The sequence below is a fragment of the Sciurus carolinensis genome, chromosome 6 (assembly GCF_902686445.1).
Source record: "Sciurus carolinensis chromosome 6, mSciCar1.2, whole genome shotgun sequence".
Taxonomy (NCBI): domain Eukaryota; kingdom Metazoa; phylum Chordata; class Mammalia; order Rodentia; family Sciuridae; genus Sciurus; species Sciurus carolinensis.
Window position 1 is genome coordinate 119959183 of NC_062218.1, and position 144179 is coordinate 120103361.

The following is a 144179-nucleotide window of genomic DNA, read 5'->3' on the forward strand; positions in this document are numbered from 1 at the left end:
TCTGTTTTACTGGGTGAAATGGGAGGGGATCTGGGGTCAGCAGTCAGTTTGGGCAGAATTTTGTGAGAATTCATGAGAATTTGAAAATTTGTTTTTACTGGGCAACATTTTTACTTGGAGAATGGAGGGTATGGGGTCAGCGTTCAGTGCTTCTCTCTCCCTTAGGGTTCCATTGTATCACTGGGAAAAGATGTATTTGGGGAAGGATCAATGCTTTGGCTCTCTTACTAGGGATTGTTCTGTCATTGGGGAAGAATGCTCTGGGAAAGGATCAGTGCTATCAATGTAAGGCTTTGTTTTACTCCCTTTTCTCAGGCCTCACTATTTTGAGGGTTTTCATTTTCCATATCCAACAGATCACTCTTCTGAAGTAGATGCAGATCTTCAGTTCATGCTTTGTCTCTTTTATTGTATGTAGGTACAGCCATAAAAATAGTATTTTATGTGTTTTTAAGATGCATGAATTGCATCATGCTATAAATTTATGAAATGTTCTCCTAATTTGGTCAACAATATCATTTTAGGTGGGTTACATATTTGTCAGGAAGAGACCATAAAATTACCTACTATAAAACTAATAATTATCAAAAGAAATACTTATAGAATTAATGACAACTATTAGAATCGGGCTGACCATACAACAGGAACAAATGTTCCTGAGACCTTGGCCTCTTCCCAGCCTCTGGCTCACTGAAGAAAGGACCAAAGCCAGGGGCACTGTCCACACAGAAAAGGCCTGAAGCATCTGAGGAGACATCGCATTCTTGCCACACAGAAGAACATATTTAGAAACACAGATCCCCAATCCTTGAAACTCAGTAAAGACAGAAGCTCAAGGATCATATTGGGTCCCTGAAAACTGTCCTGACCTCTGGGTCTTCAGTGAGCTTGTTTCACTCAGTCAACTCTTGCAAATCTTCTGTTTATGTATTTTCTTTCTTTCTCTTCTCCAGTTACACTCACCAGAGCTACCAGGACATTGTTAAATAACAGCAGTGATAGTGGACTTAGCATCCTGTGTATAATGGGGGTGGCTCCTTGGATTTCACCACTAAGGGGCAAGAGAAAGAGCATCACTCACTTTAGGTTGAAGAAGTATCCATTTATTCCTATTATGTTAAATATCTTCGAGAAGTTGTTGCTGAATTTCTTCAAGTGCCTTTTCAGAATCTATGGAGATCTACAGAGTTTTCTCCTTTTATCTATTAATGTTAGATCGTATTGAGTTTGTTATGCTGAGTCAAAAGTAGTAAACTTACAGGCTTTGTTATTTTCATTTCACGTTTCTATAAAGTCATTAGTCCAGTTTCCCTTGATTCCACCCACTTTGCGTAGTCTGGGTGTCAATATCATACAAACTTTGTGAACAAACATGGGCATTTTTATTCTTTGCACTCCAGAACAATATAAATAAGACAGGCATTATCTGTTCATTAAGGGTTTAGCTGAATTCACATGTGAATCCTGGGGCCTGGTGATTTGGAAATAGTTCTTTTCAAAACTTTCATATTCTCCTATGTCAAACTAGTTAGATTTTCTATTATGAGTCAATGTAAAAAAATGATCAACACATTCAGCTTTTCTAATTCAGCATAGCTGTACAATGTACTCTCCTTTTTTGATTAGTTGGGTATGACTGTGACTTAGCTATTTAGTAATTTTTTTAAAGAATTAGTCATTTGTTTAGTGTTTTGTGCTAAATTTTTTATATTAGTAAGTGACTTTATCATTACTATTTTCTTTTTGACTATTTCTAACTTTTAGTCAAATGCTTAATTCATTCAATAGTATTTCTTGGAGCTAGCATAAGGATTTTAAACTATGAAACTTTGTTACTTTTAACTCAATGCAATGTTATATGATTTTCATATTCTAATAGGTAATTTATAAAATACACTATTATACAAGCCCTGTTAACATACCTTTTTTTCCTTTGTTTTGTCTCCTCTCCCTCTTCCACTGCAATCACCGTTACCACCCCAACGCCACAATAATCTTTTCTAACAGATAGCATAATGAGATACATTTGTCCTGTACTGAAACATCTATATACATATTTAAAGATGTATCATTCATTATTTTATTCAAAATTGAAAACTGCATCTTGCTTTTCTCAACAGTATCTAGTGATATTCTTTAGGAGCTGATTCTGCATTGTCTCCATAATACTTTATGGTATTGATGTACCATAATTTATTCATGTGCCTTCCATTATTCAATATTGCTTTGTTTCTAGTTTCATGTTTTCACTAAGAACAATGCTACATTTATTTATAATTATATATACATGAGTATATATGCACACCAAAAAATGTATAATATACATCCATGTGATTTTTTTTTTTTTCCTCAAAACTGACTGAAAGAGATTTGGCTGACAAAATTTTATTTTGTTTTGATACTGGGAATTAAACCCAGGAGCACTATGCCACTACATTACCAGGCCTTTTTAAAATTTTTTCCCTTTTGAATTTATTTTGATAAGCATATTTGAGAAACTAAGTGTGCAGAGCCTGGCCTCAAATTTGTGATCCTCCTGCTGAGATTATTACCAAGCAGCTGAGATGATAGGCATGTGCCACCACATACAGGTCAGTTGACAAATGTCTGAGGTTTGGAATATAATATTTTATGTGATTTCTAATTTTATTTCATTTTGATTGTACATTGTAATTTGTATCACAGGAGGATATGTGTTAAGTTATAGGCAAATACACACCATTCCATGTAAGGGACCTGAACCTTGATATCCAGGACGGGCAGAACTGGGATCCAACCTCCCATACACATGGAGGGACAACTGTATAAGTCTTCTCTATACTTATATTCTATAGCAAGAATGTTCTTTATATTACTTTCCAGCTATGATTTTGGAGTTTTAATTATCCTTTTCATTCTGATACTTTATACTTAGAGCTAACATTTTAGATGCTTACTTGCTCATGATTACTGTGTATTTTTGTTGATGAGCAGTTCCTCTTATCACTATATTTGTGTTTTTTTTTTTTTTTTTTTTTGCCTTAAATTCTACGTGCTGTAAGAAAATCTACTGAAATTGCCTATAGCCTTTTGTTGTTGTTTGTGTGGTAAATCTTTTTACATCACTTTGCTTGCAATCTTTTTCTTTGGGTGTGTATTTTATGGAATATAATTGGGTTTTATTTTTTAATCTCTTTTTCCCAACACTTAAATTGTAAAAATGTTTTAAAATACAGTAAATTTGAATCAACTGGAGCTCATACCCTTTTAGAGGTGTAAAATGGTACAACTATAGAGATAGAGAAACTTCTTGTACAACTACTACATACATACCCCATAGTCTTCAACCTCTAGCTATTTTATTCAAGAGAAATGAAAACATTTTTCAAACCCTTATATAAGAATTTTCATAGCAGATTTGTAATAGCCAAATATCCATCAATTAGGGAATGGATAAGTAAGTTATAGTACAATACAAGAAGTTTCCACTTCACAATTTTAAAAAGTGAACTAGTTTTGCACTAAGCAGTGTAGATGAATTTCAAGGAAATTATGCTGAGTAAAAGAATACAAGGCATTCTACAATAGGAAAATTAATATGTGGAGAATATGTGGTTATTGGGGGGGAAGTTGGATCGACAGGAAAGAGAAATGAGGAAACTCTGGTAGTTATATTCTTGATCATGATAGGTGTTTGCATTATCCAGGTGGATGCTTTGGTTGGAACTCATTGCATTCTACACTGAAGATTTGTATGTTTTGATTTCTATGATTTTTTTAAATGAACATTATCCCATTATGCCCCATCATCCTATATATGTGTTATGGCTTGGATGGAAGGTATCCCCAAAAAGCTCACATGTGAAACAATGCAGGGTTTGGAGGAGAAATGATTGGGTGATAGGGTGATAGCACCTAATGTAGATTAATCCCTGTTGAGTGGTAACTGGAGGCAGGTGGGGTGTGGCTGGAGGAAAGGGTTCATTGGGGGCATGGCTATGGGGTACATATTTTGAATGGAGAGTGAAGTACCTCTCTCTTGTTATGGGGTATATATTTTGAATATGGAGAGTGAAGTTTCTCTCTGCCCTATATATAGGACAATGGGACATAATGGGCTAAACTTTGGACTCATGATATCCAAGCTGAAGTGTTAAAATATAAAGTCTAATGATATCCGGACTTTACCTGGAAAAGAGGGATGAGTAGATGAATAGACATTTGATGGTGTAAGTTGATCTACATGCTTACCAAAGTTCAGGCATTGTCAGTCTTTAGAAATTTAGCCATTCTGCTTGGTATGTAATGGTCTCTTGCTTTCCCTCACTAATGATGTTGAGTAGTTTTCCATGTGCTTATTGACTGTTTTTATATTCTTAAGTGTTTGTTCAAATATTTTGCCCTTAGAGAAAACAGCTTAATAATGAACCAAATTCTTAGTATTTAAAAACACGTTTGGGCAATGAGATGAATTGTGTGCATGGCAATTTCACATCTTGACAGTTATCTCAAAAGGTTATATACCAGGGCTGGGGTTGTGGCTCAGTGGTAGAGCACTCGCCTAGCATGTGTGAGGCCCTGGGTTCCATCCTCAGCACCACATAAAAGTAAAATAAAGGTATGTCCACCTACAAATAAAAAAACAAAGTATCAAATTGTGACTGTGTCACTGTAGTATATTTTAAAAAAAAGGTTATGTACCATTTTGTTTCATTAATACACTTTTGGTTAAAAACTAATAATTTTAGACTGAGATAAAAAGAAAATACATAAAAGACAGATTAAATGACAATCAAAATGCCTTATAACAGCTTGTTCTCTAGTAGCTAAAATTTTATGCAAACTAATAAAAATGGCAAAACCAAAGTTCCACTAAAAAGCACAATATGAATAAGCAATCTTTTCATGTTTCTTGACTCTAGTTCAGTCCCTTGCCATTAATTTTTTTCTTTAGATATACATGACAGTAGAGTGTATTTTCACATTATACATATATGGAGTATATCTTATTCTAATTAGGATCCCAGGCTGTGGATATACACAATGTGGCATTTCAGTGATGGTATAATTATATATGAATATAGGAAAGTTATGTCTGATTCATTCTTTCCTATTCCCAACACCTCTCCCTCTCCTTCATTCCCCTTTGTCTAATTCAATGAATTTATATCCCCCATTGTTGTTAAGTGTTCACATATCACAAAGAACATCTGATCTTTGGTTTCCTGGGTTTGGCTTATTTCACTTAAAATGGTTTCCAGATCTATGCATTTACCTGCAAGTCAGTCATTCCTTTTTACAGCTGAGTAATATTTCATTGTGTATGTGTACCACATTTCCTTTATCCATTCATCTGTTGAAGGGTACCTACGTTAGTTCCATAGCTTGTGAACTGAGCCACATTGATGTGGCTGTGTCACTGTAGTATGCTGATATCCAGTTCCTTGTGTATATCCCAAGGAGTGATATAACTGGGTCAAATGGTGGTTACATTCCAAGTTTTGAGGAATCTCCATACTGCTTTAAAGAGTGGTAGCACCAATTTGCAGTCCCACCAGCAATGTATGTGAGTATACTTTTTTGCCACATCCTAACATTTATTTTTACTTGTATTCTTCATAATTGCCTTTCTGACTGGAGTGAGATAGAACCTCAGTGTAGTTTTTATTTGCCATTCATTATTAATAAACATGTTCCTGAAAGGCACTCTTACTTTCATAATGTAGCAGAGGTCCTAGGGATTGAACGCAGGTGTGAGATCCACTGAGCTACATCTCCACTTCTTGCCTCAATCTTCAGAGTAGCTGGGATAACAGGCATGCACCACTGTGCCTGGCATCATAATTGTTTAAATAAAGTTGGCAATTTATAATATTGTTTTTTAAAACAATGGTTCTCAACACCTGCCTGGTAGGCTACATCCAGCCCCTGGCCTATTTATTTTCTAGCTAACTAAGAATGATTTTTACAATTTTAGAGTTTAAAAACAAAACAAAACAAAAAAAATGGCACAGAGACCAATATGACCATAGAGCCCAACCCACTTATTATCTGGCCAAAAAATATTTGCCAACTCCTGATTTAACCCACCTTGTTCTTGACTGATATACTTGTTACTTCAAAGAGATTAAGGTGCAAAGAACCATTTAACCTCACTTCTAATGACACTGGTGATAATTTTAGTTTCCTTTCTGGTTTAATTTTATGTCTTCCAAACTGCCTCCAAAACTTCCCCAGCCAAGGTTCCCTGCAACAACACATGTTCTTTGTACATCTCTATTTTTCAGTTCTTTCAGCTGTGCCTCAGAAGTTATATAATCGTCTTAAAAGATGGGTTCTGCATGAGGCTATAAACAGCTCTTATATGGGTTAAATTTTGAATTTTAATGACTCAACATTTTACCAGCTTGTCTTTTTCTAAAAGCTGTGTTAACCCCGATGTCTGGATATCACGTAACTGGGCAACTTCAGTCAATATATTATGTGTACCTGTAACATAAACCTAGATTAGCTTTTATCTAAAGCTTGCAACTTTTCTATTTTACCTATTTATGAATTTAAATTCTTTTCCCCCCTCCCATCTTAAATATCTTGGTCCAGATTGACCTAAAATGTCCATTTCAAAAAATCGCTTTCTCTAACTACTGTTTAGTTCAGAATTTCTCAACAAAACTAGATTGTTCATTAGCTGTCAAAGCATCAAAGTTTACAAAGTTAAAATTGTCATACTTAACTCCCTTTCTCCAATAAATAAAAAAATCGGCTCTCAGATCATTTGCCTTAAACTACATATACAAAGATGTATGAGGTCAGAAACTGTTTTCAATCAGTGTTGATTGAAAACTACACAGGTGACATACTTGGCAGGCTTAAGGAAATATACAAGTTTACCAGGTGATTAAATTCAGAAGTACTAATGGGACTTGTGGTATCAGATGACTGTCTACCCAATCTAATTTTCTTAGGCCATATAGTTTGGGTTGGGCTCTTATCAGTGTAGAAAAGAGTTAATATAGCAGGCCATGAGTTGGACCTTAGCTGCTATTTGAGAACATTTTTGGGAAGATTCCTACCATTCCCTTCATGAGTGAATGGCTTTCTCTACCCAAAATGCTCATACAAATATGATTTGTACTAAACACCTGTTTCCTTATAGGAGTCCGGAATTATGGTATGTACTCAAGAAGAGGAAGTCTACATAAATAAGCTCCCAATGAAAACTTTGGGCAATGAATCTAGTGAATTTTCTTGATAAAATCAAAAGACAAAGAAGTCAGACAGGTTCATTTAAGTTAATAAAGTGAGGATGGTACATTAACAATATTAAATATCTTAAAAACTAAAAAGCATTAAGACTAATGATTATCTTCAAAATCTGGATGTAAGTAGCTCTCTGACCTTTAATATTGACAAAGGTGGGAATCATAGTTAAAAATATAAGTTTGAGCATCTAAGGCATATATTTAACACTTTCATTATTGTATGGTGGCATGTAATTTATTTTGATATTTCTGTTGGGACACAAAGGTTTTCCAAGTCCAATAGGAAGAGCTGTTAAAACAACTTAAAAACCAACATTATAAGACTGTCACTGCTGTTTTAAAATTCACTTGGCAGAACAGCGCATCATTTTGAACTCGGTCAATTTGTAATGCTATAAAGAAATTAGACCAGGCCAGGCACTCGGTGGTAGAATGCTTGCCTCACGTGTGAGGCACTGGGTTTGATCCTCAGTACCACATGAAAAGATAAAGATGGACACAATATCTTAAAAAAAAAAAATAGACGAAGGGATAATTGCCAAATATGTAACTTTTCTTCTATAACTTCTACTTAACCTGTTTATTCATTAAATCAGTAATATAAGGGTTTTCTCCTATGCTCCATCACTGTTCTACCTACAATTTCAAATTTATAAGACCTTCTCCCCAAATCCCTAACTCAAGAATTCCCTCAATCTATATTCTTGTTCTCTGAGGCAAAGAGCTATGCTGAACTTCCCAAGTCCCCATAATAACTGAAGAACAGGACATATTCACCTAGCTACTAGAAAGATTATCAACTGTCTGTAAGCCAACTCCAGAAATTGCTCTGTGCTTTGACAAAGGTCAAGGCCCCTTTGCAGAATAGGCCACAACCAATGACTAGTTGCCTCAGGACAATTCTGAAGGGCTACCCCAACTTCAGGACATCAAACATCCAGTTGAGGTCTTGTGGTAATTGCACCAATGCCTAAATTCTTTTGTGCCAAGCCCTGCTTCCTTTGCTTCCCCTGACAGGTGAGGGTCCTAACGGCATGCCTGAATCAGTTTTGTGCCCATGAATCTCCATCCCAATCTGCTTCCCAGAGAACCCTGCCTATAACAGCAAGCCACACATGTGCTTCTCAGGGTTGCATATGAGACTGACTTCATAACTGACCTTAGCATTCCACTTGTTGATGGTCACCTCTGTAGACAATGCATCAAAGGAACATTTCCCAAACATGCTTCATCTGAGGGAAATGGTGGGGGCGGGGTCGTCAAGACAGTATTTGTCTGTGACTCTTTAAGACTATTAAGAAAATTATATCCTTGCTAGATTTACAAACATTATGCAAAAGTACAGAATCTGCAGCAAAGGGGAGATGAGAAACTATGTGGGAGAACAGACTTTTCTCTTGCCTGAAAGCATAACACTATTAAAGCAAAGTGTGAGAAATAAGTACATATAGGGAAATTCCAGTTAAAATCGGGGAATCAATAAGGGAACAGAAAATAACAAGTGTAAAGGGTATCAAAGTAGCTTTTATTCACTTAATTTTTTCTTTCAACTTATAAAGGCTATCACAAATAAGAAACTGAACTTGGGTGAATTTTTTTTATTATGAAGATACAGTTCTAAGAACAGAAAGATAATTACATGCTAGTTTATAGTTCCTTGTAAAAAATATGTGCAAAATTAGTAGAAAATGAAAATCTGAATGTTATGCATCTTTGCATCTTAGTTTTGATCATTTTTGCAGCATAATCAAACATACTTGGATGAAGTAAGTACTTATTCTATTTTTATTACTAATGCAGTATGTTCCTCAGAGCTTGGAATAGTCTTTAAGAATCATCTGGAGTTTCTGACTCAGCATGATGTTCCCTCTGGCCTTCAGTCGGCCACTAAAGAATGCCTGGGAAGGAGAGAAGAAAAGAGTGTCAACTGTTATGTTACATTTTCCTTCTTTTTAAAAAGATGTCTGTTCAGCTGAATACAATTAGTAATAATTCTAGACAAAAAAGGCAACTTTTATCTTGCAAAGACTCCTATGTATTTTAGAAAATCATGGAATAATTTATCTGAAGTGACAGGTATGAGAGTACTGTTTCAACCTACAATTTTGTTCTGTTTCTACATGTGAGATAATATATGATCTCTAATAATAAAATATTCAAAACTTTAAAAGCAGATTAAAGATGTTTACTACATCTTTATGAAATAGCCATATAATGACAAAATAAGACAGTGTAGCTCTATGGTGAACAGATCATGGCTGCACCACCAGAGTGCCAGTTAAAATCAGGATCTGCCACTTAACTGCAAGGCAAACTCAACATTTCTGAGCTTATCTCCCAACTACCAAAAAAAATCTAGACAATAGTACCTGAACAACACAACTATGTCATATAAGTTAAGAGAAATAATGTGTAAAATGCTTAGCTTGATGTCCTATATAAGATAAGAGTGTATTAAACTCATCATTATTACCAAGGAAAAGGCTGGCATGCTAAGAAACTCAGTTCCTGTTCTGCTTCTGAGGTGCTAAGTTACTTGCACAAGTTTGTTTTCCCTCAGTATAAATTCCCTCCCAATAAAATAATCAGCTTTTATAGCTTGAGAAAACATGAAATGTGAACTGAAAAGAGAAGCGATTAGATTTTTAGCTAACTGAAAAAATAGCAATATTTACATGTATTTAGCATTATAAAGCAGATCCACAAATACAATCTCACTTATGATTCACAGTCATCAATTTGAGGCAGGTACATCGAAAGGACTCATCCCAATTTACTAGATAAGAAAACTGAAGTTCAAAGAGTTTCAATAACCTGCTCAAGGTCAGTCAGCAAGTAGTAGACCCAGGACATGAATCTATTTGTTCTTCACTCAACCCGTGCCTACCATTTGTCAACTAGCAGCAATTCAATCTGAGAAGCAAATACTTATCAACTGGAGAAAAAGCAAAAATATTTTATCCCCAAAATAATCAAGATCAAATGCTAAGGAAATTCAAAACTGATTGCTTTCACTATGCATAGTGAATAGTTTAAAAAAACTATTACGCATAGTTATAGAAATGACAGTGTACAACCACAGTGTTAAATATAAATAGCATTGTGAATAAATTCACAGGAGCACTTTTGACTATTTAAATTTTTTGAGGGAAATAGTCACAGTGGTCGAACACAAAACAAACTACTCTTGCTTGTACCTATTTAATAAGTGGAACTTTTATTTTTGCCTCTAAGTGTCATACAGAAGATACCAGGACTGTAAGCCCCATTTAAAAAAAAAAAAAGTATGGGAACTGTGGCCACCATGCTGTTCAGAAAGACAATATCAATCTTACACTTTTTCCAACTGCATGTGTGTTCTTTTATCCTAACTTCAACAATACTACTTTTTAATCTTTGAAAAACTAAGGCAAAAATGACATGATTTAATTTGCATCTTTGGGTTTTGGGAAGGGAATATCTTCAAGTTTTTCTACTTCTTAAAAGTAGAAACCAATTTTTTTTTTTTTTTAACAGAGGTCATGGTATTTTCCAGAATTTTTATATATTATACCACCATGCCATGTATTCTCATTTTTAGTAACACATCTTAAGTGTAAAAAATGGGAGTCACTGTGATATTTCCAGATATGTATACATGATGCATTGATCATGTCCCTTCACCCTTCTACCTTTGCTACTGCCATCTGGCATCCTTCCTGGTTCCTAGTAATCTAATCCTACTTTAGGTCAAGTTTTCACAAATGAGAGAGAATATTTATCTGGCTTATTTTGCTTAAAATGAGGTCCTCCAGCTCCATCCAGGGATGCAAGTGACAGATTTCTTATTTCTGAATAATATTTCATTGTGTGTGTGTGTGTGTATGCCAAATTTTCTGTTATCCATTCATCTTCTGACACGCATCTAGGCTGATTCCATCTTAGCTGCTGTGAATAGTGCTGTGATAGACACGGACATGCAGGTATTTCTTCTGCATGCATATCCTTTGGCTATATACTAAGGAGTGCAAAAGCCGGATTCCATGATAAATTTATATATATACACATATATATATATAAATTTTTTTAGGTGGAACCTCTATACTGTTTTGCATAGGGGCTATATTTATTTACATTCACATCAACAGTGCATATGGGTTCCTTCATCTCAGCATCTTTGCCAGCATTTTTTAACAGCCATTCTAACTGGGGTGAGATGGAATCTCTGTAGCTTCTCCCAAGACCTAGTGGTTCTAGGGTCTGAACTCAGGGACTTGCACATGACAGATAAGCATTCTACCATTAAGCCATATCTCCAGCCCTTCAATGTAGTTTTTTTGTTGCATTTCCCTGATAGCTAATGATACTGAATATTATTTCATGTATCTACCATTTGTATTTCCTCTTTTAAAAAGGGTCTATTCAGGTTTTTTGAGTTCTTCATATATTCTGTATATTAACCTACTAACAGATGAAGAGCTGGCATTTCCTCCCCTTCTGTAGCTTGCCACTTCACTCTGTTACCTGTTTCCTTTGCTATGCAGTTTTTCAGTTTGATATTATCACATTTGTCAATATTTGCCTTTGCATCCTGTACTTCTGGAGTCCTACCTGGTAGTGTTTTCCATTTCCTCTAGTTCAAGTTTCAGGTCCCACATTAAGACCTTTAATCTATTTGCAATTGGTTTTGTATAGGATCAAGTTTTAGTCTTCTGTGTGTGGATATCCAGTTTTCCCAGCGCCATTATTGAAAAGGCTACCCTTTCTCCACCAAGTTTTTGGCACTTTGTTGGGAACAAGATGGTTGAAAACATCTGTATTTCTGGATTCTGGATTCCACTGATCAGTGTGTCTGGTTTTTATGCCAATACCATGACTTCGCAGTTGTTTTGAAATCAGGTACTGGGATTGTCTCCAGCTCTGCTCTTATTACTCAATATTGCTTTGGCCATTTAGGGTCTTCTGTATGTTCATATGATGTTTAGGATTTTTTTTTCTAGTTCTGTGAAAACTGTCATCGGTATTTTGGTAAATAATGCATTTGATATGTAGACTGCTTTAGGTAGTATGGCTATTTTAACAATATTCTCCTACCCCATGACCACAGGAGGTCTTTCCATCATTTTGTCTTCCTCAATAACTTTCAATAGTTTTAAATTTTTCATTGTAGAGTTCTTTTACTTCCTTAGTTTCCCTAGAGATTTTACTGTGTATGTGTGGCTACTGTAAAATGGGATGGTTTTCCTGATTTCTTTCTTAACATACTCATTATTAGTGTACAGAAAAACTACTCATTCTATATGCTGATTCTTATTTTTTTAATCCTTCTACTTATTGGATTCATTTATCAATTCTAATAGAGTTTTAGTGGAATCTTTGAATTTTTACACATATAGAATCCTATCATCTGCAAACAGATCATTTAACTTCCTCCTTTCCTACTGTATGTATTTTTCTTTCTTTCTCTTGCCTAATTGCTCTGGATAAAATTTCTACTACTATATTGAATAAGAGTGGTAAAAATGAACACCACTGTCTTGGTCCCAATTTTAGAATGCTTTCAGTAAGCTGTTAGCTATGGGTTTATCATATAAAAGCTTTATTATATTGTGGTGTGATTCTTTTACTCAATTTTTTAGGTTCTTCATATGAAAAAGTGTTCAATTTTATCAACTGCATTTTCTGCCACCTATTAACCAGCACATGAACAATTGTGCATCACTGGAATGAAAGCAACTTGATCATTGTGAATGATTCTTTGATGTGCTGCTGAATATAATTTGCTAGTATTTTGTTGAGAATTTTTTTAATCTATGTTCATCAGACTAACTGGTCTGTTTTTTGTTGTTGTTGTTGTTGTTGTATCCTTTTCAGGCTTTGGTAACAGGAATGCTAGCCTCACTGAATGAGTTGGGAAAGGTTTGGGTTCCCTTCCTTTCAATTCAATGGATTAGTCTGGGAAGCAGTGGTGGTCTTTAAATTTTGGTAAAATTTCAACAGTGAAGACATAGGGATCTGGGTTTTTCTTTGGGATATTTTTTATTGATTCAGTCTCATCACTTATGTTTATTCTATTAAGGGTTTTTTTTTTTAAATCCCCTTGGTTCAATTTTGGTAGGTAATCTAGGTCAAGAAATTTGATGATTTATTCTATTTTCCAATTTGTTAGCATACATTTTCTCATAATTCTTTGAACTTTGATACCAGTTGTAATGTCTCTTTTTGGCCATAATTTTATTTATTTATTGGGTCTTTTTTTGTTAATGTTTTGTTTTTGATTTTAGGCTACTTAATGTTTTATCAACTGTATTTTTTCAAAGAGCCAACTCTTTGTTTCATTGATCCTTATCCTAGACTCTTTTGCTGCTCTGATCTTTATTATTTCTTCTACTAAATCTAGATTTGTTTTGTTATTGTTTTTCTAAGACCTTAAGATGCATCAAGGAGGGCTGGGTTGTGGTTCAGTGGTAGAGTGCTTGCCTAGCATGCGTGAGGCACTGGGTTCAATTCTTAGCACCACATATAAACAAACAAATTAAAAGGTCCATCAATAACTAAGAATATTTTTTTAAAAGGATGTATCAAGGAGAGAAAATAATGTTATTAAAATAGGAAGGAGCTACTTTGGATGAAATGAAACCAGCCATGTAAAGAGTAGGGGGAGATTTTTTCAGGTAAATGTGTAACAATGAAGGATCATGATGTATGCAAAGCATGATACATACTACAATTTCAATTATACAAAATGGGAGGTTTTATATATACGTATACTCGGAACCAGGAAAAATTCAAAAAGGCTGCTTATAACTGAATTGAGTTTGTTCTTCACTTGTGTTTTCATTTCCTCTGATACATATATTAATTTCAAAATTTTTTAAACCTGAAAAAAAAACACTGAATAAAAGTTGGGAAAGAACTGAGAAGGACAAAGTAACATTATAGATAAGGCAAGTTGGGTGGGATAAAGTTAGATAAGCAAAGGAGACATCTCATGTTGAAAGGTAGTTTGAATTTTATCCAAATGCAAAAGGAAATCTAGGAGTCTGATTCACATTTTTAAATACACTGGCTCCTGCATGAAGACAGACTGAATGGAAGAGATAAGAGCAGAAGACCAGTCAAGATGCTGTTTGTAGTAAGCCAAGTAAAAGGTGATGGAGGTTTGGATCTCTGCTTCATCACTAGAGATAGAGAAGAAGATAAACTGAAGATATATTTTTGAGAAAGATCAAGGAATAAGGATGAAAAGGATACAGAGGTCTAGAAGGAATCTAAGACTCCTACATTTCTGAGTTTACTAATTTGGTGCCAATTACTGAGAAGAAAATATCTTAGAAGAAACCAAATCGCAAGTTCTACATTGGACATAATTTAAGATGCCAGTAAGATTTCCTAGCAGAGAGGCCAAGTAGAGTTGGTTATATTGCTATGGAATTCAAGAGAACAACAAATGAAATGATTAAATCTGAGATACCAACATACAAATGGCTTTAAATATCATAGTATAGATGAACTCACTGAAGGAGCAAGTGTTATATTCTATATAACTGAAATAAGTTCTGTTGAATACCAAAATTTAATATTTGGGAATAGAAGATGACACCAAAGGAGGCTAAGGGTAGAAAAGGCAAAACAGAATATGGTGTCATGAAAGCTGAGAAATGAAAATAGTTCAAGAAGTTGGCAGTTAACTCAACTGAATGCTACTGAGAAGTTGAATAAAACATAGAGCAATGTTCAGCAGATGGGACAATATAGAAACCATCCAGTGACCTGCACCAGATCAGTATTGGTGATATGATAACTGTGGAAGCCAGGTAAGGGAGGAAGAAAAAGTTAAAACAAATGCTTGCACCTGTGGGGCCCAGGAAAGTAACCACTAGCACTCATGGTTCCTGAGCATTTAAAAAGTGCATCTCAGCTGGGACTAATCACAATAAATATAAAATATAAATCAAATTGAGATTTAGTGTTTTTAGAAGGATAAAATATATCTCCATGATTTTGATTGCATGCTGAAATTATACTACTTAAGGTAGTAGGTTAAATGAAATTAAAATTAACTTCACCTGTTTTAATATGGGGCTACTAGAGAATTAATCAAATACACAGCTCACATGATACATTTACTGGACAAAGCTGGTTTAGACATCTATTTTTGTGAAAGAGCACAGAACTGGTATGGCATGCTAGATCAGGGTCTGTGTGCTTGCTTAAAATCAAGGTGTTACCTTGTGTAGTAGATTAGGAGACCCTGACATAGAAAAGAAATCAGCAATGACCTGGAATACAAACTAGGGACTACTAGACTTTGACCAGAAGAGGGAGACTTCCTTCAATGTAATATAAGGAAAGAAAAGAAGGTGGGTGCAGATGCTGAAAAATGTGGTGGAAAGATGTTCATCTGCCTCCCTCTCACCCCCTTAATGAAGAGGTTCATCAGCTAAAATTGGAGGAGTGGAAGGTGTGTGAAATTCTAAGTAGACAAACACAAAATAGTCATCTCAGAGCTTGGGAATAGAAGCTTACCAGAAAGCCATGGTAAGACAGTTATACAGTGCAGAAAGACCCTTTTGAGGCATGTGATCAAAATTAAAGGAAAGGTAGTTCAGCTGTACTGCTTTCATCCTGTGATGTTCATCTGTTCAGGTATAGATGCCAAGATGGAATGTTCCAGGCAATGGGAAGATGAGATATGCAAGAAGAGTTGAAGATATTTTTTAAGGTGGAAATATGAGGCTACACCATAGAATATGAGCTGGACAGGGAGAAAAGACAAAAGGGACCTGATAGAAAGTAGTGATAGCAACAAGCCAGGTGGCTCAGTGACATTAACAAGTTAATAAAACTGTAGTGTTAAAGTGATGTTTTGAAGTAGTTATTGGAAGCTGCACATTATATGTTGCTAATGAAGACCAAAGTAATAGGGAATAGAGCAAAAGATAACCGAAAGAGAAATCAAGGAACAAAGAGTTTATTTTGGCAGAGATGTCATTTTTATGAATTTTGAAGTAAGCCACCAATGTTGACAAGAGTTGGTGGCAGTGAAGACTGTACAATAGGCAACAAAGTCTTTAATAACTGAGGAATAGTGATAGACAGCATTAAGGTGGAGGATAAGTTAATAGAAAAGTGAATTTAGAAAAACCCTGATATTCACTTTTACAAGAATTATTAAGTTTTTGATTTCCTATATTTCATTCCATTTGATATGGTACTTAGGTACATGGAATGACAAAATACTATTTCTTAAATAGTTACAGGATTGCCCCACTATCATTCCCTAGCTAATCCATTCAACCCCAAAGGTGAAAGGTGAAATGGTGAAAGATCCGATATTGTGTAAATTTTTCCTTAATCACATTTCATCTTTCTAGATACCCTTTTATTTGAGATTACATATAAAGAACTCATGGTTTCCCATTCAACCCTAAAGTCAATATTCTACTCACCAGCCAGAATAACTTTTAAAAATAATATAGCCTCCTGTCACATAAAATAAGATTGAAACTTCTTACCCAAACCTATGCCCTATATAATCTAACCCCTGATCTCCCATATCATATCTTACCTTGGCTTCCTCAGTTATAAGTATCCAATAAGCCAAGTTATTCCTGCCTCAGGTCTTTGTACTAATTGTTTCTTCAGTCTCGTGGTTCATTGTTTTACCTTTTTTAAGTCTTAAGCTGTTTTGGACAACCTCATCTACAATAATCTCCCTACACCTTGTCATACTCTAACCCAAGGATTGTCAAACTAAGGCCTGAGTGCCAGATCTGACCTGCTACTTGTTTTTGTAAATAGTTATATTGGAACATAGCCACTCCCAATTGTTTCCATATTAGTACTACAATGGCAGTTGAATAACTACAACAGAGACCATCTTGCCCCTAAAATCTACATTATGAGACAGTGGTTTGCCAACCACTGCTCACTCATTATTCTGCCTTACTTTTTTTTTTAATATATATTTTTTTAGTTGTCGATGGACCTTTTATTTATATGCAGTGCTGAGACTCAAATCCAGTGCCTCACTCGTGCTAGACAAACGCTCTATCAGTGAACTACAACCCCAGCCCCTAATTTTTCGTTATACAATAGAGATTCTAGGGGCTGGGGTTGTGGCTCAGTAGAGCACTTGTCTAGTATATGTGAGGAACTGGGTTCGAATCTCACCACCACATAAAAATAAAGGTATTGTGTCCATCTAAAACTAAGGAAGAATATTTTTTTAAACTATTTCTTTTCTATTAGTGCTCTAGAACTTAAAGTCCACATAGTAGGAGCACACCAATACTTGGGGATCATTACAATTATCATACTTTATAAATGAAAAATTTGAGACCCTAAGATTGTGATATAACCACGATTCAATCTATGTGATGCTGAAAACCAAAAATTGTGAACAACTGTTCTATTTCCCAATTCTTTTCAAATTAGTTCTTACATTCAGGAAAATAGTGTATATTCTCATTTACTTCTAAACTACTCTGTTCCTTGTAAAGTTGAGTAGTTTTCTTCAAATAAGCATTATGCTTTATGAGGTTAGTCACTGATACTTTGTACTGTAGGGCTATGATTATAAACAAAGTTGGTTTTGCTGCTGTGTAAAAGCTATTTCCTAATTGCTTATTCAATCATTTGTTTGGACCTCTTCATTCTAAGAATCAGCTGATTCTCTTGTAAATTCTAGTTACATAATCATAGCTACTTTGTGTGTAATGGCCAAAAGTTTCAGAATATTAACTTATAATGGTAAGAGAAAACTGTTGCCTTAATCATAACTTTCCACTGAAAGGCCTCTAATTTTATGTAGTATTTGCTAATATCATATGGGTTTTTAACCTCTGAATAATAACAGATTTAAAAATCTAGGTGTGGTTTTATCTGTTCTACTTTAAGTAATTTCACCCAAAATTTCAATTTTAAAGTATCAACCAAAACCCCATTTAAAAATATATGACTTATCTTCCAGAATATTAGTACCAGCCATGTCTTCAGAGTTGTAAGCAATTTTGTAAACCAGAATTTAAGTCAACTCAAAAACTAATTGTCAAACAAGAAGGAACACTAATGAATAAATGAAAAATTTGAGAACATTACCTTCTGAGGGTCAAGCTTGCCCAGAACTACCTCCATGAAATCGTCATCTGAAATTATGATAGTTGTATCAGCAGAGCCTTTTGCGGGGCCTTTGTATACTTTTCCACATTCATTTTTCAGGTCAATAGCTGGAAAAAAAAAAAAAACAGGAAGAAATCAATATGTATCACATTTTTCTTCATAATGAGGGAATAATCCAGCCAAAATGCAAACAATTTTTAGAGTTTCCAAGTTAATGAGATACTTATTCTATCTATATTATACATTATCTGTCATTAGAAAATCCTTTCTTAAAGATGCCTTTTTTTTAATAAAGTTGTTCAAAATAATCAATATGGTTTTCCCCGAAGTCTATGTGACAGAGGTATTATAAATATGAACTAATGTAGATTAAGATACTCCAAGAAATAAAAGTTGCTGGAATGTAGACACAGGCTACTTTCTGTGGGCAAGGATGTGGCTGAGTTGCTCTGAAGCTGCTTGTTTTTCTTTCCAAAGATTCAGGGGCATTTCCTGCATGCCAATGGGTTTTTCTTTCAAGTGCAGTATGTAAAAAAAAAAAAAAAAAAAAAAAAATTCTATCTGGAAATCCCTGTCTCAGGGTGAGATTTTTATAGTACTTATCACTTGACAATGATATTTGAACGGATCATAAAACAGCTGTATCTTTTTTTTTTAACATAGTATCTTTTAAAATGTAATGCCTTTTGTGAGGGTGGGGTGGAAAGGTTAAAATAATAGAATTTCTCTCACAGTTCTGAAGACCAGAAATCGGAAATGAAAATGTTGTTAGGGTCACATTCTCTTGGAAGGATTGGGAAAGAATCTTTCGCAAGGAAAGACTTTGATTCAGCTTTATCTTCTCAAGATGCTTCTGATCTTGGTTTCGACTTGAGCATACTATGTCTGAAATACCTTGTACATACATTATACTGCATAAATCATCACATTTCATTTGCTGTTTCAAATTGTTAACTGAAACAATAAAAGTCACTGTTTTTCACTTGTATCTTTATTTGTATTGTCTATCATATATATTTGTTAAATAAAGGAATAACAAATTCATTCACTCACCAGCCTTGCAGTAGGAACTAACATTCTCCTAAATTCTAAGCAATTAACTGAGGGGAAAAAAGTTGCTGGAGTATATATAATTAAGGTCTTTAAGTTCAAACAGACTATAGTAAGAAAAGGAGAAAAATCTAAATTTAAAATAGTTGCACACTGCAGGGACTGTGGGGACACAATCTAGTCACCTTTCAAGTATCTGAATTAAAGATTCCATATGAATGGCAAGATAAAAACAGATTTGAAAAATACTCTAGTTACAATTACCTCATTTATAATTATTGTTAAGTTTTAAAATTAGCTTCTCTTCCCTAAACTTTTTTTGACAAAAGGATTAACTGTCCCAGAAACAGACTGGGTAATTAACTATTAAAAACATTTACCTCAATATTTACAGAGCTTTATGTCAAGTTATACCTTAGAAAGTTTAAGCTCTCTTATATGATTGAGACCATACATACAGGAAAACCAATTCCACTGGTTCAGTTTCAATCCAGGAACACACCTCTTGCTCCAGTCGGGGAGCTACAATTGCTACAATTGCATCTCTCCCTAGAGAGTAAGGAACTACTGATTTGGAAAGCTATAAATGCTTAACTACTACATTCTGGTTAGCAAGTCCTGCTCCAAAGAGAATTAGATAACTCCAATGGTGCACAGAAGGAAATTTTGCTAACTACACTAAAGGAAGAAAAAAAGTTACCTTGGGAAGGGGAAAGGGCAGAGTGGTCACCATCTTGCTTCACATACTTCACTCACTTCATTCTTATATGGTGTCAAAAAATATGAAGTACTACAAGTATAATATGAAGAGCAAAGACTGTGTTCTTACTGACACTTCTGTGAAAATACCTTCAAATATATATTTTTGTATAACTTAAAAGGGAGGACACGGAGTGGGGGAGAGTACAAAGACTTTGATGGTTTTAATTCTACACAAGTAAGGCTGAGGACCACAATACATATTGTGATAGAGATATATATATTTATCAGGAATAAAGTTGGGCCCCATAGACCTTAATGCTAGAGTGCAAGGGTGAGGCTCTTTGTTATTTACAGTTCTTACCTGTCCACTTGCACTCACTTAGCTATAAAGCAGCAGGTAAAAGAGCCTAAGACTCTTATTAGTGATAAAACTTTTATCAGTATTAGTTAATAGCTTTCTGTAAAGAAAAGACTAAGAAAAGGCTAATTCCCTATAAGAACACGTAAATGGAACAAATTCCACAGTGGCTCTGGTCATGGCCTACAACGTGGTTCATACAAAAGAATCACATACCACGATCACCTTGAATTTATAGGTACTTGTAAGGTCAGGGTTTATCTTATTATAGAAACTGTTATTTCAAACAAAGTTACAAAAAGATGTTAAGATGAACAAGTCACATAGTATATGGAAAGCCATAATTGTCTTAAGTGGTTTATAAAAGGTGCTTCTGTATGTACTTTTGAATAGTAAATGCACATGGGCATGAAGTTGGGAGTTGCTACTGGTAAGGGAGAAACAGTCACTGTTGCTAGGGAAACAGAGGCCCTAGACCAGATACCTCTCCAAAAAGTAGGCCCTGACTGAAGAGTGTTTCTTTCCAAAGTCTTTTTTCTTTAAATGCATTAGATACTTTTCTGAATACCAATCCAAAATTTGGAACCAACATTCTTTAGAGTTTCTCAAACTGAATATAAACTAAAGGGTGATCTGGTTTGACTGCTCGAAGATGAGCACCAAACCAGGAGTTTGTATGTTCTGATGCTCAAATGCTATCCTCAAGAGTGAATGTATTCACCAGTTCTCATTCTTCCACACTATGGCAAATTTTAAAGAGATGAAATACATGACCATTCAAAGACTATCCTCACCTAGTCACCGTAACATTGCATAACGATAAGAAATGCCTGGGTTTAGTCCCGTTTTAAGACTTACCTCTATACAATTAATTACAGTATATAATTTCATTAAAAACTCTTACCAAACAATATTTAAGCAAAAATGAATAGTGTTTGTATAACCCTGCTATCTAAATGTAAATTCCACTATATCCCTATAATGGAAAAGATTACATATGAAAGGAAGCAAAATTTAAAACAAGGAAGAAAACAAATCTTCAATACCAAATGACTTGTACCTTATTTTGCTCAGCAACACAATCCTTAGCACATGGAAATCTTTGCAAAAAGTTTCAGTATAGCTATTCTACCAGATATTAGATATATTCAACAAATATATTCCTATTAAGAAGCATAGATTGTTATGTGTCTACACTAAAATTACATATTTAAATTCATGGATCAAATTCTAAGATGTTCATCTTGTTTAGTGACAAATGGAAATATTAGAACCATTATCTCGGCCTTGCCAGGCAGAGGCCAGGCAACCCTCCTACATATCCATGAACCACAGGCCTCAGATATAACCCCCCAAGACACAGCTAAGACCTCCATATTCCTCCATCGTCAAAACCAACACAGTCCCAACTAACACCAGAACTCTTCCAATTCTCTAGACTTAGACCAAGTTGATTTGAAAAAACTTCCCCAAATACACACATACTCACAGTTCAAAGATATTAGCTATCAAACAAGTGAATGTTTTCAGTTTTGAGATCTAATTTGATTATTGGTTTTGATAAATAAGAACGTGCAGAGATGAGAAAACATACTACATGGCATCAATAATTAGCAATTAATAGAATTCCAATATTCCCAGCGCAATAAGGGCAGAGGAAGGGTTTTTCCTAAATTAAAGGTAAGTTTTAAATGTAAGTGCATTGTCCAATATTGTCTGAATAAAGTATCACCAAAAAAAAAGTGGAACATCTTGGTTAATATCAATACATTAGAGAAAATTATCATTTGCTAAAGTGAATCACCTGTATGCTCAAATTCCTACAATTTTACTGTCACATTTGAGACAAAGTTCTAGTACCGCTTCTCATTCTTAAAGATCCCACTCCTCTTTCACCAGTATCTTCAATAATTCTGTGTTTTCTGTTTCTAACATACTTTCATCCATAGGGAATTAGCTGAGTTCCACCATGGAAGAAGGGAAGAAATCATAATGGTGTCATCTATGTATACACTGTTAACCTATGAAGTTATTTCAAAAAAAATTGAAAAGTAGGGGAAATAAGTACACATTACATTTTTGTCCTCCTTTATCTCCTTTCTGAATTAATCTCCTACAAGCACAAATGACTTCCAGAAGGACAAAAATCAAAAGACTGTGGGTATTATGTCCTTCATTTTTCCAATTTAGATATTCTATATAATGAACATATACTGCTTGAAAGGAATACCAAACATATTAAATATATGGAACCAAAACCAATTGGACAAAACTTCATAATATTTCAGTTGATTTAAATGCTTAACTTTTTTTGTTCTAAGCATTTATAGTGATTCTTCAGTTGTAATGAGTAATACTGTAATTTTCAAGGCAATTAAATAGGTACCTTTAAAGAGCAATCTTAGAATAAAAATAATAGAAATTGCTCTGTAAGTAAAAATTCAAACATTTTTTCTTTAAAACAGGTACATGGTATACAAATGCCAATAGAAAAGATATTTAATTCCATCACATTATAGGACTTTCAAAAGCACAGCCTATAGCACATGCATTGAAGTACCAACATGGTATTCTATAATACATACCCCAGAGAAGAATTAAAATCAGATTTGAGTCACGTCAAAAATCTTAGATGGTCCTGGAGTATAAACTAATCACAGACACCCCCACCCCCAAGGAGTTCCATGTCATTCCTGAGGCTCCGGGCCAATCTAAACTACATGGGATCTCACTGTCTCACAATTAGGGAAGGAAAAACTCTTAGTTTAAAAACTATTATGGATACTGTACTGTTTTTCTTCTATTTATAGACAGGTCCAGGGACCAGAGCAGCTTGACTAACAGTGAAAGATCCTGTTCCTTGGGACTTCTAGGTAGAAAAGCATGAGAAATCAAAGTTTCAATGAGCATAGTCACTGGTATACCAAATTCCTTCAACTCTAGAGGTTAGAATACGCAAAAGTCACAGAACAGATGCAAGAGACCTGGTAAAATTTTTTCCCTTTATTTTATCCTCTAATTTTTCTTTATAAAATGGTAGTTTGGACCTCCATACTACTGAAAGAAAATATAATTGCTTTCTTTTTGCAGCAAGTTGGTTTAACTAGGTGATTATATTTCTACGGTGCCACTCTAGTAATTTCCCTAGACAAGTAACTTTGGATTGCAACCTGTATGTATCAACAAAATAATGACTTTATGCCAATAATGAAGATAATTCAAATTGTTTTGGAATAAAACAATTAAGTCATATTTGATAATTTAAAAAAATTACTTCATTTGACCAGAGGAAGCTGAAAATTAAGGAAGCACACAGCTACTGTTTAAGTACAATAGTCTCTTGAATATCAAATTCCAAGGATGCTCAAGTCCCTTATACAAAAAGGTGCAGTCAAGTGTTGTGGCACATGCTTATAATACCAGCAGGTTGGGAGGTGTTGAGGCAGGAGAATCGAAAGTTCAAAGTCCACAACTTATTGAGGCCCTAAGCAAGTCAGCAGAACCCTGTCCCTAAATACAATAAAAAAATAAAAGGGCCAGGGAGATGTGACTCAGTGGTTAAGAACCCCTGTATTTAATCCCCCCAAAAGTGTGTTGCATTTCCATATAACCTATGCACACACTCCCATATATTTTAAATCATAAATCATCTCTAGATTATTTATAGCACCTAATACAATATAAATATTATAGTTTAAGGAATAATAACTTGGGGAAAATATCTGTAGATGTCTAGTACAAATGCAGCCCATCACAACACTACACTTTCAATCTGTGGCTGATTAAATCTCTGGATGTGGAACCTACACATATGGAGTACCAACTGTACTAATTTTAGGTATTATAAGAAATCCTCAATGTTTTTATTCCTTAAGATGGTAGGAATTACTTACCTTCAAAGAGATTATCTCTAAGTAAATAAAATACCCTTCTTTTAATAAAAGTTACATTAGAAATTTATGAAGTCGGGGATATGACTTACTCCACTTAGCTGCAATGTCTCCACCTTTAGTGATATGCCATTCAAATACAGCATTTACTTTCTTAACCACCTCATGCCCAACATCCTTAAGGCGTCGACGTATTGCCTCAAACACGAGAGTACTCTGAAGCTCTCCACTCTAACAAAAAGAAAATTTATTTTAATAGTTTCGTAAAAATAGCTGAAGTGCAAAAATGGTTTCAAATATATATGTGCTATAAAAGTGATTTTATGCATGTAAAATTTTTTCACACTGGTCTACTTTGACATTTTCCTTATATTTACTTGTGTCACCCAAAACTTTAGTTCTTTTAACAAGATTCTATTTTCATCAGAATTCAAACATAATAGTATAGAGGAAAACTAGTAACTGGATGACCTATGTCCTATTCAACTTCAGAAAGACAATCAAGGAAATCAATCAACTTCTATGGTCTGATCTTCTTGTGTATTTATAAAATGGGACCAAATTAGATGATGACTAAATTTCTTTCTAGCTCTAAACCTTAAGTTTTTGATCTTGGATAATTCTTGAGATTTTAATTTTCAATTTCTGAAAAAATTTAAAGATCATGGTGTAATAAAACTTTGATATTACCAAGTTAACATTTTGAAGACAGAATGTAAACATTTATCAAATCTCAGCAGGCTAATGGAGAATACGAATGTTTTAATAAAAATGCTATTTTCATACCTGCATACAAATGTTTAAATCAAAGTATGTTTAATTTTTCAACTAGTTTTCTCAAATATTTGATTTCTCAAACAACCGATTTAGTAACTCTAAGAAAATTCTCTTGAAAGATAAAATATTGATTTCCAGTTTTGAATTAGTATCCTTTAATAATGATAAATCTTTTATACCTCTTAAGTTTCTAAAATTCCCTGAACATTCTTAAATTGATCTTAACCAAAATTCATAAATAAGTCAGTGACTTTATACCAGTTTTGATAACCTACCTCAGAGGGTGTCTTAGCTGAAATATCTGATGTGGGCACAAGATCCACATATGCATTTGAAATGACAATGTCTCCAGTTTCTTGAACCTTACAAGGATAAAATGGAAGTTCATTCTACTGATTTTAATGCTGACAAATTTCATTATAAAATGCTATAAAGTCATTTAAAAGAAATTTATAACTGTTTCATGTGAAAAAGAAAATAAGCCAAATCACAAGATGAATAAATATGAAAGCTTTCTGATTTAATATAATTATTATTAACCCTGCTGTGGAGCCCTTTTTTAAAAAATAACTTTGAACAGATCCCATCCCCAAGCTACCAATTTAAATTGGTCTCGAGTGCAGCCTGGGCTTTGGTTTTTTGGGGATTTTTTTCCCCAAACATCTGGAAAGCTAGAGTGAGAAGTACCAAATTCTTAAATAGTAAAAGACAGGGTAAAATATCCACATACAGTAGTATACTCAAAGTACATAAGTTCTGTTAATACAAAATAAAAATAACTAGGAAAAGACCACAGTCTTTTAAAAAGTAGTAATTCTAGTTTGAACTTTCAGATGGCAAGTATATACAGCATAAATTGAATGCCTAAATAGCCTTTTGCCAAAACAGTCAAAGGAATTCTAATTGCTAATCCTTTTTCAAATTATTCCAATGGCTCTTCTTTCACAAAAATTATGTGTATGTCTGGGCCCAATTAACTCATTTTGTCCCAGATGTGGAACACCTATGCTTGTGTATCAGTACCATTAAGTTTTAAAGGTTAAGAAAGCACTTATTAAAACTTGGATTTTTAACAAGTTCATTCTCAATTCATACTTTGAAGGAAAATTTGGTTTTACTTCAAATTAAATAGTGAAAAGTATAGAGACAATAAATGAACAAAATGCACTTTAATAAAGTACTTTCACATAACCAAGTCAAGCAAAGCATAGTACTTTGAAACATCGGTTTAAAATGCTTCTTAAAATGGAACAGGAAGGAAAGAATCATGTGTAAGTAATAAAAAGGGTATCTCTAATCACTGTGGGGGAAATAAATATACTGAAAGGATAAGGCATGCTTAAAATTTATTAAAACTACAGGAATGATTTCTCAGTCCTTTAAGTTTCTTTATAGAAATGTACGTACTGTTCACTGCTAGAACTGTATGATGATAGTCACAATTCTCAACACTTTGAGTACATAACCTTATCTGAAAAATTAAGAGTACACAAAACAAAGGACAAGAGGGCTCCAGAATATATGATAGTAATTGTAAGAAGGTGGCAAAGAAAGCCAGCTGTGTGTGTACCTACGGGTCAGCCTCCTACCTCAGTCTTCCAAGTTACTGGAATTACAGGTGTGCATCATCACACATGAACAAAAAGTATTTTTTAAAATTTCACAAAACAGTGATTACATGTCCTTTTTAGTCATTGGAACACTGCTAATCTCAATTACTTAACTCTATAGGGAGACACACCTTTATATGCCTTGTTCTTCACTATTAAACCATTAAGTCCCAAGTTTCCCAATTCTGCAAACATAGTAAATATTCAAATATTCAAAGTTACCAAAAGTGGTGATGTTTGTTGCTCAATAAAAGTTTTTATAGGTGTTCCACATCTGGGACAAAATGAGTTAATTGGGCCCAGACTGTGTTACAATATGTACATATGTAATCAAGGTATGATTTCTGTCCCATCTTTCTGTAGGACATTGTCTCTATCTCAGCAAAATTATTTCAGAATGCCCTTGTTAGACTATATAGTGAGTTAAAATAAAAAGGTACATAAAGCATCTTATTTTTAATTACCATTGTATTAGAATCAAAATATACATGAAGACCAACGGAATAGAAGACAAATCCACATTAGTCATCTGATACTTGACAATGGTGCCAAAAACATACTGGAGAAAAGATACCCTTTTTAACATGGCTCTGGGAAAACTGGACATCCTTATGTAAAATTATGAAACAAGACCCCTCACCCAGCACAAAAGTCAAATCAAAGTCAAAGACTTAGAAATTAAAACTTGGAATGGAACCACCATTTGACCCAGTTATCCCACTCCTTGGCCTATACCCAAAGGACTTAAAATCAGCATATTACAGAGCTACAGCCACATCAATGTTCATAGCTGCTCAGTTCACAATAGCCAGATTGTGGAACCAACCTAGATTTCCTTCAATTGATGAATGGATAAAGAAACTGTGGTATATATATACAATGGAATATTACTCAGCCATAAAGAATGATAAAATTATGGCATTTGCAGGCAAATGGATGAAACTGGAGAATATCATGCTAAGTGAGATAAGCCAATCTCAAAAAACCTAAGGACGAATGATATTGCTAATAAGTGGATGATGACACATAATGGGGGGTGGGTGGGGTTAGTGTTAGGGTTAGAGTTAGGGTTAGGGAGGGGGGCAAGAATGGAGGAAGGAAGGACTATATAGAGGGAAAAGAGGGGTGGGAGGGGTGGGGGGGAAGGGAAAAAATAACAGAATGAATCAAACAACATTACCCTATGTAAATTTATGATTACACAAATGTTATGCCTTTATGCCATGTACAAATAGAGAAACAACATGTATCCCATTTGTTTACAATAAAAAAATAAATAAACAGTTATATACTAATGATAAAAAAAAAAAAGACTTAGAAATTAGACCAGAAACTTTGCAACTCCTAGAAGAAAACAGGATTAACACTCCATCATATTGGTGGTACAACTTCCTTGACACCTAGAGTTCAAGAAATCAAGAATTAAGTAGAATGGCATCAAATTAAAATGTTTCTCCATACCAAGGGAAATGACTAAGATGATGAAGAGAAAGCCTATGGAAGTAAAGGAAATCTTTGCCAACTACTCTTCTGACCAGGGATTAATATCCAGAATATATAAAGAACTCAAAAAACACCAAAAATAAAACACAACCCATTCAATAAATGTGCAAAAGAATTAAACAGACATTTCTCAAAAGAGATGCAAATGGCCAACAAATATATGAAAAAAATGTTAAACATCTCTAGCCATCAGGGAAATGAATATCAAAACTACAGAAAGATTTCCTCTCCAATCAGAATGGCAACCATCAAGAACACAGAAAATAAATGCTGGTGAGGATGTGAGGAAAAAGGTACTCTCACACATTATTCATGGAACTGCAAATTAGTACAACCACTCTGGAAAGCAGTATGAAAAGAAATGGAACCACCATATGACCCACCTATTTCATCCCTAGGTATTACCTAGGCATATCAATGTTTATAGCAGCACAATTCACAATATTCAAGTTATGGAACCAGCCCAGATGCCTATCAATAGATGGACAGGGACTGGGGGTGTGGCTCAGTGGTAGAGTGCTTGCCTAGCACGTGAGAGGCACGGAGTTTGAGGCACCACATATAAATAAAAGGTCTATCAAGATCTAAAAACTTTTTTTAAAAAGATGAAAAGATTAAGAAAATGTGGTATATATACATACACAATGGAGATTTACTCATCCATAAAGAATGAAATTATTGTACTTGCTGGAAAATGAATGAAACTAGAGAACATCATGCTCAGTTGAAATAAGCCTGACTCAGAAAATCAAGGGTCAAATATTTTCTCTCATATGTGGAAGCCAGAGAAAAATAAGGGAAAGGGCAGGGATTGAATATCATAAAGATACAGGGAAGATCATCACAGGAAATGCAGAATGCATTTAACAAAATCATACTATGTGCATGGATAAATATACCAGAGAGAATTCCATCTTTATGTATCTGTACAAAGCACCAATTAAAAATAAGAGCTGGGGAAATAGCTCAGTTGGTAGAGGGTTTGCCTCATATGCACAAGGTCTGGGGTTCAAACCCCAGCACCACAAAAAAAAGTGAAAGGAAGACCAACAGAGTAAAGGAGAACAGGAGGAAAGGGGAAAGCACCAGGAACTGAAATAAAGTGAATCAAATTCCATGTGTAACTATGATGCTAAAAAAATTTTTTTTTTCCTCACATCCACACTACTAAACAACAAAAAAATGCTAAAATGAAGCAAAATGACAGAATGTGGTAAAGGTAACAAAGTAAAGTACCTCTATTATTCATACCTTGGTCTGAAAATGAATCCTGTTTCCTTCCTTCCACATCTCAGTTTGTAGAGTTTGTCCTGGATATACTGGTTTTGCAAAACGAGACTTTGGTGGGAGAAAAAGCGGAGATTAAAAGTACTTTTAGCTGGGGAGATAGCTCAGTCAGAAGAGTGCTTGCCTTGTAAGCACAAGGCCATGGGTTCGATCCTCAGCACCAAAAAAAAAAAAAAGTGCTTTTAACTATCATACTGGGGCAGGGAGGGGAAATTGGAGAGGTTAGACAAAAAAGAAAAAAGAAAACACACTTAAATATATTTAGATTCATAAAAGACAAATACTATCAAATTAGAGAAATATTACAGCTACTGCATTAATAAGTTAATTCTTTGTCTTTCAAATAGAGAATCAGTAAGTAATCTATCATGACAAATCAAGAAGCAAAACCATCATCATTAGGTAGAGTTACATAGATAAGAGAGCTACTCAAAGAACTAGTGTCTAAGTCTCAGGCTGGGGTTGTGGGTCAGTGGTAGAGCACTTGCCTAGTATGCATGAGACACTGGGTTTGATACCACCACATACATATAAAAGTCCATCAACTAAAAATATATAAAAAATGGAATTTAAGTTTAAAAAAAGTGGTCTAAGTCTGGATATGAGGCCTGACTGGGTATATATAGCAAAATAATTCTTATAATTTTCTATATTTCATTGAATCTGTATATAATTACATAATTAAACATAGCTATAATAAAGAATATGAAAATGTTATCAAGGGCAAGACATCAGAAAATGCATTTTCACTACTGCATGGGGCATAAACTAATATAAGAATTAAGGCAGTGTCAAGTACCTTCAAAAACTTTTAAGTATACATCTTTTTGACTTATGCCAAAATACCACAGGCACAGATATTTCTCTAACTTAAAATGGACAAAAATTTAAACTCATACATTGCTGGAAGGACTGCAAATTGGTACAACCACTCTGGAAAACAGTGTGGACATTCCTTAAAAAACTTGGAATGGAACCACCATTTGACCCAGCTATCCCACTCCTCAGTCTATACCCACAGGATTTAAAATTGGCATACTACAGTGACACAGTCACATCAGTATGTTTACAGCAGCTCAATTCACAATAGCTAAATAGCTAAACTATGGAACCAACCTAGATGCCCTTCAATAGATGAATGGATAAAGAAAATGTGGTATATATACACATGGAATATTACTCAGCCTTGAAGGAGAATAAAATTATGGCATTTGCAGGTAAATGGACAGAGTTGGAGAATATCATGCTAAGCAAAATAAGCTAATCCCCAAAAACCAAAGGCCAAATGTTTTCCCTGATAAGTGGACGATGATGCATAATAAGGGGGGTTGTCGGGGGACAAGAGAAAAATGGAGGAACTTTGGATGGTGTAGAGGAAAATGGAGTGGGAGGGGGTGGGGGAATGAAAGATAGTGGACTGATCCAGACATTTTTACCCTATGTACATGTATGATTACATGAATGATTTGACACTACATTATGTACAACCAGAAAAATTAAAGTTTTGCTCCATTCATGTACAATGAATCGAAATTCTGCTGTCATGTATAACTAATTAGAAGAAAAATAAAAATTTTTAAAAATTTGAAAGTATAAAAACTAAAAATATGCAGCCATCACATTATAAAAAATTTTTTATTAGAGTTCAAATATAGCTACTTTACATTTTCTGTTAAATTAAGGCAAATTACAAAATAGAAAAATTCAAACCTTTTTAAAACACAGATGCTGACATGTATACACCTAATTTATAAAATAATCCAATTAGTCTGTTAAAACTATATGATATTCTTTGTGGTGCATGGGTGATACAGCTATTCATAGCTCCAAAAAGACAATGTACTGACTAACTCAATGAGATAATGTCTATTACTATAGTATATAATGATAGAAAAAACTAATATTCAAATTATGTAATAATGTTCACATACCTTAATTGCTTTGAACCTTGACACATCATTATCCGCAAACTGCCGTAAAACATGCCTGGCAGAAAATCCAAAGGTACATAATCCGTGTAATATGGGCTTCTCAAAACCTAAAAGAATAGAATTTAGATGGCTATAGGCACTTTCGTGTTTCAAACTCAAGTACCCAGTTAATTTAGGATTTTTGAAATAGTCTTTAAATTAGTCTCAACTATATCACATATTTTAAGAAACATGGAAAATATTTTTTGTAAATAATGGTTTCTGGTACAAAATTTGTAAATTAATAAAGAGGAAAAGTATGTGAGATCTAGTAGAAAAAAGAACTGTTTAGTTTTGGTTGAGGCATGAAAAATCACCCATGGTGATTTATTTAAAAATCTGTGTACTTGGTTGATTTCCCCCTAACCTGTCAGTTCCTTTTCTCTTCCAATTAATATCCTTGTCCTTTATGTTAATTTAGCCTTCCCCATAGTACTATTCCAGAACTTGCACTAGCAGGAGTTCGTTTCACCATAATCTGAATTTCAAGTATATCATTTTCCAAACACTACTTCCGTATCTTTTGCATAAATATACTAAGAACTTTTTTTTATTTATCTTTTAATTTTTTACAGACTGCATTTTGATTCATTGTACACAAATGGGGTACATCATTTTGTTTCTATGGTTGTACACAATGTAGATTCATGCCATTCATGTAATTACATGTACATAGGGTAATGATGTCTGTCTCATTCCACAATTTTTCATACCCTCCTCCCTCTCATTTCCTTCTACATAATCTAAAGTTCCCCCATTCTTCTCTCACTCCCCAACCCCCACTCCCATTATATATCATCCTCCACTTATCAGGGAAAACAGTCAGCCTTTGGTTTTTTTGGGATTGGCTTATTTCACTGTAGTAAGAACTTTTTTAAAGTGTTACTCAAATTACCATTCATAAGTAGCAGTAGCTAACATTCTTCACTGATACATATTATCAACTCACCTGCAAGGCTAGCAAAGTTAGGGTCAATGTGTAAGGGATTCCAGTCTCCACTGAGGCGGTACAAAGCAGCCTGTCAAAGAATTATGAATGTCACTAGTACTCATTAAAAATAGGAAATATGGCTGGTTATTGTGTAAGAAATGCATAATGTACCTAATTTCAAGCTGATTTTTTAAATATTTCTAACAAAAAAAATCTGTAAATGTTTTTTATGTAACACCCAACACAGAAATTAGTGTGTCTGGGGGGGGGGGGGGGTTTCAAACAATCAAGGCAGGCAATAACTGCATTATTGCCAAAAGAGAAATTCACATAAATATCAATCTACTCTTATTAAAACACAATGAAGATAAGGTAATGTTTTTAGTCTCTTAACCAAGCAAAATTATGCCAACTTTAATGGATTGTTTTAAATTAAAACCCATAACACTATACTAGACATTTATGTCAAAGACTTTTCACAAATTTGCATTCTTCTGGTATACTAAATTCAGAATATCAATATACCCTACAAGAAAACAGATTGATATCTTCCCAATATGATTTCTGCTGAGTCCAGACTTTTACATTGCTAATTTAGTTAAATAAGATAGGATTAGCAGAAAGATATAAATAATATGGAAAAGTAACCATACTTCCTGGCATTTAAACTGTGAATTTTTCAAGCTAGACAGTACTGAAGAGAAGATTCAGAAAACATTTAATATAGGTATTTAATGCATCTATATATTAGCTTGACCCTTTGCAGGGGTCTGCCTCCAAACTTCTCATCAAATGCTGTTAAGTTTTCCAAGACTACTACAATATTCTATGAACACTAGACTCGTATACATATATGACTTTTTAAATCACTAAGCATTGTTTTAATAAGTTAGATTTTTTTGTAATTCATATGGAAATGTCATTTTCTTTTTAATACGCTTTGTATAATTTTAATGAGCTCTTTCCCTTCCCCATTGCTCCATAAGATAGTTACTTTTTGATAACTCAATATTCTTTCCCTTTTGTTTTCTAAATACAATCAAATTATTAAATACTATTGACTTACAAGAATCTGTATGAAGTTGGGAGGACTAAATTCTTTAAAAGCACTTTACAAACAATAAAACACTAGACAAATGGAAGACAAGACACATTTCAGGGTCTCAAAGGGAAGCTGTCAAACTCATGAAAGACCATGGGTTCAAGTCCAGCTCTAAGATTAATGGGCAAGTTTCTTCAACACACTAAGCCTCAGTTTTCTCATTTACACAAGGCGCTAGAGATGTAGCTCAGTGATAGAGCATTTCCCCAGCATGTGCAAAGCCCTGGGTTCAATTCCCATACTACATGGGGGTGGGGGGTTGAAAATCTACCAGGATTTAATGAGACAAAGCTTACATGGTATTATTCATGGTAAATACTACTGCCTCAATAAACATTAGCTAATTTTTTAAAAGATTTTAGCAACAATATAAGTCAACAAAGTGTTTAAGATTAGTACTAGTATTCTTAACTTGCAGATATCGTTTGTATTAAATGAAAGTCTTCTAAAGAAATAATTTCAATAATGGCATCACTTCCTATATATGGCAGAGTTAGCAGAGACAAAGGTTCATCATGAAAAGCTAACTGCTTGAATGTTTGAGTACACTGAATCATAAATATTCTCTAACAAAGAATACTGCCAAAGCTTATTTTCTAAATAGTTTTGAAGGACTGACATATTTTAGAAAGCTAAAAATGTTTCATTTCTGCCTACATGTCAAAGTCATTACAAACCACAAATGAAGAGAAGGAAAGGAAGAAAAGGAAAAACAGCTATATTGTCCAATATATTAAAAGTGAGTGGGAGCATCTTCTGTACATGAGTAAATTATTTGGGTTTATTTTTTAATTTATCAAGTTAAACACTAAAGTCTCAGAAATAAGTACTCCCTAAATCTTCACATCCTCCAAAAAATTTTATAGATCAATGAAAATAAAATTATAAACATCTCAAGCCTATAGTATCACTACAAGACAGAACACGGCAAACTTCAAATTTTATAGCAAAATAAGTACACATTTCCAGCAGCACTCTCAACCACCCTCTGAAAGCTACAGTGGAGAGTTGGAGGTGTTGGGTAGAGTGCTGCAGAAGCAGGACCTGTGAAATAGAAGAAAAAAAAATCCACTTCCAGATCAAGTTCACTGTAAGGACAAAAATGCCAAAATAAATCCTGGAGATTTTCCTATGAAAGCACAGACTATAGAGAAAAGAACAAAAAAGTGCACAGGACTGCAGAAAGACATCACTCTGAATAAAAAAGACAAGACAAAGATATTCCCTTTGAGGATGGGACAGTAAAGAAAAATAGCAAAAGAGGAGGTTTATATTCCTGAAAATTAAAGAGAACTAAAATTTAAAACACCTCCCCCACAGTACTCCACTCCTAAAGTCATCCCTTCAAGAAACTACACTTTGCTACATGACTTTAAGATTAGAACAATTTCAAATTAGAAACCTTGGAAATCATCACAAACCATCAACCTTATCTATAAAATGCACAGAGGTAAATAATCTATCTATACAAAGCTACTGTAAGATTGAAACAAAATAGGAACCAAAACATAAATTGTTCCTTTCAGCAAATTAATCAATTCCCAATCAGAAGAAAACTAACGAAATACTGAAGTATTTGAAGACATGAAACAATATGAAAAAACTGAGATGAAATAAACTCATGTTGACTTGCAAAAGAAATAGAAGAAAAAAATCATATTTAAAATGAATACTAAATTACGAAGTGCCAAAGGAGAAGAAATTCAAATAAAAATATGGGTGGTCATGGAGGCTGGGTGTGGTCAGTCGGGCCAGTTATTTCATACTAGACAAAGGTGCAAAAAACATACAAAGAAGAAAAGATAGCCTCTTGAACAAATGGTGCTAATTAAAACCCTATCTCTCAACATGTACAAAACTCAACTCAAAATGGATCAAGGATCTAGGAATTAGACCCTTCACCAAATAGAAGAAAAAGTAGGCCCGAATCTTCATCATGTTGGCTTAGGACCAGACGTCCTTAACAAGATCCCCATAGCGCAAGAAATAAAAGCAAGAATCAATAAATGGGATGGATTCAAACTAAAAAGCTTTTTCTCAGCAAAGGAAACAATATGAAAATAGAGCCTACGGAGTGGGAGAAAATCTTTTCCATACATACTTCAGAGTACTTAATCTCCAAAATTTATAGAGAACTTAAACTTTATACCAAAAATACAAAGAACCCAATCAATAAACAGGCTAAGGAACTGGGCAGACACTTCACAGAAGAAGATATACCGGTGATCAACAAATATATGAAAAGGTGCTCATCTCTAGAAATTAAAACCACCCTAAGATTTCATCTAACTCCATTTAGAACAGTTATTATCAAGAACACAAGCAATAATAAGTGCTAGTATGGAAGTGGGGGAAAACGCACACTCATAAATTGCTGGTAGAGTTGCAAATTGGTGCAGTCACTCTGGAAAGCAGTAAGGAGATTCCTCAGAAAACTTGGAATGGACCCACTATTTGACCCAGCTATCCCACTCTCTCATTTATACCCAAAAGACTTAAAATCATCATACTACAGTGACACAGCCACATCAATGTCATATCTGCTCAATTCACAGTCGCCAGATTGAGGAACCAACCTAGATGCCCTTCAAATGATGAATGGATAAAGAAACTGTTATATATACACAATTCAGCCATAAAGAATAAAATTATGGCATTTGCTGGTAAATGGATGGAGTTGGAGAATATAATGCTAAGTGAAATAAGTTAAGCCCAAAAACCAAAGGCCAAACGTTTTCTCTGGTAAGTGCATGATGATATATAACAGGGAGGGGGGTGGCGGAGGGTGGGGGCAAGAGAAGAATGAAGGAAATTTGGATGATATAGAGGAAAATGGGGCAGGAAGGGGTGGGAGAAGGAAGAGTAGACTGAGACAGTATTACCCTATGTATATGAATGGTTATATGAATGGTGTGAGTCTACATTGTGTGCAATCACAGGAATAAAAAGTTGTACCCCATTTGTGTACAATGAATCAAAATGCAGTCTGTAAAAATAAAAATTTTTTAAAAATATGGTGGAAGAAAGGGAGTGACAGAACCATGAAAATAAAAAGGAGAGCAAGAGGAATTAAAAGGACAAAAAGAAAATGATTGAAAAAGATCCCACATATACCTGGAGTATCTAAAAAAAGAAGAAAGAAAACTAATATTTAAAATTACAATTCTTTAAAAGATCCTAATATACATATCAGGGAGCAATGACACCTTCAGACTTTAAAGATAAAGAAAATGTTGAGGGCCTCAAAAACAAAGATCTTCTAACTTGCAGGGGAAGATAATTAAGAGTGGCATCTGACGTCTTAAAAGCAATATTCATGGTAAGGTAGAAATGGAGCAGAATGTTTCAGATTTCATATCCAGTCAAGCTGTCATTAAAGAACCATCCACAGGAGGAGTTTCATCCAACCCAGAAGTAACTTAGCAGCACAGACAAAGGACTATTATTTTGAACTGTAAACTTAAGATGAAGACAAAGAAAAGGATGGAAAAAATATATAAATGTTAAATGCACTGAAAAAGTAAAAATGCATTCCCCAAAATGGAGGCAATAAAAAAGGAGAAAAAAAGTAAAAATAAGTTCTTTATTATACAAAAACAAGTGGAAGGGAAAGGACAGCAATTTAAAAAAGTAACAGATTAAAAAAGAAAATGAAGCAGGACATGAAGAAAGACACATAGGATTTCTGCTTTTCACTGTTAAGATGAGTACCTCGAATCAACTTAAGTCTTCCACTATAAACAACTAGAAACTTATTTTCTTTAACAACAACAACAACAAAGTGGGGTTACACCTGGTCTTAGATATTGGACAATAAATAGGGTAGTACTATGATTCTGGACCAAAAATATATATATATATATATGCATATTATAGAGCAAATATATGTATGTGTATATCCCACTCCTTGGCCTATATCCAAAGGACTTAAAATCAGCATACTACAGAGATACAGCCACATCAATGTTCATTGCTGCTCAATTCACCATAGCCAGATTGTGGAACCAACCTAGATTTCCTTCAATTGATGAATGGATAAAGAAACTGTGGCATATACATACAATGGAATATTACTCCGCCATAAAAAATGATAAAATTATGGCATTTGCAGGCAAATGGATGAAATTGGAGAATATCATGCTAAGTGAGATAAGCCAATCTCAAAAAACTAAAGGACAAATGATCTCGCTGATAAGGGATGAAGACATATAATTGGGGGTGGGAAGGGTTAGCATTAGGGTTAGGGTTAGGTTTAGGATTAGGGTTAAGGAGGGTGGTAAGAATGGAGGAAGGAAGGACTGTAGAGAGGGAAAAGAGGGGTGGGAGGTGGGGGGGAAGGGAAAAAATAACAATGAATCAAACAACATTACCCTATATAAATTTATGATTACACAAATGGTATGCCTTGACTCCATGTACAAATAGAGAAACAACATGTATCCCATTTGTATACAATAAAAAAAAATATATACACATATATATATTTACTCTATAATCACCATAGATTCTCCTCACAGTACTTCCAAGATTATAACACAAGAAGGAAACCCAAACAGCAAAATGCTGTCACTGAATTAGAAAGATCAGAGTACTGGGAAGCCAATGCAGCTAGATTTTATGTGTACTAAAGAGAAGGAACTACAAGGAAAAGAACTCCAGAAATGAACTAGTCCTTGAAGGCCATCCAGAAAGGCCCTAAAAGATGAGACACCACATGAAGAAAGTCACGTGGCGAAAATTCAAGGCATCACAACTAAAAGCTTAGCAGCACAGGCCCTAGGCTTATAGAAGTCATTTTGGAGGCTTCCAGCCTTACCATCTGAAAACTAGTATTTATAGAGAAGGATCACTCAGTGAACCCACAGAGTCCTGGGGAATAATAAATCATTGTTTAAAAAAATAAAACAGGTAGTAGGTATAATGTAAGTGGTAATTTCATTCAGCTTTATTTAGGGCTTCTCAATGATTTATTTATGTTTCTCAATGGATTAATCTGCAAATTTTTACCTTCACAGAATCAGTCAAGTGGAGGTGACATGTTGTGACAAGAAGGTGATGGTACGGTAGTAGTCCTAAAAACTCAAAGAAGACTATCTGGAGCTAAAAGTTGCAGTAAATCCGTCTCTTTGAGGTTATAGGAAAAGATGTACAAGAGTTCTTTTCTTTTAAATACTGAGAACTGGTATATTGTGATCATTTTTCCGACTATAAAAAGTAAAAAGATTCCAATAAAATTATATGTTGGGATTCTTCTAGATGAATGAATATTGTATAACTGATTCTTCAATGACTTTGCATGAGTCCTTTTTGGTTCTAAAAGTCTAAAGGGAAATCTGAGAGAACTCTTAAGGAGATGTGACTTAATAGTAGAATCATTAGGAATACAATCAGTCTTTGCATATAAACTCAGAGCTGATTAGTAGATTAACTTAGGTGCTTCCATCAAAGAATTAGTACTTTCTGACAGATAAAGAGTATGCAAGTGACCCAGATGGTCTAACCGACATCTGATCTTTTCACAATTTATAGCTCCACAAAGAGGGGTCCTAAATCTGCAAAGTTCCCCAAGGAACACCTCTTTTTGATGTTATGTCTACTTTCAGTTCAACCAAGCAGAATTTTAAAGAACTACTTCTTAATGGATAGTAGAACCAATCTGCCAAAAACTTCATTTAATAATGATAACTCAAGTCTTAATAATCACAAAAAATAGTATCAGATATGTATCTGGGGAAATTACAGATATTTGTTCTAATTCTCGAATGCAAGGCCTTATCTCTTTATTGTTTGGTCTTTCTAGACTACTGTAGTTAAATTTTATTATAAACTAGAAAATCCACCTGTATTAAAATATCAGCTTGAAGAAAGTCTACTAAAGATATTTTAAATAGAATATCCGAGAGGTAATATGAACTAAAAATATGGTCATTTTTCTTTACTAAGAAATAACTAAAAAGTTTTTTGATTAAAAAAATAGCACGAAGTTTGCTATAATGGCATAACTTTTTCCTTGTTTCCTCCTCCTCAAAGATTTGCCCATCCACACTCATCTTCCACTATTTTCTAATGAATGCTCCAATTTAATCCTTAAATATACATTATGTTCTCCTCCTCTCCCACACTCTATCAATTATTTCTCAAGCCCTTCCCTGACAAACCGTGAGCCCTACTTCTCCGAAAATATCCATATAACATCTTAGTTCAGCAAGGTCCCATTGTTACTACCGAACCTTTATACATATCACTCCCTAATGAGGATCCCTTCTCTGAATGTAACACTTGCTATACAAATAAAAGCACTGAATTTAACCATTCATTGCTTGAGGGAGGTGCCCTGGTTACTTCCAACACCTACTTCTAGAGTATCCAAATGTCCTTTCCACTCCATGACAATGACATTTCTTCTACTTATTTGTATTTCCTACAGAACAGATTCAGTTTCAGATGATCCACAAATTCTCTGAAACTTAGGCAAAGTTTGTTACAATCTGTTTAATGAAAATTTATGATACAAAATGGTCAAGAAGCACTGTCAAATGACAGCCCATTATATATACAAAAAAACTGAGAACTTAGAAACTATCCTGTGTCAGATAGCAAAATATTAAATCTTGCTAAAAGCTAATAAAAAGTTCATCTGAAAAAGAATAAATGATAGAAAACCCCTCTAGTAACTGTGTAGAAACTCAAACCTAAAATTATCCAGGTTTTATCTACAGAAGATACCATTTTTATTTCAGTATAACCTGAGAAGAATAACAAAGCATGTGTTGGGTTTTCTAAACCAAAAAAGCCATGAACATTTTTTGTTTTGTAATACCCTAACAAAATTAATTTCTCTTTTAAGCTTTACGTAAATGTGACTGCATTCTTAAACAGTAAAGGATATGGAAAACATTTAAAGGGGGGGAACCAATCTAAGGATAAAGTAGCTTTCTTTCCATCACCTGATAATTTAGTGCAGAAAAAGTATATATAATTCAGATGTACCAATATTAGTTCTTTTTGAAAATCATATTTCTATTATCCAAGGAACAAATCCTGCAGAAGTTCTCATATCAACACATCAAAACTAACAACACAATGAATATTACAAATAATTTGCAGGTATTACACACTAATAGCATAACTCTAGAGGTTTAAGGATTTTGTTCTAGGGGTTAGAGTTGTGGCTCAGTGGTAGAGTGCTTGCCTGGCATGTATGAGGCCCTGGGTTCCATACTCAGCACCACATACAAATAAATAAAGTTAAAAAAAAAAAAAATCCACTGACAACTTGAATTTTGTTCTATAACTACATTGTTAAAAAAGAATCTTGAGGTCTCAAAAAGAAAACTTGCTTTTCTCATCTTTATGGTTGCCTTTCGTTTAAGTAAATCTTAGCAGGCTCCCAGAATTTGTGAACTGACAGGGTATTTTACCTCCTCAATCAGAAAATAAATTGATTATGCCAAATATGAAAGAGTAAATTTACTACTGTAAGATGCTTTGTTTTTGCCTGTGCTTTAGTTAGCATGAAATCATATGCTTCCAAGCAGTATGGCACAGATTTCTTTCTTGAAAAGGTAAGGTTGACTAACACCCACCTTTTTTAATTCATTTATCCTGCCCGCTAAGGCTTTTATGAAAATTTTCACCAGTCTCTTTCAAGTAAGCACTCCATAGCCAACAAAGCATGATGGTTTTTGAACTGACTAATGAAAAATTTTTTTTGCTATCTAGTGGAGAAAAAAATCCATTAAAATTTAGAAAAATGAATTCCAACCACAGAAAACATACCTTCATTATGTTGAAGATACAGGCAACACTTCTGATGCACAGAATTACAGGGTATCACGGTTATAAACAAGAAAGTGTCATCAGTCAGGTGGATCTATCACTTTTCAAAAATACAACCTTACCTGATTAAGTGAGGTGGTATCTTTAAGTACAGCATCAGGAGGTCTATTAGGTATGGCTACAGTTACCTGAAATCAAAAGACACATGTTAAATGTAAAAATACAAGTATTATGATTCTCTTTACCTAAACTGGCATTTGATAAACAACCATGTTTCAATATTATAAACTCTGCAAATTGGATAAAAGGGGTTTTTATTTTGTATACTTTATGTTTCGGAGATAATGACATTTAAAACTGCATACTTCCTAGCTCCACGTACATAATTATGTCCCTCAAATGACCCTTTTCTTTGGTGGGGAGGGAGGTATTGGGGATTGAATTTAGAGGCACTCAACCACTGAGCCACAACCCCGGCCCTATTTTGTATTTTATTTAGAGACTGTCTCACTGAGTTGGCTCAGTACCTCGCTTTTGCGGAAGTTAGCTTTGAACTCAAAATCCTCCTGCCTCAGCCTCCAGAGCAGCTGGGATTACAGGCATACACCACCGCACCTGGCTAAAATGATCCTAATGTAAGGAATTATATAATCAGATCCATTCTCCAGATCACAAATGAGAAAAACTTGAGAAAGTCTGTCCTATGTAAAAGATGATGGCTAAGAATTAGACACACAATCAATTTAAATAGACTGTCTTTAAATTCAGTCTTTTAAGATTCTTACATTTTAATTTACTATCTTAACAAAATTATACATTTTAAACTCGATTATGAAAAATACTTGAATTCAATGTCAACTTAATGCCAACACTTAAAAGTACTGATGAAAACACTGTAGCATGTACAAAGAAAGAATCTGAGTACAAATTTACGGTTGATTTTAAATAAAAGATTTAATTAACATTAAACTGTATTCCAATAACTAATATCTACTAATATCTATTTTTCAATAATTTATAATAGAAACAAAAATTTTTTGTCTCCTCTAGGTAAACTTTTTATAATAACATCAGCTTGTATTCATTCAGGTGTTAAAAAATTAGGCCATTAAAATGTCAGCCTTAGTCCCAAATTTATCCTTAAAAACCATAAACCATATATAATCATATATAAAATATAGAATCATGAGGAAAGTTGCTATTTCTAAACAAGAAGCTACTGTTTTTCAAAGATTACCATTTCAGTTACAAATAGTATATTCTGCCGGTTTTATTCATATATTTATTTTCAGTTCATTCTACTAGGTTTTGGAGCAGTGATATTTGGGAACCAGATTTTACTATTCAGTCATATAGGTAGGTAGGTCTGAGCTGTCTAGAAATATCGCTTATTCTACAAAACGTACCCCTTATTTTACAAAATCAATTGTAAGCCACAGTCATAAAAAAATGTGAAGAGCATGTAGGATGGACAGTGTTGCCAAAACAGTTTTACTGTTAACAGGAGAGCAACTAGTTGATGGCAGATGGCTTCACCATGACACAACAGAGGCTCATATTTTTTCTCTAAAAACCAAATGATGCTAGTGAAGAATTTCTGTTCAATTATTATAATAATATCTAGAAAAGGGGATCTAGCTTAGATACTTCACTGGCCTACAATACTCTATTATTAACCAATTAAAAATGAATATACAGGGGTGGGGGTTGTGGCTCAGTGATAAAGCACTTGCCTTCCTTGTATGAGGCCCAGGGTTTGATCCCCAGCACGCAGACACACACAATTACAAAAGGAAAACAAATATTATGTTGTTTTTAATTCATTGAATATAAGCTCAGATTTCTATTTTTCCCTTTATATCATAACCTCTTCCCTAAAAGCTTGAAAAATTTAACAGTAAGTATAAAATCACACTTCTAAGCTTTCATTTACACAAGGTCAATGAATATGCTGGTACCATGCTCAAGCTACATTAGGGTTTTTAATAAATTGTAAGCCACTATCTATAGGTAAGTGTAACCCCGCACAATCATCATCTGATAGCTATCCAGGTCACTTCCACACATACAAGCAAGAAATGGTCACAAATTTTTAAAATACAGGCGTAAGACATGGTTTTCCTATAGTACTGATCAATATTACTTCTAAAGTACATGTACTGACACAATTCACATAAACTCACCCATTTGAAATGTACAATCCATTCATTTTTAGTATGTTCACAGTTGTGCAACCATCACGAGAATCAACTTGACCACATTTTCATCTCCCCAAAAAGAAACCCTATATCCATTACCCTATAACCTTATCCCCTTACTACCTCCTTCAGCTATCTTTGTCTCTACAAATTTGCCTAAACATTTCATACAAATGGAATTGTACAATATATCATTTGCTATCAATCTGAAGAACATGCTTCAGTTTTTCTTATAAAGAAGGTCCACCAGCAATGCATTCTCTGCTTTTGTTTATCTAGGAAAATTTTAATTTCGCTTTCATTTTAGAAATACAGTTTTGCTGGTTATAAGATTCTTGGGTAAGAGTGTTTTGTTTTGTTTATGGGAGGACTGTTTTTTGCCCCTTTAGCACTCTGGATACATCTTCCCATGGTCCTCTGGCCTCCACTGTTTGAGGAGAAATCAGCTGCTAATTTTATTGGGGTGCTCTTATAAGGAGATGAATCATTTTTCTCTCATTTTCAAAGCATTCTGTTTCTGGCTTTAAACATTTTTACTGATACACAGAATGTGGATTTATAATCCATTTGGAATTAGTTGAGCCTCCTAGATATGCAGACTAATGCTTGTAACCAGAAATTATTTCTTATGGTTCCTTTCTCTTTTTATGGTGCTCCCATTATATGACTTTGTGTACTTAACCGTGTTCCACATTTCTGAGTCTCTCTTTTCCTCTCTATTATTCAGATTCTACAGTCACTATTCAAACTGTCTTCAAGCTTTTTGATTCTTTTGTTAGTTCAAATCTACAGCTGAGTCTACAACAGTAAATTTTTCATTTCAGTCATACTGCCAGCTCCAGAATTTTTATTTGGTTCCTTTTTATAATTTGTGCCTATTTATTGATATTCTGTACTTGATGAGTCATTATCATCACTTAAGCATGGTTTCCTTTAGTCATTTGAACATACTTATGATAGCTACTTTAAAATTTTTGCCTAAGTCCTTTGTAAAAGCTGTTTTTATTGCCTTGTTTTTTTGTTTTGTTGTCATAATCTGTCTTCCTTTCCCTGCCTATTGGAAACACTCTCCTATTTCTTTCATGTCTTAGAGTTTGGGGTTGATAACTTGATATTTCAGATAATATAACAACTGGACACTGATTCCCTCCCCCTTTCAAGGTTTGTTATGTTCAATTCTTTCTTTGTTTAGGAATTGGTCAGACCATTTTGGTACATCCATTTCCTCCACAGTGCATAGGCCTAAGTGAGCACACAGTCACCCTGGGATGACAACAATTTCAGCAGGACTTTCTTCAACTGTCTCTCCCTGATCTCTGTGATAACATCAATAAATTTCTAGAGACATATAACTTTCCCAAATTGAAACAGGAAGACGTAGAAAATTTAAATAGATCAATTTCAAGCAATGAAATAGAAGATGCCATCAAAAGCCTACCAACAAAGAAAAGCTCAGGACCAGATGGATTCTCAGCCAAGTTCTACCAGACCTTCAGAGAAGAACTTACACCAATACTCCTCAAATTATTCCATGAAATAGAAAAGGAGGGAACCCTTACAAATTCATTCTATGAAGCTAAGTATCACTGATACCAAAACCAGACAAAGACACGTAAAGGAAAGAAAACTTCTGACCAATATCCCTCATGAACATAGATGCAAAAATTCTTAATGAAATCCTGGCAAATGGCATACAAAAACATATTAAAAATATAGTACACCATGAACAAGTGGAGTTTATTCCAGGGATTCAAGACTGGTTCAACATACAGAAATAAATGTAATTCATCACATCAAGAGACTTAAAAACAAGAATCACATGATTATCTCAATAGAGGTGGAAAAAGCATTTGACAAAATGCAGCATCCATTTGTGTTCAAAACATTAGAAAAACTCAGGATAGTAGGAACATACCTCAACATCGTAAAAGCTATATATGCTAAAACCCAAGGCCAACATCATTCTAAATGGAGAAAAATTGAAAGCATTCTCTCTAAAACAAGAACAAGACAGGGATGCCCTCTTTCACCACTTCTATTCAACATAATCCTTGAAACCCTAGCACAGCAATTACACAAAAGAAAGAAATTAAAGGGATACAAATAAGAAAAGAGGAACTCAAACTATCCTTATTTGCCAACAGCATGATTCTATATTGAGAAGACCCAAAAACAACCCACCAAAAAGCTTTTCTCTTTAATATTTTTTTTTAGTTGTAGGTGGACACAATGCCTTTATTGGATTTATTTTTATGTGGTGCTGAGGATCAGAACCCAGTGCCTCACACGTGCTAGGTGGGGGCATTACCACTGAATCACAACCCCAGTCCCCCAGAAAGTTTCTTGAACTCACAAGCAAATTCAGCAAAGTAGCAGGATATAAAATTAACACTCATAAATCAATTTGCATTCCTGTTATCCAATGGCAAATCAATTGAAAGAGAAATCAGGAAAGCTATTCAATTCACAATAGCCTCAAAAAATATAGAATACTTGGAAATCAATCTAACAAAAGAAGTGAAAGACCTCTACAATGAAAACTACAGAACACTAAAGAAAGAAATTGAAGAAGACCTTAGAAAATGGAAAAACCTCCCATGTTCTTGGATAGGCAAAATTAATACTGTCAAAATGGTCATATGACCACTGTACAGATTTAATGCAATTCCCATTAAAATTCCAATGACATTTTTCATAGAAACAGAAAAAGCAATCATGAAATTCATTTGGAAAAATAAGAGGCCTAGAATAGCCAAAGCAATCCTTAGCAAGAAAATTAACGCAGGAGGCATCACAATACCAGACCTTAAATTACACTACAAAAGCTATAATAACAAAAACAGCATGGTATTGACCCAAAAATAGAAATGAAAACCAATGGAACAGAAGACACAGAGACATACCCATATAAATACAGTTATCTCATACTAGACAAAGGCACCATAAACATATATTGAAGAAAAGATAGCCTCTTCAATAAATGGTGCTGGGAAAACTGGATATCCATATGCAGTAGACAAAAATTGAACTCCTATATCTCATTCTACACAAAACTAAACTCAAAGTGGATCAAGGACCTTGGCATTAGACCAGAGACCCTGTGCATACTACAAGAAAAAGTAGGCCAAACTCTCCATCATGTTGGCTCAGGAACAGACTTTCTGAATAGGACTCCTAAAGCACAAGAAGTAAAATCAATAATCAATAATAAATGCAATGGGATCAAACTGAAAAGCTTCTTCACAGCAAATGAACCAATCCATAAAATGAACAGAGCCTATAGAATGGGAGAAAATCTTGACCACTTGCACCTCAGATAGAGCATTAATCTCCAGGATTACAAAGAACTCAAAAAAACTTAACCCCGCCCCCAAAAAAAACCCAATCAATAAATGGGCAAAGGAGCTGAAGTGGCACTTCACAGAAGAAGAAATCTGGATGGTTAAAAAAACATAGGGAAAAAAATGTTCAACATCTCTCACAATTAGAGAAATGCAAATTAAAACTACACCGAGGTGGCACACCTATAATCCCAGCAGCTCAAGAGACAGAGGCAGGAGGATTCCAAGTTCAAAGCTAGACTCAGCAAAGGCAAGATACTAAGCAATCCAGTGAGACTCTGTCTCTAATAAACAAAATACAAAATACAGCTGGGGATGTGGCTCAGTGGTTGAATGCCCCTGAGTTCATAGTACCCCCACCACCACAAAAAAAAAACTACACTGAGAGTCCATCTGACTCCAGTCAGAATGGCAATTATAAGGAATACAAGTAACAATAAATGTTATCAAGAATAGGGGGACAAAGGTACACTCATACATTGTTGGTGGGACTACAAATTGATGCAACCACTCTGGAAAGCAGTAAGGAGATTCCTTAGAACACTTGGAATGGAACCATAATTTGACCCAGTTATCCCACTCCTCAGCTTACACCCAAAGGACTTAAAATCACCATATTACAGTGATACAGCCACATCGATGTTTATAGCAGCTCAATTCACAATAGCCAAGCTATATGATCAACCTAGGTACCCTTCAACAGATGAATAGATAAAAGAAAATGTGGTATGTATACACAATGGAATATGACTCTGCCATAAAGAATGAAATTTAGGCATTTGCCAGTAAATGGATGGAACTGGGAATATCATGCTAAGTGAAATAATCCAGAACCAAAAAACCAAAGGCCAAATGTTCTCTCTGATATGTGTATACTAAACCACAACAAGGGAGGGGAGGGAGAGGAAGAATAGAAGATTATTGGATTAGACAAAGGAGAAGAGAGGGGTAATGGGATTAGGAAAGACAAAAGAATGAATCAGACATAACTTTCTTATGTTCATATATAAACACACGACCACAGTAAATATACATCATGTTCAACCACAAGACTGGGATCAAAATTGTAACTGTTTGCACACCATGTTTGTATAATATGTCTAAATATACTCTACTATCATATATATCTAAAAACAATAAATAAATTTTTTAAAAAGTAATGACAACACATGAAAGGAAACAATTCCCCATAAGAAATAGGTTGAATTCAGGAAAACATGTTGAAATCAATGGATGAAAACAAAGTTTGATTCTGTTTAAGAAGATATTGACATGCAATCTTGGATAATAAAACATGAGAGGGGAAAAAAATTCCAAAGGGTAAAGAAAAGGAAAAAGGCACTTAGAGCCTATTTCACAAAATAACAATCAAAAACTTCCCAAACCTTCAAAAAAGATATGTACATATGGCAAGAAGCTGGAAGGACACCAATTAGATTCAACCAAAATATACCTTCACAAAGATATAAATGCTTAAAATGTCAAAATAAAGGAGACTTCTAAAGAGAACAGTGTCAAGTTACACATGAGGGAATGCCCATTAGACTTCCAGCAGATTCATCAGCAGAAACATTATAATCCAGAAAATAATAGGATGATAAAGTCAAAATACTGAAAGGATAAAAAGCCAACCAAGAATACTATATCCAGCAAAATTATTCTTCAAAACCAACACAGAAAAAAAAATTCCCCAAATAAGCAGAAACTGAGGGAATTCATCACTCCAGAAGAAATTCTTAAGGAAATGATACACTAAAACTGAAAGGATGATGTTATGGTTTGGATGTGAGATATCCCCCAAAAGCTCATGTGTGAGACAACACAAGAAGGTTTAGAGGAGAAATGATTGGGTATGAGAGCTTTAACCCAATCAGTGAATTAATTACCTGATGGGATTAACTTAATGGTAACTGAAGGCAGGTAGGGTCTGGCTGGAAGAGTTGTGGCATTGGGGGCATAGTTTTGGGGTATTTGGCAAGTGGAGATCTCTCTCTACTTCCTGATCATCATGTGAGCTGCTTTCCTCTGCCACATTCTTCCCCTTTGTTGTCCTGCCTCACATTAAGCCCTGAGGAATGGAGTCTGCTGTCTATGGACTGAGACCTGTGAAACTGTGAGCTCCCAAATAAACTTTTCCTCCTCTACAATTGTGCTGTTGTGTCTTTAAGTCACAGCAGTGAAAAAGCTGACTAAAACAGATGATAACTATCATTATGAATACACATGAATATACAAAACTCACTAGAAGGACAGAAGCACAAAAAAGAAAAGAAACAAACTACATGACAAAAAATTACTAAATCAAAAAAATAATGAAAGGTGGAAAAGAACAAAAAAATACACAAAACAAGCAGAATACAATTAAGATGACAGGAAGAGGTTCATTAACACTTATAAATAATAACCTTGAATATAAATGGATTAAATTCACCAATGAAAAGACATATACTGGCTGAATGAGTGAAAAAAAAAAAAGACCCAACTATATGCTGCTGCAAGAAACTCACTTCACTGGTAACTGACAACACATAAACTAAAAGTGAAGGGTTGGAAAAAGATATAATTGCAAAAGGAAATCAAAAGTGAGCAGGAGTAGCTATATTCATCAGATAGCAAACTTTAAATCAAAAACTAAAAAGAAAAAAAAAGAGAGAAAGAAGGTCATTATACATTGATAAAAGGATCAATTTAGCAAGAAGATATGAATGCAACATGGAACCATCAATTATGTAAAATAAATATTATTACAGTAATGGCTGGGCATGTCCACACCCCACTAATCAAAATGGACAGATCATGTAGGCAGAAAAATCAACAAGGAAACATCTGGTTGAATCATATTATAGAGCAAATGGTTTTAATAGACATTTATAGAATATTTCATACAACAGCAACAGATAAACATTCTCATCAGCACTGGGAATGTTCAGTCAATTCTCAATACATTTTTAAAGACTGATACCATATTATGTAACATCTCAGACCACAATGGAATAAAACTACAAATTACCAAAAAGAAAAATGGGAAGTACACAAACACATGGAAGCTAAATAACATGTACCTAAATAACCAATGGGTAACTGAAGAAATTAAAAGGGAAATCAAAATACTTCTGGAAACAAAAGAAAATAACATATCAAAATCTATGGAATACAGAAGTAAAAGCAGTACTGAGAAAGAAGTTTACAGTAATAAATCCTTAGAACAATAAAATAGATCACAATCTAACAATGCACCTTATAACTCAGAGAAGAACAAAACAAATCCAAAACTAGTAGAAGGAAACAAATAAAATTGAAAACTAAAAAGATAAAAATGATCAATAAAACAAAAGTTAGTTTTTAAAAGATAAAATTGACAAACCTTTAGCTAGACTAACCAAGAAAAAAAAAAAAGAACAAAAGCTTATATTAAAAGCATTAGAGCTGATACCACAGAAATACAAAATATCAAAATAAACTAGTATGAACAATTATAAGCTCAAAAACCATAAAGCCCAGAAGAAATATATTCCTGAAGATACACAGCTTACCCAAATTGAATAAAGAAATGGAATAACTACACAGACCATGAATGAGTAAGAAGATTGTGAGATTGAAGCAGTAACTAAAAATCTCCAAGTTTAAAGAAAAAAAAATTTAGGGCACCATGGCTTTATTACTGAAACCTAGAAAACAAAGAACCAATTCTAATTCTTCTTAACTATTCAAGAAAAAAAAATGAAATGGAAAGAACTCTGCCAAACTTTTTATAAGCCCAGCATTACTCAGATTAAAAAAAAAAAATACACAAGATATACAATACATACCTATATTCCTGACCAAAAAAGAAATGCAAAATTCTCAATAAAAGATTAGCAAATCAAATTTAACAGTGAATTAAAAAGATCATATACCATTTTCAGTTGTGATTTGTCCCAGGGATGCAAGGATGCTTCAATACATGCAAATCAATAAACTTTCTACATCAACATGAAAAAGCTAAAAATCATATGATGATTTCAATATGTATAGACAATCTATCAAAATGTATAAATGCATTCTACTGTCACGTACAACTAATTAGAACAAATAAAATAATTTTTAAAAGGACTCAATAATATTAAATATCCCTTTTGTGATAAAACTCTCCACAAATTACATTTAGAACAAACCTACCTCAAAATATTAAAAACTACATGTGAAAAACTATGGCCAATATCACATTAAATGGGGAAAAGCCAAAAGTATTCCCTCTAAGAACAACAACAAAACCAGGACATTCACTTTCACCACAGTTATTTAATCTGAATTATTAAGGAAAAATTTAACTCTGCATGTTTACAAATGACATGATTTCATTAAAGCCAGAAAACCCTAAGTAGTTCATTAAAAAGTTGATAGAACTTATAAATTAATTCAATAAAATTGCAGGAATTTGCATGAAAACAGTAGCAGTTTTATACAACAAAAATGTACCTGGTGACAAATAAGAAAGCAATCTTATTTATTAAAAAATACCCCCAAAAAAGAATAAATTTAAGGAATTAAAAAGGCTCTACAATAAAAATTATAAAACACTAATGAAAGAAATTATAAAGGACACAAAAAAATGCAAAGATGTTCCATGTTCACGAATTGTAGAAATATTATTAAAATTATCATACTACCCAAAGCAATCTATAGATTCAATGCAAATCCCAATCAAAACACTATTGACTTTGTTCACAGAAATAGGAAAAAGAATCCTAAAATCATATGGAATCACAAAATACGAACAATAACCAAAGCAATTCTGAGCAAAAAATACAGTGCTAGAGGCATCTCAATACCTGACTTCAAAATATACTACAAAGCTTTAGTAACCACAACAGTATGGTACTGACAAAGAACAGACACATAGACAATGGAACAGAATAGAACTAGAAATTATTCCACATTCACAGTTAATCAATTTTTGTCAGAAGTGTCAAGAACATACAGTGGAGAAAGGCATCTCTTTAGTAAATGATGCTGGCAAAACTGAATATATATGTGCAGAATAGTTAAACTAGATCCCCTCCTCTCACCGTATTAAAAAAAAAAAAAAATCAACTAAAAATGGATCAAAGACCTAAATGTTAAACCTGAAACTATGAAATTATGTCAGGAAAACACTTTAATACACTGAGGTAGACAATGATTTTTTTAAACAGGATCCCAAAGACATAGGTAACAAGCTTCCTTATAGTAAAGGAAATAATCAACAATTAAAAGAAAACCTACAGAATGGGAGAAAATATTTTCAAACTATTCATCCCACAAGGGATTGATATTGAGAACATATTAAAAAAACTGAAAAAACTGACCACCAAAAAAAAAAAAAAGCCACAATTCAGTTAAAAATTGGGATGAAGAATCAAACAGATACTACTCAAAAGAAGATAAACAAATAGCCAACAATTGCATGAAAAAATGTCCAATCTCGCTAATCATCAGGGAATGAAAAACAAAACCACAATACGATATCTCATTCCAGTTAGAATAGCTATCATCAAAAACACCAAAAATAACAACTGCTTAAGAGGGTCTGGGAAAGGGGAACTCTTACATACTGTTGGTGGGGAATATAATTTGGTACAGCCAGTACTAAAAACTAAAAATAAACTGTCATGGTTAGATATTAGGTGTCCCCCAGAAGCTCAGGTGTGAGACAATGCAAGATGGTTTAGAGGAGAAATGATTGGGTTATAAGAGCCTTAATCCAGTCAGTGAATTAATCCCCGGATAGGGATTAACTGAGTGGTAACTGCAGTGTAGCTGGAGGAGGTGGGTCACTAGGGGTATGCCTTTGGAGCATATATATGGTGAGCTGAGCTTAGTCTCTCTCTGCTTTCTGATCATCATGTGAGCCACTTCCCTCTGCCACTGTCTTCCACCATGATGTTCTGCCTCACCTGGAGCCCAAGGAATGGAGCCAGCTGTCTATGGACTGTGACCTCTGAAACCATGAGCCCCCAAATAAACTTTTTCCTCTAAAAATGTTCTTGTCAGGTTTTTTAGGCAAAGCAGCAAAAATGTTGACTAAAACATAGACCAACCACACTGGTGTAGGTCTGTAATCCCAGAGGCTAAAAGCAGGATGGTTGCAAGTGGAGGTCGGCCTCAGCACCTTAATTTTTTAAATAAATAACTGGAGATGTAGCTCAGTGATAAAGTAGCCCTGGGTTAAGTTCTCAGTACAAAAATAATAATAATAAATAAAAATAGAACTCCAATATGATCCAGCAATTCCACTAACGGGTGTATATCCAAAGGAGATGAAAACACCAAAGAAAGGCAAAAGTGATCAACTGCAATGGATGAATGGATAAAGAAAATATGGGATAGATACAATATCTAACATTATTCAGCCAATTAAAAAATGAAATCCCACCATTTGCAGTCAAATGAATGAAATTGGAAGATACTGTGTTAAGGAAAATAAGCCAGACACAAAGAGACAAATACCACATGTTCTTACCCATGTCTAGGAACTAATAAGTCAATCTTGTAGAAGAACAGAATGAAACTGTAGTCACTAAAGAATGGGAAGAGCATGGGCCGGGGTTGTGGCTCAGTAACAGAGCACTTGCCTAGCATGTATGATGCACTGGGTTCAATCCCTAAAGCCACATAAAAATAGACAAATAAAATAAAGGCATGCTGTCCATGTACAACTACAAAGATTTAAAAAAAAAAAAAAAAAATTGGAAGGACAGGAGGGAGGGAGAATGGGAAGAAGTTCATTAAAGGTCAATAAAACAGTGCCACAATTAGTTCTGGTTCTTCTTTAGAACAGTAGAATATCTATAGGTTTAAAATAATCTGATATGTTTCAAAATAACTAGAAGAGTATAAAATTTCCACCACATAAAAATGATGAATATTTGAAGAGATGGAAACACTTATTACCCTGGGTTTGATGATTATACATGTGTTGCATGACCACAATGTGCCCCATAAAGATATACAAATATGTGTCAATGAAAAAAAGCCATGCCTTACCTTGAGTTTTTCTGATGTCCGTTTTCCTCCAAACCCTCCAGAGCCAACAAGAAAGAGAGAGAACTGGTTATAGCATATAAGTTCCTTCCCAGAATAAGAATAGACTGTAAATAAAAGAAAAAAAAAGTTACCAAAAAAATATAACTTATTAATCAAGATGTTGAACAATTCCATTAAATTTCAAAACAAGAGCCAATTATGAAAGGGTTCCAAAAGTTACAAATGACCTAGCTTGGATTTCAAAGCTCTCATTTTAATGCATTTATTACCGGTCTCTAAAAGGCAGAGAGAAAAGTTTCACAAATCTTTTCTAACCTATGAAATAGCAGTTTCTTTCACTTCTTAAACCTCCAACTGCCACTCATATTTTAATTATTTTCTATCACAAAAGTTTCAAACAATTCCACTAGAAAATGCAAGTAACCACACTCAGACTTTCAAACTTTCTGCCAAAACACTCAAGAAAAGCATGGCATATAAAAGAGAAAGTAAGTTAGGAATAAAGGCATAAAGATACAAGCAGACAGGGTCCTGGCTATTATTCTCACCATTTTATTCCCAGAAATTATAATAGTACCTGGTACAAAAAAGATACCTAAATAAAGTTCATTCAATTAACTAACAAATCCATAAATAAATGATATAAATAAGCAAGTTCCTAATTTCACCTAAACTATATTTACAATTTCTAGTGCACTGTGACCCATTTCGCCAAATACAATTTAATAAATGGAGTAGATCAAGAAAGAATAGTAAAGTTTAAAGTGAGGTTACTGTATGATTTTTGTTTTATGGTATGTTACATTTGGTACAATGGGTAAAGAAAACAAGGACTATTTTAGCCAAATGTCAGCTGACATCCAAAATGACATACAAAAACCTAAAATAGAAGAGAGAGGAAAAAGAGGAGGAAAAAAGGCAAGAAAACATACATAATATTTAAGAGCACAAAAAATACTAAATAAAAACAACACAAATTCTGTAATAGCACATACAGTACAGGTGGTCCCCAACTAATACAATGGTTCAACTTACATTTTTCAACTTTACAATGGTACAAATGCTATACATATTCAGTAGAAATTGTACTTCATATTTTGAATTTTGATTTTGCCCCAGGTTAGCAATATGTAGTATGACAATTTCTAGTAATGCTGGGCAGCAGGGAGCCACTGCTCCTAGTCAGTCATGTGATGACAAGGGTAAAAATCAATACTTCACAGTGTTCTGTATTCCTGTGCTATGATGTTCACTAGGTTAGAGTATTAAATGCATGTTTGATTTAAGGTATTTTCACCTTAACAATGGATTTATCAGGATGAAATCCCATGATAAATAAAGGAGCATCCTATTTATGACAAAAACAAGAGGGTCAATATTCTAAATATCAAGCAATATCAAATGTTCCACTATTCTTTATTTTTTGACAATAAATATTTCTCTTCTTCTTGAACTTTAAAATAAAATTCAGGCAATGTGTCTTTAGCGTATGTTTAATTACTACTCAACATTTATTAAACTACTATAATTTTTTTCATACTGCAGATAAAATGTGGCTATGATGTTTAAATACATTATGAATTCTACAGGCTTAAATGCACAAGCCTAGGAACCTAACCATCACTTGGAAGAATGATACCATGGTCAAATATATTACAAGTTCAAATTAGCCAACACAGAAAAGAGTATCTATAATACAGTTTATTAACTGAGAGCTAATATTTATTCTGCCAAAAACATACTGCAAGCATAATTCTCCTCTATGATTTATATCCAAGCCATATTTTCATAGGCTTTGGTTATGTTGTTTAAAAAAAAGCCCCACCCTCCCTGGCCTAGCCCCATTCTACTTCCTTTTCCCCTCCTTCTCTCTTTTCTTAAAGAGTTAATCTTGCTTTGTTAATAAACACAAACTTATTAATCCATTTCTGTAGTGAGGCATTATGTTACTTATAAAGGTTATCACTCTAACAATATTATGAGAACTATAAGTGAGTTACCATCCATAAGAATTACTACGCCAGATCCTTTATCTAGGACGTCAGCAACAACTGCTTCACATCTTAATTTTCCTAAAATGAAAAGTAAAATAAATAAATAGATGTTCTAAAGACCACAAATTATTACATTAAAACATTAAGTGATTTAACAGTTTCTACTGTAATTTCAGCAAAGCTCAAAAATTATGATTTGAAGTAATCTTCCTGAACTCATTAGAAATAAAAATTGACATTAATAATTCAGAATGCCTGAATTTCTAAATGTGAAACATTAATATTTCGAATAAACTAGATTTTTAAAAAGTAACCATTTTCAATGTCAACTACTCCTCCTGGTCTCTTTTCTGTCATCCAACAAACATTTGTTGAGCACCAATACCATTTACCCCATTCTTTCTCAAATCTCTTGTAGTTTTAATGAGACATTTCCTTCTAATTACTCTGTTCTAAGACTCCCTATTCTTTCATTTAACTGGTAGTATTCTGATAATCATTATTCAAGAGTGAACTCATCTTTCTCTTAAAACCTGCTTTTCTCTTTTGTTCTTTATGAATGAATGGAATGAATCATCCAATTGCCAAACCACAAACTGGAGTATCATCCTTGACTCACAGAAAATAAGCACATGACAAGATTTAAGTATGCAGAAATTAGTAGAAGCCGGGTCATACTAAAAATTTCCAACTTCATCCTGATGTCTACAGATAGTCATTTGGGGTTTCAAACAGGGAAACAGCAAACACATTTGCATTTTAGAAATAACATTTTGGCTGCAGTGAGGTGAATAGGCCTGTGGGAAACAAGAATGGAGGTAAAGAGAAAACAGAAGGTGAGAGAAGAACAAAGGGAAGAAAAAGGAGAAGTGGAGGAAGACAGGAATAGAAGAATTCCAGATGTTTTTAAGATAGAGAATCAAATAACTTGGCAACTATCCAGATGTGAAAGATGATTAAAGAAAAGTGAGGCATTACAAAGACAAGTCAAGGTGATGCTTCCTAAAATCCAAATCTGTTCATATAACTCTTGTTTAAAGTCCTTCAGTAGCTATTTATTGCCTTTACAATAAAATTCAAACTTCTTAACCTAACCTTCCAAAATCCTTCTTAGCTCTCTACTCTCATAATCTTGCTACTCTCCCCAACTTTCTTGAACTATTTTCAGTTCCATTAACAACCAGTGCTTTTTCTCACTTCCAAACCTCTACACATAGTATTTCTTCCTTGGCCTGAAATGTTTTCCAATCTCCTCTTTACGTAGTTAAATCCTAATTCAACCTTCAGATTTCAACCTAGAGTTCATTTCCACCAAGAAGCTTTCCCCAATCCCAAGTTAAGTTCCAGGTTAAAAGCTTCCCTTCTGCACTCCTCCCATTATAAGGTATTTTACAATGCTTATCAATACCTACCATCTACTAGACAGACTCCAAGCTCTGCATAAGCAAGGATAACATTTTTTTCATAGTTACATTACTAACACTTAGCAGAAAGCCTGCTTAAATTAGTACCTAATAAATATTAAAAGTGAATAATTCTAGACAACTGATTCCTTTATCTACCTTTATTTAGTTTCCAAATTTTCTATTATAAGTATAAATTACTTTATAATTTGGTAAAAGTCTAGTTAAAAGAATATTTAGGAGAAAAGGTTCAGAGTACACTATCAATTAAAACCAAAGCTTTCTGAAATTCTGTTTTGGAAATTTTTCATAATAATTATATTTACATAATGCTTAACTGTTCAAAAGTACTTTCATGCATATTGATATTTAACGGTTATATATTCTCTATTAGAGAACCAAGGCTGATAACATTATCAGTCTCACTTTCCACATGAAAGTTTGTTTTGCACTAATAATAATAGAAGTCATACTGAGAAACAAATGTCTAACAAGGATGTCTTACAAAAACATAATAAAGATCAAACTATTGAACTCAAAGACTTGAGAGACCAGTATACGCTAGATAGAACATGTTCTGATTCATGAAGGAAAACAGTGTTTCTGTCAGGTTTCTTCTGCTCTATCTAATGGTTAATTTTATTTTTTTTTTTTTTTTACCACAATGAGGGAGTCAGCTCATAAACAGTACCACTGCAGTTAACAAATTAGTAATTAAGAGATGATGACATCAAACTTCTGATGCTTGTGACCCCATGCCTCATCAATTGGTATGTTTCACGTATACACTGTAATTATATAGTAGACATGCCCTTGGTTTTCTACAGTTTAAAAAAGTTCCAAACCACAGGTATCTTGAATTTCCAATTTTCACAATTACTACAGAGTAAACTTTAAAACTATGTAATAAAATGCATACATGCACTCATATGCACTACAGAAGAAAAAAATCATGAGGAACAACTTGAGGTTAAGTAGGTGAGAAGTTTTAAAAAGTATTATCCATACCTTCCTATTCATATCACTGTGCAGTTGTAATCATTTTACAGCTTATGTCCAATCTCTCTCTTCATATTTTAAAATCCTTAAAAGCACAACTGAATACATTCTATTATCCTTATAACAATGGTTCCCAAATGAACACATTAGGCTAGCTGCGTAAGAAAAACAAGGAGGGCTGGGATTGCAGCCCAGTGGTAGAGCATTTGACTAGCATGTGTGAGGCACAGGGTTCAATCCTCAGCAAAGTAAAAACAAAAAAATAAAATAAAAGCACTGTGTCCTCCTACAGCTAAAAAAAAAATTAAAAAAACACAAGGAAATTTCTGTGCCACTAGATAATACCACCATACCATCCACAATATACCACACACAAAATCTCCAGGATGAGTCCAGAATCCATCTTTACTAAAAATAAAAGGTAGCATGATATAATAACTAAAGTAGTTTTGATATGCAACCAGGTCAGAAAATTACCTAATAACTAAATACTATGCCTTGCACATGGTAGGTACCCAACAGATATTTGAGGAATGCACAACCACCACAACTCTGCGCTGTCTCAGATGAAAACAAGCTATTTGAAATTTTATACTATAATACTTACACTGAAATAAAGCTAGTCCATCTTAAACAATAAAAAATCTCAAGAACTTTTTTTAAATTTTTTTCAGTTGTAGATGGACACAATACCTTTAATTTTATTTACTTATTTTTTTTATGTGGTGCTGAGGATCAAACCCAGTGCCTCACACATGCCAGGCAAACACTCTACCACTGACCTACAACCCCAGTCCATGAATTTTTTAAATACAAAATTTTATGAAAAAAATTAAAGAAGAATTCTAACTACTTGCTGACCCCTACATTATATAATGTGAAATGCTAAACACTCTTTGTGTATGAGGCCAGCATATAAATAGACAACATTCTGACTAAAAGAAACAAAAACAAATGTATCAAATTATAGTGAAAGAATAAAAAGAAAAACTTTGGTGAACAAGCAAGAAATTATAAAGAAAAAAATGATTATTAAATGATTCTTCTAAAAAAATAGGAAAAAAGTTATTTAAAAACCCATATTTTAACATTGTTTGCTTTAAGAAAATCGGTATCAAGAGAAATATCTGAGAATGAAAAACTATAATTGTATGAATCACAACTAATTATACACACAATCTCAAAATTTAGAACACACACAAATATTCTTTTCAATTGTTAATGGTTCATACAACAAAAGAAAAGTTGATAGTATTACATGTTAATTATAATACTATTAATGGACAAAGTTTATGGTAACCAAAACAGATACTAGACTAGTTAACATCAATCTACTTTAATGGTTTACATGTACATAGTAATTTCTGATATGTTTCACTGGGTAACTGTATGTCAGTTTGACACAATGGCACAATTTGGAATGTTAATTAGAAAATTATGAATTAGTGTATAAGGAACTCACCTGATCTAGGAAGTGGTTTATATAACTCCAAGTATTGCTCCCCATGAAGAACCTATGTTAGGATGAGTAAAATTTTATTAGCAATTGCCTTGTCCAATAGGTTCTGCCTATACATACTACTTATCGCAAGTGACATTTTAGCCAGGCGTAGTGGTGCACGCCTGTAATCCCAGAGGCTCGGAAGGCTGAGCAGGAGGATCATGAGTTCACAGTCTCAACAAAAGTAAGGCGCTAAGAAACTCAGTGAGACCCTGTCTCTAAAATAAAATACAAAATGAGGTTGAGGATGTGGCTCAGTGGTTGAGTAACCCTGAGTTCAATTCCTGGTACCCCCCCCAAAAAAAAAACCAAAAAACAACAAGTGACATTTTACTGTCCACATGTTCCAATCAGTACTCCTCCCATATTCTCGCTCAGTCTGGCTTCTACTTCTTAATCATGTGATTCAGATATAATCAGTCCCCAACCTAAAGACATCACCACTTTTGGAGCAAAGAAAATAAATTTGTGTTCTTTCTTGACATGCATGAATCCTTATTGATTGATAATTATGGATTATTTGCCAAAAGAGACACTAAAATAGGCTTTATTCCCAGTGCTTGTAACAGTGCCTGGACTGCATTAAGTATTCAGGAAGTATTTGTTGAGCAAAAATGAACAAAAGGGCCAGTGCTAGTAAAATGATTTCAGGTCACACACACCAAACAGAAATGATCCAACTAAAACACAAAAATAAACCTTAAAACCATGTTCAAAGTAAAGCACTATCAATGTCAACATTCCCTTTTTATCATTATTTCATAAATTATGTACAAAAAATAGATACTAAGGGCACTGTGTAAATTAACAGTGACAACCTCAATTTATCAAAGCAAAAGAAACCATCTTATGTAGGAAAAGCAAAACCTGACCCTTACACCCAAATCACTACAATACACTGCAGTGGGACAGCCTTCAGTCCCCAAAATTCAGAAGGAAGAAAAAAAATTGGAAAATAAATGAAGGACTACCTGTCTCACTGTGTCATATGGTCTGATAACTAAAGGTTGGGAAGACTGGGATTCAAATCCCAAGATGGTTTTCATTTCTAGTCACAGAATATAAACACCATTTATGATTTCCAATTCTGAGGGGGAATTTTGAAATATGTTTTAATTTTTGTACTTATGTTATCCAAACAGAAAAACAGTGTGCTACAAACACCATGGGAGAGTAACTAAAATAGCAAACTGCCCAGCACATATTTCTGGCCCTCCTCTGAACTTTATCAAATACTCTAATAAGTTTCCCATCTATTCAGAGGGGATATCCATGGGCGATGAGCTAATCAATCCAACCAAAGTCACAGAAATTTTCTCAGAGCTCTATGACTCAAGAACTATTGCTGGGCTCAACCTCAACCTTACTCCAAGATTAAAATATATCCTACTTCAAAAGCTTTCTTGGTTCACTCCTTCCTTACAGAAGTGGTTTATTCATTCTTTCAGTTTTTTTTCAGTTCCAGATCTCCTCTCTACTTATACTTACACATCAGATGATTTCAACAAGTCTCGAGTCTTTACATATCACCTATCTGCCAAACACCCTACTGAGACCTTTCTCCAAACTTTAGATTCATATTCAAAACTGTCCTTTTTATATTCTTCAGTTGAATGTGTAACGGTCATTTCAAACTTATCCAAAACCAACTTCTGACCACCTCCACCTTAAAATAAGTAAGTACATGTGTGTATAATCACACAGTAATGTCATATGCAACTACTATACATATTAAATAGCTTATATATAATTATTATACATTTAATTATACATTGTACTCAGTATAGGGTGAAGAGAGTATAAGTCAACTGTCCAGAACAAACACCTTCATCCTAGACTCCTCTTTCCTTTCCCTCTTATCTAGCATTTTGCCTGGATTACTACAATAGGCTCCTAATGGTTTCTTAGCTTCCATGCTTGGCTCCTAAACAATCTCTTTTCCACACAGTAGCAAGAGTGAATATAACTGGATCATGGCAATCCTTAAAAGGGTTACCCTTAGCCTCCCTGGTTAAACAGAATATAAGCTGAAATCTTTATAATGACTATAGGCCTTCTTCTTCGACCACCCCTGGATAGAGTGACCCCTTGTACATTTAAGTTATACTGGCCCCCTTCCTACTCCAAACACAGCCAAGTATGTATGTACCTCAGGACCTTTTTACACCTGTTCTCCCCCAAACACTCTTTTCCCAGATAACTATTTGGCTTGCTTCTTCACTAATATCATGAGGTAAGAATTGTCACATCCATTTTATAGATAAGGAAACTGAAGCCTAGAGAAGTTATTTGCCCTTGTTCAAACAGCAAGTAAATCACAGAAAGAGGATTAATAACATTATTCCAGGGTTGTAGGGCATATAATTATTTTCTTCTTTTATCTGGCATTTTATACTAACTCTTCCTTTCTTATATTCTTATTTTCTTTGTTTTGTTCTTTTTTGTTTTGTTACCAGGAATTGAACCCAGGCTTAACCACTGACTCACATCCCTAGCTCTCTTTATATTTTATTTAGAGACAGGGTCTCACTAAGTTACTTTGTTCCTTGCTGAGTTGCTGAGGCTGCTTTGAAATCCCCATCCTCCTGCCTCAGCCTCCTGAGCTGATGGAATTACAGGCGTGCACCACTGAAACCGGCTCTTTCATTCTTAAACACAAAAATCAAAACAAAAGATATGCTAAATCTTTATTCCCAAACTAACCATTATTATAAACCATGTTTTATGCATATATATATATATATTATATATATAATATATATATATATGCATGTAATACATATAACATGCATACAGGATGTATACTGATAACATCTGAAGAAAAGTCAAGCATAAGTTTCTTATTAGGCATACCTTTGCAAGGCTGACTGAAAGTCCAGGAATCTCTGTCAATCCTTCACCCATCATAGATTTCTGAGCTATGATAACTCCAAAGGTAGGCAAACAGGAGAAATCAGAACTTCCTTCATAAACAAATTTCAAATCTTTTGGATCTTTGACTGAAGCTCCCACTCCAAGAGCATACATAATAGTTTCTAGTTCCGTGTAAGCAGAAGAAAATGAAGGGAGTTTATAGCCGATAGCTCCAGTCTATATAGGAAAGTTGAAAAAATTATTTTTTCATTGATATTTTTGAAGTCTTAACTTTTCAAAGCTAATAACTATTTATATACCTAGCTTTGCTTCTGAACAGCTGTGAGTCAAATGTTAATTAATTTATGGAGCATAATTATGTCACTATATTTATTCATTATTCATTTCATTATATTTGATATTTTACATAAAAAACAAGTAATGCCTAGAAAAGGACTTCATTTACAGATAATTGCTTGCTTCTTGCCAACTGATATTATATCTCATTTTCAACTTTCCTGCCTCTAACAATGGAAACTTTATTAATTCAGCAAATACTTGCTACCCCAAATCCAAAAAAGGATAAATTTGTTATAATTAGGGATAGTAAATTGTTTTATAGAGTCAACTGTATAAAATTCACTGTAAACAGATGAGCAAAGCACTGCTTAATGCTTGTAAATTAAGCTGCTTAATAACAGTTTCAGTTAAATTGAGATTTAACCTAAAGTTTCTTTCCAGGAATATCCTTTGCCTAACTGGACGATGGATTTTTCAATTTAGAGATGATATGCATAGCCACTGTGTGAAGCACATATTATAAAAGAATTATGTACAATTCTTCAGTCACTTTTATCCTAAAGCAGGAATCAGCAAACAAGGGTTGGAAGTTAAGAAGGATTTTTACATTTTCAAAATGTGGTTAAAATATATATATATAACTTGGGGTATAGCTCAAAGGTAGATCACATGCTTGTGCTTAGCATGCACAAGGCCTTGGATTCAATCTCTAGTGCCAAAAAGAAAGAGAAAAACAGGAATACTATGTGTTAAAAACAGCATGTGACCTCTAACACCTAAAATATTTGCTGTAAGTCCTCCAAAACTTTGCTGAGCCCTATTTTAAAGTAAAAATGCCAATAACACACTGAGAACATTCTCAAGCTTAAAAATTAGATTCCTGTTATCACTATCCTCTACTTTAAAGCATCTATGCCGTGCTTCTCTTCATTATTAGGCATATCTTTAGAGACTCAAAGCGAGTGACTGCATCTGAAAAAAATTAAGGGGGCAGTGGGGGGAGAAAAAGAAAGAGGAGGAGGAAGGAAGGATAAGTTTCAGAGAAGACAACATTCCCCACTTACAAATTCTGAAGTGGCTGTAGACGTTTCATGACTGGTATGATTTGTTGAAATTCCTCCTTCTGCATCTATTTTATGTAAAACTTTAATCATACTTGCAACTGATTCTAAAATTAAGAAAAATAAGGGAAATAAAACTTTGTTTAAAATGTGACTAAAAAAACAACAGTAAGCTAGGTAACAGTTGCCAACTATAAAAACCCCCTCATTATTCATGAACTGAATATATGATGTTAGACTTTTGTAGGAAAAAACTGTGAAAGACTTTGAAATAAACCAAATGTACTGTCTAACATACTCTTCCCAGGTTATCTAAGGGGACTGACTCAGAGCTTTTCATTATCTTTGAGCTGTTTTATAAATCCATAAAGTGGGATACTTGTCTACAGATATGTAATTTCTGTCTGTCTAGTGGAAAGACAACTAATTTCCCTTCTCTCTCTATCATCAGTTCTCCCTGGGATTGAAGAATGCCAATACCTCCAACCCCAGGTCTGAAGGTAGTTTTAAAAATTCTTGCCAGGCACACCTGTAATGACAGTGAGTTGAGAGGTTGAGGCAGGAGGATCTCAAGTTCAGGGTCATCCTCAGCAACTTATCAAGACCCTGTCTCAAAATCTTAAAAAATGAAATAGTGGGGCAGGGTGGGAGGGCAGGCAGTGGTAAATTACCCCTGGGTTCGAACCACCAAAAAATAAAAATAATATTATAATAACAAAATACTTTCAGAGACAAACATGTCATGAACAGTGACTCCAGACAGGAACTAGAAGCTGCTGTTCTGGAGTCTAAAAGGCTGTAAAGAAGTTCATGGGGCATCCACATACATATTAAGATTTTCTGAAGGCTCTGGGATATAGGCTTCATTCTGAACTCAGATAAAAACAAAAAACAAAATACAAAGTCTGAGACAACCAAAATTACCCGCTATTACAAGTCACGCTACTGAAGAAGTCTCTTGCCTGATCCGCTCCCTACCTTACCATTCCGCCTGCTGTCTTGAGGAAAAGCTACTTAATTGAAAGGCATCATGGTACAGGCTAAAAGCACTTTACTCAGAGACAGACAACCTGAATTAACTCTTAGCTCAAACAATGGTCAGTTTTTCTGGGATTTAGTTTCATCACTTCTAAACTGAAAGTACTGAAATAGGTGCTCTGGAAAGTCAACTCTTACAGAGAAGATGACTTTTTAATTATTTTTATTACACTTATTTTCACCTATAATGAGTTTTTTTTTTAAAATAATAGTCTAACATTTTTGAGGCAGAAAATCAGAGAAATGTTTTAAATATACTTTTCCTTTTTCTTTCATTTATTTTCATTGAAGGAACTTATTCACAGAACAAAATGTATCCCAAATATCAAAATATAAAATTGCGACAATTTATGACATGATAATTATATTATCATCTGATTGAGAAAAGGCATAATGAAAATTTCAAGAGTGTAAAAGTAGGAAGGAAAGTATCGATAAGAAGTAAAAACCAGGTGGGCACGTGGTACACCTGGAATCCCAGAGACTCAGAAGGCTAAGGCAAGAGGATTTCAAGTTTGATGCAAGCCTCAGCAACTTATTGAGACCCTCACCAGTAAGCTACTTAGTGAGACTCTGTCTCAAAATAAAAAATAAAAATAACGGTGGATGTAGCTCCATGGTAAGGTGACCCTAGGTTCAGCCCCCGATACCCAAAAAAAAAAAAAAAGTAAGACCAGAACAGTCATTTTTCAGATATATTCTTCTATCAACTTTGAATATAAAATTATTGAGGAAAAAGGAAACATGTTTATCTATAAAACAATCCTCACTCATAATCTTTCTCAGAAAACTCTTTTTTAAAAATGTCACATGTGATATGCACGTATGAGTTTTAGTAGGAAAAAATGTAAATTTTATTTGGTTTCTCTTTATATGGGTATGTTATAGGTGATTAAATAATTCAAGTTAACAAGCATTTACTAAATCCCTTCTGAGTTCAGCACTACGATAATACCAAGTACAAAAGAATTACGTATAGGGCTGGGGGTGCTGCTCAATGGTAGAACACTATCTATCATGCCCAAAACCCCAGGACTTTAAAAAGACAGAGAGAGAGAAAGAGAGAGAATTACATATAAGGTACAACCTCTGCCTCAAAGAACTTGCCATGCAATTAAGAAACCACACATTCATGGAAAAAAGCAATGGAGAGCAGTTACAATTAGAGGGTAATTAGATGTTCAAGCGGGTAGGAACTCAACTAACAGAAAGATCAATATAGCCCAGAATATCTGGAAAAGTTTTACTGAATATCTGGGTTTGAGTATTTCTAAAGAAGTACTAAAATTATGCAGAGGTAATAAAAGGAAGATGAGGTATAACAGAAAGTGAGAGGAACAGTAGCAAAAACAAAGTGTTAAAGCAAAGTCACATGTATTCACTGAATGGAAAAGAGCTAAGCCTTTAACTGAAACAGGCTTAAATGAACTCTGGAGGAAACAGAGAAAAATGGGGTCAAACTAGAAGTATATGTCTAGATAAAGGAAAATTTTAAGATCAACTGTCAGCCAAAAAGTAGGTGCATTTAGCACAAATAAGTAAATGCCTTGTGCCATCCATCCCCCAGCCTTGCATAAACTAAAAAAACAAATATTAAAAATGACGGAGGGACATAAATACCTTAAATATGAAGAGTTCTAATACCTACTACAGCAGACAATATACTACATATGTTACAAGTGTTTAGTTAAGTCATCACAGTTTAGAAAGCTAATCCATACCACAAGATAGAAAATGCTTGTTGCCTCTGGTTCCTCAATCAGGGTTAAATGGTTTGGGATTCTTTTTACCTTGGATATTCTGAGGCTTGCTGGCATTACTGAAGTCACAGATCTTCTTCCAGTTAGCCTTCACTGCCTCAGGAGTCATTGGTTGATTCCTCTGTCTAGCAATGGCTCCAAGAGTTCGCTCCCAGCGTACTAATTATAGAAACAAAATCAAGATACTGAGAACATAATTTGGAGGAAAACAGTAAGATGCATAAGAGCCCTTTAAATTTTTAACTTCGAGAAAAAGGAAATTCAGAAAAAAGGGTTTCACTTTGTACAGTTTTACAAGTATTAAAATGCCTTTATCCTAAAACACCCATGAGGAAAATGTCAACTAAAAAAAATTGTTTTGAAGGAAAAAATTTCTTTGTGCCAGGCACTATTAAAGGTAAAATCTCATGCTGAGTCTAAAAGTTAAATTACAAAATAATCACACCAAAAGACTTACTTGATGATCACAGATCACTCAAGTAAAGATATTTAACCGTTCTTTTATATAAAATAAAGATTAATAGAACATAGTTGTTAGGCAGCAAATTGAGGACTAGGGGTATTAAAAGGTCAAAAATTTCAGTAAACAAAAAAATTAGTTTATCAGATAGTCACATATATTTCTCCTTATCCTCTTTTACTCTTCCTCCATTTCTACAAGAAGTCAACTAAACTGCACAGATTTATAGAAAACATGAGTTCTGCATAAATTTCATTAGGAGAATTTTTAACATTGTTTCCTTTTAAAATCCAGAAGAATAAATACCCTGGCAACCTTATTTAAGCATAATGATCAGACTTATCAGACTTTGATGACTACCCCCAACACCCCAGTACTAGGGATTGGATCCAGAGCCTCATGCATACTAGACAAGAGCTCTACCACTGTTATATCCTCAGCCCTTTTTAATTTTATTTTGAGATGGGGTTCTGCTAAGCTTCCCAGGCTGGCCTTGAACTTGCAATTCTCTTGACTCAGCCTCTTGGGTAGTTGGGATTACAGGAGGGCACTTGATAATTATTAAATTTAAGATTTGTATCGGGGAATTCTAGAAATGCCTGCTTTTGATTTTTTCCTATTGATACAGTACCAGATAGAGCTTTTATTGCAGCACTTATCTTCCTATCATACATGGGTACATTTTCAAAAGACACCCAAATGCTTGAGGAACTAAATCACTTTAACAACTGGAGAGAACAGTCATTAATGCTAAAAAAAAATTAATACTTTACAATATGTTGCACCAAGGCCCTCCAGTCCCAGCAGTCTTTTAAATAACTCAATTAACTGTGTGATTAATTTTGATACCAACAGCTAACTAAAAACAAGGTATTAGAATTTTCATAATTTTTTAAATGCTATAAAGCAACTATCATTAGGTTTAAGATACAGAAGAACATTTATGCTAAATGAATTTACTACTGACGAGAAGGAAAACAATTCCCAAATCAGTTGCAGTGTCTGTCTCTGAACGTGTCTCCAATGTGATTCCTCATTCTCCTGATGTCTTATGCTACAGGAAGGAAATAACTACATGAAAGAATTGGAGAACTTGCCTGCTATGCCATTTAGAATAGGCTCCTCCCATCTTTTCAAAAGCAACTCTCCCTCCCACTCACTTCTTTGCTGAAACAGCAAGAGTAAGTATGTGGAATGCCAAAGATATTGGAGGGTAAATACCAATATAAACAGACTTTGCTATATGAAGGAATCACCACTTCTGAATAAGATAGGAAGTCCTGGATAAGGACTGCCTCCAGAAAGAACAGATTTCCAAAAGCACACAGACCTGCAGGACAGTGTCATGTTTTAGAATATCTGCTGTATAAAATGTTCAAGGCTGAATATATGTGCACTAGATCTAGTGATTATGCACTTGACAAAATTCTTATTACCCAGCTATAATGAAAATGTAGATTTAAAGATACGGAGATACGGGCAAACTGAGAGGCTTACATTTTCCAATCCATCCTGCTCCAACCTAGCAAAAGAGAGGGAAATATATTAGAAGACGTATAATCACTTAGAGAATTTTTTAAATTTAAAATAAAGGCAGCTATCTAGAATGCTACATGACGAGGAATGAAAATAACATGGCTCTACAAAAGTCCACTGATCCTATGATTTACCCTTTTCCTGTTATCACAGCAGAAACCTGAAGAAGCCCAATGTAAAGGCCAAGGCTTGATGCCATATCTTCTACTGACCAACTATGTGATCCTGGTCAAATCATTTGGCCTCCCTAAACTCAAATTTCACCATACTTAAAATAGGAATAACAACACATACTTGATATAGTTACTGTGAAGTTTATACAATGTAAATTCTACACGTAGTCTCAAATAAATGTCCCTCTAGAAAGAAACAATGAACTTTAAAAAAAAAAAAATCAAAGCCCATCGAGTATTTGACTTAATGAATTACATATAATCATTTTAGTAAAACATCTTTATATAGAGATAAGGCAAATGACCAAACACCAACTGCCACACAGAAATATAAATTTGATATTTCTACATTTTTAGAGATTCGGGAAAATCCTGAGGGAAAAAATGTCTAATAAAAAGAAAATCTGGCATGTTTTCAAACACAACTACATTGTGCCAGAACTACTTATTCAAATTCTACATGTGTGTGACAGAAAAAATGTGTCAGTAGACAGCACACATCTTGGTGGCTCTAGGCACAAAGATGTGACTTTTCATCATCTTTTGCTTTTATATTAATATACCCACACCTTTTACATATCTGATGAACCTTGATGTAGTTAGAATATACAAATCAGCAGTGGTTTTGATAACACAAAAGAGAGATCGCCTTTTACCATGTTTGGAGAGTGATATTAGTAACAAGTTCTTCTCAGATGCTAGAAACAACTGATCCTGCTAAACAAAAATCTGTATCTGCCACTCTAGGTATCTATCAGAACTTTGCAAAGTGGTGGTTTGAGTAAGAATATTACAAACACCTCTTATCATATTTTATCAATCATGCATGTCAAATGTTCCTCACTAAACATGTTCACAATAGAGTCAATGAAAATAACAACATAAAACTTTATCCTCAGCATGACTATATGACTTTGGATATGTGCTTAAATTACACACCTAAAAAAAGACTAGAAAGAAATACATAAATACATTAATCGTTCTCTCTGGATAGTGATACTTGTAGGCAATTTTTATTTTCTCCTGTGTATGTTCCTGTATAGTTAAAATTTTCACACAAAGAAGATGCATTTTTGTTTACAGTATAATAAGTATAATTTTCAAAGTTAAGTAATTTTAAAAGTTCCTTAATTAGATAAAAGAGGGCCAGGCTAAATTTTAAACTCCAGATGACTTGATATTATTAAATTTTCCTATTCTATATAATTAGATTTGTAAAGTGCCTTCCACTTCTGATTTCCACAATTCACATTCAATGGGTATGATTTGAAAGGAGGAAGCATATATCTCTACTTAGCTATATGAAGATTATTTTTTTTTCCCCTTTACTCATTTCATTCAAATGTTAACATGTTAATAACATATTGTTCCCTTCAAACTGAGCCAGGTTCTTTTGCTACCAAGAAATGTTCTGGATGTCACAGTATTCTACATACAACATGTTATTATAGAGAATCAAAAAATGGAAGGAAGGAGGTTCCAATAATAATAGTTCAAGTTAGGAAAAAAGATCAAACTCAAACAAGTAATCAAAAATACATGAATCAGCTTAAAAAGGGAATGGGGAAAACAAAAAAGTTTTCTTTTAAAGTTAAAACAAACAGTAAGTTGTTTTTTGTTTTTGTTTTTGTTTTTGTTTTGCTTTCTTAACTTTCCGATTAGGATATTGATGTACTCTGCCCATCTGGGTCACTTTGTAAATTACATTTTCCTAGTAAATCATGCATTTTATAGCTTATCATACTCATTTGAAAACTGATGAGAATAACAGCAGTCTCTTACTTTTGCTCACTCCCTCTTTTCTCAAGCTTATTTCCCCCTTTGCACATGGGTATTTGCCTGTGCCTCCCATTTTTTTATGGTTGTATTTGCAATTCAATCTAATGTATGTTTTAAAAAGAATCATTTCTTATATTTTAAAAAATCTATATTTGCACACTTGTTTTTCATCTCTCCTTAACTGTTTATTTCATTATTGCTTAATATCATTTTACTCTTGTAATCTCTTATGTGAACATAGTTATTTATTTTTATTAAAATATTTATATATTTTTATATGTGGTTATTAGCTGTTTCTTACAGTTTCTAAGGCAGAAAAACAGATGTGCTCATAATTTGTATTTTTTAAATATTTTTAACTATATATTTTTGCTCCTTAACCCAATGATCCTTTGTAGAAATATACTTAAGTTTTCTATATGACCTAACACTCTTTTTTTATGGATATACCATCATTACTCCAGAAGAAACTGTCTTGCTTTGCAGGTTATAAAATTTATATCACTTACTCTATGAATTTTGGCTTCAGGTACAAGATGACATTGGTTTTTTTGTGTTCTACTTGTCTTCTCTGGGAAGGTGGAGCTTAAATCCTGAATGGTGTGTTTCTACATCTGTTTTCCCACAGTTTTTGTTTTGTGGATTTTAATGCTATACTTTATTTGTAGATATCCTATTAAATCTTCAGTATATTGAACTTTTAATCATCATCCTTAGTGTACCATGGAAAGTTAGGTCTTGCTCCCAAGAATCTTTTTCTTTCAATTGGTAAGGACATTCCTTTATAAGGGTCTGTAAGACCAATTTGACCAGTTCTCTGTTTTATGATATGTGGGTTCCTTCTATTTATTTGGACAGAATTTCTTCACTGTCCTCTGGTATTTTAATAAGAAGTTGTATTTATTGATCTGTCACACCCAAATTAAATTCCTGATATAATAATTGATAAATAAAATTCTGGGGAAGACTGTTATATAACAGACATAATGTTAAAGGTTTAAAATTATATGTAGTTGTCTTATAGTTTGGATCTAGAATGTCCCCCAAAAGGCTCATGTGTTAAAGACTTGGTCCCAGCTGGTGGTGCTACTGGGAGGTGGTAGAACTCCAGGAAGTGGGGCCTAGTTAGAGGAAGTAGGTCACTGTGGGCACATCCTTGAAAAGTGTATCTTGTCCCTGGCCCCTTTTTCTGTTTCCCAGTTGGTATGAAGTGAGTAGCTCTGATCCACTACATGCTCCCCATCATCATGTTCTACCTTGTGAAAGGACCAAAGCAATGGGACCAAATGACTAGACAGAAACCTTGAGCCAAAATAAATCCTCCCTCCTTCAAGTTGATTTCTCAGGCATATTGTCATAATGGCAGAAAGCTAACACAAGGTGCCACAATCAACTTCAAGAAAACTAAAGGTCAGGAAGGTTAATTTATACACTATCCCAATAAGTCAGTGATTACCTTAACAAGAACTCAAAATCTGACCCAGTTGACTCTAAACCTCAAGTTCTATCTTTCCATTTAATAAGATTTAAGAAGCTGCATGGCTTCTTAAATCAATGAAATTTTCTATATTTGACTAAACATATCAAACTAGCCATATTTTCACTTAGTGAGATATTAGAAATGGAGAACTATGGAAAAACATAATTTATAAAGCTGAAGTTACTTTTTCCAAAAGGACACCAGTCCACCCTTGTACCTTAATAACATGAACATACTATTAAAAACTATATAAGTTACATCAAATGAAGCAGATCTGTACAAATGTAAGTGATACCACCATTTACCGGTGACAAGTTCTGCTCCCTCTAAAGTTGAAGTCTCCAACTTCCAGAAGCAGATAGCTTTCATGACCTCCGTTTCCTTGATTTGACCTGACCCCTATATCTACACTAACTGCCTGTCCCCAATTCTGGCTTCATTAGCATTTGAAAAACACTAGTTTTAAAATCATTTTTTATATAGAATTACATTAATATTGCTTTAGGAGAAAACAACAAGTTTCAGAATACCTCAAATAAGCCACCATTTTCCTCACAACTCTCATGGCAAAGCCAAAGGACCAGCGGTGCCACATATTCAGGCTTTAAAGCTTCAAAAATATCTAAAATAAATACAAAAAAAATTACAAACAAGAATATGTACATGTTTTATCTGTAATTCTGCTTTGTGAAAATTTCTTATGTAGGTAAAATTTCTTACATAGATAATTCAGAGATTTTAAATAAACAAGAAAAACACACATAAATGTATATTCTCAAATATAAGAAGTTTTTAGAACTTTTTCATTCTCATTGAGACATACCTGAAACATTATTAAGTTTCTAAAACTGCAGTAATTAGACATAACTTTTCATGATGGGTAACATACTATTCTGGAGAAAATGTTACTGGTGAGTAAAATTGTATATAACATGAGGATCTTAGGTACCATTCATTCCCAAAACTATGCCACTCTTCCAGCTATTGAATGAGAGTCTTAGAAAACATCCTTAACAATTATAATGGCAGAAAATGATTGAAATAGATCCTACAATCATCACTGATGAGTAACAAAACATAAGAATTATTTTCTCATTGCACACCTCTGTGAGAAGCTTAGTAGAGCAAAAACTACTACATAAGGAACATGAAGACCTGGAATTTAGTGCTGGCCCTACAGGTAAGCAACTTGGGAACATTGCTCAATTTCCCTGTACCTGTGTCTTCATCTATAAATTGGTAATTAAAAAGCTTTCTCTGAATATTCCACCAATTTGTTCCAAGATTCCAATGAGATAAAACTGTACCTTATGCTTTATACCTTATATCTTATCTGAAGAATTAGATAAATGCAAAAACCTGTGTTATGATGTAATATAATTTTATAATAACATGATAAAATATCAAAGATGCATTTATAGTTCCATAAATTAAAGAACAGCTACAAAATCTTCACTTCATGGTCTCTAAAAGATCTCAAACCCATGTGTAATCCAATGGCATAGTGTTCTCCACTTTCCATTATACATGTGAAGAGAAAAATCAAAGGAAGACCCCAACTATCTCAAATTACACAATAAAATAAATTCTTAGCCTATATACTATTCATCTCAAAATTTAACATTCTTCCAACTTCCCATATATCAGTTTGCAAAACTGAATGTTAAAGGATATTTATATACAGGGATTCAGATATTTGAGGTGACTAACTTTATACTGAATGCAAAATAAATATATCTATAAAATCTAATTTATCTATTGTCTTGAGTGAAAAAAATGAATATAAACCACTAGGAAAAATATTTCTGCTCTTTGTACCTGATTTTGCATCTTATCACTAATGTTATAAGTCAGTATTCTTGCTTTCCAGTTCATTCTCAATCTGCTAGGTTAGCCAGTATCTATTAAACTCAATTTCATAAATTAAAAAAAACAAGACTCAAAAGGATAAATAAAATGTGTGAGTTATCCCATTAGCTAGTAAGATATAAAGTTTTGTGAAATCAAAATCAGAACTTAGTCTTATTTACTCCAGCAGTGATTCTTCTATGACATTAGAGATATAGCATTATAATGAAGCCAACAGTCTGACAAACACTTTTGTCACAGAAATGGTATTATTTTAAAACTTGCTGATAGAAGAATAATCACAACCAAAAAGAAAGAAAAATGTCCTCAGTTCCACACTGCAAGGAAGGCAGGGTTGCCCTGAAAACAAATTCCAACAACAGTTCTGATACCTAAATACTTAAGAGGTAGGCCAGCATCTAGATGGGGTTCTGACCCTAAATTGTTATACACTGAATCTCAACTTTCAAGGAAGACTGAAATAGACCATGTTGGTTAAGCTTCCTGGCTACCAGCAGCAGCAAAGGTAAATCCTCTCTGAAGAAAACACTGCCAATTTAAAATAGAGAATAAACACAGATTAACACCAAGTAAAGAGCCTATAATTAAAAACCACCAAGCACCCATGAGGGAAAACCATAATGAGTAAAAATTTTAAAAAATAAAAAATAAAAAACAGATTTTAAATGATAATAAAATGTTATAATTTAAAATATATTGTACAGAAAAGTTACCTACTGATTCAGAAAATGAAATCCCAGGTTCTAAAATGAATGTTAGTATGAATATAAAAAGTAAATGGTACCATAAAATACTCATGTCCCATGAAGTAGCTAATTTTAAAATAATTCCACTTTTCAATTGCTTTGTACCATGTCATAGAAGCTTCTTTTAAAGTATCATGGAGACTTTTTTAGAAATATGTAAAGCCCAGAAATACTAAATATCATAAACATTTCCCCAAAAACCAAATACTCTAGTTATTATATAACTAAATAAACAGGATTTCAATCATAAATTTAAATTTTTTAATTTCATATTTTCAAAAAAACATGAAAAAAAGACTCACACTACCTGATTCCAAGTATTAATATAAAAATTACAGTATTCAAAACATGATACTGGAAAAAGGAGAGGCATATAGATCACTGGAACACAACAGAGTATCCAAAAACAGCCATACAAATGTGGTCAAATGATTTTGCACTTAAGTATCAAGGCTACTCAAATAGAGAATGAGGAACAGTCTTCAGAACAAATCAACTATTTTTTCCAACAAATAAAGAGCTTTTAAAAAGAAGAAAATTAACTGTTGTATGTTAAATGCCTACAGACCTTGTTAAGATCCTTAGTCAAATATATCAACTCCAAAAATGTATCTTTTTATAAAACCACAACATTTTAATATGTATTTGGTATTAGGTGATGTTAAATTGTTTTGTTTGATGCAATAAACGCATTATAATTACAATGGCTCCATCTATTAGAGATTCGTTTCCAAGTGCCTATTTGGTGAAATACAGTATCTAGGAATTACTCTGAAATATTATAGGAAAAAAAGGAGAGGCAACAAAATACATACAACAAAATTGGCTATTTCACTGTTCATGATTTGTTGAAGCTGGATAAGGGGTACACAGTTTTCTGTTTGGGAGATTTGGGGGGGTTGTTGGTTTCGATTTTGGGGTTTTTTGCTTTGCTTTGGATTTTTGTTTTTTCTTTCTTTTGAGAAGTACTGGGAATTGAACCCATGCTAGACAAGTGCTCTACGGCTGAACCACACCCTCACTGAAACTCTACAGTTCTCTACTTTCTTTTTTTTCTTTTTTTTCTTAACCAGAACACCACATACGTTTATTTCAGATATAACAGCAATGTTAAAATTGACAAGTTTAATTCTTATCTGCACCAAGTAAACTTAGCCATTTAAGTAATTTTAAAGTTTTCCCTCCAAAAACTGAGGGAGCTTTTCTTTTCCACCACCACATACCAGTTCCCAATAGTTTTATTTTTGAAAGATTTTCAGTTGCTGAGTAAACTTTGAAGATATTTCAGAACTCCTTTCCCCAAATGAAAACTAATCTGGACAAATTATATATTGCATGGATTTCTCTACAGATTCTTTTCTTTAGAACCTAAATGCAAATCCACACAGTGTAATTATAACCTACTAGACCCATTGTAAAACTTATCTGTCCTGAAAAATATGGATGTATCCTGTGATCTTCCAGTTAACAGAATTACTATTTTACCTCAAACTTTCTTCTCTATTTTTATGTATGATGCACAATAAAAGGTTTACTTTTTTTTAACAAAAGAAGTATAACCACAGAAAGTATTTTTTAATTATGGAATATGAATAGGGTAAACTATAAAGCAACCATTAAAAAAATCCTACACAGCTTTTTCCTCTTGGCAGCTGACATGCCATCCAGACTGAGGAAGACCTGGAAACTTTGGGGTCATGTGAGTCACAGACACTGCCTCATTGGCAGTACCAGAAGCACCCAGGAAACCAGGATAATGCTGGTAGCATACATCAACACAAGATTAACTTCGACAAATATCACCCAGGTTACCTTGAGGAAGTTGGTATGAGGCATTACCACTTAAAGAGGAACCAGAGTTTCTGCCCCACTGCCAACATTGATAAATTGTGGACAGTGCTCAGTGAACAGACACGAGTAAATGCTGCCAAAAACAAGACTGGAGCTGCTACCATAATTGGTGTAGTGCAATCAGGTTACTACAAAGTTTTGGGGAAGGGAAAGCTCCCAAAGTAGCCTGTCATTGTGAAGGTCAAATTCTTCAGAAGAACTGAGGAGAAGATTAAGGGTATTGGGGGTGCCTGTGTTCTGGTGGCTTAAAGCCACATCGAGCGCTGGTGGTTCATTAAATGCTAACAAATTAAAAAAAAAAAAAAAAAAAAAAAACCCTACACAATTTTACTAAATAAGAAAATGTGGGCTGGGGTTGTAGCTCAGTAGTGGAGTGCTTGCCTAGTACATATGAGGCACTGGGTTTGATCCTCAGCATCATACAAAAATAAATAAAAGATATTGTATCCATCTACAACTAAAAATATCTTTATGACATCATAAATATGAACATATGAAATATGTTCATGATATAACAGTGGAAAAAAATAGTAATTAAACTTCCATTCTCCAATTGAACACATAAAACTTGGAGGTCATCAATCACTTCCATCTTCAAACCAAGAAAAAAGCTGAACAAACTAAAAATGAACAACTCTGCATAACTCCACCAAAGAACTGAGTGACATGGCAAACTACCACCTGAAAAACTGGAAAAATAGGCAAATTCAGAGAATCATGGCTTACTGGGAACATAAGTTTTTAGAGCCTATAAGAACACTTAATGGTAACTGACAAAGTCCTAGAGGCTTGATCTTAGGGAGGCCCTATATTAATAGATCCCTGACACTTTAGTCAGTTTTATTTCCAAAAGCTCCACCAAATTCTCACAGTAAAGACTAGAGAAAAATCCTCTCATGCTTTGGACATGAGCAGGGAGAGACTAACCACTTTGAAATATGGTTATATTCTGTTCTATTTTACACAGGTTTGCCCTGAAGAGAAAACTTTACTAACTTATCTAACCTAAGGGAAGACCAATTACACAATTAGAGCCCCTCTAGCCTTCCTATCTCAAATAAGGAAAAGAAAAAAAAAAAAAAAAAAAAAAAAAAAGCTTAGAAATTCTTCTGAAGGTCCTGACCCTGGATGATGATCCACTAAAAGAAATTGGAGTTAATCATCATAGAACACCTCCCCTTCCCAATGCAACATAGCCACATCAATAGGGTTCAAATGTAATAGTGGATTACAGCTGAGAGAGTTCAAAGACACAAATTCTATTTAACAAAGAGTTCCCAGGCAAACCCAAAATAACAGAGACACCTCTGATACCAACTGTTAAAGCAAAAAATAAACGTGGCCTAACTCCTAATGAGACAAATATAATTCCTCACACCAACAGTTTATTTACCTCAATTCTTATCACCTAATACATCATGTTCAACTTTCAACGAAAAATTGCAAGTCATGCTAAAAATCAAGAAAAAGTATAGGCTGAAGAGACAAAGCAAACAACAGAACCAGATTAAAATATGGCAGAGATCTGGGAATTACTAGACTGGGAATTTAACTATAATTAATGTGCTAAGGGTCCAATGGGAAAAGTAGACAACGTACAAGAACAGGTACTGTAAGCAAAGAGAAGGAAACTGAAAAAATCAGAAGAAAATGACAGAAATGAAGATGACTATAACGGAAATATTAAAAAGTAATGAATTTGGGTTGGGGAAATAGCTCAGTTGGTAGAGTGCTTACCTAGCTAATGCACATGGCCCTGGGTTCAACCCCAGCCCCACCAAAAAAAAAAAATCAATGAACTGAAAGACAAGGCAATAGAAGCTTACCAAACTGAAAATCAAAGAGAAAAAAAGAACAAAAGAAAAATGGAACAGAATATTTAAGAACTGTGGGCAATTACAACAGATATAAAGAGTTCAATGGGAATTCCAGAAGGAGAAGGGAAAGAGAAGGAAGCAGCAGAAGTACCTGAAACAGGATGGCTGAAAATTTTCCAAAATTGAGACACCAAATCCAGAAGCTCAGAGGACACCAAGCAGTAGAAATCTTAAAAATTTCCACCCAAGCATATCATATTCAGATGGCAAAAAAATAAAAACAAGAAGAAAACCATGGAAGAAGAGGAAAAAAATACCTTACCTAAAATGGAACATGGTTAAGAATTATATCAGACCTTCTTCAGAAACCACATAACCAAGAGGAACTTGAAATGAGATATATAAATATTTAAATATTTAAAGTGTTGAAAAAATCCCATCAACCTAGAATTCTATATCAAGTGAAAATATCCTTCAAAAGTAAAGGAGGTTAAAAGATCGGAAAGATAAGTCACTTACAGGGGAAAAAAAAATTGCTGAACACCTAAATAATAAAGAACTTGTTTCCAAAATATACAAACAACCCTGGAAACTCAAACAAGCAAAAAGTAAAACCTCAATTTAAAATATCTGAATAGATAACTCACCAAAGTTAAATAAATGAAAAATAAAAATAATGTAGAGGAAAACTTTCACCAAGAACCATATATCACTAGGAAGTTTCAAATTCAAACAATAGAATTACACATCTGTTAAACTAAAATCCAAAATCCAAAAGACTGACAATAAAAAAATGCTGCCACGAATAAGGAACAAGAATTCTAATTCATCGCTTCACCAGCTGTTTGGATGATTTCTTACAAAGCTAAACCCAGTCCATTTAGTAGTCACACTTATGGTATTTATTCAAATGAGTGGAAAACATGGTCATACAAAAATCAGAACACAAATGTTTATAGCAACTTTACTTCATAATTGACAAAAACTAGAGGCAACCAAGATGTACCTCAATAGGTGAATGAATAAACAAATTGTGGTCCATCCATACCATAAAATATTAATGATAAAAATGATAAAAGGAATGAGTTTTAATCTTCCCCAGGCATTCAAAAAGAAAAGGGGAGGAATTAAAAAGTGAAACACAAGGGATTTTTTTGGGTAGTCAAACTATTCTATATTGGTGGACCACGCAACATTACAGAATATACAGTTATACAATATAAAAGGGAACCCATTACAAACTATAAACTTTAGTTAATAATAATGAATCAATACTGGTTCATTGACTTCAACACACATACACCACACTGAAACAAGATACTAAACATGGTGGGAAACTGGATACAAGGGGAGTATATGAGAACTCTCTGTACTACCTGCCCGATATTCTGTAAAGCAAAAACTGCTCTAAAAAATAAAGTATTAGCCTGGTACAATGGTGCTCACCTGTAATCAATCACAGCAACTCAGGAGGCTAAGGTAGGAGGAACACAAATTTGAGGCCAGACTTAACAACTTGGCAAGACCTTGTCACAAAAAATAAAAAAGACTAGAGATACAGCTCAGTGATAAAGTCACTTAAGTTCAATCCCCAGTACTAGGGGAGGTGAAGTAACATAATTTTCTATAATCATTATAAAAGAGTAAGAATTTATTATCCCATTACAAATGGATTTGCATCTATCTATGCAGAGAAAAAGGATGAAAGTTTACTTCAGTATATTAAAATTATAGGTCATTTTTAATATTTTCCTTTGAGTTTTTTTAAATTTTCCACACTGAAAAACAGTTACACAAAATGCTTTTGAAACTTGAAAGAAAATAATTTTATTAAGTACTGTTTTTTCCCATACATACACATTTGTAACAGCAATAAAACTGTAAACTTACCTTCAGGCAGAACAGTCTGAGTCATCCTTGATCCAGCGTTAGGGGCAATAGTATTACAGTGAATGTTGTTTTTCCTGCCTTCAATTGCAAGAGTATTTGCAAGGCCCAGAATACCCAACTTTGCAGCACTATAATTTGCCTGGCCAAAGTTGCCATATATTCCTGAAGCTGATGAAGTCATAATGATCCTAAAACAAAAATCAGTTTCTCAATAGACTCTTTTCTATGTATTGATAAATTTACAACTCTAACCCTATTCTGGCACTATTGCAACTGTCAAAAGCAACTCTTGGGTCATTAGCTTCTCACAGTCATGAAATATTGATATAAAAGTAATCTCTCAAAATTCAACTATAAGATTTAATTATTTGAGAAGAATCCCTGGTCAGAGCCAAATGAAATTAAGAGTAATAATGTATATTAGTTATTTATTAAAAACAATAATAAAGATTTATAACATAAACTAGCAACATATAAGTTAAAATTTTAGCAAGAAATATTATATCAAGCAGTTCTAATTCTTCCATTCTTGACACATTGCCCCTCTTCTCTTCCGGATAATATTAAATGCCTCAATATATGATGCCCTCTTGTAATTTGACTCAACCTCATTCTAATTAGACCAAATAAAATAAATCATATCATTTATTTTCAGAAAATGCCAAGGATCAGGGTACACCAGAAATCTTCAATTAAGAATAGGCATCACAAATTTGCTTCTAGAAGGTATGTCACAACTTTTAACAGGGATGTTAACAGGGATGACCCTGACACTAGAGTACAACAGCATACACTGAGTAAGTGCACGTCCACCACCACATTCTTGAGTTACACATATAGGACTAAACGAGAAAAGCCCTACAGTTCCTAAACAGTTTATGAAGACTAAGTTGGGTCTGACCAATATCAGTTAGCAGAAAATAGCCACTCATCTTTCCCCAGTTGGTCACTGGACACACAAACAGACATTTGATTTAGAAAATAATGTACAACTGAATTCTCAATGTTTGCACTACTTTCTAAAATGCCAAATAAGAGGAAAATTATTAACAAAAAAAAGTAGATGAGAAATACAAAGCTATTCAGCTCAACTAATCTACGACTATAAAAAACACTAATTTAATGAGAATGTGCCAACAATATATTTTAAAAGCCTACACATATTTGAAGATACTTTCCTCAACATTAGGCAATCATTTCATAACACTTTGTATAATCTTTCTTTGTACACAAACATTTTCAACCTCCTTAATACTGTATGAAATACTACCTTCCATAATTCTGTTTCTTCATATGATCCCATGCTGCCCGGGTTACTTGGAATGAGCCCCGCAAATGAACTCTCTGGATTATATCTAAAACAAGAAATTATTTCTATGTAATTTGTCAAAAATTAGATACATCTCAAAATCAACATAAGCAATAGTTACTTAATCAAAGATGTTCATTTTATACCTAAGCATTCATAATCAGCTATCATCACACCCCTCTCTGGTAAACCTGTTTTTGCTTCTGATTCAATTATGCCACCAATTGATAGTTCAAACCCACTCTTACAACCATTTTCCTTATAATTTATAAAGTTATTTCAATCCCTATACATATCTAAAGGCAATGTCATCTTTATTAAGGTCTAGTTTACATAATAATTTGCTAATATAACCAAGAATTTTACATACATAATTAGCAGTTAACATCAACATTAAAGTATAATTATAAAGCACACAGATTACCATTAATAGTTACAAAATACTCATGTACCTCTACTTTTTACCAAAATTTAATAATGAGTTAGAGAGGGGAAGAAAGAGATTGAGAGAGATAGAAAGGAGAGAAAACCCACCTGTTTGCAGAGATCTCAATCTAATCAACAGAATGCTTAAGAAATATTACTGATCAACTCTAGATTTAATGTATTCTTTAAATTATCAAATATTTTTAACCATTCTTATTTTTGTTTCAATTTGTGACTTCAACAAATGTTTTCATGTATATATTTGAAGAAAGTAAGAGTGAAAAGAACTAAAAGAAACACCTCAGGAATGGTGAGTGTAGGACAGAATCAGAGAAGGAAACATTTCATTCGATAAAGCTTTTAAGAAAATTACTAATATAAGCCTCCTTTGCCAGTAAACCTTGTCTTTCCTTAGCTTCTTTCTTACCCCAGTTGTTTAAGGAAAGACAAAACTAAAAACTCTTCTTCTCTTAATTCTAAGTCAGAAGAATTTTTTTTCTTTCTTTCTTTCTTTCTTTCTTTTTTTTTTTCCTAATGGTGCTAGGGATCAACCAGGGCCTCTATATGCTAGGCAAGTAAGTAGTGCTCTACCACTAAGTTACATTCCTAGCCCAGGTTTTGCTTCTTCCAAAAGGAGTTCTGGGGACAGAAGCATGTGATATAAACAACAATACAATTAATTCAACTCAGTTGCCAAGCCTGTCACTATTTCAGCCACCACTGTTTGTTTTAGTCTGAACCATAGCTATCCTGCACTTCACTTAACTGTCTAATGGCCAATGACAGTAAAGACAAAGAAAAGTAAAATTGTTATAACTGTGATTTGTTCATTATCTAAACTCAATCTTTACAACGTGGCAAAGGAAAATGAAAATCTTTTCTATTTATTAGAAACTTCAAATTTACATCCAGGTTTTGATCTTTTTGTCCCACCCTGTTCACAGATCTCCATCATTTTAATTTTTAGTACCCCAGACTCTCTTCTATATCCTGCTGTGCTCTTGAAAAAAATCACAGCTAGATAAAAATGACAAAGGCTATCAGAAAGAGTTAACACTGCTATAAAGTGCTAACCACCTCTTTGGGAGAAACATATGCAACAAAGAGAAAAGAAATTCTTCAGATAGCTTCTGTCAAATTATTTAACATATTTTAAAATTTATCAAATGTTTAAAAAAAAATGCCATTTCCAACAACTCATCTATTTCTGTGTAGTTTATTCATCATTTATATGAGCGGGAGAAAAGTAGATAGAAGCAGGATTTTCCTTTGATATATAAATGTATCAAACATTAAAAAGGCAAAATGGATAGATATATTCTACAGAAACATATTTAAAACAACTTACCCCAGTCTTCATCACTTATTCTACTAAAGGAACGGTCCCTCAGAATTCTAGAATATTGATATTATATAAGGTAAGAAAGGGCAGGGAAGTATACACTTATAAAAACAACTGCATGTACTTTACTAAAAATGAAAAAAGAAATACTCACCCAGCATTGTTGACCACAACATCTGCAATAAATATAAAAAGATCCAAATCACGACTACAAAAGCAAGCATTATTCATTTGTATTAGCTTATAACTCATATTTCTTTCAAAACTACATGGAAAAGTAAATATATCAGACAAAGAATACTATCAAAACAAAAATTTATGCCTACAGAAAAAAAAGTGATTCACAAAAGCACAAGTATCACATTATATCAGTGCCTTCCTTTCAAACTTATACATTTAAATTTTCTCACCTCCATCTTCTACAAAAATTCTATCAGCTTATAAAATAATAATAAAATAAGTTTATAGAAATAAGCTATTGCACAACTCTTAGATTCTAAGAATTCAGAACCATAGCCATCCTGCACTTAATTTCAAAATCACTTGAAATTTTAAGTTTAAAAGACTTTTTGGGCTGGGGTGGTAGCTCAGTGGTAGAGCGCTTGCCTAGTACATGTGTGAGGCACTGGGCTCAATTCTCAGCACCACATAAAAATTAATTAATTAATTAATTAAATAAAGGTATTTAAAAAGAAAAAAGACTTTTCACTGCCACTGAGAAGTCCAAAGCTCAAAAAGAAAACCATAGAAGTTGGAAGCTGATGTCCTATTTTGATACACATTTGTATTCTCACTATACAAAGAAAACAATTACTTTTAACTATTCAACCACCACCTTGTGGCTGTTTTTGCTGTATGATTTCAGCTTCACAACTCTGGGGTCTCTATGAGAAGTATTTGAAAATAGTTCTTGAGTTCAACCTAATATAATTAGAAAATAAATATGCTAAATCTAACGAAAAGGGAGGGCATACATTCAATTTATAAAAAAGTAATATCTTTCAGATTATAAACATATTGGGCTACCTGCAGTAATTTTTCCCTATGTTAATTCTTTAAACTTTTAGTAAAAATGTGTAGAACTAAACCAGAAAAAATTATCTAGAGAAATATGGACTAAACACTATATTTGAAATGTTTCTTAAAAATGAAGGTTTTCTTTTTTTTAATTTTATACAATCATCTTAATTAATTTATAAGATCTCAGATCAATTTTACCCAAATCATTATAATTCTTCAAAAGAATCTTCAGGGTCATTTATTGGCAGAATACTGACTTATTTTTCTTATAAGCATAGTTAAGGCTTACCTGAATTATTACAAAGAGAGCACTGAGCAAATACAAATTTTTCTAAGCACTTGAAGTGCAAAAAACAATAATTAAGTTCAACACATATATTCATAAAATTGTCACCTCAAGTCCTTTATGAAGGTGGGTTAAATAAAATAATTAGCTTAGAAAACCAATTTAAAAATATTTTCAAGAAAGAGATTTGTTTCATAGAAAATTCAAAAATATTTTATTAGGAAGGTAGAAAAAAATACAAAGAAACATCACCTATTCTTCCAAAAGCATCCAGTGCAGTCTTCACAACCTTTTCTCCTGCTTCCACAGAATCTGAGGGAAAGAAAATTGGTACAAAACTTCAGCAATCTCCCTCAGAATGACTGATACCATTCACCCAACAGAATTCATTTCCAAGAAAAATACATTTATACTGCAAGCATATAGTATATGGAAACACAGATGGTCTAAAGTTATCAAAGATATTTGGCCCCTAAACAATTATATAACCTACAAGAAAAGAAGTGATGAGGAAGATTATTAAGAAATATTTGACAAATACTATCTAAAGCAGCACTTCTTAGTACAACTTTCTGTGAGGATGGCAATGTCCTATTTCCACAATGACCACATACAGAAGCCACTAAACATGTGGCTACCAAGTGTTCAAAATGTGGTTAGTGTGACAAATTTAATGTTTAATTTTACTTAATTTATATTTAATTTTAAACAATTACAGTAGCCCTTCCCCTCAAGGATGCAAATGAATATTTGGAGGAGAAAGAGGTACCTGTTTAATTTGGAAAATCATATTTAGTGTTATATGGAAATCAAATCTATTATTTTTGCAATACTAAATACAAAAAGCAAAGTTCAACAAAATCTTATGGCTTTGCTATTTTCCACTAAAAACCAAAGGGAAGGGCTCAAATGCCCACAGTTGTGATGATCAGACTATATTCACCTAAGAGATAGCACAGGAAAATGCTGCAGACATAGGCAATCTTGTGTGCAGAGTACGGATGTAAGACTGACAGCATGTCCATATTCAGACTAATCAGGTCATCGGCAGCCTCCCTGACACTCATTTGCACAACCTTTCTAATGGCTGTGCCAGTTTCTAGTTCCCTATATTAAAGCCCTACATACCTGGAAAACTTTAAGGGGCTTCTGTTTTCCTGATTGAACCCTAACTGATACAGATGGCATATCAAAATTGGTAAAGTGGAGAGTCTGGAATTTTCATACTTATAGAATGGTTTTTTTTTTCTTTTTTTTATTGTAAACAAATGGGATACATGTTGTTTCTCTGTACATGGAGTAAAGGCATACCATTTGTGTAATCATAAATTTACATAAATGGGTTTTTTAAAATACAGAGTTTTAAAACTGAAAACACTGTTGCTATATCTCCAACATGGAAAGAAGATAGTAAAATGTCTTATTCTCTCAAATGTTCAAACCATATCCTATTTTCTCTCTCCTAAAATTTCAAAATGAAGTCTTTGTAATTTTATCACAGGCCAAGGAAAACAATCTAGTTTTCAGGACAGTCAGTAACCATTAGTTTTTAAAAGTAAACCTATAATCTCAGCAACTTGGGATCACAAGCTTGAGGCCAGTCTCAGCAATTTAGTGAGGCCCCAGGAAACTTAGGGAGACTCTGTTTCAACATAAAAAAAGGTTTGGGGATGAGGCTCTGTGGTTAAGCACCCCTGGGTTCAATCCCTGGTACCAAAACAAAAAAGAAAACAAAAGAAAAAAGAAAGAAAATGCAGGTACTGCTACTTAACTTTAGAAAACTCGTTCCTGGTAATTGAAGTCATCAACAAAATGGAAGCCTAGTTGGATTAGATGGTATTTTTGGTTTCTTTTTTCTTTTCTTCTCTTTCTTTTTTTCTTTTTTTTTTTTTTTTTTTTTTTAATTTTTTGCTTTACTTGTCTTCACTCTGATATAGCTGGCAAAAGTCTTCCCAAAATGTGGTAACACAACCAAACTTAGTAAATATATCTGAGCTGGCAGACAACACTATGTAAATACTGTACACTTAAACATGCACACGTTTTTCGTGGTTTTTTTTTTTTTTTTTTTTTTGGTACTGGGGATTGAACTCAAGGGTACTCAAACACCGAGCCATATCCCCAGTCCTTTTTTGTACTTTATTTAGAGACAGGGTCTGACTGAGTTGCTTAGGGCCTCACTAAATTGCTGAGGCTGGCTTTGAACTCAGGATCCTCCTGCCTGAGTCTCCCAAGCTACAGGGATTACAGGTATGTACCACCGCACCCAAGTCTAGTATTATTCTTAACTCTGAAAAAAAAAAATTATTCAGATTGTTCTGAATCTTAAAAATCATGGAACTGCTGATTATAAGATTTTGAAGAAGTAGTTTTCCAATTTGTGTAACTCTATGTAGAAGCTATTGGTCTACAATCTTTTTTATTTGCCTATAAATTAGCATGGTTCCAAATTTTAAAACCTAAATTCAAAAAAAAATGCAAAAGTGTTGAGCTGGGGTTGTAGTTCAGTGATAGAGTTCAATCCTTGGCAGCATATAAAAATAAATAAATAAAGGTATTAAAAAGAAAAAAAGTATGAAAGTGTTTAAATGTAATTATGCAAACATTTTAATGCTATTTTCTGCACTGCTAGCTTTTTAAAATCCTTTTAAATATTTAAAGAAATTTTAGTTACATTATTTCATCTGCTCAATGCTTTTGTGATTAATTAATCAAAATTCTTAACATTAAAAAAAAAGTGGGCTGGGATTATGGTTCAGTGGTAGAGTGCTTGCCTAATGTGTGAGGCACTAGGTTCAATCCTCAGCATCAAATTAATTAATTAATTAATTAAATAAAATTATTATGTCCACCTACAACTAAACAAAAAATATTTTTTTTTAAAAGTACTCTATCACAGGGGTCAGTAGTACATGCCCCAACTACTCCAGAGGTTGAAGTAAGAGTATATTCAGCAAGGAGGTCTTTAGCAAGACCATTTCTCAAAATTAAAGAAAAGGTCTGGGTATGATATAGCTCAGTGGTAGACAGATTACCTAGCATGCCTGAGGCACTGGGTTCAATCCCCAATATTAGGATGAACACACCAAATGTAAAGGTTGCATTCACTGTTCCACTCAACCCCTGCCCATGACTTTATTTAACATCTAATTGGATTCTTACAGTTTTGCAAAGATAAGAAAGTTACATATAGCATTGATAACTTGTGCAGAAATAGAATATGTAAGCTAGTACAGAAAGGGGTGTTATTTCACTTCCTATACTATATTTTTAAGAATCTTTTAAAAGATTTTTAAAAAGACTCTAAGATCATTATTTCTTCTTTTTTTTTTTTTTTTTTTTTTCCCTCCGTGCTGTACTGGGGATCAAATTCAGGGCATTATGCATATACTAGACAAATGCTCTATCACTGAGCTACATCTCAGTTGTTTCTATTTCATTTTAAGGCAGTGTCTCACTCAATTGACCAGACTGGACTTGAACTTTCAATCTTCCTGCCTCAGTCTCCTAAGTAGCTGGGATTATAGACATGTACCATGATGCCCAGTTAAAACAGATTTTTTAAGAACAAACTGTATCTATAATAATTTATTAATTAAATATCATGTGCTCTTTAATAAAATGAATAAACAGAAAAATGGTTATAATCATGAAATAATCTATCAAAAGTTTTTTAAATTCTCACATATTATATATTATGTAGTCAAAGATCTTTGACAGACTTAAGACAAAATCTAACTTCATAATTACATTGGAATACTGAGATATATTCTCAAAGATTATTAATGTCAGCAAATTGCACCACCTGAAGAAAAACCAAAGAAATAATACAGTTCTCTTAAACACGTACCATAGTTGGCCACAGCTTTTCCACCATTCCTTCTTATTTCTTCGACAACCTTGTCAGCAGCTAAGGAGCCTTTACCAACTCCCTTAAAGTCTCCTCCTAAATCATTCACTGCAGTGCAAAAACAAATAATGATTAATTTCTAGACCTTCAAAATGCAAGTTAGAAATGAAATTCTAATTACTAGGCTATTTCCTCAATCATGTGCCCAGTTCCTTCCTATCCTATCCCCATCTTGCTAAAAACATGATGAGCATTTTTAAAACATACCTTTTTGTTTTAAAACAGAAACAAAGAAGCAGCAAAAACACTTAAAAACACAGGTTTATTTCATGAAATTTTTAACTTAACAATGCTTTTCCTTTTGAAAAAGAAATGGTTCAACTCTTTAATAAAAAGGAAAAAAAGTAACAATCACTTCAAGATTAAATATACCAAAGACAATAGAGTAGCTCCTAGAAAAAAAATGGAAGTCACAAAGAAAGAATAGTCATTACTAGGGACAGAAAACAGTGGAAAAGGGTGGAAGAAGGGTAGTGGGATATGATCAGCACATGCTATATGAATGTATGAAAATATCACAATGAATCCTACTAATAATATATAATTAATATGTGCTAATAAAAATTTTTTAAAAATTAAAACTACAAATGATACAGCAAATCCACTTGAGGTTATGCAGAAAAAAGGAAATCAGAAAGAAAGCGAAGGGAAATTCTCTTCAAACACCCAACAGATATTAGCACTCCATGTTCAATAAAGCATTGTTAACAATAACTAGGTGAAGAAACAACCTAAATGTTCAAGGATGGATGAATGAATAAAAGGGAAGAACCACAAACACATTATGCTAAGAGAACAGAACAGTTACAAAAGGACAAATACTGAATGATTCCACTTATATGAAACATCTTAGAATCAAACTCATGGAATCAGAGAATAGAATAGTGGTTTCCAGGAAATGGGGAGAGGGTGGAAATAGGAAGTAGTTGCTAACTAATGGGCATAAAGTTTCAATTATGCAAAATGAGTAAGTTGCAGAGATCTGCTATACAACATAGTGCTTGTAACGATACCACTTTGCAAACTTAAACATCACTTAAGAGGGTATATCCCACATTAAGTGTTCTTACTACAACAAAATAAAGAGATTAAACACAAACGTGAAACATCTTCATATCAAGAAAACCTCTGTTTACAGGAATATGATTGTTTTTAAAAAAGCATGGTTCTAAAGAACACTTGTAGATTTTCATAAAACACACTACCAGTTCTAGAATGAAAGAAAGACAAACTGTTGCCAAGCTTGGTGGCACATGCCTATAATCCCAGTAACACAGGAAGATGGGGCAAGATGATTGCAAGTTTGAACCAGCTTGAACAACTAGGATGACCCTATTTCCAAATAAAAAATAAAAAAGGATGGGGATGTCAATGGTAAAACATTTGTCCAGCATATGTGAGACCCTGGTTTCAACCTCCTGTACCAAAAAAAAAAAAGTTAAGAGGTCAAAAATTACAAACAGAATGTTTTCAGTCGTTAATTTATATCATAACTCCATCTTTATATGTTTAACAACTGACCACATCACATGACATCTTCCTATATTCAATAATATGGTTACTAACAACAATTGTACATTTACTATTTAAAAAAAAAAAGAAAAATTCTAGAGAGATACACAAATATGTAAGAACGATGCTTGCCCATAAAGAGTTTCTAATTTATTGACATATAAGTATATGACCACAAGAGTTACACACAGATTATACAGTAATATATTATGAAGTATGTATGAAGGTCAACATAACTAAATAACAGGGCCAAGATAACTAAATAATAGGGATAAATAATAAAGTAAAACTATACAATAATTCAAGGCAAAATTTACAAAGTAAAACAAAAACTAATGAAAATCATATAGATCAATGCCAAATAACTTGGAAAAAAGCAGAATTCAAGAAAAATGCTTCAAAGAATCTGCAATTTTTTTTGGTAGGGTTAGTCCACAGATTTTGAGAAATACAACCATAAAAAATAACCAAGTAATAAATGATGTGGTGGTAGATATTAAAATTTAAAATTTTTCAGTACAGATTGTAACAATTGAAAAAAACAATTCTTTTCTATAGAAAAATATACTTTTTTTAAAAATTGAAGCAAGGGTTCAAAGTGGGATTGGGTGGTTAAGAAGGAAAGGGAATGATAGAAAGTCAATGCCAGGGCAGTCTTAAAATCAGTTAGGGCAAATGTATTTTCTTTTTTTGTTTGTTTGTTTGTTTTAACGAAATTCATTTTTCAAAAGGTAGACTGGGGTATATTTTTTCCTAACAATATAATAGAATATATATAATTACTGGTCTTACTAAAACTAAAATATAAAAAATTTTAAAATGTTCTGCAGATACAAAATAAGAGGCTTAACTTATCCCTCAAGAGCCAAAAAAGTGATGATTCTTCAAAGACTATGACTATTAATTATTAATTTTCATGCAATTATTCAAATGACAAGAAATAATCAGTTAAAAAATATCCAGACATTATGACATGCAGCTAACAATTTTTTATTACTCTTCTTAAATAAGCACAAGAAATTTCAAAACCAACTGGCAAATACACTGATAAATTTGTTCACCTGTGTGATGAAACACTACCCCCAAGTGGAAATTTTACAAAGTGCAACCAGTTAAGCACAACCTGGATAATTTATTGAGAAAATAACATGTATTTAAAAAGTATCAGAATAGACTTATTCAAAGCAAATCTCTACATTAGAGAGCACTAAATTAGCAGTAACCCATTATATCACCCCATCATCATCAGAGCTAAATCACACGGATTAAAAATTAGAAAAGCACTGGTTAATATTGAAAGGTTTGGGTAACAATGTTAAAAAGATTTTTTACATGTACAAAGAGAAATATACTATGTGACACTTATCACTTCAATATATGGTTAAAAGTCTAGTAGTAGCAGTTGTAGTGCTAATGGTGCTAGGAGTACTAGTAATATCAATATACTAATATGTATACTTTCAATTTTCAATGAACCACTGTATATACTGAAACATTTAATCTCCATACTATTTTTAAGAGACTGGTAGAAACAACTGCTCCTACTTTCACAGATGAAACAGCAATTTGGAAAAGGTCCTTACCCAAGACTCCCAGACTATACAAAATAGCAAAACGAACCTAAAACCTAGTCTGGACCTGAACCAACTATAATGCCACTCTGCTCCAACACTGTAAGCACGTTTAGTTTATCCTAAAAATAACAATCATTTCCACTAAGAAAAGAAAAAAACTGCATTTGTTTGGGAAGGGTATACAGAAAAAGATAAAGCAACTTTTCCACTCAAACACTTGTAAAATAGGTAGGAAACATGTTAAGATGTTAAGAATCTTGTCAACTGAAACCATCATCCCATATTAGTCAAATTCTCCATACAAAATTCAGTTCATGACCTAGAGATTTTTTTTTTTAAACAAAATATTTCCCTTTCGGGGGGTTTGGCAGCGGGGACTAGAGACTGAATGCGGGGGCACTTAACTACTGAGCCACATTCCAGCTGTTTTACTTTTTGAGACAGGATCTTGCTAAGTTGCTTAGGGCCTTGATAGATTGGTGAGGCTTGCCTCAAACTTGTCCTCCAGCCTCAGTCTCCCCAGTTGCTGGGATTACATTCGTGCACCACCATACCCAGTCCTATTTCTGTCATTTTAAATAAATCAGTGATTTGAATGGTTTACAAAACACTCCCGTGAGTTTGCCATAAAAATCCATCCTCAAAGTTTTATTAAATAAGAGCTATTTTGGAAATTAAGAGATCCAGGGAATTCTAAAATACACTTAGATCCTATAAAAAGCATACTGTAAGTAGGTAAATGGATACCTAAAAATCAAACACCAAGTCACTGACCCTGAAAAGAGAGTCACGTGTTTGAGAAGTACCTGTTTCCTCACAAAACAGGCTACAATATTGCCTATGCGATTCTTTTCAGTCTGACAATTAAATAATTATAAATTATAGCTTGTTATTTTTTTTATTCATTTTTATTGTAAACAAATGGGATACATCTTGATTCTGTTTGTACATGAAGTAGAGGCATACCATTTGTGTAATCATAAATTTACCTAGGGTAATATTTTTGATTGTTATTTTTTTTTCTTCCCCCCAAACCCTCCCGTCCCTTTTATCACTCTATACAGTTCCCTCCTTCCTCCATTCCCTCCCCCCTCCCACTCCCCATTATGTGTCATCATCCGCTTATCAGCAAGATCAATCATCCTTTGTTTTTTTGAGATTGGCTTATCTCACTTAGCATGATTATCTCCAATTTCATCCACTTGCATGCAAATGCCATAATCTTATTATTTTTATGGCTGAGTAATATTCCATTGTGCATAACTGCCATAGTCTCTTTATTCACTCATCAATTGAAGAGCACCTAGGTTGGTTTCACAATCTGGCTATTGTGAATGAAGCAGCTATGAACATTCTTGTGGTTGTATCTCTGTAGTATGCTGATTTTAAGTCCTTTGCATATAGGCCAAGGAGTGGGATAGCTGGGTCAAATATGGTTCCATTCCAAGTTTTCTAAGGAATCTCCTCACTGCTTTTCAGAGCGGTTGCACTAATTTGCACCCCCACCAGCAATGTATGAGTGTACCTTTTTCCCCACATCCTCTCCAACACCTATTATTGCTTGTATTCTTGATAATCGCCATTCTAATTGGGGTGAAATGGAATCTTAGGGTAGTTTGGATTTGCATTTCTCTTATTACTAGAGATGTTGAACATTTTTTCATATATCTGTTGACTGCTTGTAGATCTTCTTCTGTGAAGTGTCTGTTCATTTCCTTAGCCCATTTGTTGATTGGATTATTTGTATTCTTGGTGTAGTTTTTTTTGAGTTCTTTATATATCCTGAAAATTTAGTGCTCTATCTGAAGTATGAGTGGTAAAGATTTTCTCCCCCTCTGAAGGCTCCCTCTTCACGTTACTGATAGTTTCCTTTGCTGAGAGAAAGCTTTTTAGTTTGAATCTATCCCAGTTGTTGATTTTTGCTTTTATTTCTTGTGCTATGGGAATCATGTTAAGGAGGTCTGATCCTAAGCCAACAAGTTGAAGATTTGGAACTACTTTTTCTTCTATAAGATGAAGGGTCTCTGATCTGATTCTGAGGTCCTTGATCCATTTTGAGTTGAGTTTTGTGCAGGGTGAGAGATAGGGGTTTAATTTCATTCTGTTGCATATGGATTTCCAGTTTTCCCAGCACCATTTGTTGAAGAGGCTATCTTTTCTCCATTGAATATTTTTGGCCCCTTTGTCTAGTATGAGAAAGTTGTATTTATTTGGGTTTGTGTCCATGTCCTCTATTCTGTACCAATGATCTACCTGTGTATTTTGGTACCAATACCATGCCGTTTTTGTTACTATTGCTTTGTAGCAGAGTTGAAGATCTGGTATTGTGATACCCCCTGCTTTGCTCTTTCTGCTAAGGATTGCTTTAGCTATTCTGGGTTTCTTAATCTTCCAGATGAATTTCATAATTGCTTGCTCTATTTCTGCAAGGTACATCATTGGAATTTTAATTGGAATTGCATTGAATCTGTATAGCACTTTTGGTAGTATGGCCATTTTGACAATATTAATTCTGTCTATCCAAGAACATAGGAGATCTTTCCATCTTCTAAGGTTTTCTTTAATTTCTTTCTTTAGTGTTCTGTAGTTCTCATTGTAGAGGTCTTTCACCTCTTTTGTGAAATTGATTCCCAAGTATTTTATTTTTTTCAAGGCTATTGTGAATGGGGTAGTTTTTCTAATTATTCTTTCCAAAGATTCATCACTTACGTATAAAAATGCATTAGATTTATGTGCATTGATCTTATATCCCGCTACTTTACTTAATTCACTTATGAGTTCTAAAAGTTTTCTGGTGGAATTTCCTGGTTCCTCTAAATATATGATCATGTCATCAGCAAATAGGGATAGTTTGAGTTTTTCTTTTCCTATTTGTATCCCTTTAATTTCCTTGGTCTGTCTAATTGCTCTGGCTAGGTTTCGAGGACAATGTTGAATAGAAGTGGTGAAAGAGGGCATCCCTGCCTTGTTCCAGTCTTTAGGGGGAATGCTTTCAGTTTTTCACCATTTAGAATGACACTGGCCATGGGCTTAGTGTAGATGGCCTTTACAATGTTAAGGAATGCTCGCACTATCCCTATTTTTTCTAGTGTTTTGAGCATAAAGGGATGCTATATTTTATCAAATGCTTTTTCTGCATCTATCGAAAAAATCATGTGATTTTTTTACTTTAAGTCTGTTGATATGGTGAATGACATTTATTGATTTCCTGATGTTGAACCAACCTTGCATCCCTGGGATAAAACCCACTTGATCATGGTGTACTATCTTTTTAATATATTTTTGTATGCGATTTGCTAAAATTTTGTTGAGAATTTTTGCATCAATGTTCATTAAGGATATTGGTCTGAAATTTTCTTTCCTCGATGTGTCTCTGTCTGGTTTAGGTATCAGGGTGATATTGGCTTCATAGAATGAGTTTGGGAGGGTTCCCTCCTCTTCTATTTCATGGAATACTTTGAGAAATATTGGAATGAGCTCTTCTTTAAGGTTTTGTACAACTGGGCTGAGACCCATCTGGTCCCGGACTTTTCTTTGTTGGTAGGCTTTTGATGACTTCTTCTATTTCATTACTTGAAATTGATGTATTTAAATTGTGTATGTCCTCCTGGTTCAGTTTAGGCAATTCATATGTCTCTAGAAACCTGTTGATGTCTTGAGATTTTCTATTTTGTTGGAGTATATATTTTCAAAATAGCTTCTAATTATGTTTTGTATTTCAATCATGTCTGTTGTGATATTTTCTTGTTCATTCTGAATTTTAGTTTTGGGTTTTCCCTCTCCTCTTTTTTAGTTTGGCTAAGGGTTTATCAATTTTGTTTATTTTTTCAAAGAACCAACTATTTATTTTGTCAATTTTTTTGATTGTTTCTTTTGTTTCAATTTCATTGATTTCAACTCTGATTTTAACTATTTCCTGTCTTCTACTACTTTTGGTGTTGCTCTGTTCCTCTTTCTCTAGGGCTTTGAGCTATAGTGTTAGGTCATTAATTTGTTGATTTTTTCTTCTTTTATTGAATGCACTCCATGAAATAAATTTTCCTCTAAGTACTCCTTTCATAGTGTCCCAGAGATTTTGATATGATGTTTCTTTGTTCTCATTTACCTCTAAGAATTTTTTAATTTCCTTCCTGATATCTTCTGTTATCCATTCATCATAAAATAGTGTATTATTTAATCTCCAGGAGTTGGAGTAGTGTCTGGTTTTTACTCTGTCATTTCTAATTTCAATCCATTATGATCTGATAGAATACAAGGTAGTATCTCTGTCTTCTTGTATTTGCTAACATTAGCTTTGTGGCATAAAATATGGTCTACTTTAGAGAAGGATCCATGTGTTGCTGAGATGAAAGTGTATTCGCTCTTTGCTGGATGGTATCTTCTATAAATGTCCATTAAATCTAAATTATTGATTGTGTTATTGAGATCTATGGTTTCTTTGTTCAATTTTTGTTTGGAAGATCTGTCCAGGGGTGAGAGAGGTGTGTTAATATCGCCTAGTATTATTGTGTTGTGGTCTATTTGATTTCTGTTATTGAGAAGGATTTGTTTGACGTATATGGATGAGCCACTGTTTGGGGCATAGATGTTTATGGTTGTTATGTCTTGCTGATTTATGCTTCCCTTAAGCAGTATGAAATGTCCTCCTTTATCCCTTCTGACTTACTTTGGCTTGAAATTCACATTATCTGATATGAGGATGGATACGCCGGCTTTTGTGCTGTGTCCATGTGCATGGTATGTTTTTTCCCATCCTTTCACCTTTAGTCTGTGGGAATCTCTTTCTATGAGTCTCTTGCAGGCAGCAAATTGTTGGATCTTTCTTTTTAATCCAATCTGCCAGTCTATGTCTTTTGATTGATGAGTCAGGCCATTAACATTCAGGGTTATTATTGAGATATGATTTGCATTCCCAGTCATTTGGCTCTTTTTTTTTTTTTTTTTTTTTTTTGACACAACTTGGTTTTTCCTTTATTTGGCTGTTCCTTTAGGGTAGTTCCTCCCTTTGCTGATTTACATCGTTGTTTTTCATCTCTTCCTCATGGAATATTTTGCTGAGAATGTTCTGTAATGCCGGCTTTCTTTTTGTAAATTCTTTGAGCTTTTGTTTATCATGGAAGGATTTTATTTCGTCGTCAAATCTGAAGGTAAGTTTTGCTGGGTATAAGTTTCTTGGTTGGCATCCCTCTTCTTTCAGAGCTTGAAAAATGTTATTCCAGGCCCTTTTAGCTTTTAGGGTCTGGATTGAAAAATCTGCTGATATCCATATTGGCTTCCCCCTGAATGTAATTTGATTCTTTTCTCTCGCAGCCTTTAAAATTCTGTCCTTATTTTGTATGTTAGGTATTTTCATTATAATGTGCCTTGATGTGGGTCTGTTGTAATTTTGTGTATTTGGAGTCCTATAAGTCTCTTGTACTTGATTTTCCATTTCATTCTTCAGATTTGGGAAAGTTTCTGATATTATTTCATTGAATAGATTGTTCATTCCTTTGGTTTGTTTCTCTGTGCCTTCCTCAATCCCAATAATTCTTAAATTTGGCCTTTTCATGATATCCCATAATTCTTATAGATTCTGTTCACGATTTCTTACCATCTTGTCTGTTTGGTCAACTTTGTTTTCAAGATTAAATATTTTGTCTTTAATATCTGAGGTTCTGTCTTCCAGGTGTTCTATCCTATTGGTTATGCTTTCTATGGAGTTTTTAATTTGGTTTATTGTTTCCTTCATTTCAAGGATTTTTTTTTTTCAATCTCTCTCTTTATTGAAATGATCTTTTGCGTCCTGTATTTGCTCTTTTAACTGTCAATTGGTGCGATCATTAAATGCCTGCATTTGCTCTTTCATCTCCTCGTTTGCTTCCCTGATCATTTTAATTATGTACATTCTGAACTCCCTTTCTGATATTTCTTCCGCCATGCTGTCACTGGATTTTATTGCTATACCATCTAGGTTTGTTTGGGACATTTTCTTCCCTTGTTTTCTCATATTGGTCAGGTATCTACCCCTCTAGTAGTGAAACTCTGGGATATTGCAGATATCCTCTATTGACTAATATTTTCTCTGTAGATTTCCAATAACTCACCTCTTAGCCTTCAGTAGCCTGAATTCTTGAAGGAACTTGATAATGCAGTGCTCCACTAGGAAGCTGCCCCTCTAGGGGTGGTGGCCTTCACGTGGGGTAAATTTCCTGTCAGTGGGCAGAGGCGCCTCCACTTGTTGATTGATGGTCAGTCAAAGGGGGACTAGAGTGCAGACTGGGGCACGTCTGATCTGGGCTTGTGTCTCTGGTTCTACTGCCCTGGTAGGAAAGCCTTACCCAGTGGGAAAGACTTACCCAGTGGGGAAGTTTCGGTGGGCAGCTCTCCTCCAAGAAGTTCCCTTTGGTTCAAAACTACCACCTGGACTGGGAAGCCCTCCTCTGTGATGTTCCCAGGGGTCTTGATCTATCGCCTGGGCTGGGGAGTCTGTCCCTGTGAGGGACTCCCTCTCTGAGCAGCCCTCCTCTGCTACGTTCCCTGGGAACCAGAGCTACCGCCTGGGCCTTGGACCCTCACTCTGCAGCGAAGCCTTTCGCTGTGCGTTCCTCCTCTGCAATACCTCTGGTTAAGTGGGTTCTTGGCTCCAGCAGGGGAGTCTCACTGGGCCACTCTACTCCATGAAGTTCCCTGCATTTCAGGACTACTGCCCCATCTGGGGAGCCCGCCCAGTGAGAGAGACTCACCCGGTGGCTCTGAGTTGGTCCCGAGTCTCTTAAATCCCCCTCTTCTTGACTCCTGGGTCTTGTCAAAGGTCCTCTAGCTCCTGTAGGTGTCTGTAGAAGGGAGTTGCCCTTCCAATGATGATGGCCACGCCCTCAGGAATAATTCAAAATGCCTGCACCAGCCTCTGGCTAGCTCCGTGATGCAGGCGGGCTGGTTGGTCTGCCAGCTTGCTCCGCAATGGCAACAGACCTTGGCGTGGTGGCCAGGCGGGGTCACTCAGTGATAGCATCTGTCTTCGGCCTGGTGGTTGGGTGGGTTGGCTGCCCGCTGCCTAGCTCCGCAAGGCAGGAGGGTTGGGTGCACACCTGCTACCTCCGCAGTGCAGGCAGCCTGACTCACCCGCCAGCTCACTCCGCAACTGTGATCAACCAGTGATGGTGCTGTCCTCAGTGCAGGGGTCAATCGGGGTCACTCAGTGATGGCGCCAACCTCGGTGCAGGGATCAGGCAGTGTCGCTCAGTGATGGCGTCTATCCGTGGTCTAGTGGTTGGGCAGGTTGGCTGCCCGCCTGCTACCACTGCCATGCAGGCAGCCTGACTCACCCACCAGCTCACTCCACAACTGCAACCAACCAGTGATGGCACCATCCTCGGTCTCGTTATTTTAATTTACATTTCTTTGAGCATTAACGGAGTAATATTTTATTTTCATGTACTCATTGGTCATTCATATTTCTTACTGTTTTGCCTACTCATTTCACATTTTATTGTGGGTATATGTCTTTCTTATAGATTTATAAATGTCCTTTATTTGTTAAAAGATTTTAATTATTTGTAATATGTATGGCAAATCATAACTTTTTTTACTGAAATGTTGATATAAAGCTCACAGCTGAGCATCAGTATTACTTGATGAGTACACTGTTTTTCAGTATTTTATTTAATAAATCAAATTGAGAAATCTGGGTTCATCTTTTAAAATTCTATTTTTTGTACAAGTATTTATTCTTAGAAATTAGTTTTCTTGTTTCTCTTTCTTTGCCCTTTTTTTTTTTTTTTTTTTCTTTAGTACTGGGCACTCACCAATGAGCCACATCCTCACCCCTTTTTATTTTGAGACAGGGTCCAAGCTGCTTAGGACCTCGCTAAGTTGCTGAGGCTGGTTTTGAACTTGCAATTCGCCTGCCTCAGTCTCCTGAGCTGCTAGGCTTATAGGCATGAGCCACCACGCCTGGTACCTAGCATTTTTTGATTTTGGGCTCCAAAACTATACCAACAAATATGCTTTGAGTCCCCTGACATCAGCATTGCTAAACCAGCTCAGGGGATACGGTTTACTTTTAATTTGTACAAAAAAATGCAAATCAGAGCATCATCTCCCTCAAACCGTCCCCAACTCTTGGTGTCACTTTTCTGTCACTAAGACTTCTCCCAGTCACTCTTAAATTTCTGAAAAGCACATGTCCTACCTCAGCAGGTTTTGTCATGGATTTCATTAGGATTCTTCAAATGTTTTACTGAGTTCCCACTCTGGATCCAGCACTGTGCTGGGTGCTTTGGGCTTTTTGGGTAAACAGTAATGCAGTTAGGAGCTGCCAGTTCTTCTGAGGAATTCTTTATCTCTATTTCCTTCCTCTTCTATCATTTCATGCCTACATTACTGCTGTTGCCTCCCAGGCGGTCTTCTGCCTCCAGTCTAAACCTCTCTAGGCTATCAGACTATTGCTGGAATAATGTTCCTAAGGCAGCCTTTGTAATATGTCAGTACCTTTCTCAAAAACCTGCAGTGAACTTCCCTATTATTTACTACTTATTGTTAAAGATGCCTTGTATCTGGGCTCACTTCAATGCTTTTCTTTCTTTCTTTTTTTTTTTTTTTTTTTTTTTCATTTTTATTTTGAGACAAAGTTGCCCAGGCTGGTCTCAAACTTGCAATCCTCCTGCCTCAGTCCCCTGAGAAGCTAGGATTATAGTCATGCACCATCATACCCAGATGGAAGTTCTTTCTTTTCACTATAGTTTATATGGCAATTTCTTACTTTCTACTTACCTAGCAAGACTGAAAACGTTATAATGCTTTACATCTGAAGAGTGCTTTATCATTACTTAACATGTTCATGTTCACATACATACTCAATCCAAAAATATGTCACCAAATCACATCTATTACCAATGACAAGTCTAGAAACTTTTTATTTCAAAGTACTACCAAATCTATAAAATCAGAGTAACTTACATGCACTAATTATGTTACATCCTTTGTATTAAGTAACCCTGTGTATATGAGAAAAGCAGTACTTTAAGTGTATTTCAAGAGATTATTTTTCTAATATCAAAATTTAATACACTGATATAAAACCAGAATCTAATTTTCTATGTTTAAAAAAATGGCTTCTAAAGAAATTCAAACTGTATAGACTCAAAAAGACTTTTTCACCTTATTCCTACCTGAATCTTTCCCAGAGGTGCCTCCTATTAACCATTTCTTGGATGCCCTACACATTCCTATTCTATATTCTTGATGCCTTTCTCCCATTTTGATAGTTTCTTATAGCAAAAACAAAAGAAACAAATATATATATATATATGTGTGTGTGTATGTGTGTGTGTATACATACATACATACATAGCATTAAGAGTCATTTCAGGGCTGGGGATGTAGCTCAGTGTAACAGCACTTGCCTAGCATGCAAAAGACTCTGGATTCAATTCCCACCACTGCCAAAAAAAAAAAAAAAAAGAAGAGTGACTTCCCTGGATTAGGGCTGTAGCTCAGTGGAAGAGTATGAGTTTTGCATGTACAAGGCCCTGGGTTCAATTCCTAGCCAAAAAAAATTCTCTGGGTGCAATGGCATATGCCTATAATCCCAGAAACTCAGGAGGCTGAGGTCAGTCTCATCAACTTAGTATTCCCTAAGCAACTTGGCAAGACTTTGTCTGAAAAAGAAAAAAAGTAAGAGCTGGAGATATGGCTCAGTGATAAAAGCACCCCTGAGTTAAATCACCAGTAACCCTCACCCCAAAAATCATTTCACTGATTTTAGAGCTGTGGACCCACTGGAGATTTTTAACCTATGTTTATATTCTGACTACTACCAAAAAATATTTAAATGACTTAAACATAAATATGCCATAGCACAGACACTGCTGCCATAGCCAGAGGCCACTACCACCAATGCTGCTGGCACCCTAAGGATGCCTGAAGGTCTTCTCTCTGGGCGATGCTGCCACCACAGCCCCAGTCACCACTGCTACCATGGCCACTGCTGCCACTATCCCACTACAGCTGCTGCTAACCCGCCACCCACTACCACAACCCCTGCCACTAGCGCTGTCACCACTGCCCAGAGGTCCACTGCCAGGGAGACTGCAGGTTTGGTTACAGGTGGCTGTATCCATCTTGGGATGCCTACCAGGCCCTGGGGAGTCAGAGTGCCAGCGGGTTTGCCACCACCGCTATCTTGGGGCATAGCCACCTCTATCTGGAGGCTCTGTTCAGAACCTGGAGGCCTGATGTTGAGGTGTCTATGGGTTTGGCTGTGCCTGGAATCTTCGTTCTGGGAGTGCTGGTGGCCACCATCTTGCTGCTGCTTCTCAGGGTTGCTCCTTTGTGTGAATGTATCCCTGGTGGTCTCTCTGCAAACTGGGAACACTGAGATCTTGGGACTATAAAATGGCCAAGTCTCAAGTATCTGAAGCCCAGATCCATAGGATAGTGACTGGGTCTTTGAGAGCTCATCAAGACCTGGCAATCCTATGAGAAGTCAGAGATAGGGCTAAGAAACTTTTGAAAACTGACAGAGACAGTTCAATTTTCCACTGAGATTTATTTTTTTTTAATTCTCTAATATCTGTACCATATTTAGAGCAAGGTATTTTTAAAGCATCATTTTGTGGAGGACAGTGATATATAAATGGTGTTTTACAGTTTTGTTGTATTCTTTATCATTCTTTTTTCTCTGTATGTACTCTTCTTCTCATTCATCTGCTTTCCTGTTTAGCTTTTTTCCAACCAACAGTCAATCTGCCAGTTCCTCTTCCACTCTTCCTGTGGATTTCTACTTCTAGCTTCTCTCTTCCTCCCTCATGAACATCACATCCTACACTACTTCTGTTCTTTTGCTATCTACCATTTGAAATTGTAATATCTTTTAGCAAATTTTCTGTTTACATTGTAGACAGTGATTGAATTTATCATTTCTGTTTATTGCAAGAAAAGACACCTTAGCGGGAGCTATTAGGTTTAAGGCTATATATTGCTTACACTAGGTGTTGATGATACTGGTCTCCCCCTTAAAGGGCAGGTACTGGAAACCTTCAGGGATAATATAAGTCTACAGGATAGAATCTATACCACTTCAGACTCATACCACCAGATGGGAAAACACACAAACAACATGAAAAAACAAGGGAACAGGGGCTGGGGTTGTAGCTCAGTGGTAGAGCACTTGCCTAGCATAAAGGTATTTGTGTCCATCTACAACTAAAAATATTTTTTAAAAACACCAAGGAAACAAAGCATCCCAAACAAACCAAGATGCTCTAATAACAGAATCCACTAACAACACAGTAGAAGAATTGTCCAAGAGGAAATTCAGAATGTACATAAACTGATCTGTGAAGAAAAGGATGGTATTAACAGTGAAATCAAAAAGAAAACACAGGAAGTGAAAGATCATTTCAATAAAGAGGCAGAGATTCAAAAAAAAAAAAAAAAAAAAAAGAAACCTTCGAAATGGAGGAATCAATAAACCAAGTTACAAATTCAATGGAAAGCATCACCAACAGACTAGACTACTTGGAAGTCAGAGCTTAAGGCAATGAAGACAAAATATATAATCTTGAAAATAAAGTTGAACATGCAGAAAAAATGGTGAAAATCCATGAAGAGAACTTCCAAGAATTATGGGATAACATGAAAAGACCAAACTTAAGAGTTTATATGGATATATGAAGGAGTAGAGATACAAACCAAATGAATGCACACTCTTTTCAATGATATAATATCAGAAAAATTACCCAAATCTAAAAAATGAAATGCAAAATCAAATATAAGAGGCTTACAGGACCCCAAATGTACAAAATTACAACAGACCCACATCAAGACACATTATAATGAGAATTACTAAAATACAGAATAAGGATAAAATCTTAAAGGCCCTAAGAAAATAAAACAAATTACATATAGGGGGAAACCAATTCAGATCAACTGATTTCTCAAACCAAACCCTCAAAGCTAGGAGGTCCTGAAATAATATATTTCAAGCTCTGAAAGAAAATGGATGCCAACCAAGAATTTTATACCCACCAAAATTCTTTCATATTTGAAGATGAAATAAAAACCTTCCGTGATAAACAAGAGTTAAAAGAATTCAAACAGAAAACCTGTACTACAGAGAAGTCTCAACAAAATATTCCATGAGGAAGTGAAAAAAAAAAAAAAAAAATGAAAACCAGCAAAGGGAAGAACTACACTAAAGGAACTGTCAAAAGAGAAATTAAGTCAAATTAAAAGCCAGAAATAAATCAAAATGACCAGGAATACAAATCATATCTCAGTAATAACCTTGAATGTTAATGGCCTAAACTCATCAATCAAAAGACATAGACAAGCAGATTGGATTTAAAAACAAGACCCTACAATATGCTGTCTCCAAGAGACTCACCTCATAGGCAAAGACATCCACAGATTGAAAGTGAAAGGATGGGAAAAAAACATATCACTCATAAGGATCACGTAAATAAGCAGGGATTTCCATCCTCATTTCAGATAAAGTAGACTTAAAACCAAAGTTAATCAAAGGGACAAAGAAGGCCATTTCATATTACTTAAGGGAATTATATATCAGCAAGACATAACAATTATAAATATTTATGCCCCAAACAATGGAGCATCTGTGTACATCAAACAAACCCTTCTCAATTTCAAGAATCATATAGACCACAACACAATACAGGGTGACTTGAACATACCTCCCTCACTACTGGACAGATCTTCCAAACAAAAAATAAAGAAACTATAGAACTAAACAATACAATCAATAATTTAGACTTAACAGACATATATAGAATATTTATAGAGTATTTCATTCATCGTCAAGCAAATACACTTTCTTCTTGGGAGCACACAGATCCTTCTCTAAAACAGACCATATCTTATGCCACAAAGAAACTCAGTAAATACAAAAAAAATGGAGATAATACCGTGCATTCTGTCAGATCATAATGGAATTAAATTACAAACCAATGATAAAATAAAAAATAGAAGCTCCTCTAACACATAGAGACTAAATAATATACTACTGAATGATGAATGCATAGTAGAGGAAATCAAGTACAAAATAAAAAAATACTTAAAGGTAAATGAGAATACCAAAAGCAACATATCAAAATCTTTGGGACACAATGAAGGCAGTACTAAGATGAAAGTTTATTGCTCATTTACTAAGTTCATTTAACAAAGTCTATTGAGCTCATTTATTGAATAAAAAAACAACAAATAAATGACCTAACATTACATCTCAAAGTCCTAGAAAAAGAACTCAACAGAAAAACAGAAGACAGGAAATACTTAAAATCAGAGCTGAAATCAATGAAATTGAAACAAAAGAAACAATTCAAAAAATTGACAGAACAAAAAGTTGGATGTTTGAAAATATAAATTAAAAAACCCTAGCCAAGATGAATAGAATTACTCAAAGATGTGATGAAAAAGGAAATACCACAATGGACATGACTGAAATACAGAAGAAAATTAGAAAATATTTTGAAAATTTATACTCCAATAAAATAGAAAATATCAAAGACATCAACAAATTTCTAGAGACATATGACCTACCCAAACTGAATCAGGAGGTCATGGACAATTTAAACAGATCAATCTCATGAAATAGAAAATGCCATCAAAAGCCTACCAATCAAGAAAGTGCAGACCCAGACAGATTCTCAGGGGAGTTCTATAAAACTTTCAAAGAAGAACTAACACCAATATTCCTCAATGTATTCCATGAAATAGAAAAGGAGGGAATCCTTCCAAACTCATTCTATGACGCTAATATCACTCTGATAACCAAGACCAGACAAAGAAACATCAAAGAAAGAAAACTCAGAGCAATATCCCTGATAAAAACAGATGTGAAAATTCTCAATAAAATTCTGGCAAATCACATACAAAAACAAAAAGATTCTAGTGCACCACGATCAAGTGGGGTTCATCCCAGGGATGCAGGGTTAGTTCAACATACGGAAATCAATAAATATAATCCATCATATCAATAGACAGAAAAACAAGAATCATATGATCATCTCAATGGATGCAGAAAAAGCATTTGACAAAATACAGCACCCCTTCATGTTCAAAACACTAGAAAAACTATGCATATTAGGAACATACATCAACATCATAAAAGTTATAAATGCTAAACCTAAGGCCAGCATAATTCTTTTAATTTTTATTTTTATTTGTTCTAATTAGTTACACATGACAGCAGAATGCATTTTGACTCATTGTACATGAATGGAGCACAACTTTTCATTTCTCTGTACATGATATAGAATCCATACCATTTGTACAATCATACAAATACCTAAGTTAATGATGTCAAACTTATTCCACCACCTTTCCCACTCTCCTGCCCCTATTCCTCCCCTCATACCCCTCCACACAATCCAAAGTTCCTCCATTCATCTCCCCACCCCTTATGGGTCAGCATCCACATATCAGAGAAAACATTTGGCCTTTGGTTTTGGGGGATTGGCTTATTTCACTTAGCATTATATTCTTCGACTTCATCCATTGACCTGCAAACGCCATAATTTTATTCTCCTTTAAGGCTGAGTAATATTCCATAGTATATATGTGCCACAGTTTTGTTTTTTTTTTATCCATTCATCTATTGAAGGGCATGTAGGTTGGTTCCATAGCTTAGTTATTATAAATCGAGAAGTGGACTAGCTGGGTCAAATGGTGAGTCCACTCCAAGTTTTCTAAGGAATACTGCTTTCTACACTAATTTGCATTCCCACCAGCAACGTATAGGTGTACCTTTTTCCCCACATCCTCGCCAACACTCATTATTGCTTGCATTGATCACTGCCATTCTGACTGGAGTGAGATGATATCTTAGAGTAGTTTTAATTTGCATTTCTCTAGTTACTAGAGATGTTGAACATTTTTTCATATATTTGTTGATTAATCTTATATCTTCTGTGAAGTGTCTGCTCAGTTCCTTAGTCCACTTATTGACTAGGTTATTTGGGGGTTTTTTTGGTGTTAAGTTTTTTGAGTTCTTTATATATCCTGGAGATTAGTGCTTTAACTCATGTGCATGTGGTAAAGATTTTGTCCCACTCTGTAGGCTCTCTCTTCACATCATTGTTTCCTCTACTGTAAAGAAGTTTTTTAGTCTGAATCCGTCCCATTTGTTGATTCTTGATTTTATTTCTTGTGCTTTAGAAGCAGGCCGGCATAATTCTAACTGGGGAAAAACTGAAAGCGTTCCCTCTAAAAACTGGAACAAGACAAGGATACCTCTTTCGACACTTTTATTCAACATCATCCTTGAAACTCTAGCCAAAGCAATTAGAAGAAAGAAATTAAAGGTATATAAATAGGTAAAGAAGAACTCAAACTATCACTATTTGCTGATGATATGATTCTATATTTGGAAGATTCTAAAAATTTCACCAGAGAACTTCTAGAACTCATAAATTAATTCAGCAAAGTAGCAGGATACAAAATCAACACCCATAAATCAAACATGTTCCTATACATCAGCGATGAATCCACTGAAAGATAAATTAGGAAAACTACACCAAATAGCCTCAAAAAAAAAAAAAAAAAAAAAAAACTTGGGAATCAATCTAACAAAAAAGGTAAAAGACCTCTACAGTGAAAAATACAGAACACTAAAGAAAAAAATTGAAGACCTTAGAAGATAGAAAGACCTCCCATGCTCCGCCCCTGGATATGCAGAATTAATAATGTCAAAGTGGCCATACTATCCCAGCAGCTCAGGAGGCTGAGGCAGGAGAAACACAAGTTCAAAGCCAGCTTCGGCAATGGTGAGGCGCTAAGCAACTCTGGGAGATCCTGTCTCTAAATAAAATACAATATAGGACTGGGGATGTGGTTCAGCATGCGAGTGCCCCTGAGTTCAATCCCCAGTACAAAAAAACAAAAAGATGGCCATACTACCAAAATTGTTATACAGATTTAATGCAATTCCTATTAAAATTCCAATGACATTCTTCACTGAAAAAGAACTGATGAAATTCATTTGGAAAAATAAGAGACCCACAATAGCTAAAATAATCCTTAGCAAGAAAAGTGAAGCAGGAGGCATCACAATACCAGACCTTAAACTATACTATAGAATTATAGTAACAAAAACAGTATGGTATTAGCACCAAAGCAGACAAGTAGATCAATGGTACAGAATAGAAGACACAGAGATAGACCCACACAAATACAATTATATCATACTAGCCAAAGGTGCCAAAAACATTCACTGGAGAAAAGACAGCCTATTCAACAAATGGTGTTGGGAAAAATGGAAAGTGAAGTGTAACAAAATGAAATAAATTAAACCTCTCTCAACCTGCCCAAAACTCAACTCAAAGTGGATCAAAGACAGGCACTAGAACAGAGACCCTGTGACTACTAGTGACTAGAAGAAAAAGTAGGCCCAAATCTTCACCATGTTGGCCTAGGATCTGACTTCTTTAACAAGACCCCTAAAGCACAAGAAGTAAAATCGAGAATCAATAAATGGGATGGATTTAAACTAAAAAGCTTCTTCTCAGCAAAAGAAACAAAAATGTGAAGAGAGAGCCTACAGATTGGGAGAAAATCTTTACCACATTCCCCTCACATAAAGCATTAATCTCTAGGATATATAAAGAATTCAAAAAACTTAACACCAAAAAAAAAAAAAGAAACCAATAAATAAACGGGCTAAGGAACTCAACAGACAATTCACACAGGAAGAAACACAATCAATCAACAAATATATGAAAAAAATCTCTAGCAATTAGAGAAATGCAAATCAAAACTACTCTAAGATTTCACCTCACTCCAGTTAGAATGGCAATCATCAAAAATACAGGCAACCATAAATGTTGGCGAGGATGTGGGGGAAAAGGTACACTCATATATTGCTGATAGAACTGCAAATTAGTGCAACCACTCTTTAAAGAAGTATGGAGATTCCTCAGAAAACTTGGAATGGAACCACCATTTGATCCAGCTATCCCACTCCTCGGTTTATACCCAAAGGACCCATTGACACGACAAGGTTTATAGCAGCTCAATTCATAATAGCTATACTATGGACCCAACCTAGGTGCTCTTCGATAGATGAATGGATAAAGAAAATGTGGAATATATATTCAAAGGAATATTACTTGGCTTTAAAGAAGAATGAAATTATGGCATTTGCCAGTAAATGGAGTTGGAGAATACCATACTAAGCAAAATAAGCCAATTCCCAAAAAACAAAGGCCAAATGTTTTCTCTGATATGTGGATGCTGACCCACAAGGGGTGGGGGCACTAGGGAAGAACAGAGTTACTTTAAATTAGGTAGGGGGAGTGAAGGGAGGGGAGGGGATATGGGGACAGGAAGAATAATGAATGAAACAGACATTACTACCTTATGTACATATATGACTGTAAGACCAATGTGACTCGACAACATGTACAATCAGAAAAATGATAAATAATACCCCAATTATGTATACAAAGTTTATAAATGCATTCTACTTCATGTATAACTAATTAGAACAAATAAAAAAATTTATTTAAATGTGCACCAGCACTATAAAGAAGAAAAAAAGTATAAAGGTGTTATGTCAGAGAAAGACAAGCATACTAGAAGCACAGGGTAATGGTTGTTTAGGATCAACCTTAAGCTGATAGCCAAGAAAAAGGAAAACCCATGGGGATGCATAGTATTTTCACTATTTGGCTGAAAGACACAATCATTTGGTTCATTTCCAAAGTGGCCTTAAATGTATCTAAATGTTTGAAGGACTCTAAATTGCTGTGATAATTTAGAGAGCAATCTCTTGAATTAAGTCTTTATCTTAGTCCCTACATGCTGCTATAATGAAAAACACAGACTACGTAATTTATGTACAACAGAAATTTATTTCTCACAGTTTTGAAACCAGGATGTCCAAATCCAAAAATCAGAAATGATAAGAGTTGTTCTCTGCTTCCAAGAGGTACCTTGTTGCTACGTCCTGCAGAGAGGGGAAACACCATGGCCTCCCATGACAGAAGGGATGGAAGGACAAGAGGGTACTCCCCCTTCAAACTTGAGTTCTTTTATATGGGTCCCTATCCCATTCATGTGGGCCTAGCCCTCATGACTTATTCCCTTCCCAAAAGTCACACCTCTTAATACTGTTGCATTGGAGATTAGGTTTAAACAAGACTTATGGAAGGGTCACCATCATTCAATTTGTCTCACCAATAAGAAGGCATCAAAGGTATTCTTAAAGGGCAGGATAAATTAATCAATCAATATGCCCTCTTCCTTATAAAGCCACCAGGATTCAATAATAGAGGATTCTACCCTAATCTTAACAAGATCTCATCACTTCTCAAAGGCCTCTAAACCCCATAATTGGATTAGGTTTCCACCCTACTAATACCTCACATGGGGATAAATTTCAACACATGAAGCCTTGGAGATTACTCAAACCATAACCAAATCACAGCAGTAGATTATAGCAATAGCCTTTGACCGTCCTCTTTTGCTTCCACTTTTTAATAGAAAATTATAAAGTGTACACAAAACAATTAAAAAAAGAAACCCCAGTGAGCCCATTTTCCTTCTTCATTTCTACTCTTGCTCCCTGACACCTGAGTCTCTAAACAGCAACCAGAACAACACCTTTAAAATTAAATCAGGTTATGTTGCTCCTCTGTTTTCACTCACTTGAATCAGGTTAAAAGCCAGTACTTACTCTGAGCAAAATGGCCCTATGTGATCTGGTCTCCTGCAATTCTCTGCTCTTAGTCTCTGTTTTCTTCCCTTCAAGGATTTCACTCGGTCCAGCCACGATGGCCCTCTTGCACATGAAATACATGAAGCCTGCTTCTGCCTAAGCTGCTCTCTGCCAGAAACTTCTAGGTCCCAGATCTCCAGGTACGCTTCTTCACTTCCTGCAAGTCTCTCTCCAGAAAGTCCTCTTTCAGCACTTTCTATCCCATTCACCATATTTTTTTTCTCCATAGCACCTACCATCGTCTATTATATTTTTACATATGTATTTTTTTACTGTCTGTCTCCTCATTAGAATTTAAGCTCCAGGAAAGTGGAGGCCCTCTCTAATTCCCATTGTAGTCACCCAGCACCAAAAACAGTGTTTGGTACATAACAGATCACTAAATAAATACTTGTTGAATAAGTCAATTAACTTCAACTTTTTTTAAATTGGGCTTTAAAAATGGTAAATAGTTAAGAGCTATTCTAAAGCAATTCAAAGATTTTCCCCCAGTAACATGATAATAGTCATACACACATCTAGGGGAGATGTGGATATTGCTTATATGGCTCCTTCATTATAAGCCGAAATCACATATGCTTTCTTGTGATCCTCCTTCTTGTGTTATGTAAGTTTAACTTTTTCACCCAAATAGCACATATCCATGATTACTAAGCAAAGCACTATACTATGCTTGCAGAGAATTGATGCCTAAAGCAGCTCTTTTTCTAAGTATCTGCAAGAGAAACATGTTTTAAATAAAGGGGCTGGGATGCCTCCTGAGTGAACAAAACCTCAGTTCACTGATGAACTGATAAAGTCCATTCTTCAGCACTGTGCCAAGTACCTGGTAACCAGGCAGTAATACTGGTTCCTCTCTCTTTCCTTAATTTCTTATGAAATTTAACTTCATCCATAATCCTGCAGGTTCAGAAAGGAAGCTATAAACAAAGAGGTCATGAAATTAGGCAGTAGAGTCAGGATCTGAACCATGACCTAACTTCAAGGGCAATCAATGCCTTTTTCCTACTGACATGCACCTCCCAATTGATAAGATTTGCACAGTGCTTGAAAACACAGATTCTGGCAACAGCCCACAGGAATGTAAGACTCAGCTTTAGGAGTTACTCTATAACTGCAGCACAGGAAAAAAAATAAATAAAGCCATGTCAATCTTACTTCAGAGGATTATAATTTAATTTATCCAAAGGTGTTACTTCTTCAGTTCAAAAGTATAACAATGTCTGCCTTGACTTTCTTACTAAGAAGAGGTTCTTCTTGCTGAAACATGTCAGTCTGCCTTGTATTCATGCCCTCAAGATAAAACTTACCACTCAGGGAACTATGTATGGCTCATCTTCTGAGGAACCTTAAAACTAGTCAATTCCCAGCAGCTACTTAAAATATGTACAAATCTCTCCAGAAATATGTGATTTATATTAAACTAAACATCACCTCAGAGCATGTAAACCTAAGGCTTAAAATTCTTATACCCAAATTTAAATAGTCCCTAGTGTTTTATATTATGGAATATAAAACAGCACTCATATTAATATGAAATTAGAAAATTTCTTAAATGATATTCTTAACTTTAGTTTTGAGTAAAGGATTTGGCCAATAAAATATGAGTGAAGTGGCATGCCACTTCTGAACAAAAGCTTTAAAAAGTCACCAAGTAGATGCATTTTTATGTTCCCTCTGCCCCAATAACAGCAATGTCCCAGAAAAGAACTGCTACTTCAGCTAGCATCCTGAAATCAGGAATGCAGAATACAACACTAGCTGACAGGAACCTGAACACAAACATGAAATAATTCTTTATTATTCCAAGCCACTGAGATTTAAAGGCTGTTTAGTAACCCTGCACAATCTAGCAAAGAGGACTTGAGAAACAAACTACTTTATTTCTTAAGGTCTTATTTATTACTGGCCTCTGAGCTAATCATAGGACAGGTTCACTGTCACTTTTCCAAAAACAAGATATTCTGATGTCATCATAGCATCCTAGGTTTCTATGTTTCCCTTTACTATTTTTTGCTTACTCAGGTAAAAATTATTCTGAGCAGGGAAAAATTAACAAAGGAGAAAACTTTGTGCATGGCATACAACCTGGAAACAGAATGTTTACCTGTGCAGGTAACACAATGCCTTGGTGGCCCAGAAAGTTCCCAAGTAGGACACAAACTAAAAAAAGTATAGAAAACATCAACTGAAAACTCTGGACAAGCTGGGCACACTGGTGCATGCCTGTAATCCCAGCAATTTGAGAAACTGAGATGGTGATTACAAGCAGGAGGCCATCCTGGGCAACTTAGTGAGACTCTGTCTTAAAATGAAATTTTAAAAAAGGGCCAATCATCTACTTCAGTGGTAGAGTCCTTGCCTACCACGTGTGAGCCCCCAGTTCAATTCCCAGTACCACAAAAAAAAAAAAAAAAAGTTTCTGCAGCTTCACAGACTGAATTCTGCCCTTTTAACACCAAACAAAATCTGGCTCTTCAGACAAATTTAGCAAATATTTTTCCTCTGCTTTCTCAGACTTCTGGTCAGAACTTGCTGAAATACCATCTTTAAAGAAGATGAGAAAATAAATAAAACACATTGTCCCTGTGTATATTACCTTTTCTCAGAATTCAAATACTCATCATCTGAATTTTTTTTTGGGGGGGGGGCGGGAGTTGTCAGTGATTGAACTCAGGGGCACTGGACCACTGAGCCACATCCCCAGCCCTAATTTGTATTTTATCTAGAGACAGCGTCTCACTGAGTTTAGTGCCTCACTTTTTGCTGAGGCTGGCTTTGAACTCACACTCCTCCTGCCTCAGCCTCCTGAGCCACTGGGATTACAAATTCAAAAGTAATAAGAAAACAAAGATAATTTACACAAACATATACTGTTACAAAATTTTGTATAAAACAGTTTTATATCCTATGTTTACATCTTAGTCAAAACAAAAGAAAAAGTAGAAATGAACTCAACCAATTTCAGACACACTAGCCCTTTCACCAAAAGAGACAATGTCAACAAAAGAGAAAAAGAACAAAGCACTTTTTTTGCACAAGGTAATATTCCTTTAGGAGACAGAAAAGATGAGATCCTGTACTGATGAAAACTGAATAGGAAAGATGAAATAAATATAAAATAACAATAGCAACACTTAAAAAGGAAGAAAAGAAAAAACAGTAACAGCATGAGTCTTTAAGACTAGATATCAAATATTCTTGGGGAAATCTGACGAAGAGAGCCTGAAATACAGAACAGTAGCCCTGTTCAAATACTATAATGTCAAAATTTGTCCTGGCTATAAGAAACACATTGGATTAGCAGAGAGCAGTTATGATCTTTTTTTTTTTTTTTTTTCTTTTTTTTTTGTGGTGCTGGGGATTGAACCCAGGGCCTTGTGCTTATGAGGCAAGCACATTACCAACTGAGCTATATCCCCAGCCCCAGTTATGATCTTAAACAAGGAACATCCAAAGTCTCTGGGTGCCTTTCATAAAAATAAGGTATACTCCACTGCTTGGGCCTTCTGCTTAGAAAATCTCACTGCAGGGCTGGGGTTGTGGCTCAGTGGCAGAACACTTGCCTAGCATGTGTGAGCCACTGGGTTCAATTCTCAGAATCACACATAAATAAAATAAAGACCCACTGACAACTAAAAAAAATATATAAAAAAAAAAGAAAATCTCACTGCATGCTTACTTTTTTGTTATGTGTCTCCATAAGCAAATTGAAATAAATTTATCTCTCTGTATTCCCCAGGAAAACTGGAATTAGGAGGACACTGGGGTCAATAATTTTATCCCAGGAAAGATGCTAATAAATATCAGGTCCTAACACCTGCCCTACACACACCCCTACACATAGCATTCATTCAGTTCTTCCACACAAAGGCCTGGTTATGAACCAACTGTCTACTGCATATCTAAGGAATCAGGCCAGTTCAATCTGTTTAGATTATTAAAACTTCACACCTTTGGGATTCTTCAGTACAGTATCTTCCAATCCCATCATATAACTGAAGATCATAAAACTGACCCCTGAATTTTTTTAAAGTTTTGAAGTAAAAACATTTGTGAAACAGGTAAGAAACCCACACTTTTAACTGCCTGACTCCAAACTTCCAATTCTCAAAATTCAATTATTTCTTACTTTTATCAATGTATTTTGGGGGATTCTCCTTTGATCTTAAATTAATAGATGAGCCTTCTATCTCAGAAACTTATAGCCCACAATACTAAAGTCAAGAATTTCCTTGTATACAACAAACCCCTGCCCTTCTTTATCAATTCTATTAAGTTAGAAATTCTGAAAAACAACAAATTATGTGTTCATTTATGAATATGTAAAACAAATCTCATTATGTACAACTATAATGCACCAATTTGAAAAATGTGGAAAGAAAAAAGGAAAAAAAAAAAAAGAAACTCTGTGAAACTAAAGTTAAAAAGTTAAAAAAAAAATTCACCTTAAGGGGGTAAAAGACATGCTGGTGGCAAAAGTAAAAAATAATGATGAAATTAAACCTTGACAAATTACTTGATTACTTGATAAAAAGACAAAGGTGGCTTGTGAAGACTGTATTTTTATGAACTACTGATTAAAAAAAAAAAATACACCAACTTACCAACAACTAATGCTCCTCTTTCTGCAAAAGCCAGGGCGTAGGCTCGGCCCAAACCTAATTTAAAATAATCAGAAAATGTCAGAATTATTTTAGTCCACTCAACTCAGTCCCCATTTGAAAGTCAGAGGTGAGCAATTAATTACAATAGTAGAGTCTTCATTTGCATTCTCAACCTCAACTCCACTCTCACTTGCTTGCAGAGACTAGAAAGCTTAAAACTACATTTTCCACCCACCCTACTTACATTTCATAACCTGCTACCTAGTGCTAAAATGCCAGATGTGAACTAGATTCCACCATTAAATGCATTTGCACAAAATTTAGAAAGTGGAAGTGAGAGAAGTCACCTTACTGGAATTAAGAAGAAGTTGATTTTCTTTGAACCCTCCTATTTATTAAAAAGCAACGACTGTAAAGGCAACTTATTTTGCCAGCTTCCTAAGCCCTGAATGGCACCTTCCATACTTTAAAATCCTGATGTCCTATAAATACTTGAGCTGTGACAGCATTCCAATGGCAGACTCAGAACTACTGGCTCCTCTAATGTACCAGTTCTATATTGTTCCAAAAGTCATTTCAAGAAAAATCACTAAAACCCAACTGCCTGCATTAAATCCTTTTGTTTAAATATCTAACAATTTCTGTATCCCATTCTGAAGCTATACACACACAAAAATTTAATTCTGAATCAGAGCTAGGAAGTATAAATTTATATACCCAAAGATATGTGTACATATACAGATTTTATAATATGTATAACTTAGAATATCTCGGGAAGAATATATTAGAAACTGGCAATTAGTAATTAGCTTTGGAGAACCAGACTCTGGCAGCAACTAGGAGTAAAAGACCTACTTTTACATTGTTTAAATTTTTTAATGTGTACATGTTTTAAAATTTAAGTTAATTGATAAATTAAATTGATAAGTGGATGAAATGAATTGACAATTTTTATTTGGGACTAACTAATGATAAATAAGTATACAGATAACAAACTAAGATGAATAAATTATTACTAAGATGGATAAATTATCAGGCTTTCCCAAAAAGAAAGAACTCAAAATAAAAATTTTATTTTCAGAACCCAAAATATAAATTTTCTGAAACTAAAAGATATCACCACATAATTTATTTTAGAATTTAATCCAATCTGAATGGATGAGAGAATTCAGTCAATTTACAAATAAGAGGGTTGCTAAGCTCATACTTTTCTGGTCACAATTCATTAATGTTTCGAGGTTAGTTTGATGGGATGTAATCAGTATTAATTAAAACAGAACAAAATTTCAGAGTGCACTGCATTTACTATGTATTGTGTCATGAACTTGCTTCAAATAAATATTGTGTGTGTGTGTGTGGTCAGTCTGGTGTAGAATGCAACGCTGTCAGTCACTGTCAAAAGAAATTTAAAATACCCAGTGCATTACATTATTATCTTCAAAAACAAAGAGTAAGCAAGATATGGGTATAAAATACTTGGCCACCAATTACTAATGAAATCATTCTCTGAAAGACAAACTAAAGATTCAGTTATTAATGAAGATGTGAAAGTACATATGAATTAACTGACAATTCCATTGTTTGTGACTTTTAATATATAATTCAAATAATTCCTTTATTTGAAGGTATTATAAAAGGGAAATCCAAGATGCATAAAGTCAAGATCCCTTGCATGTGGAGGTTATAGAGATCACCCACTGGGGGAAACTAGAGCAAAACTCTTACTGCAGAGCATCTGTGTTTGTGTGAGTGATTTTTTTAAATTTTTCATTCTTCAAAAATTGCGTTTTGTTTTTTCACATAACAATTCTTCACTTTGCTTCTCCTGAAATATACGAGGATCTGGCAACTTTCCTAACGAATGACCCACTTCAGAAACGTCTGTGTTCATTTCTTCACTCTTCCTGTCCATTCCCATTTTACTCCTCTATCATTTACCTCGCCCTTGACCGCATCTGCGTTTACAACCTTTGCCACGATTCCAGTGGACTTTGAGAACGGAGCCTGGCTTGGTAAGCGTACAATACAAACTCCAGTAAAGAGGGCTCTTACCAGATGGATGCCCTGTTCACAGGCCCTCTCAAGAACTTAAACATCAGACAGAAGAAAAGAAACACTAAATAACTGACTTTTCAAAGTCAAGAAGCTGGCATCTCAACTCCTTGAATGGGAGGGACCTCCACGCCCCAGGCGGCTTTTCGGGCCTTTAAGAGATCAGACCAAGGCCTAAGAGTCCCCTAGCACCAAGTCTCAATCGACACCCACAGAGCCAAGAACTTTCACCCAGTTGTGCGACCCAGCAGCCCAGCCTGGTCTCTCTCAGGGAAGACCCGAGACCTTGGGAAGCTGCCGGGAGGTGTTGGGGGAAAGCAGGCTGCACCTGCCGGAGTCATCAGGTGTTTCTGGCTCCCCTCTCACGGCCGACCCCCCGCACCCGCACCCATCAGATTCAGCGCCTTGAGAACAACGGTTCCTCCCACCACAGCCGCCTCCGGGTCCAGCTCTCCCTCTGCAATTCGCTCCGCCACCCCTGCCCGCAGTCCCGACCCTGGGAACTGGTCTGTGACCGCACGCTCAACCCTGGCCCGAAATGGAGGGCCCGCGGCGTGAGGAGGGCGCGCGCCGACCCTATGATCTTCCAGGCTCACCTCCTCCGGCGCCGGTGACCAGTACCACACGCCCATCGAACCTGAGCGGCGAACCCATGACTCCTGCCTGCAGCCTCACACACACAAACAGTGCGACTGAGCTCAATCTGCGGGACTCGGAGGAGCTGGGGGAGTTGCGGGGGCGGGAATACGAGCGAGCGATCTTGGGGATTTCTGGGAAGAAAACAGGCGCCGTAATTTCCCAAGTGCGCCTGCGTGGGGAAAGCATGGCCTTCTGGGAAATGTAGTCCAGCGTGACTGCTTGCTCGGAGACCCTGCCCAAGAGGCTTGGTTTAAGAAGTCCATTCCTGCTGCTTGAAGAATGGAGCTGCCAGAACCCTTGTGTTAGCCCTCCACGTTTATCCCCTAGCGTTTCCTAAACCATTTTCCGGGTTTAGGAACCGGCCTAGAGAAATATCATCCTTGAGGGGCTTTCAGATATAGACGTAAGTGGGAAAGGTACCCTTAGCCGTGGTAAAGACTTCTCAATGTAATCCCTGGATCTCTTGCATAAAAATCCCCCGGGTAACGTTTAAAAGGCAGAGCCCTAGACCCCCACCATTGACCTCCAGAAATAGAATCAGAAGGAACCAAATAAATAAATAAATAAAGGTTAGCAAGTACTCTTAAATAAATTTTGTGCCTCCCTCACGCTAGGGGCCTTTTTTTTTTTTTTCCCCCAGGGATACATGAGCAGCATCTGTTAAGGTCATATGGTGTCATTCATTCATTCAACGTTTATTGAGCGTCTACTAGATTTAAGTTTACAGCTGAGTAATAAAATCCTTGAAGCTATTCAAAGGTGATAAACTTTCAATACGGTGTAAACTGTTAAGACTTGTGACAAAGGTGTGTAAGTATTCTAATTGATTATGCCAAAATAAACTGACCCTGTTTAAGACAGGAAAACATTACAAAGCAAATGAAGCAGAATTGACTAAAAAAGCAAGCTCTGAAAAGAAAGAAGGGCATTATAGGCAGGGCAGATAAAAATCACTTTTGAGGAGGAAATGGATGAAGTCACAAAACTAAGCAGATCCAATCAAATCATGCTTAAATGTTTGAACTTTGTGCAGAAAACAGTTTTGAACAGTATTACTCCAGACCATAGGCAGAACACATATCATGGAAAGATTACTTTGCTGCTTTAAGGAGGGTTAATTATAGGTGGACAAGAAGAATGTATAAAAAACGTAGGGGACATTATGGAGGCCAGTAAGAGGAAATGTTGGAGAGAAAATGAACATTTGGAAATGGAATTTATAGGTATTTGTAATTAACTGAATGTGGGTGTGAGGGATGAGAAACTAAAATAACACCATATTTCTGGCTCAAGAACCTAGGTTATAGTGGGCCACTTACCAAAACCAGAAATACTGTGGAAAGAGCAACTTTAAGAGGGAAAAATGGTTTCAATTTCAGAAAAACTGTGCTTAGGAAGAGGAAGTGAAACTTACAACTACAGATGCCTAGCAGACAGCCGTGGTTCTAAGCTCTGTAAGTTTGGTTTCAGTGCTCTAGCAGAGCAAGAGAAGTCTCTCTGTAACCCAAGCCTAAATCTCCAGAGTGCACATCCTTTCACTGTCAGCAGGACCCTAGACCAGCCACATTCTCTTAGCCATTTGTCCACATCTGCTTTATGTTGTTTGACCCTTGAATTCTGATACACATGGAAACCCAGGGAGACAAGCTCCAAGAGCACTGCATCCAAAGATAAGAAAGAGAATTAGAGATATGGGTAGAGCAGCATGCCTGGTAAAATGGAGACTCTGGAGCAAGGTCCAGGATGGGGATTCAGAGGAGAGCCCTTGAGAGAGATTAGCAAGGTAACAGCCAAATTGTACAAACAGGCACACAGGCCAGCTTCAATTGGCCTGAAAATGAAGTTCCCTCACCTTTCACTATTATATTAAAAAGGGTAACCTGGCACACTATAACCCCTGCCCCCAGTCATTCAGGAGGTTGAGGTAGAAGAATTGAAAATTGGAGGCCAGCCCGGGGAATTTAGGAGACCATGTCTCAGGATAAAAAATTGTATCTCAGTGATAGAGTGCTTGCCTAGCATTCCAGAGGCCCTGGGTTCATCCTAATACCAAGAAAGGAAGGAAGGAAGAGGAAGGAAGGAAGGAAGGAAGGAAGGAAGGAAGGAAGGAAGGGAGGGAGGGAGGGAGGGAGGGAGGGAAGGGGAGGAGGGAGAAGAGAAGAGAAGAGAAGAGAAGAGAAGAGAAGAGAAGAGAAGAGAAGAGAAGAGAAGAGGAAAAGAGAGGAAAAGAAGGAAGAGGTACAGTATCGCCAGGACCTTCAACCAATGGGGCACAATGCCTAGAGATAAATCTTGCTTCTGGGTCATAAGCCCACTCTTCCGGCACCCACCCACCCCCTACTCTTCAAAAGCAGGTCTATGTGCAGCTCTCCTTGGTTTAGACCAATGAAGAACCCCTTTGCTAACTGGAAACATGGGAATGCTAAGTTCAAGGGTAGCCTGTACAACAACTCAGTAAACTCTGATATTTGCACCCCTGCTCCCTGCAAGGAAGTCATCACAGCTATGTCAACTGAGCAGCCAAACTTGTTCAGTATAACTCCAGGGAGGAAGCCTGCAGACTTATGCACTGATCCCTTTGCCTAGCTCCACAGTGAAGCAAGCTCTCAGATTGCCATTGTGAAATATTTGTTTCAATCTTATATGGCAATCTTTCTTATTTAACCAAATAATCCTGTTATTATGGTTTAAAAAAATTAAAAACCACAGCTCATTATTCCTACTTCCAGAAATTAAACAGCAAAATCAAGTCAATTGTAACCTAAGAGAAGGTGCATTCAGCCACGGGCCCATAACCTAAGTGAGAATTGGGTCTCTCTCAGCCATCACCAAGGAGCCAATATTCCACTTTCAAGTCTCAAAATTCAGTTTTGGCTAGTACTGAAGACAGTTAACAGGAATAGGAAAGTACAAGTGACAAGTGCAATAAATGTCCATATGACTTGGATAGGAATGAGAGGCAATAAGTATAGAGGAATTACAGTTATCAAAGTAAAACAAGGTACATAATTCATGAAATTAACATACTACAAAAGAGTGTTTTGCTATATAGCTACAGCTTAATTTCTCTAATGGTCTCTAATAGGACTTGCCCTCACATCCTATTCTATTGGGAAGGAAGATGGGGAAAAGAGAAATAAACTTAGCAATTAAGAGCAACTTGAACCAGGTTCATTTGTGAACACTTACAATCTCAGCAACTTGGTAGGCTAAGTGTCATGAGCATGCTATGTCACTAACATAGACCAAACATGTTTGCGTCTTTCCACAGTGTCAGAATTTAGTAATAACAATAAATTCACAGGCTACACCACTTTCATCAGTGGCAGTTCTCTGAATACTTGTAGGTCACACCTGATAGTCATAAGCCAGGTAATCACAAGTTCTTTTATTCCAATCTTAATTTCCAATATCAATAACACTCAAGTCACATATTACATTCTATTCTATACAAATATATATAGCAGAAAGGCTACAAAAGGGTAAAGGCAACCACAGAAGTTCAGAAGGCTGAACTGAGAGCAAAGACAGAAAGCAGATATAAATGCCAACAGTTACTCTAGGTTGTCAAATAAGATTAGTAACTAGTCAAAGAACGTGTTCGAGGTGCAGAGCTGTCAAAGTACAGAAACTTATTCTAGGCCACAGTCTGGAGGGACAGCAGTTTCTAAGCATCAACTTGAAGTGGGATTTACATGGTTCTCACAGACAGAAAAAAAACACACTCTGCTAAAGCCCAAAGACATAGATTAGGAGGTTCATCACTGTGGTAATTTTCCTGGGTAAGGCCCATGGTGAGGCAACAGGGTCAAAGTGCTGCCAAGTTCCCTCTCATGATGCTCTTCATTTTATGGGTTACCAGTGTGGGCATTGCATCATCCAGGGTTCTGGTGTGTTTGGGAAGCTCGTGGGCCTGGTTTTTCCAATAGGAGTTTGGTACTCCCATGCATCTATGTGCTTCTGATGAATTCAATAAGTTCACGGGTGGTCGTTCTTATTAGCATGATTAATTTATTTATCAGTTTGTGCCCTTATGGTTGTGACAGGTAGATGGTGGTTGTTCACTTGTGCAAACAAGGTGTACAGTTATTCAACTTCGACACTTAAAATGAATTAGCTTATGGCAAACTACTGCTTTGCAAAATGGGGTAACAAAGATTTAGGCACAGCCTGAAAACTACCATCTACATTCAAAGAATAACTCAGAGCAGTGCACAGCCTCTCCACACTGAGGCAGGAAGATCGCAAATTTGAGGCCAGTCTCAACAATTTAGTGAAACCCTCACTCAAAATAAAAAATAAAGAGGGTTTGGGCTTGTAGCTCCATGATAGAGGACCCCAGGGTTCAATTCCCAGTACCACACACACTCACACAAAAAAAGCAACTTGGTCTGGTCTGTTTCAGGAAATTTCTCTCCCTTTTTCCTCTTCCCTCTTCCTCTAGCCTATATGTCAAACTAACATAGAGGAAAGATTTGTCAGGATAGGGACATTCTTTAAGGCCATGCTGGCCTCTACTTCTCCCTCCAATTACCAATGAAACTTAGTCAATTCTTTCAGAATAACTGAGAGATCTCAGTGGTCCTCAACCCACCTACCCTCTATGCCCCAACTCAAATCTAGATAGCTTTAAAATAGTATTTAGATCAATGTGTAGGTTTAGTTATTCCTAAAATTTGTGATTTATCTCTTGCTCTCTGTACTATTCTAGTGAATTCTATGGGATTCAAATTTATTTTTATCCAAATAAAAAATATTAAAATAAACATTTTATGTAAACAATAGTATATCCCTTACATGCTAGCCAAAAGTCAAGAGACAGGAAGAAAAGGTTTCAGATAATTCATCAGATAAATTGACGATAAGGCAATAGCTATTCTGTAGCAGTCATCCTATGCTGATCAAGATCACCTGCAAGGCAATCTAAATTTCTAGAAGTCTAAATTTCTATCCTTTCAATTGTTCCATCTTTTCAGGCTGATCCAGAAAGGAGGAAAGAGATGCTAGGTCCCGGAAGAACCCAAGAGATTATACTGCCTATTCTTTCTACTCTTTCTCCATCCTTTTCCCAATAAGAATTCTGCTTATTTATTTATTTACTTATTTGGTACTGGGGATCGAACCCAAGGATGCTTAACCACTGAGCCACATCACCAAACTTTTTTTTTTTTTTTTTGTATTTTATTAGAGAGAGGGGCTCACTGAATTGCTTAGGGCCTCACTTGCTGAGGCTGACTTTGAACTCACAATTCCCTGCCTCAGCCTCCCTAGCTGCTGATATTACAGGCACTCACCACCACATCTGGCAAGAATTCTGTTTCTTTTTCCTGCTGGTTAGAACTCCTCCTAAGTGCACTCTCTTTGCTCCAATCTAAAGAATGTCTCTCTTCTAAGAAGTCACTGTTCCATGGGAGAAACAAGCTTTATGGGTCAGTCCTCATGAGGTATAGAAAGCTGAGAGGGAATGAGGGGATATTACAGTGAAACCATATTCTTTTTCTTTTTTGCCACCCAATTTCCACCAACTTCCTATTGTTGAGAATAGGAATAATATTGAGAATTTCCCACCTGTTTCCTACCTCAAAGGTTGAAAATGCCTGCTATTCATCTTCCCAGCCTCCCTTGAAGCCAAGCATAGCTTATGATCTAAGTTTGCCAATCAGATACCTCCTCCCAAGGCATTGAAGTGGAAATTAATGATTGATGGAGTGAATGAGAAATTGTTTAGAATCTGTTCTGGTGAAGGGTGATAGAAGCAGGAAAGACATTTTCATTTTAGCCAGAGTAGGCAAGATTCGATGGCAGTAGTCTCGGAGGTACAAGTGGCAGCATTTAGTACCCAGCTGCAAGAGTGGCTGGCTTAAGTTGAGCATAGTTCCTGGCTGCAGAACTTCTCTGGCTCTCCTAGAAATTCTGTCAGCTACCCTGTGTCCATTTAATATTTCTTCTACTTATATCAACCAGGGTCCATTTTTCTCACTTGTAAATAAGAATCCTGAGTGATACAAACATTTCCAGAGTATTATCCTTTGTCAAATTGGTCATGGTTGAAGCCACAGTTTTGGTATTGATTTTAAACAGATGCTGGGTCTGATAGTTCCCCCATCCTTTGCAGGGTGTTCATGGCCCCTGACAGCCAAAAATACCTTTTCTATTAACAGGCTTCTTCTAGTCATGAAGGAACCTTGATGGATTATCTCTATCAAAAGTAGCAAGCCATGGTGGCACACTTCTGTAATCCCAGTAGCGTGGGAGACTGAGGCAAGAGGATTGCGAGTTCAAAGCCACCCTCATCAACTTAGCAAGGCCCTAAGCAACTAAGCAAGACCCTGTCTCAAAATAAAACATAAAACTGGCTGGGGGTATGGCTCAGTGGTAAAGTGCACCTGGGTTCAATCCCTAGTACCAAAAAAAAAAAAAAAAAAAAAAAAAAAAATTAGTCACTGGTTCTGATATATGAGAAATTATTTTAGACATGTAGATAAAACATGCTAATCATTAGTATAAAATAAGGCAATACTTATATATGTTATAATATTAGTATAAAATAGCAAATCCTGTTCAGAGGCAATTATCAGTTGGTCTCTTGTGTTTCTGCCTATAACCAACTAACCTTTTGTTCCTGTCTTTACACAGATGTTTGTATAACTAACAGTATAATCAATTGGAAGATAGAGATAACCCTTCCCTAGGGAACAAAGGTCAGGTTTATTTACTGTCCAGTATAATAAATATAAAATTTCCCTCTAGAGCAAGGGTCAGGCAGGTTTCCTTGCATCCATTATAAAAGATCCAGGTTCTCTAAACTCAGAACTCTTCGGAAGCGGCAAAAAACCACTACATTCCCAGCATCAACATAGGCCCCTCTGCCTCTCAATCATGGGACTTGACGGGACTAGGGATCAAATACAAACATGAAGCTCATGGAGCTTACTGTGCTGTACACACTAAAGTCCTTTTGTCTCTGACCCAGAAGTGTTACATTCTATCTATCTCAGAATCCATTGAACTATATTAACATTAACTTGCAACTGAATTACAATCTCGGACCTTTCGCAATTCTTGAGAAAGTAGGTTAAAAAGAAAAATAAACACATAGGGCAAAGAAAAGAGCTTCTAAACTGGATGTGGTAGCACTGGCCTATAATCCCAACAACTCAAGAAGCTGAGGAAGATCACCAGTTTGACGCCAACATGGGCAGCTTAGCAAGACCCTACCTCAAAAACAATAAAAAATTAAAATAACTGGGGACATGGGTCAGTGAGGGAGTGGGTTCAGGGTTCAATCCCCAGTACCACCAAAAATAAAGAAATGAAAAGAAAGCTCATAATTTCAACCAGAGTATCATGATATGCTTCAGAAAGGAAGAGGCATTTGATCTAAGCTTTAAGGACTTAGGTAGGCATGACACTAATTGAAATAGGGAGCCCAAAGGAGGAGGGAGTTTGTTAAGGGTAGAAAAGTAGAGGGGGAGCAGGGGTGGATCTGATGAATTTGATCTGACATATGAATTTCAGGATGTAAGTCAGGCCTTTTCATGGACAACCCAGAAAGCAGTTTGAAAAACAGGTTTGGAAATAGAGAAAAGGCATCTGTAAAGACTGAGAAACAGTGAGTGAGAGCTGTGGCAATGACCAGAAAAATATAACATCCATCTAAGGGAGAGTAGAAGGTGAAGCAGTCAGTAGCATCAGCTGCCACGGAGAATGTGTGTAATTGGAAACTGTTGTCTTGACAGGTTTATCTAGAATCAATCACTACTTGGGAAGGAGAAGTTTTCTGAACCTTAAATTGTGTGTCAGCCTTGGCCACAGAGAAGAGGATGTATTTCATCCCTCCTTCATACAGCTGCACTCAATATCTTGCTCCCAAACAAAGAGAAATGACCAGTTTAATGGAAGAGAGTCAGAGACATCCACTGAACCACTTTACTAATGGTTAAGGACACCATGATCTATATCAGATCCTGCCATTTCTCTTTCACTTTCTACACCTGTACAAGGGGCTATCTTCTATTTCCTTTCTGCTGTCCTGTAGATCAACAAACTGGTCAAGATGGTTTCTCAGCTGATAAGAGACCCAGTCATCTCCTTTCTGGCCACACCATTGCTTGGTCCAGACCATCACTTGAGATGTCATGGAGTAGCCATCCTAGGCCACTGAACATTGAGACAAGAATGCTTTTTTTTGCAAGCTGTGTTATTTTGTTTTCTTTTGGGACATATGGGTATAGCTTTCCTATCTCTGCAGTTTTGAAGCTTGGGGTATGAAATAGGGAGGGGCCCACAGAGAACACTGAACATATTGGTGCCCAGTGTGGCAACAAATGAGAACTATCATCTGGGATCAAACTATGACAGATAAAATTTTCTGTATTTACTATGACTAGTTTAGGCTGTCATTGAACAGCTGGTGACTTTAGATTACAACTTTGCCAGCTGATTTCAGACCACAGTAGCTTAGGTAAACAAGAAAATAGATTCATTTGGGGATCAACTCAGGCTTTCCAGAAACTCACATTCCATAAGTCAGAATCAAGTCTTGACTAGAGATGGAAATTTCTTTCTTGGGGGGGGTTCACAAGAAATCTTCTAGGGGACACAATACAGAATAGGCAGCTGTACTATGCACAAATTTCAGGTCCATTACTAGAACCAGGAATGGAGCCCTTTGGACTTGGATTTTTCTCAAACTCAATTTATAGGTGAAAACCTAATAGATTTTTTTTTCTATTTTCTTTCTCCTTTATCTTATTTCTTGACCTTGAAAAGCGGGTTGGACCTGCTGCAACAAGAAAATGTATGCAGGAAAGAAACTCCTACGCATCTTATGGAGTAGCAAAGTTCATGTCAATGTGCCTTCACTGGACCTCTGAAGCCTAGCCAGAGTGGTGACGATAACTGCATCACAGCTACAGAAAGCCTTGGGCTTATGCAAGGCATCAGGAGAGCACACAGAATCACAACTACCTGCTTTACAATTTCCCAGTTGGGTGGGTTTAGGTTTATCAACCCTGGCCAACTGGCACAATATATCCGGCAATCTGACAAGCTCAGACAAGAAGCTTTTCTCTTTCTCTTTCTCATTCCCCAAATAATCCTAAATCACTTGGCTGGCACCTGCAATATAGGTCTGGATTATACTGGGATCTGGGAATATCATTTTACTTGTAATAACTGCCACTAATGTTTTCTAAAGATTGTGGGTGAGTAGCTGCTGTGACACTGGTTGTATAGATCCTTGTACTCTTTGGGAAAGTAAGACGCATGAGGGAATTGCAATTGGGTTAGTCCTACTTTGGAAGTATTAGAGGAGCTTAGTTCTATTCTAGTTTAACAGCACAAGATACAGTGATAGCAGCCAGTGGTGTTGAGTGTATAAAAGTTAAACACTTTTAATAAAAGCAGAACTGTGCTTATCTCTTGAACACATCAATTCCAATGCAGAAGGTAGGATTTGAACATTCCTACATTCAAACCTTTTTTTTAATACAGGTTGCTATGAATTGGGCATTGATCTTGGTGCTAAGAGCAAAACATACAAGGTCCCTGCATTCTTCGGGGAGAAAAGCAATGATAGACATACAAATAAGTATATAATTCCAGATCATAGCTAAGGAAAAATATATGACAAACAGATTTCATTCTGTCCTAAGCACTTTCTTAGTGTTTTAAAAATATTAATTCATCTGATTTCCTCACAACTTACAAAGTAGGTGCTATAAATATCTTTATCTTCAAATGAGAAACCTGAGCACAAAAAAGTTAAATAACTTAGCTAGCACCTAGTTAAGTGGGCATTCAAACCCAGTGGAGCAGCTCTCTTGCTAAAATGAGAATATGGGATTCAAAGAAGTTTGGAAATAGAGATGAGGGGATGGGAGTATTAATTTAGAGTGCGTATCTATGAAAGACTTATGAGGAGTAAATTTTGAGCTAAGACCTGAAGGAACCAGTCAAACCAGGATAGGGACAGGGCACACAGACTGTGGGAAGAACACCTTAGCACATCTTTATACCAGACAAAGAGGCAGACAAAGACCAGATTGTGTAGAGTCCTGCAGACCACAAGAAGAGTCCACACTGTAATTAAATGGAAAACCCTTGAAAAGTTGAGGAAGAAGATAATCTGATATGTAAAACTATACACTCTCCTATGCATATTATAAGAAGGTAAATGAATAGACAAAGGCCCAAGAAGAGCATGCCAATTGCTAACAGTGGTTAGTTCTGAAGATGGGTTAGAGACCATGACAATGATCAAGGGAACTCTCACTTTATCTGGATTTTACATGAAAATGTACCTGTGTAATTATGCAAATGAAACTTTTTTTAAACAATTTAAGTTCCATGAAATCCCATTTTTCATGTAACTTAAAAGCCACTCAATTACAAACAGATGCATCATACTTAATAAATCAGTAGAGCTGGGCATGGTGGCTCACACCTGTAATCCCAGTATCTCGGGAGGCTGAGGCGGAAGGATCATGAGTTCAAAGTCAGCCTCAGCAACTTAACAAGGACTTAAGCAACTTAGCCAGACCCTGTTATCAAAATAAAATATTAAAAAAGGGCTTGGGATGTGGCTCATTGGCTAAGTGCCCCTGGGTTCAATCCCTGGTACCTAAAAAGAAAAAGAAAACAGTAGAACAGCTTGTGAAGCCTGAGTGACAAGATGTATATCTCCCCTGCAGAAATTACAAGTGGCCAAATGCATTGCATATTAAACAAACCAGTTTGGTGACCACAGAAGTTGGGAATTCAGAGAAGAGCATTACAAACAAAAATTACATTGAGAGGTTGAGAAAAGCAGGTTCAGGATTCAAAATTTCAGGCTGGTTTCTCTCAATAGGAAGCAATTAATAAATCCTGGGCATTGCATAAACTAGGATACCCACTTTCAGTGCAAAGCTGAGCTACCACCAGCTTTTGTCTCCTTGTACAGAATGTACCTGATGAAATATGCTTCATTAGTAAAACTGCCTTATCTGGCTCACCTACTCCTCTGATGTTTGAGCCATTTGAGATTTCCACTTTCACATTTCATTACTTTCAATCTTCCAGCTACCTGTTCACAGTCCCCCATTCATCACATAATTTATTTTCCACTGTTGTGTACTCCACCTCAGCTCCTTTAATACAATACTGCTTGGAGACTTCAGAATCATTAGGCATTGGACTCATTGAATTGGGCCCATCCAATGCCTGACTTTCAATGACTTTTTTTCAAATCCAATCAACTATTCACATTTTTCTCCCCTGGTTATACTCTGGGCATGTTTCTTACCTGAAAACCTTACCACTTCTTGAAATCTCCTCTTCAACTATCCTACCTTTCTAGTGCAAGTTCTCCTATTGCAGAATTCTTCCCTATCACTATGGCTCAAATGCAGTGTCTCCCAGCTCTCTCAATACCCAGAGCCTTTCCTGTCTTCATCTCCTATCTCACTTAGACTTCAAGATACCTCATACCAATCTACAACCTCCTCTTTTCCTCCTATGATAGGCTCCTAGAAAACTTTGAGATTTTCCAGTCTAAAATGTTTTCTCACTTCTACAGTTCCTCTTGATACATGAGTTACTTACAGGTTTGTTTCTTAACATCATAGGGGAGAATTTTCTAATAATCTTTTATGTTAATGGTTTCAGGCTTAATGCATTTATAGCAAAACACTCCAATTTTCAGTCCTTTTTAATATATTGAGATTGGCCTTAAGAGCCATCATTTTGCCAACATTAGTAAAGATTCCATGTGTACTTGAAAAGAATGTGTAAATTGCACTTTGGAGCTTAGAGTTCTATATATGACCATTAAGTTTGCACATCATACCATTCAAATCTTCTATATCCTTACTGATATTTTGCCTGCATATACTATCAGTTACTTTTTTTTTTTTTTTTTTTTTTTTTGGTGCTGGGGATTGAACCCAGGGCCTTGTGCATGCGAGGCAGGCACTCTAGCAACTGAGCTATATCCCCAGCCCTACTATCAGTTACCGAGAGAAATATATTTAAAAGAACCCAGTATGATTGTGGATTTTCTAAATCTCCTATTGTTCTCTTTGTATGTTTTGCTTTATGTAGTTTGAAGTTATGCTGCTTCCTTCCTATGATCCTCAATGCTATGGAAGAGTAGCACTCAGAAAACTACTGAAACCCTCTTAAAGAACAGGAGGTTTAGTTTTTCAAATTTCTGTGGAAATTTCTCTGATTGATATATCACTGGAAAATAATCACTGTGGCCAAGGGGTGACTTGACTAACCTATAGTGGATCATATTCTTTAGGACAACACCTAAAACAACAGCCCCCACAAAAAAAAAAAAAAAAACCTTATGTGTGAAATTCCTCAAAAAAAAGTGGGCTAATGTTTTGCACAGATAATACAACTTACCTTTTTATAACTGTAGCTAAGGAGCACGAGAACACTCTGAAATTAGTGTAAAATCTCAGATTTAAGGAAGCGGCCAGTTCAACATGGACTATGGGGGAGGGGTAAATATTGCACATGGAGTAGAATCTAGAATCAGAAAACTCAAGGAGAAGATCTGGAAAGAGAGATACAAGCTATTTTACTTAAAAGTCACACCTCAGTTGGATTCCTACCTCTTTTTTTTTTTTTTTAATCTGTGTAGTCTTAGATGAATTATTTAATCTCCTAAAAAGTGCCTGGTAAATACTAATTGTCCAATAAAAGTTAATTTTTTTTCATGAGGAGGACTGACAGTTGACTCTAGAAAACATGGTGATCATAAACTTATGTTCATAGGTAACTTGATCTACTTATGCTCAATCGTGCATAGAGTTCAGAGCGTGAACAATGGGTTTAATACTTTCACCTAGTTCTCAGTTTTAAAGAATCTCAGTGTAGGGTAGGTAGCTCCGTGGTAGTGCTTGCCAAGCATTTGCAAGGACCTCAGTGCAATCCCCAGTAAATAAAAAATAAATAAAATAATCTCTTCAACATTTGAACAGAAGACGAGTCATAGCGGCAATATTATCTACTGCTGCGTAAAATTACTCCCAAACCTAGATAGCGTAAAATCACAAACATTCATTTATTACACAGTTTCTGTGGTCAGAAATCTGGGCATGGCTCTGCTGTGTACCTAAAGCTTAGCATCTCTCAAAATGTGTCTCACAAGGCAATCCAAGTATCAACATCAACAATCGTTTCAAGGTTCATCTTGGGGAGGATCCACTCCTAGCTCACTCCTGTGGTGGAAGGCGTATCTCATGCCTTTACGAGCTATTGGATGGAAACATCAGTTCCTTGCCACAGGGAGTGCCCCTTAAGGCTACTCACAGCATAGAAGTTGGCTTCTCTCAGGGTGAGTGGATGAGAGAGCAAGAGAAAGCACCCAAGAGAAGAAACAGTCTTTTTTTTCTCTCTCTTTTTTTAAATTAATTTTTAAAAGCTGTTTTAGACAAAACTGAGTATCAAAATTAAGTAGAAAGCATAAACAGATCCATATGCTCTCTGTTTGCACACATGCAACTTCCCCCACTATCAACATCCTCCACCAGAGTGGTACAATTTGTTATAGTTATTGCACCTGATGAACCATTAACAATCATTACCCAAAGTCCATAGCTTACATTAGAGTTCACTCCTGGTGATGCACATTCTTTGGGTTTTGATGAATGTATAATGCCATGTATCCATCACTATAGTATCATACAGAATAGTGAAGCTTCCCCAAACTGTCAGAGAATTGGAATCATCAGCACATAACCTTCTCATGGTTTCTTTCATGGCTTCAGAGCTCTTTTTTATTTTTTATTTTTTTGGTACTGAATATTATTCTGGATAATTTTTTTTAATCTGGATGTCCAACACCAGTAGAAGGATATCTTAGCTGCATCCAAGTTTTGGCAAGCTATAGTCTTTTTGTAACCTCTTTTAAGTGACATCCCATTATGTTTATAATATTCTATTCATTGAAAGTAAGTTGAGTTCAACCCAGGACAAAGACACAAGGATACAAATACCACAAGAGAAGGATCATGGGGACAGTTTTAGACCTTGCCTACCACACTAGGGGAGATGAATGTTTATAGCTACCTTGACTATGTTCCAGCTCCAGGCCAGTTCAAGAATGCCCTTTATAGAATCTATGCCTGAAAAGAGACTATTCTTACTTTGATGTCATAAAATTTACAAAGCACTAAAAAATATTGTGTAAATAATAGCTGCACTTGACCCTACCTATTGAGAATGACTCTTAAACTAAGCACAACATTTTAAAATTTATGCCCTTACATTTTTCTTCAAAAATGGAATCCATGTCTAGTACATTTTCTTTGACAGTTTCTCATTCAGGACCTCAAAAAAGAGACCTCCCAAGCTGTGTCATTTGTTTCATTCCTCTCTGTGTTGCAGAATGCATACATTATAATACAAAATACAATATCCAATACATAAAATAATTCTAAAAGTATTACACATACATTGTTACTGGAATGTATATATGAATTAGGTCCTGCAGTTTTAATTTTGGGGGGAGGGTACTGGGGATTGAACTCAGAGATACTCCATCACTGAACCACATCCCTAGCCCTATTTTGTATTTTATTTAGAGACAGGGTCTCACTGAGTTGCTTAGCATCTTGCTTTTGCTGAGGCTGGCTTTGAAATGAACTCTCGATCCTCTGCCTCTCAAGCAGCTGGGATTACAGGCGTGCATCATTGCACCTGTCTACAGTTTTAATTTTTTGTAGGAAAATGTACATTGCTTGTCCTCAGTTGTAATGGAAGGGGGAATATCTGATGCTTTCTTTTCTCCCCAGATCCTAAAATCCCCATAACCCAACATTCAATAAACAAAAGTGTTTGTGAAACTATTGATGTAAACAGTGGATCTATATGCTCACAGTTGAATTCCTTAACTCTACAGGTGTGTCCAAAAGTAGCATAGACTTTTTGCCTTTCACTTCATTGGATTGTTACAGTCAACTTAATTGTATTCTAGCTTTAAACATCCAGGTGATTTGTGCAAACTTGGTATGCCAAGTTGGAAAGCAGTGGCACCATATCGCCACAAGGGGGAGTAAAGAGCCATAGAAACATTGAGTGTTTTTAAAACCAGGCTACAATTCTGGAGACTACAGAGAACTTTTGTTGTCTCCATCTCCATATTCTCAACTCTCTTCTTCTAAGAACTCCAGAGACTTTTTTCTAGCAAAAGGCAGAGGCAATATCTGCAAATGCTGCTGTAAACATTCCCCATGTGGATTTACACAGCAGGGGATTCCTGCCTCAACACTGAAAGCACAGGATGTCAGTGCTTGTCTCTGCTCTCTGATTTGCCATCAGAGCCCAGATATCTAGGTTAGTGGGAATATTTACTGTGTTCAATCAGTCAAGAGCTTCTTGAATAATTTTATTATCAAGAAACTCGTTGATATAGAGACCAATGAGTAACTTTGGAAGGCTTACAGTAAGCACTTGGTAAGCACAGAAATGTCAGGTTTAGAGCCTTAGGAAACACTTCTTTCTTAAATGACATAAATAGAAATCCCCAATTATAAGTCCCAGTCATTCCTGAGTCCTTTGCTCCTGGGGGAGTTCTGAACCCAGCCCCAGTGAGTGGTGGTACATCATATCTAATTACCACACAGGGTGTCTGGGGATTTTTTTCATTATTAGTCTACCTAGGAAAAAGGATGATTAATAGAGCTGAGTAGGATGGTTTTCCCTCAGTAGTTAGTCAGATGCAGAAATGTCAGACCACAGGGAGGAGTAAATACAATGGGAGATAAATTATGACTGTGACGACAGAAATGATTCCTCGAGTCCTGTCTGGCACTTATGAATACACAGAGATTCATCAGAACAGGTTTCTAAACTATGATGGAAAAAAAAGTTGAAAAAAAATGTTTGCCACAAATAATGTTTGGCTTTTTATTCATTTATTTATTTTGATGGTACTGGAAATTGAACCCTGGGAAATTTTACCATTGAGCTATACTTCCAGTCCTTTTTAAAATATATTTTTGAGACAGAGTCTCACTAAGTTTCCCAGGCTAGCCTAGAACTCTCGAACCTCCTGCCTCAGGCTCCCAAGAAGCTGAGATCACAGGTATGAGCCGCTTTACCTGGCAAGATTTTTGACTACATTTCTGTGAGGACTCTTCTCCAAAAAGCCCAAAGAGTTGTGCTGAATGGAAATGTAAAGCTCTTTTAAACATTGCCAAAGGCAGAGTAGTCCAGGCCTGGTAGCAGGAGAAAAGAGGAGAAGAAAATAAAAGCCAAGATATTTTAAAGAGAGGAGGGCTGAAGAAAGGACAATGGCTAAATTTTTTAGTGTAAAAAACACTCATTTGGCTAAAGGTAGACCACAACTAAGGCCCTGAACTACACTGATCTTGAAAGCTTGGTGGAGCTTACTGCAGTATGGGAGACCAGTCACATCTTAACTCTTGGAATTCTCCAGCAGATTTCAGATCCAGGTCTCATGATGCAGTCCCCCAAACCCCTCCTCCCTATGCCCTCTGCTATTAACCCTGGTCCCTAATGCACCATGCTCATTTGCTATGGAGAAATTTACTCCCACTCACCATAACCTTGTGATCCTGCCATTGCCTCATTGTTGCTTCCCAGGTTAAGATCTACTTGAGTCGCTATGACTTTACACTTGGGCTTCAAAGCCCACGGATTTCTGAGAAGCGGACTAGCTTTGTGGCCAGGATAAGTTACTATGTCAAGGTCTATCATAAAAACTTCAGCAAAAGGGGATGGATCCCCACTGGCTTGTCATTGTCCATCTCTGAATCAATCACTGCAGCCAGGTATAATGAAGCTTTCATTAGTCAGGTCTGGTTTCATGCTACCTGTAGAACTGGAAATCAGCTCTGCTGGAACCATCTGTAAGAAAAACACAACTTCAAATGCTGAGCAGTCAAATTACCTCAACCACTTTTCATCCCATTCCCCTCCATAGTCACTGTACTAGTCAGCTTCATATCACTAAAACAAAATATCTGACACAGGCTACTTATGAAGTAAAGAGAGGTTTATTTTGGTTCATGGTTCCAGAGGTCAAAATCCAAGATTGGGCAGCCCTATTGCTTTGGGCCTTTAGAGAGGATAGCACATCATGGTGGGAACATGCGTTGGAGCAAGTGTTCACACCTCAAGCCTGGAAGCAGGGAGGGACAGGGAGAGGGAGACAGACAGAAAAAGACCAGGGGCTTACCATCCTGGGCACAGCCCCAATAACCTAAAGACTTCCCACATGACCCTACCTCCTGAAGATTCCTAGCAACCTCCCAATACTGCCACTCTGGGGACCTTTACCATAAATGGAATGTTGGGGACACTCATCCAAACCACAGCAGTCACCAAGCATAGCTCATTTAAACCTTGGATGTTTGAATGTAATGCAAATGAAGCCCTAGCGTTGTGCAGCAACCATGTGCTGGGAATTGCTATGTGATGAGGATCATTAGTACATATTTGATCAGTACTGTTTCAGTCTCTGCAAATATTTTTCATTAATTTCTATTGTTGCAAATTTTACACACACACACACACACACACACACACAGAGTCTCAAGGAGACAAATCAAGACAATGGCAATATTTGATAGCAACAACATAGAGCTCACATAATCACATAATAACCATCAAGGTGACAGGACAAATTTCAAGATTCAGTAGGATGAGAGAAGTGTTCATTAGCTCATTTTTAATTGATAATGGAACAGGCATTTTATCAATTTAAAAAGTCACTTAAAATAAGCCATTTGTTTCAGGTAAACATCTCTATTTAACCCCCGGATCACTGTAATAAAATAAATAAATGTAATTACCTTTCACTGTCATCTGGTTCTCATATTAACTAGGTGTAATGAAACCAATTTCTAAGCGATTCATTAAGAAGCCGTGATTGTCCTCCCACAATGAGGCATTTTCTCCAAATTTATAGAGCAACAAGCAAATATAACGAGAGTATAACAATCCTTCCCAGAAAAGACATCATTTTTCTTCACAGTGATTCAGTTCTGCCCTATCATCTGTAGCTTGCCCCTGGAAAATCCCACTATCAGCCCTGTGGGTGATCCTGGAAGTGTTGGCTCCTGGGAATTAGGTCTTCTGGAAAGTTTGGACCTACAATGGGAAAAGGTGAGCAAAGGGGCTGGAAGAGAGAAGCCAAGAATGTGAATCTCACCAGATGGGGTGCACAGGTGGGAGGGGCCGTGTGTGCAGCGCTTGAAAAAACAGTCCCTGGATTCAAATCATCTAAGCTGTGATTCCAGCACCACAATTCATCAATTGTGTGTCCTTCGACAAGTCCTTTCTTTCTTAACCTGGGTTTGCTCATCTATAAAATGATGTGAAGAGTTTCTACCTTTTGGAGTCGTGTTGGAAACAAGATAGTCCACAAGAGGACTCAGTGTACTGCTAGATACAGAATTTGGATTAAGCATTTTGATTGTGTTGAGCTGGTTTTTTTCTTAAGGTTTTCTTTTAAGTGCCCAGGAAGTAAAGATTGGCCTGGACTCTTCCATTAGAGAAGGACTGTCATTAACAACTTATCATTTCCTTAACTTGAGCAAGGCAGACATTATTGGATAACTCAACTCTTTATTGAAATTAAGAAAACAACCACTTTGCTTACCAGCTTGGAAGAGCTAAGGCAGTCTAAGATTTTAGTGAATCCAGTATCCTTATTCTAGTGAGTTTGTGCTTCTAATTTGGGTTATTTTGCATCTTTAATTCACAGATGCAATAAGATTCACCATCACACAATCCAAAAAGGAAAAATTTAAAGAATTAGTCATACTGATATCTTCTATTTAAGAATGTACTAGACATCTTGTTCTGTTTTGTATTAATTATCTCCTTTAATGATTCATTGAGAGAGGTACTCCAAATATGTCCATTTTACAGATGAGAAGCCAAAGTTCAAAGAAATGAAGATACTTTCCCAAGTTCCAGCTACAAAACTTTTCTTCACTTTCCAAAACACTTCAAAATAAAGGATCACAATTGCTTAAAAATAAAAAATCTTGATTTGAATCAATACATTCTCATGATAACTTCAGGGCAGACTTGAATTCTGAACTTTCTAGTACTTTCCAAAGGACTATAAAAACAACCTGGCAGGGGGTATCGCAATACCAGATCTTCAACTCTACTACAAAGCAATAGTAACAAAAACGGCATGGTATTGGTACCAAAATAGAAAGGTGGATCAATGGTACAGAATAGAGGACACGGACACAAACCCAAATAAATACAATTTTCTCATACTAGACAAAGGGGCCAAAAATATGCAATGGAGAAAAGATAGCCTCTTCAACAAATGGTGCTGGGAGAATTGGAAATCCATATGCAACAGAATGAAAATAAACCCATATCTCTCACCATGCACGAAACTAAACTCAAAATGGATTAAGGATCTCGGAATCGGACCAGAGACCTTGCATCTTATAGAAGAAAAAGTAGGTCCAGAGCTTCAACATGTCGGCTTAGGACCAGACTTCCTCAACAGGACTCCCATAGCACAAGAAATAAAAGCAAGAATTAATAACTGGGATAGATTCAAACTAAAAAGCTTTCTCTCAGCAAAGGAAACTATCAGCAATGCGAAGAAAGAGCCTACAGAGTGGGAGAAAATCTTTGCCAATCATACTTCAGATAGAGCGCTAATCTCTAGAATCTATAAAGAACTCAAAAAACTCTACACCAAGAATGCAAATAATCCAATTGACAAATGGGCTAAGGAAATGAATAAACACTTCACAGAAGAAGATATACAAGCAATCAACAAACATATGGAAAAATGTTCAACATCTCTAGTAATAAGAGAAATGCAAATCAAAACCACCCTAAGATTCCATCTCACCCCAATTAGAATGGCAATTATCAAGAATACAAGCAACAACAGGTGTTGGCGAGGATGTGGGGAGAAAGGTACACTCTTACATTGCTGGTGGGGCTGCAAATTAGTGCAGCCACTCTGGAAAGCAGTGTGGAGACTCCTTAGAAAACTTGGAATGGAACCACCATTTGACCCAGCTATCCCACTCCTTGGCCTATACCCCAAAGGACTTAAAATCAGCATATTACAGAGATACAGCCACATCAATGTTCATAGCTGCTCAGTTCACAATAGCCAGATTGTGGAACCAACCTAGATGTCCTTCAATTGATGAATGGATAAAGAAAATGTGGTATATATATACAATGGAATATTACTCAGCCATAAAGAATGATAAAATTATGGCATTTGCAGGCAAATGGATGAAACTAGAGAATATCATGCTAAGTGAGATAAGCCAATCTCAAAAAACCAATGGACGAATGATATCGCTAATAAGTGGATGATGACACATAATGGGGGGTGGGAGGGGTTAGTGTTAGGGTTAGAGTTAGGGTTAGGGAGGGGGGCAAGAATGGAGGAAGGAAGGACTGTATAGAGGGAAAAGAGGGGTGGGAGGGGTGGGGGGGAAGGGAAAAAAATAACAGAATGAATCAAACAACATTACCCTATGTAAATTTATGATTACACAAATGGTATGCCTTTACGCCATGTACAAACAGAGAAACAACATGTATCCCATTTGTTTACAATAAAAAAAAAAAAAAAACCTGGCAATCATCTTGTATTAATCAGAACTCTTTCAGTTATAAGTAATGAAACTTTACTCTAATTGGCTTAGGCTAAGAACAAAAACAAAATCCCAAATGTAAAGACCCCGAAACAGAAAATCCAGGGGAAGGTAAGGGCTGTAAGCAAATGATGGTACCGAAACTCACCTTCTATTTCTTGGCTCTGCATTCCAGATTCATTGCCTTCTTTGGTTGGTTCTGTCCTCATGGAAGCACATGGCTGCCAGGCCCCTGGCCTCATGGTTTCAAGTCTACTGGAAGAGAGAACAGTTCTTGTCCTGAATCTCAAGCAAAAGGACTAGAATGATCTGCTGTCATTTTTTCCTCCAGTGCTAGGGATCCAACTCAGGGCTTCAAGCATGCTAGGCAAGCACTCTGACACTGAGATGCAGCCTCAGCCCCAAGAGGTAAGTTTGGTTGCATGACTGTATCAGTTATTCATTCCCGAACCAATTGCTATAGTGAAGGGGATGTAATGCTCTGATGGGCCAGAGCTAGGGCATTTGCCTGTGACATATCCAGGTAACATTAGCACATGGAGAGAGAGAGCTGGGGACAGGTGATACTTCTAAAGAAAAACTGGAAAACAGTTAACAGAACAGGAAATGGATGTCAAAAACAAATGTCAACTATCACAAGTATAAGTGACTGTAGGTCCTAATACCTTAGAAGTCTGGAGACTCAGTTACATATTATTCTTAAACTCTAGGCATACTGAATGACAATAAGATATAACAGTAGAAATCAGGACAATCCCTACAATCCAGGCCATATTACCACTGTCAATATATGAGGAGAGGTCCTATGTGCCAGGAAAGAACGGATTTAATCAGTTAACATAAAGTATTTCCCACTCAACTGTTGTTAAGCCAGGGTCAGTTCCTGTGAATCCAGAGTAAGGTAACAAGTGAAAACCATTCTTCCTCCCCCACACTCACTTGGTCATGACCTTGGAAATTCCAGGATTTAAAACAAAGGAGCCGTCACAGAAACCAAAAGAAGAGGCAAGCAAACTAAGAAGTTTCAGCTTATCCTAAAGAGGTAAAAGACTCTTCTCAGCTGGTGCCCATATGGATTACGTATTGTATACATGGAATGTATGTCAACTCTACAGCCAGGGGCAAGGGTGAGGCAGAGGGAACTGACCAATCACCTCTCTTAGAACAAGAATGCTGCTCTTGGGGAAGCACTGGGGAATGAGAGGGGTCTTTGTTGAAGGGAGCCCACAGACTGTTAAGATGGAATTTGGATTTGGTTGGATGAAAATATTAGCCCAGCCCTGGTACTTTTGGTTGAATGTATCCCTATAGTCTAAAAGAAAAAAAAAATAAAGAGATGTAAAATGATACCTAGTGAATATTTTCAAAATGGAGATTAGCATTTCACTTTAATTGAATCTTTCTTACATATAAACCACTAGTTGAAATTTTGAATTTTGAAGCATTCAGACTTTACATTTTCAAATTAGGGATGTTCAACCTGTAAAGTCCATGAAAATATTCCAAAATCCAAAAAACAAAACTATAAAACTCCAAAATTTAAAACATATCTGGTCCCAAGCATTTTGGATAAGGATACTCAAACTGGAATTTAAAATGCTCTAAGGATTAAGCAAGTTCCCTAAATACAGTTTCTTTGGATCAGGTTTCTTCTTCATGAAAAGGCCTTGATCAAAGGTAAAGGGCACTTCAAATCTAAAATCAACAATTAGAATTTTCTTAGGAAAAGCAGCTGCCAACTGCAGAGGTGTCTCAGGGCAGAGGCCTGGCCTCGCCACACAGCACGCCACCCTGTCACCTGCAAAGCCCCGCCCACATTCTCCAGGTGTGGTGTGATGCTGTAGAGGTGGTGCTAGTGACTAAGGGTAAGGGAGCTCCTGCCATATGTGAGGCACTCACTCTTCTTTACCTTGGCGCTTTGTGTGGACTATGTAAAACGACTACAGTTATCTCTACTTAGATGAAAATGACGAGGAACAGAGGCCACAGGCAACTTGCACACAGGCACCATCACTGTGTGGCTCCCTTGCCCATACTTAACAGTCATCTGATCTGTGGACATAATAGGAGGGATCTCAATTTTCTCACTTTGAGCAACAAGCTAGTTGTTAGTTATAATAATTTTCAACATTCTAATTTGGATTTTCAGGAGCAAACCTCATGTAGGTAAACCCATAACTAAGGGGATTGAAATAATTGGCAGCCACTTTTTTTTTGACCCATAGAACTTTCTGCGATTGAACATCTGGAACCAGAGAAGGAGAGTACTAAGTTTTCATCTCGGCCACCTGCCTATTCTGGAAGCACCAGTTTGCTGCTCAAAGAGCAGGTCTCTCAGTGTTAGTCCTGGGTTCAATCCCTGGTTCTACCACTTAGCAACTGCATTACTTAGGAAATGTGTTATCTTCTCAGATTCAGAGTTTCTTCTGTAAAAGGGAAAGAGACCACATAACTTGTGATGAGAGAAGATGATATAAAACATGTAGGACTCATGTCGCACTCAATAGTGTTTCATGATGATAGCATCACAGTCAGGGTGGGGAAGTCTGAAACCCAAGATAATCAATAGAAAAATCTGTAGAAGGAACAGCATTCACAAAACAAAACAGGAAAGGATCAAATTCAGAGATAGTCATTTTATCTCTGTAAGACCCAATCTTGACTAGCCAGAATGTACTACTTCCTCTTTTCTGGAACAAAGAATAATATTATAATCTGTAAGAACTCACATCAAAGTTTCCTGTGATCCAATCCCACGTGTACACAAGAGTTTTAAGATGACAACCAGTGGCAACCCTGCTACAGGAGAGGAAAACAGGGGCCAGATAGACAGGTCAGGCAAATCGCCTCTACCCTTTCCCAAATTATCTCAGAATTGCCACTTCCTAAGGGACCAAAAAGCTGATGGTGGTGGTTTATCAGACCCCAAGAAATATCATGTAGCCATCCCTGCTCCAACTCACTAGTCTTCTTGGTAATTCTTCCCGCACACCACAGCTATCCCTAAAAATAGCTGTTACTCCCTTGAAAAGATGAACCAAGGGGAAGGTTGTAAAGGTAGGGGGTTGGCTCAGTAGTTCACATTTCAGATTATATTCAGGACACTCTATCATCATCGTGACCCCACAATATTATGTGCCTATTGGTGTTTATTAGGCCTCAGAACTGGTGTTGTTTTTAGTGCTGACATTTAGCCCAAATGAGCATAAAGCCTAGAGTAGTTTTTATTCTTTCATTTACTCCATAACATACCTTGGAGAATATTCTCATGCCATTTGCTATATAAAGTTAGCAGTCAAACACTCTTAGAGATAGTTCAAAAATATCTGATGCATCTCATTACTGAAAGAAATCAGATTTTAAAAGTATATACTGAGTGATTCCATTTATACCAAGTGCAAAAGCGGAAAAATAACAATCTCTAGTGCTAGATGTCAAAAAAGTGGTAACAGTGAGTGGGGGGATTCTGGGTGGCAGAAATGTTCAGCTTCTTAACGGGAGAGCCAATTAATAGGTGTATTCACTTTGGGGAAAATTCTAGAACTGTGTCTCTATGCTTTCCTATATGTATACTAAGTAAGTACTGAGAGAAGAAAGAAAATGAAGAGGAAAAAGAAGAAAAAGAAAGAGGAGAAGGGGATAATAAAAGACTGAAAACAACAAAAGGAAACAGATGGAAAAAAAAAAAAAAAAAAAAAAGCAAGCAGCCAGGAGGTGACCCCTGTAATCCCAGTAGCTTGGGAGGCTGAGGAAGGAGGAACCCAAGTTGGAGGTCTGGGTTACTTAATGAGACTCATCTCAAAATAAAATTTTAAAAAAGCTTCAGAAGTAGTTCAGTGACAGAGTGGCCCCTGTGTTCAATCACTAATACTGGGGGGAAAGTCAAAATAAAAAGCACCTGGAAATACATTCAATATTATTAAAATCACAATAAAATATTGCTATAAATCTATTAATATAGCTAAAATAAAAAATGTAGGAACCAATATATTGCTGGTGTGAATGTAAAATGGCACAGTCATTATGTAAAATAGGTGGGTTTTTTTCCTCTCAGTATTTATCATATGATTCAGCAATCACTTTCTTGGGCATTTATTGGAGAGAAATGAAAAATTATGTCCACACAAAAACCTGTACATTAATATTCATAACAACTTCACTCAAAGTTGAATAATCTGGGAACAGACCAAATGCCCTTTAGTGGGTGAATAGTTGAACAAAAGCTAGCACATCCACGCAATGGAGTACCACTCAAAAATAAAAAGGACTTTCCCTTGCTCTTGCTCTTGCTCGTGTGCTCTCCCCCCCCCCTCCCCCCCCCCCCCCCCCCCGTTCTCTCTCTCTCTCTCTCTCTCACCCTGCAGGGAGACACTCTGTCCGCTTAATAAAATCTCTTGCATGAAAAAATAAATAAATAAAAAATAAAAAAATAATTAAAAAAAAGGAAAGAATTACTGACACATGCAACAACCTGGATATATCTAAAGGATATTATGCTGACTGAAAAATAGTCTCAAAAGGTTTTATACTCTATGATTCCATTTACTGAACAGTGAAAACTAAATAAGATTTGTAGTCTAGTACCAACATACTAGTGTACACTAATTTCCAGTTTTGATATTATTCTATATCTACATAGCAGGCCATCATCAGAGAAAACTGGATGAAGGGTACAAAGGACTCTTTTACGATTTTTATTTCCTTATGAGTACATGATGAAAAAACGAAATGTTTAAAGAAAACATAAGAGAAGAATGTCTGACCCTGTCCAATTTCAGTTAGCGCCAAACATATTTGCAGATGGTGCTCCCCTCAGCAGAGGTGGTAAGCCCCAAACTCCTCTATTTTCATCTATAAAAAGTACTTGCAAATGGTAAGGTAAAGGAGCAAACAAACTATGCTTCTTAGACTCACAACTTCATCCTTCTTGTCTCCTGGGTTTATAATGATTCACATCATGGGTATCACATCAACTTATAAACTAGGCACTTCTAAAACTGGAATCTCCATATATGTATAGGAAGATTTTCTTGGATATTTTGAGAACTAAACAGAGGGACTAAAGGTAAGCTATTTAGGGGAAATATCTGTATTGAAATTAGCATTTGGGGAAAAAAAGATTGAAAAACTTAGTTTGTCTTAAATTACAAACTCAGTTCTTTCTTAAAGCAACCAGGAAGTCAGAGCCTCTTACCAAGATGGAAGCTTTCCCTTTCCTTAAGTTAAAAGGAGTAGGGAGCCAATGTCCTCTCAGTGAAATCGTTTCTTTAAAAATCTGAGAGGGGTGAGTGTGGTAAAGGCTACTTCAGGCCAGATTAAAGAGGACATCTTCTTTCTCAGCTTGTTAATGAAAACCAAATTGATTGAGAACATGCAATGGGTTTTTAAGCAATCAACCATGTTTATATTATCACTCTTGGTTGAAACTACATGATTAAGAGATTTAAAAAAAAAAAAAACATTAAACTAAAATTTAACTGCCAGAAGTTCATCTTTTTTTAATCTGGAGAAATAAAATGTCCTTTCATGAGTTAGCCAGTATCAGGAAGTGTTATTGTTAGGACCTAGCAACTCCAGCTCTCTTGTAACCCAATGAAAAGGAAAAGGACCCCTTCTTGTCTAGGGCCACAAAGAAAGTCACTGGGAATGAATCACAGTCAGGGTCTATAACCTATATTGGGCTTCATCCTCAGGGTTATAGTCCTGGGTTTGCTCTCCAATCCTTCGCCACCAAGAGCACAGACATGTTCAAGTTTTCCTCCAGGAACCAGGGAGCTCAGGACAGTGATACTAACAAGAAGTAGACATA

At 35.5% G+C, this 144179-nt stretch overlaps 1 protein-coding gene and 1 pseudogene across 1 annotated transcript; one reads left to right on the plus strand and one right to left on the minus strand.

The window, feature by feature from the left end:
• Nucleotides 1-8747: 8747 nt before the first annotated feature.
• Hsd17b4 (hydroxysteroid 17-beta dehydrogenase 4) lies at nucleotides 8748-117877 on the minus strand. Its single transcript, XM_047555432.1, has 24 exons — nucleotides 117710-117877; nucleotides 115062-115115; nucleotides 88591-88698; nucleotides 84993-85052; nucleotides 83589-83610; nucleotides 83441-83487; nucleotides 81628-81712; nucleotides 80358-80545; nucleotides 72715-72806; nucleotides 68714-68738; nucleotides 66787-66915; nucleotides 63962-64065; nucleotides 62598-62834; nucleotides 59706-59757; nucleotides 55848-55919; nucleotides 53848-53951; nucleotides 41426-41491; nucleotides 32441-32510; nucleotides 31453-31559; nucleotides 29486-29572; nucleotides 25397-25483; nucleotides 24437-24575; nucleotides 18324-18451; nucleotides 8748-9139 (listed from the first exon to the last, which is right to left on the minus strand). The coding sequence occupies exons 1-24, from the start codon at nucleotides 117765-117767 to the stop codon at nucleotides 9050-9052; spliced, it is 2211 nt and encodes a 736-aa protein (XP_047411388.1). The 5' UTR covers nucleotides 117768-117877; the 3' UTR covers nucleotides 8748-9049.
• Nucleotides 76457-76899, plus strand: LOC124986752 (60S ribosomal protein L27a-like; annotated as a pseudogene).
• Nucleotides 117878-144179: the final 26302 nt, after the last annotated feature.

Coding starts and splice junctions, on each gene's coding strand:
- Hsd17b4 (XM_047555432.1), bottom strand. CDS start 117,767: ATGGGTTCGCCGCTCAGGTTCGATGGGCGTGTGGTACTGGTCACCGGC. Junction 62,835..63,961: donor CTACAGCCACTTCAGAATTT/GTAAGTGGGGAA, acceptor TTTCCTATATAG/ACTGGAGCTATCGGCTATAA. Junction 24,576..25,396: donor CAGCTAAGACACCCTCTGAG/GTAGGTTATCAA, acceptor TCTTTTTGTTAG/AGTGGAGAGCTTCAGAGTAC.